Below are 107,562 nucleotides of genomic sequence, written 5' to 3' on the forward strand. Positions count from 1 at the left end.
GGTACACAGATTCAGACAAAAACATGACATTTCATTCGTTCATTTCTAATGTTCAGCCGACAAGCAATTCAGAAAAAGAAAATACCAATTATGCTTACAGAAAGGACTTTTGGCTTTTTGACAATCTTTGTGTGAAGAAGATGACATTAACATCAAATTCTACAAATCCACACATTTCAGATCTTAATGAACTAATAAGGAAAGCAAACAATATATAACGAAGGCCTGGCTGATGGTGTTTGGAAGAGCAAGAAGTATATAGTAAGAAATACATGACTCTGTCAAAACCTTCTAGAGTGCAACGGTGATATTCCAAGTATATGAGGATGACAACATTCATGTAAAGAATCAGAAATCAACACAGGCATGTTTTTAAACACTTAATCCCTAGTTTTATAAATAATTTCACCACCTAAAAGATTAAATATAGATTTTCTGAGTGAGCATCATCTGAGCCAGCCAGATGACATGTGCAAATAAAAACAAAAATGAACTTGCTGTTCCTAACATCCTGGAAAACTCTTTATGTCTCAAGCAAATTGGTACATTTCTCTAAGTGTGATGGAGAGATAACACTCTAACTGTTAATAATGCACAGTAGTTAAGACGGCCCTCATTAAAAGAGAGTGGTTGTTTTCTTTACTTATTGACAAAAGTTTTTCAGGATATGTGGTTGTTCTAGGGCCCTTGTTATGGAATCTACAACAGCAACTTAAACAAAGATGTAATTAAATATAAACCAAACATAAAAAGCAGGATAAGCTCAAAGTTTAAGCTACGTAATGATCTCAATAAGACCATAATTTGATTCAAAACAAGAAAATTAAGACTTAATGTACTGATGTGTAATAGCGGGTAGTTTTACTGACAAAATGTCAGCCATTTTTCCAGAATAGCATTTGCTGTTTAATAAGAAGTTGGGCCCCAAGTCTTCTTCTATCAAGCCAGAATCACATCTCACATCTCAACAGATGGACATATAGTTTTGACAAAAATGGCCATGGTTATTTTTCATGATTGTTAAGGAAGACCAAGTGATGGCAAAATCACTCTCAAAAATCTTATAGAAAAATATAAACAATTACAGAGAGAGAACGATGCTCAGAGTCCAGCAAACATACAGTTAGATAGTGTTTCAAAAAGATCATTAACATCAAGGCCTGTAATGATTACATACACCGAGTTATTGTTTTCATTACTTTTTCATAAAAATATTCCAAACCCAGACACTCTCCTTAAGAGTGTTTTCATTTCAGGTTGTCTGTATGAACAGTTGTTGGATATGGATATTGTATCTTTTGATGTCAAGCCTACATGTAAGACCAACAAACAATGCCAGTATAAATATTGCAGTATTTAAAAACAAAGTACCAATCTTATGTGCAACATGTTAAAACATTCCTTTGACATTATATACAGAGGTGCTCTGTGTCCTGTACATGTTGCATATGCTACACACAGCTAGCTCTAGATCAGAGAGACCCACTAACTGATGGACTGGACTCCAAGTCTGTAGCTGCAGCCATGTCCACTTCCTGTAAACATTTTATTGGTAGTTAACCAGAAGAGGGCAGCAACGGGACACTGAGGTCAAACGTGTGCAGGGGGAGAAAGCACATACTCTGTTGTTCAGCAGATTCTGAGCTCTGCAGCAATTGCTCATATGATCACATTAATTGTATGCAATTAAATGATGTTACTTTTCCCCACAAAACATATCTGATACAACAATTTCCCATCAGCAGCTCAATTATGAATATCAAAATAACCCTTTCATTATTTTTCCTGACAAAACACAGACCCCCCCCCACACACACACACAAATGACACAATGCTTTAAAGTCTAAAAATAAAATTCAAAACATTCATTCAAAAGTTTAAGATGTAATCAAGACATGATTTCATTCCAAGTAGCAGACCACAGTATGCTTTGTTCATTCTTTAAAATTTCTTTTGTTATTAAAAAATTAACAATAAAAGCAACACCGCTGTGTTGCAGCAGATGGTAAAATATCCATGTGGGGCTTTTTCCCATCTGTGCAGTGTGTGTGTGGAGCATCCATATCTTCCTTGTTTAATAAACTACACATTATATGTACATTTTTTTACCTTACCATCTGTTTTAACTCCTTTTTATTAACTAAGGGAGCAGATTATTGTCCAGTGTGAAGATTTTAAATGCAGTTTAGGTTTTTTCCAGTTATGGTTGACATATCTACTACTGACTTTTAACATATAATCAGTTCAATTTAGTGAAATTTTATACCTTTATGCAACCCTGTCCAGTTTTTTAATCTGGACAGGGTTGCGAGAGGTAAAACAGAGCATTCTGCAGTCTCTCACTCTAAAAATGCAAGTAGAGAAGGTTTCCAGCCAATAATAACTGCTTACTCCATATAGTATCAGGAACTGTCTTGACAGCCTGGCATAATTACATCAGAAAACACTGATCTAGGAACCTACAGTGATTAATGTTAAGGTCAGTGGCTCCATGTTGATAATAAACTGTCTGCTATGACCCAGGGTTAAACCAGAGCTGAATCTGAGCTATCCCGCGCTGTACCTGGCCAATGTAGAAGTCAGCATTTCTAGAAAAGTCTTGACAAACCGAGGATTGGGCATCACCCAGAGCACAGTAAAGGGCAGTCCCACCGACACTGATCACTACAGTAACCAGACAAAGCAGGAAGAGGAGCAGGCAGGAGTCGCCACCGCCGACATCTACAGAGAAACAAAACGAAGATGTTAGAAAGCGGGGCGTAAATATGTGCTTAAAATTATATAACCATACCATGCTCATAGCTGTCATCAGGAACTCTGAAGCGGACACGTCGTTTGGCAGTGGGTTTTTCAGGCTGAGGTCCTGAGCTAGCAGACACACTCACATTGTCCACACATATGCTTCGCTTCTTCAGTATGGAGACAAGGCCAGAGGCAGGGGACATCTGAGTAGCAGAAATATAACTTTATATAACACATCAGCCACATTTAACCTGTCTTTCCTCACACACTAGCTTTTACTACAACTTGTGGGAAGAATTGTCTTCATGCATCACCTCTCATGTCCACCAGGTGGCAGTACACCAAACATTAAATAGTACTCTACAGATTTGAGACTCTAAATCAATGCTGCTTCCAACATATTTACTGTCAAGAAGTACATGTTATCGCACAGGTTATGCACATTAGACCTTGCACAATCTCAGACTCAGTGTTTAGATGTTATGTGTTTTTATGTTAAAATACAGGTTACGACATCAAAAGAACTTTGGCCAAGTCATCACTACTATTGGTGGCTTATCATTACATCATGTAGGAATAATGAAGTCATCCAAAAGGGTGTGATTAATAAACTACGGACAATGCTCAGATGAATCACAATGAATATAAATAAACTGCTTATTATAGATAATCATTAACAGTCATGTTTAAATAAAAGCACCACATATACAATATGCAATTGCTTTGTATTTGACATGACAAACTAAAATTCTGGGTGAATTTCTACTCAGTTAATGGATATTCATCATAAAGTCTTCAAGTCTTTTGCCACATAGTTGTATAATTTCCAGCCAGAACAGATCCATTAACTAAGCAGAACTTCACTTTAACTCAAAAATTGTCCAGGGTATAAATCATTTTGGGCCTAACTGTATCTACACCTAAAACAAATGCAATAAAACAAAAAGCCTCTCCAAAAAAGAGGAAGCTGGGGAGATATTGTTAAAACAATATTTTCCTGGCTGCTCTCTATGCCCTAGAGCTAAAATCCAATTGGCATTCTGTTTTATCCACCAAACAAATCCATACTGGGTATCATGGTAATGGTTAGTTAATGGCATTAGGGATTCTGGAACACAGCAATGTGCTGTCCATTTTACTGGACCTAGATAGGTGGAGACAGGCAAAAAGTGGCTATCAACTGTGTACATTTCTGCCTCTATTATTAATAAGGCTATTGTTATATAACCCTAAATAGTAGACAAGACAAAATAACAAATTATATATACCGATATATAAATATAATCAATTTCATCAATGTGACATTACAAACAAGATATATGAAAACTCAGACACACTGCTCTTTCCTACTCCTCATGAATAAAGCATGACATGGTACACACCTCTACAGTGATGAGTTTTGCCATGTCGTCCAGTGTGTGAGCTTCTCGGATGATGTCAGCTTGGTCCACGTTGTACTCTTCCTCCTCCTCCCCCCTCTCTTTCATATCCTGCTCCTGCTGTTTTATATCAGGGCCTTGTGGAGCGTGTGCTTCCTGTGCAGGCAGTGTTAATGGAGTAGTTACTACCTGCATATCAATATAGAGTTGCAGACACAATAATCCATTTTGTTGCTCTATTTCCTGATGCACTGCTTTAACTGACTGTGGCTGAGGCTTGCAAAGCTTACACCAGAGAGGGAAAGCTTTTTGTTGTTGTTTTGTGGTTGTTGCCAGGAAAAATGAGCAGGTTTAGTGTAAGTGAAGCATTTTGTATCTCCAGGAACAACGCTGTATTAACAAAATGAGGAACTAAATTGTTAGCATGAGGTATGATAACCACCAGAAACAATGTGGACCTCATCAACAGAATAAACTGAATAAAACCAAATGAGTGTAACAGTAACTTGCAGATAATGCTAATTGCAGCTGTTGTTTTGATCTGTTTATCAAAAGCTATTTTGACATTTAAACCTTCTACTCATTCAAAATATGTTAGGTAGCCTAAAGTAAAATACACACCTGAGTTATTTGGCAATGCTGGGTCTCTTCATGTAGCTTGTCCTGAGCTGTAGCATCCTGGTGCAGCTGTTGTACCTCCAAATCTGCCCCACTGACCAGAGTCTCGACAGGAACAGCTTTTTGAGACAAAGGCGAATCTCGTTCCCTCTGCCTTTCTTCTTCCTCTTCTTCTCCCTCATCTTCCATCTCTAATGCTTCTGCTGCCTCCTCTACGTCTGTCTCCTCTTCTGCCTCCTCTTTCAGGGCAGAAACTAAACCTTCCTGCTGCTCTGCGGCCGTGGACTGATCCATTCCCCCAGTTGTAGAGGGGTGTAGTCCATTTCCTTTAACTGAAATGGTGTGTCCTACGTCTCCTTCTGCCTCTGCTCCCTCTCTGTCATCGCCTGGTTTGTCAGTGAGCTGAGATCCATGGAAACCGTCTGGGTCTTCCCTGCCCTCTTCTGAGATCTCAGGGAAAGTGAGCCTATCAGGCAAATTAATGGAGGGCATGACTGGACAGGAAGAGTCTTCAGGTCTCTGCTCCATCCCCTCTAAAACCCGATGGGCTAGATGGAAGAACAAAAAAAATTGTATACAAAAAAAAAATCTTTGCTATAGATTATTACACTTTGCATAATAAACTTTTCAGAGTCATAGTGGGGCCAAAAAATAAACTAAATATGGCAAGTCAGCAGTGGAAGGTAGTGAAGTAAGTGTCTCAGCATACATACTACCAGTGATTTTCATCCAATCAGATTTATGCAAAAGTTGTATTTTTTGCACAGAACATATTTGGTCTTCTACTGAAACTACTTATAGCATCAACATTTTCTACAAAATAGTACTGACAGGGGTTAGTTTGTCAGTTGCCGTCTCTTTTTACAACTGTGATACCCCAAAACTACTGGGCCCCTATACCTCTCTGTGGTTGAAACACACACATGCAGACAGTATGAATAGAATAGAATAGAATAGAATAGAATAGAATAGAATAGAATAGAATAGAATAGAAACTACCATGTACCTACCCCACTACCTTTGCATGTAAAATATGTGCCATGGCTCAATAAAGGTTGAGAAACACTGCTTCAGCCTACTAACTGCAAACAGCATACAAATTACACTCTAAACTACTCAGTTTACACTCACCTAAGGAACATGAAAGCAGTTCTTCAATGTGAGGTCTCAAAATGTCCAGAGATTTATCCTACATACACAAACACACAAACATCAACATAAATGATAACATTTTGAAACACACTACTACAAATATACTAAACAACAGCCATGTGTCAACACTGTTGTCATCTATCTCAAATGTCTTACCTCAGCATCTCTTCTCCGTGGCCTATAAACAGAAGAAGGAAAGAGAGAGGGAGTGAGTGAGATGGTGGAAAGTATTGAAGGTCTGCTCCTGGTTTTAGTAAATGAAGACGCAAAAGATGTGTGACCCTTTTCTACTCTCCCAATCTAATATTAGCCTGAATACATTTCCCTGGCTATTACAGTGTCTGCGTGAGTGACACTGTGTGTGTGCGTGCAAAGTGAAACCTTAGCAGTGTGATGTCTCAAATGTCTGAAAGTGTGCAACAGCAGCTAAGGGCCATATGTTTAAACCATCTCAGCAGTACACACACACAGCAAGATACATGCTCCCAGTTATACAAACAAACACACACACAACCTGACATGAGTGTAATTTTACAAAAAATGTGCAGGTGTGCATAGTGTGAAAGGGGCGCATGCCTGGACTTCCAAGTAAATGCTAAATGTGTGTAGACTGGCTCAAAATGTAAAATTCCCATGTCCACTACCTCTACCATGTGCTAATATACATCCTTTGTCGTTGTTCCATTGATCAGCGATGTATAACCCCCCAACACCCTTTGTAGTATTATCACAAATTGTCTGGAGACTATCCCCTTTCCCCTAGTGATTGAGATGTAGATCCCACTTCCTCTGTCTGTTGTTAACTCTCTCCCCCTCATCCTGCCCTTGTAAGATGTCTTCCTGACCCCTACCAGTGCTAACCACTGCACCACCACACCCCAGTCAGACTAACAACAACACAATAAATAAGCATTTTCCCAAAATACTCCCTGAAACTATTTTTAGGTCAATTTAGAGCTAAAAATCATGTAAAGCAGAAATTGCAGGCTACTGTATTCTCATGTATTACACACATACTGACCAACAGTGAGTCTGGCAAATGTGTTTAAGTGTGTCCAGATGTCGGGTTGCCAGGTCAGAACACGATCTTGTACAGTGACTCTCTAAAACACAAAAACACAAAGAAAATTGTAGTTCTGGTTCGAACAATGTGGCTTATAACATGAAAATAGACTGTAAGCTGAGCTGTCGATCCCCTTTGAGTGATCCGAATTTCTTCTATGAAGAAAACCTCTTTAATAGGCTTAAACATGAAGCAAGGTGCACACATATTTTACACCACAGCATATAAATAGTTGCTAAGTAGCATAGCCTGTCTTTAAATATGGCAAACTGTTGTAAACTCTGCTACAAGTTGAGACAACAGCCACTGCCTCTTTCTAGCAGGGATACCTGCAGGCTGTGAGTCTCAACCAACAGCAGAGGGAGGTGGATGAAATGACTGAGCTCTACCTCCTAAGAACATCTCAACATAATCCCTCAAGATACGCTGGGACCTCAAAATTACAAATATTCCTGCATATTTGTGAATGTGTATGTTTTGCCTTACCCCACTGCTCCTGAAGGGTATCCAGGTTGTCCAAAACTCTCTGGTGATAGAGCCTCTCTAGTTGGATGCACCATAATGCACGCTGGTCTAAACATCACAGGTTAAGAAATGCATGAATGAACAAACACATTCGGTACAGTTTGTTTTAAAGGAACTGTTTAACTCTTTTCTTGTCATGAAACAAAAAACTGGGAGACAAAGAGGGACAATGTGAAGAGGAGAGGACGGCCAAAGGAAACAGAGGAGGAACAGGGCACCAGGATGCAGACTCATGTTTATGGATATGAGCAGCCAAAACACAATCCTTCTTTGATATGGCTCAATGCTCTCTCTCACTCTAACCAATCCTCTACACATGCATGACATAGCTAAGCAAGCTTTCCCTTCTCTTTGGCTGGTGCATTTCTTCCCTCCCACTGTCACTTCCCTCTAATTAAACCTCTATTTCTATCTTCTTCTTTGCTTTTTATGCTTCTTCGTCCACTCTTCTCTCTCTCTGTTTTGTACCTTGTCTTCACTGAGTGTATGTGTGCCATTGGATTTGTAGGAGTCTTTACTTCAATATGCATTCATATTGTGTGTGTAGTCTGTACAAAATCCTCAATTCTGTTTAGAACCAGAGGTCTGAGGTCTTCACGAAAAGATAAAAAGTAACAATAAACATAAAAGCATTTATCAACAAAACAAAATGTTTATTTAATTAGCATTTACTATTACATAGGGAAAAACTATGAGTCAGAATAACATAATAAAACAACCGATTGAATTGAGTCTTTATCATCATTTCTATACCACTTACTTCATCGTTCCCTTTATCTGACTATGTACTGTTTTGGCAACACAATGCCGTTTTCTGTCCTGCCATGTCAAGCAATTGGTGTTTTAATCTGGGTATCCATCTTTCTGTCTGTCTCTGGGCTTTTTGTAACTCGGGTACGAACACACATCTCTTCCTCTTTCACAGTACTTTACATTCTATCTACTATTTGTTTTACTTTTGTCTTTCTTTTTTATGTCTTGTTTTGTACTTGTCTATTCTACCGCTCTTATTTAAAAATATACACTACAACTATGAAATAGGCAATAAGGCATCCACTGTGTAATAGTGGTGGTGAGCAAAGAAAATGCAACAGTTGCACAGAAAAGCAGTCTTTGCACAAATTTAAATAAGCTATCCACCACAGAGCAACAAGGATACAATCTTCATGAAGGACAAAGGCCTCAGCAATCTGCAAAGAGAAAGAGAGATTACACCTCTAAATACAGTGCATGTGTGCTTTATCTCATCAGCTGTCAAAGAAGTACTCCATAGGGGTTTAAAACCAGACTGAAACTAATCCTTATGTAAAAGTGGTTCCACAACATGGCACAAGATCAGTCCATTATAAAGTATAACAAGTAGAGAATACATCAATATAGTGGCTTAACACTGTAAAAGGCTGAAAAAGAGAGTTTTTAAATAGAGTAACTGTGGAGCTAGTGCTGCAATATGTTCTATAATCATTAACTATGGCTGAAGAAAACACAATGCAGCAGGTAAGCTTTTACTATACATACAATTTATGGAAAGACAGTGTGAAAATACAGTGAGGACCAGTGAGAGTGAAAAGACATCCAGCAAGAAAGAGAAATGAGAAAGTATGCCAGAAACACTACCTCTTTTCAGCAAGTGCCGCTTTCATGTTGTTCAGTTCATCACAGAACAAGACAAGTGTGTGTGTGTGAGAGAGAGAGAGGGAGGGAGGAGAGAGGAGGGAATGGAAAGACTCTCGCATTTTTAATGAAGTGAGGGGTGGTGACTGAATGGCCTTCCTAGGTAGCTGTAATGACGGTTAAGACTTGGAGGGTTTAAAGCTGATTTTAGCTGCTTGAGTTGATTACAGCTGCACATCTATTAAACCATAGAAAATGTATTATACACCAAAAATACATTCCTATTTAAGTCTATTTAGCTACTTTACACAGATATCAAAAATGTGTTATGAAGACGCATTCATTTAATACAATTCAGCAGTCACTGTGAATAATTAATAGTTTTTTTTCCAGATAACTGTACGCTAACCTTAAACATAGAAAGAACATTTTTCCACCCACACTGAAAGCACCACATTGTAGGAAGAAATATTATATTATATTATATTATATTATATTATATTATATTATATTATATTATATTATATTATATTATATTATATTATATTATATTATATTATATTATATTAAAAAAACTCAAATGTATATAGTTATTCGTTATATTATTTACTACAGCATTTAAACAAAATCTTTGTGGGAAATGTGTCAGAAATTGCCTCAGAAATTGCACAGTCTTCTTGTTCTTTTCCCCTCACATACACACCTTGCCTGGAAGTAAGCATAGGTCAGGTGTGCCCAGTGGAGGGATTTATAAATCAAACTGACAGGAATAATTACACACCCCATAACACACATGTTCAGTCATGCAGGTCTCTGTGTGTGTGTTAAACAAATACAGAAAACTGAGGGTGCATGGTTTTTTCATGCCGTCTCCAAGTGGCATTGGTGCGTACCTAATGCTTGATTCTCTCTATTTTGTACATGTGTTGAAGATAAAGACACCCATGCCTTAGGGTACAAAGTGCCAGTCTGATTATGAGGTTGAGTGGGTATCAGTGATTTGATAACTAATGTGAAAACAAGAGTCAATAAAATTTTGAATGACAGAAAGACAGCAAGACGTTGTGGTAATAACATATGTCAAATACAAGACACAGTTTACCTGATGAAGGTACTGTGGAAGGCGAATGTCATCTCCTTTCTGTGCTAACTGCCCAAGGGAATCCAGCAGGGCAGGCTTTGGAATAGGCCCCGTGGTGCAGGTGTTGACTGAGGAACAAGTGATCACTGGAGTGGAGGTAATGTGTTCCCAATTTGAAGATATAGAGCTTGCAATGGATTCTGTACTGGTAGTTGTGGGTCCTGCCGTGAACATAAAGGATTCCGTTATGGCACACTCAGGATTGTTGAGTGTGGTTAATGCAGTTAATGCAGCTGCTGTGGTAGGTACAGCATATGAACTAGCTGACTCTCCAGCACATGTAGGCCAACAGATGAAGGCAGGATCTGTGGATGAGGTAAGATGTTCTGTAGTGGAGTTTGTAGTTTTTGCAATCCTGTCAGTACTTTCTGCAATACATGTAGGCCCAGTTGGGCTGGTAGGCCATGTGCTTGAGGTTATAGTTTGTGAAGTAGAATCAATAGGCCCCACGGTGAAGTTTGGTCCATGTGTGCAGTTAATGGACCCTGTGGTGGAGGCACCTAATCCAGTGTTGGAGAAATCAGTGTCCACGTCAGCATCACTCTGGCTCAGTACAACTGCACCGATGGGATATACGGAGTCTGGACTGGGCACTGGAATGACAGGGGATGTAGGCTCTGGACTGGTCCCAGGGCTAGGTGGATATGGGGCCTCCAAAAGACTGCCTATAGAGGGGAAGAAAGACAGCAGCAAACAGAAAACATTAGCAATGAGTAGGGCTCCACAAATACTCCATTGCACTGTACACACAGATCAAATTCATTTGAACTAGGCGCTACTTTCCAGTACATTAACTATTATCACTACATGCCTAATGATTAAATATTATTCCATGATTTAGGATATCAGGATCAACATGGCTGTGTTATTTCATGTCATTATGCTATGGTTGGTGCTGCTTCCAACCGGTCCTGAGGCACAGAGTACGTGTACAACTATTAATATGGGAATTAGTGTTAATCATTCAGTGAACTTTTGAGCTTTAAGCTGATTTGGTTTTGTTTTGACAGTTTACCATGTCTGAGTAGTACCACAGAGTTTGAGTATATGTATGTTATGTAGCTCTACAGTTTTATTTCCCTCTTTTCTTAATTATTCTACAAACAGCTAACCTCGACTTGATTTTATTTTTGCAGACCTACTGCTGCCATTTAGTCATGTGATCATAATGACATCATCATCCCGTCAGTCTGACCTCAATCCAATACACTGACTACTCAAAGTACACAAGAGTGAGTAAGCAAGACCCTGAGCTGAGAATTTAGGACACTGATGCTAAAAGTGAAAAGAAGGGCAGAGTAATAAATATTCTACTATTTAAATCTTCATGGAGGCTACCATAAACAAAGATGCAATGGTAAACTTAATGTGAGTTTCTGATAACTAACAGACCTCAAACAGACAGCTTACAGGGTCAGAGATTTTTGATGTGAACATGTGGGCATGTACAGTACACAAGTAACCTACCAGTTTCTGAATATGAGGAATCAGTCATGGGAGTGCCTGGAGACTGGCAGCGAATTACACAACTTGACTCCTCTGATTCTTCCTCCATGACTTCATCAACATCTTCTTCCTCATCTTTTTCTGAACTTCTTTCCTCATAGCTCTCCTTCCCCTGTTCCACCTTATCTTCCTTGCCATTGTTGTTGAGAGAGGATTTTTGGACGAGGCCACACCTTCCTCCCTCCTCATTTTTTGAAGAAGGGAGTCTCTGAGTCTGAGCTAGCGTGTTTGTCTGGTTGAGGTTTCGAGTTTGAGCAGTGAGAGCTTCAGGGTTGGGTAGGTTGTCACAGAGTTCCACCCCACACACGTGCACCTGTGACATTACCCTGCCCTCCCTCTCAAACTGACCTGAAGACAAAAGACAAAATCATTAGATAAAAATAGAATAAAAGGACAAGGAACACAACTCAAAACAACCTCCTTTCACATTCATGTTTTTAAGACTGCTGTACTTGTTGAGTGTACATTATGTGTATTATGTGCTTCTGGAAAAATGGAAACATTTACTACCATGATCCATCAGGCTCCACCCAAGCAACGTTTGATCTATCAGCTTGATGGTCAGTGCCGCCTGTCAGACAAGTCCTTCTTCAAGCCTGCAGCGATAAGAGTAATGAGACAACAGAAGGTATGAGAGACACTGACACAGCTGAACACTGCTCTTGACAGTGACAGTGAGAAAGGGAAAAAAACAAGTTTAGCATCATTCCCAAGTTGTCAAATAAACCCTCAGGCTTAAAGGAATAATAATTGCCAAAAAAAAATATATCTAGAGCAGCCACATTGCAGGTCTTTGCAGAGCAGTTAGGTCCCAGTTTACGTCCATGTTTGTCCAAACTAGAAGTTGTCCATTGATATGTATGATTCCAGTGACAAGCTGTCTTTAGAGACTGCATTCACACCCATCTAAAGAGGTTTGATAGAGAACTTAAGAGTCACATGATGCAACTATAATCTCTTGAAATTCAATATCAGCAGTTATGGTGGAACAGGGGGGTTTGATTCCTACATACAAGTAGTTGTACTGTAGTTAAATACATGGTGACAGTTAGACAGAAAGTTAACTGCTGAAACGTAAACCTGACAATGCCTTGTAAAAACTCTTAAGGCACAGTGAATATAATAATCTTTCCAAACAAGATTTATTGCAATGCTGTAGCACTGGATTAGATTAAACAGGTGTACAGGTGTGCAGTGTGTATCGGCATTGTGCAATCATAGGACATTAATTTTATTGTCTTATTGGGGGCATTCATTGAAAACATCTAGTAGAGACAGACAGGAAATGTGAGGAAAGAGAGCAGGACACTGGCAGACTGGGAGCTGACCTGCTGAGGGCATTTTCATTTTTGGGCCCTGGGTCACTTATACTACTCACTTTTACAACTTTCACCGCAGACATTAAATCCTTAGGCTGTCACATGTATGACTATGTCCAACACCAACAGTGATTTAACATGAAAAATAAATGTTCTTCATTTTGGTGATATTTTGGCTCCCTACAATAGTAAAGTACAATACTTCTACTTCTTTTATAAAACTAACTCTTTATTCGAGATACAAACAGAAGACTGCATAGAATAAACAACAGTTTTTTACAGTCCAATAATAACTCAGGGCTCTGAACATCCCTCTGGAGGAAGACCAGTCCCACACCGTGACAAACAACTGTGGCACTGAGGCTTACGCAACAACAATCCCTATATTGCATAAACAGCAGTAACAGTACCTGTCATAGATGTCTCTTTTTCTTTCTATATATTTTTTTCCATCAACATCTTTTAATGCCCTTTTTCCACTGAGCCATCTGTCCACACAACCATCCACCCTCCCCTCTTTTTGTCTGCCCCCTACTCCACAGGGTACCATAAATATAATGAATGAATAATGAAACAAGAAGAAGGGACACATGGAGAACCGAATTCAGCCAAAGGACAATCAGAAAGGTGAGAAAGGAAACAGCCCCTGACCAGGAGGAGGCCACTGCGAGGACTTGAGAGCATGGAGTCTGTGCTTGAGACAGAGAGCAGAGCTACAGACTGGAACCTCGCCGAAAAGGCATCAAATAAACAGACATTTGTAGACAAACCACAGGGCAGACAGCCAGGTTCAGTTAACCTACAGGCGTTAACTACCCATATAATCAGTAACAAAAGAGACGTAAACATTTGCAGTATTTGCACGTAGTCATTCAAGTAATTGTTTGTTAGTCTTTCGGTTCAGGTTAGCCAGCCGTTACACAATGAGTTGTTTGAAACTAGAGAAACCTAAATTATCTCCAAGATAAAAGTCTGACTTCGCGTTACGTCTATAAATATTATTAGATAATGTTAGCTCGTGTTACTAACCCACCTACAGCAGCAGTGTCTGTGGAAGCATACAGACTGTCACTTCCCCATAGAGGCATTGTTTTCGTAAAAGTTATCTCGTCGGAATACCTTTTCTTTGACCCAGCGTTAGCTTGGTTTAGGTACATGCTAGCTCACGATAACTGTATATTAGCCTTTTAGCCTATATTATAATCGTTTTGATACGATGTTGACATAACGTTACGCTTCTCGCCCGTTGTATTGTTACACCTAAATATTCCGAGAAAACGTACGAGAAGAGATAATAACCAGCCAATTCATGCGACAGCTTTTACTGTCCATATGTAACGCGGAGGTGACAGATCAGTTTTCTTTAACGGTAATGTATGTTGCTTTAAAGCTAACGTAGGCTAACGAGTATAGTAGACACATCTGGCCACGCCGCAGATAACCTTTGAAATACACGCCAGCATTTGCATTACATAAATGCACTAGCTCAACAATGACTGCCCCTTTTTATAACCTCTACAAAACTAAAGCATAAAATGATACTTACGTCTGATAAGCCTGGCTGAATGGTACAGACTCGAACATCAGACACCTTGCTGGAGATGTTGTGGTAGAAAACTGTAAATGTCACCCGCAGACAGCCAGGGGTCGTTGTCACTGCTGCTGTCATCAGGCCTGTGCTGTGTGCTGCAGAAAAAAAGGTGCACTGGCGCCATCTTCTGTTTCTTTCTGGTACGTCTGCTTATTTCTTCTTTTGTGGTGTTTTATAAGCGTAAACCTTGGCGCCATCTTCTGGAGCACGACGGCTCTTACAGCGTCTGTTCTTGTTTCCATACCTGTTTATACTGATCAGTTTTACAGTGCAAGTACAATCTTACAACTGAAAAGTTCTGCTTTTATTTTGAGTGCAAGTGATCAATAACGATGTAGCTTTTATAAACTTCAGGCCACACTGCACTGCAGTCTGCAGACTCCTCCAAACATGGCCTGAGACACTAATCATCAGTGAGTCAACAAATCTAACAAGTTGCCTTTACTGTAACACACTGATTAATGAACTGCATTTAGGTAGAAATGCAATATTGTTTTACATGTAATACATTCAACCAGATTTCATGGAAAAACTCACTCAAAACGAGTATTTAAACTGTTATCGGGAAAGCAAAACAATATAGTCTGACACACCCTCACTCTTCAAAATAGTAGCTACTGTAGCAGCCCTAAAATAATTTCCTCCCTAAATTACAAGTGAAAATTCTGATTTAATAATCTGTAGAGAAATTGAATATACAATTTACACATTTCATAGCATGAAGTTAAACACAGAGAAGCTCATGCACTCAAAACAAACATATAAAAATATACAGAAAAGGCTTCGTTTCCTCACCTACATTATGCAGTACAAGACATGTCACAATGTACTGCAATAACAAAATAAAACGTGTACCAGCTGACACTGAAGACAATATATGTGCATTTTAGCATTGTAACATATGAATGAAGCATCTGCTCTTATAAATGTGATGGTGTTGAATGTAGTTATTTTCCTCTATTCAACTAATAACACCACATTAGAGTTTGTTACAAACTGTTAAATTTTTCATATGTTCATTTCATGGATGATTTACCTGATAGCATTTGTTTCTGTATGTATCTATTCTTGCTTTGTACATTATTCTTAAATTAAATCATCAGTATATTAACACATTTGTACATATCTTTTGTGTTTCAATTATGTCAGTCTATATATGTGACCTATTAGTCTCCATTTTAGCTCCACCCCTGTCTTTCTCTGTTCTCCATGATCTCTTCATAAAGCCAGCTGTGTGTGAACTCCTGGCTCTTGTCCATCAGCTGGAAGAGTTGAAGATACTCTTCTGGAAAAACATGTCCTGTCAGAATGTCTTCTGGCATGTCCATCTCTGCTAACAGCTTACTTCCACTATCTGGTGACCACAGACTGGAGAAGAAACAATAAGAACACACTGAGTCGTCCACCAGCAGCATTTTTTGATACAACATTTGATGAGTATTAGCTGCAGGCCTGTCATCATCTTTTTGTTTGCATTACTTACTTGAGTTTATCAAGAAGCTTGAACTTCCTCTTTGCCAAACACTGTTTGACCATCATCATCATAACTGAAGCGTTTGAGGGAGTGAGGCCCGCTGAGAAGAGATCTTCCCGTGGACGCAGGCGCACCAGGCACAGGTGATTATTAGGAAGCTGGCAGGAGAATGAAGGAAGATGTTAATAAAAACAGTCAATACATGGTCATTTTACAGTCTTGTTATTGGAACATGCTCTTTCTTACTATGCCCTTCTGGCTTGGTGCGCCACGCTTCGAAGACGCTACAAATGATTCCCACGGCTCCTGCACAGACAGATAAAGAAGTGGTTGACAACTACACAACTCTGAAGGCTGTTCCATACTTCGCGAGACAGAGAACAGAGAACAGAGAACTCGCTCCATGGGTGGTAAGAGATTAAAAAAAAAAAGTTCTTTTCGGCACGGAGGTACCATACTCCGTGAGACGTGTGTGTGCAGAACTCCTCATACGGCCCTCCTACACAGCGCACCTCACACACAAAAGCTTGACAATGCGATTGTATTGTAAATTGTGAGCACAGCCGTGGTTACCTGGCCTAACGAGCTGATAATGTTCAGGGAAGAGGGTGCACAGCATGACAATAGATAGAAGATCAGTGTAGCTGACTGTAGCAGACCTATGGTCTGTGAGTTTAATTCTGTGAACGTGTGGATGACTGTCTGCAATAATACATCCCGTCTCCCGGTGTTTAATGTGCGCAAGCCACTGTAACGCCGTGATCAATACTGGGATTAGTTTTTATCGCCACCTTTTGGACACACACTCCTCTGTGCGCCGTGTTTCTCCTTCTGACCAATCACAGCATGGTTGACGCACAGCCTTGAGAGAAAAAGTTCTGCCCGGACCCTGTGCACGAGATCGCTGCACAAAGGGCGGTGCGAGAAAAAAAATGACTTCATTTTGTGGGCGTAACGTCTGCAGGGGGGAGGGAGTTCTCTGTTCTCGCGGAGTATGGATCCAGCTTTAGCTTTCACTTGACATGAAACTGCTGTTATTAAAACCAACACTGCTTTTGTTGTTGTTTTTTTATGTAAAAAGCTGTTGAAAATGTCATACCGCCTTACATCTTCACACCCTTTTTTCATACTATACCTTGTGCAGTAGTTCAATATCGCAGGCCATCTGCCAAAGGACACTGCATGGTCTGTAATGCCTCATTTCTCCAGGGCGCGACACCAGTTTCTGACAGAAACAGAATTGTGGTAAATCAACACAACAATCAAAAGAGTATCTGATACACCAAAGATTCATCTCCCTTAGCATTACTAGTGGTTGTTTTGTGATCATGTATATAGCACTACAGCTCTGTGAACACATTAACCCAGAGAAGCATTTCTGGACAGGTTAGAAGACTTGTTCTTTTACCAGGTATTCACTCTCGCAAATGAAGAGGTTGAGCTCTATTCTTCCATATCTGTAGATGGACATCCGTTCAAACAAAGTATAAATCAGCTTCAGCAACGTGCCGCGGTTATTACGTTGGGGGAGGATTCCCACCACCTTTACTGGGATGTCTAGAAAAAGACACACATAAATACATTACTACAACATATTTAAAAAAAGTCAAGTACAGTGTTTATGCACAGGATTTGTTCAGTGACGTGTGTGCGCTTATTGATTACACTAATGTAATGTCACTTTCGAGGGTTTAATTGTTTGAAATCTAATTGCATTGTAAAATGTTCCAAGTTTATACTATATGTCAAGGTTTAATTTAGGGTTTTGATCAAACGTGCTGCATAAGAAAGACGAGCTTTGCTTTGCTGCCCTACTCAAGTGTGTTTCTCACCATCAGTCCAGGCAGCTTCTGATATTCCCAGGTCAGTGAAGAGTTTATCAGAAAACATCGCAGGGGGTTTCACAATGCCAGTGCCCATGGGGTCAAGTTTAAAAAAATCACAGTGAACCACCTCCAGTTGACCATCGAGACAGCTCTCTAGCTCCTACAACACCAAAATGTATTTGAACAGATGGGTTACATTCTGTATATTGACACAAAAAGTTGTTTGATGCACAGAGATGTTTACATTACCTGTAGATCCTGCAGAAATGTCCCATTACCCTCAAGAGCTACAACTCTGTGAGCGCCAGCATTCAGTAGTGACCTCGTCAACACCCCAGGACCTAACAAAGACAAACATGTTTTAATATAGATATATGTGTTCTGTATAATAAACACAATATACACTTTACAAATACATACCAGGGTTACAATCAAATATAACTGTTTTTGTATCCTGAAGATCGGGTCCTAGAAGCTGTGTGACAAGATTAGCCAAGTCTGGATCCACTATAAAGTGTCTCGCTGTTTTACAGGCCTGAGCACGGCGTGCATTCTCTTCTACCTTCCCAAGATCTAGGAAGTCACGTCGACACAATGATCGACTTTGGCCCTGTAGAAAAACATAAATACAAACATACATACATCACATACAAAGAATGTGATCACAATCAACAATACTGTGAACAAAACACTTAACATGAGTTTTGAAAACACTCCAGCTTTGGTATCTGTAAATTTTAGTTTGCAATTGTTAAAGTGAATAAGAAGGCCTACCTGTACAGCGACCGCAGACAGGTTTCTCTGTATAAGTGCAGATGAAGAGGATGTCTTCTCTGCACGGACCTGCTGAGAGGCTGGACCCAGTGCGGGCCGGCCAGGTCCTACAGAGAGAGTGTCCAAGCTATAGGCTCTTCTATGAGGCAAAGGAGCCCCAGGAACACAGAGGCCAGAGGGACCTGCAGGGGCCAACACTGCCCTGCGCAAACAGGATCTGCTTCTGATAGTCTGGCAGCAGGCAGAGCGCATCAGCTCCACCACTCTGCAAATCTGGGTGGACATGGTGGACTGGTGAATATACAGCAACAAAAGAGGAAGAGGGGTGGCGATTTTGGGACCTCTTTAAGAGGTCACTGCCTAGAGGAGAGAGGAAAGCAAAAGAATGAGAAAAATTATTATCACTGTACATCATTGAATTATTGTTAACACAGTAACAAATTAAATTAATTAAACTTAAATCTCATTACTTTCAGGTAATGATTGCATGGTTATTATACTTCTATACACTCCTATAAATCAGTACCACACTAATGTGTCAACAGCCCGTTCTATGGCTATGTGCACGTGTGTGGAGGGCATGAGTTTTTAACAGTCGCTGTCTATGTAAATGGACCTCCATGAAAACTAACAGAAAATAATTTCTACAAAACGAACAAAGTTGAATGGTTCACACAAAGCTGGCTTTGAATATCATAATATCAAAGTTGCTAGCGTACTGGCTAGCAGTGCGTTTGGTTAGCCAAAGACCTCACACAAAACAATAATTTCATCACAAAACAAAACATACCTCACTGCATAGTTTCTTAAAATTACAAATTTGACGAAGTTTGCGCTTTGAAGCTGGTAGTTGTCTGTTGTCTGCGCGCAGGTAAAACTGCGTGACATTGAGGCGACAGCATCCTGACCCTCCGAGCGTTTTGCAATTCTCGTGGTGTAGCAGACGCGTCCAAATGTCGTCATTCAGAGGCGACTACAGCGAAGACCAATCACAAACTTGAGGAAGTAGTGGGGATAATATAGTTAACACTACGAATACTAACAGAAATAGATGATTTTCGATATGCGTCAATGCGTCAACAGAAATGTATGATATGCCCCCAAATTATTATTAAAACAAAAAAACTTTCTCAACATGTAATTGTTCCTGTAGCTGCTAATCTCCTATATTCTCTGTTAGCGTATTAGCGTGATGTGGCTACGGAAGTAGACAAAGCAGCGTTGTCAAAACTGCACGCAGCCTGGCTCTCCCTGACCAGTCTGTTATCCTGGTGAAAGGGTGAAGGTGTCGCAGTCTCCAGCTTGTGCACTGTCAGTATGGCGCGTGTTGAAACATCCTATGGCAGGCCGTACCATCTGGTTATCTTCGGAGCCTCTGGGTTTACGGGACAGTTCGTGGTGGAGGAGGTGGCCAGGACTGTGTCCGAAGGTCCAAAAGGGAACCTGAAATGGGCCGTGGCAGGCAGGAGCAGGCAGAAGCTGGAAAAAGTTCTGGAGCAGGCCGCAGGAGTCCTCAGTGCGTATCTTAACAATTACATTTAACGTGCATTTTATTGCAGCTAAATCTATAGTTTGCTTTACAAACACTTTCCAAAAATACCTTGTTGCTCTTTGGCCAGGGGAAATTACTGAACAGCGACTCAGGGTGATTAAGTTCTCCACGTTAGGCTCACTGGTACTGATTAGTTTTACCTACTTTGACCCTCAACTCTGACTACACCACCACTACACCAAAGTCCAGACGATGGTGCAACAAATGGTTCCACACTGTACATTATCATTGTCATTATCAGGTGATCAACGGTAGTGACATCCTTACTTAAAATACTTACTTTAAATACAGATATCAACTAAATAATAGTATATATATTTATTTTATAGGCTGACAATTTGTATCTATGCAAGAATCTAAACATAGAAAAGTCCCCTAGATCAAGACCAGCGAGTAATTCTGTTGTCATGATAGTAATGCAACTTTCCAGAGGATTAGATAGTAATTCTGTTGTTGTTCCCCTCCTCTTCAGCTTTCTCTTCAGGGAGTGTACAACAGCTGATACAGCTCACAGTACAATCCCCATCCATGGCAACAGTTTGGCACATCAGTTAGTCCAGTCACTTAGAGGACTGCAGTTTGGAACAGAAAAGATTTGTCTTCCCTCCATTATGTGCATAGTTATGGCTTATTTACTGTGTACATTTAAAGGGTTGAAGCTGGTAGATCGTTGGTGGCTTCATCAGTTCTAATGAAGCTGCTTGGAGGAACAGCAGAACATCGCCAAGATAACTCTACAAGTCCAGTTGCCTCGCTTCAACCCTTTAAATGAAAATGACCTGGATGACTGAGAATCTTCAGCAACGTATTTACAATCTGCTTGTTTTCACAAGGATACAGAACACAGCACAACTATTCACACCTGTCCACCGTTTCTTTAGAAGGGAGAGTCAGGTTCATTTGCAAATGTCTATTTACCTTCTATTTACATTCCATCATATGACATTTCATCCTCAATCTTTATGACTAGAAAATTAAAGTGTCTGAATTGTCTAACTCATCAACCTAAATCTACCACAGCAATATCATATTAGGACAGCACTTCATATAGTGCCAAAGTCCATTTACTTCATGATTCACCCTTATTTCTAATGAGCAGATTCAGACTTATTCAATGATTGATTTATTTTATGTTGTTTGTCAATTCTTTATCCAGGAAAAAACATTTACAGACTTAACACAATAATCCACTGAATAACTGAAAATCAGGTTATATATAATTGAGAAATAATATGGAGCCTCATGTATATTATCAATTATGTAAAATCTGATCAATGTCTGACAAGCATTGAAAGCAAATTGTGTGTATGTGTGTTTAGGTAAGCCTGAGTTGAGGACAGAGGTGGACATCATTGTGGCAGACATAGAAGAACCAGACTCCTTGGCAGTAATGTGCAAACAGGCTGTGATTGTACTCAACTGTGTGGGGCCTGTAAGTAGGAATTTCCACAGAATTTGAGTGTGCTTGCATTTTATATTTCTTTGAAGTCACAGAACTTGCTCCGTCACAAACTAATGTTTCAGGTTGGCATCTCGTTTTAGGTTGTTGATTCACATACCCCCATCTTTCTCTTTCTTTTCTATCTCCCTCTCGGTTACTCTCTCTCACACGCACACACACAGCAGCCTTCATTTATACAATGACAGTTACTGACTTACAGCACACAATAAGACGTATTGTGGTAATGTCAGAATGGAGACCAGGCTTCCAGCATCAGTGCACTGCTTCATTCAGGTTTGTATTTCAAACCGAATTCCTCCACTACAGTACCCACCACTGTGGGCACAAACTGAAGCACAAGAGTTGAATACAGGCCTTTTGTATTGCTCCTTCAGCCATCTTTTCTTTCTTGAGAATAAATAAAGATAAACGGACAAATACTACAGAATGTTTTATGTGTACTAATAATCAGAGGTGTCACTCTGCCCATTTACAGTGTAGTCAAAACTGCAAAAAGGCTGGAAATTGATTTGTCTATTTCTGTGTCCACAGTACAGGTTCTTTGGTGAGCCAGTTGTCAAAGCTTGTGTGGAGAATGGAGCCCACCACATTGACATCTCTGGAGAGCCTCAGGTATGAACTGTACTGTATTTGTTTGGGCTTCCTTTGGTTTGACAGCCGGCTATAATCATTTAATCCTGGATTTTACTTGCTTAGAGCAGACCCTTCTCATCACTCATACAGCTGAGCCAACATGAATCAGTAAAACTCTGAACTCAAACATATAAAATCTCTGACTTATTCAAATTGATAAGTAAGCTCTGTTTGTTGTCATTGGACATCATGGATAGTTGTTTTTCATATGGTATCCAGCAGAGGTCCTAACATTCAGCTTTGAAATTGTTTATTTGGATTAAATGGGGGACGTGCTGAGTTTCATGCTGTAGCCTGTTAGTTAAAATTATCTCTTACTTGGCTGCACAGTACCAGCTGTTCCCTTGCTGTCATGTGCTGGTGTGTGTGATGCCACATGTCTCATGAAACATAGCCGTTATACTGATGACCTGGCTGGAGTTCATTGTGTGTTTTTCAGGCTGTGCCTTGGTTTGTAAAGGTTCTCTCCTAAAAATACACATACATAATATCAGTTTACAATCATCACATCAGGACAGGACTGTTTAAAGAGCAAGTATATTATGTGTATGTGTGTGTGCATGCTTGCATGTGTACGGTATATACATACATGTGTGCATGTGTGTGCACAGTTTCTGGAGGGCATGCAGTTGAACTACAGCAGCCAGGCAGCTGACAAAGGTGTGTACATCATTGGAAGCTGTGGATTTGACTCTATTCCTGCAGACATGGGAGTCCTCTACACCAGGGACCAGTTCAAGGGTATGCACAGAGTCACACACTTTAAGAAAACAATAGAATACAAAATGAAGCCCTATCTGACACTGATATGCAGCTGACGATTTATTCATTGTTACATCTTTGTCCACAGGTACACTGACTGCAGTGGAGAGCTTCCTAACTCTCAGCTCTGGACCTGATGTATGTACATACATACCTGTACACTGATCCATAGTTAACACACAGTTAAACCTTACCTTGTCTGTGTGTGTGTTTTTCTGTCAGGGTGGGTGTATCCATGATGGCACATGGATGTCCGCCATTTATGGATTAGCAGACAGCCAGAAGCTTCAGAGTCTTAGGAGGAAATTTAATCACAAACCTCTCCCTACGGTTGGCTCAAAGCTTAGACGCAGGTACATACATATGATACATCACATCCTTTAATTTTCCTTCAAAGTGTAAATTTATATGTGTCTATGTATTTGTAGGGGAGCATTGTTCTACAGTAATGAGATCCAGCAGTATACAGTGCCCTTCATGGGCTCTGATCCCTCCGTTGTGAGAAGAACACAGCGCTTCCTGGCAGAGGAACATCAAGCCACACCGGTCAGTCACTGGGACTAGTGACCAGCCTGGAAAACGCTTTGTTGTTTTTAACAAAGAAGATGCCACAAGCATGAAAACAGAGTTACTATTCCTGCCTGTTATTATTACCCACAGGTGCAGTATGGAGCATATGCAGGAATAGGAGGTGTCGGGAACATTATCAAGTTGATATTTGCTGGCATGATATTCTGGTTCTTAGTCAAGTTCAGTTTCGGACGCAACCTGCTTATAAAGGTACGCATGACATGCATAAAAACAATCCATGTTGTATAACCTATGCCTCACAGCTGACTGAAGCTGGAGAGGCACTCTGCGATGTTTGGTAACGTTTTGATGCTTATGTCTGTTTTTTGGCACCCACCTCCTTCAGCACCCAGAGCTCTTCTCTTTTGGGGTCTTTACTAAGGCAGGACCAACCAGAAAGCAGGTGAAGTGCACACTCTACAGTTAGACATTATGGTACATTAGTCCATATTCTAATGATGAAATGCTTTTTTATTTCTTGCTATGTTCTGTGTGTGTCTGCTTTACCAGATGGAGGGTTCATCCTTCCAGTTTGCTTTCTACGGAGAGGGCTACGTAGAGGATCAGGACCCCACACAGGGAAAGCCAAATGCCAAGATCCGCACACGGGTTCAGGGACCAGGTAACAAATAACTGAGAAAATATTCAGTTAAACACTCCCTGAATGCAGGAAATGTGAAAACATGGCTGTAAGTTGATAGCTGGCTTAGGTAAATATCATGTACTTTTAAGTGTAAACTTTATTTGTCTCTTATCCAGAGTGTGGATATGTGGCTACACCCATTGCCATGGTGCAGGCTGCTCTAACAGTCCTCACCGAACCCACAGCCTTGCCCAAGAAGTGAGTTGTTACTCCACATATCTACTGCCAGATCTGAATTTGAATTATTTATACTTTTCTAGCAGATTTAAAATGATGGGATTTTAATGAGATAGAGGTATTTACAGTATTACTATGAATCACAAAACTGGTCATTTGTATTTTGTATATTTATATATACTTTACATTGTTTGATATTGTGTAATATGAATGCACAAGTAGGAAACAAAATATGTATTTAATTTGATGCAGTATTTATTATTATTTAATCTGTTTAACTTCATTCTTGTTCATGTATTTTCCAGGGGAGGTGTATACACTCCAGGAGCGGCTTTTGCCAAAACTACACTGATTGACCGCCTCAACAAACATGGCATCCAGTTCTCTGTCATCTAAACTTTGTCCCAACTGCTGTACTCCAGGTCACTTATTAATGGCACTTACTTATAATAACTGAGAAGTTTCCAACTTTAGGCTAGAGCTGTTTAATCAAAGGTATAATAATTCCTTGGAAGAAATTCAGTCAGATGGAATCCGTGTTTATTCAGTTTTTTCCACACTTATGCATTTTGCTTTTTCCTGTTTCTTTTTGCCCTGAATGTACTGTTAACATTGTGTTTATAAAACAAGTAGCACAGCTGTGAAAGTGTTTTCCAGCCAAGAACAGAAACGGGAATAATTCGAAGTAGAATCATGTTCACACTTTAAACATAGACAATAAAGAAGAAAAAAAGGGAATTGGACCAAGAGTACCGTAGTTATTTGCCAGTCTTTTTTAAAACAAAGAGATTATTTTTGTCATTAGCAGAGGTGTAGACATCAGGACAGGAGTGTTAAAAAAATACCCCATGTTCCTTTCAGTGGTTTATGTTACCACACAATAACAATATTTTAACTTACCGGTATTACCTGCTGGGGGCAGAGGATTGTTGACATCTGAAAATTAAAGTACTACAGTTTTTAAGTTAAAAAAAAAATCATTTGAGGAAGAAAAAAATACACCTGGAAATGCCATCAGCTGTAAGAAAACTGAACTGTTCTTGTAGCATGCAGTAGCTTAATATGTACAAGCACAACACTAAGGAGCACTAACATAATAGTTCTATATGTTGTTTGGACACGCTTGCCTTTCCTGGACTGATAATGAAATCTTTGATTGTTTAGTTTCTGTTATCTGGACAGCGTCTAAATCCTGTTTCCTGAATGTTTTTGAGGTTTTTGCCTCGTCAGAAAGTGCTTCCAGTTGCTTGTGCATCAAGATGCATCTTCTCTGCTGTTTAGAAAATAAGTGGGTTAAAGCAGTTTTGCTTTCCCAAGGACTGGAACGGTTTTACCCAGACCTGTTTTTCCACATTTGTGTGTTGATGTGCATGTGACAAGCTGTGGGGTTGGGCGGGGTTTGTGTGGTGTGCTTTGCTTGCATCATAAAGCAAACTGCAAATAATCAGAAGCCGTCTGTCTTTCACTCACACAACTTTATGAACTTGTATCAGTAATGTACACAATACTTTCCCTGTCAAGTGGACAAGGTTCAGGATGGTACTTCATTTACAAAAATATTTTTTTCCATTTTAGAGTCAAAGAGCACTGTGGATACAACTATGCATCCACAATGTATTTAATGTGAAGTAGAGTTTTGTGAAATACCAGCAGACACTTCACTGTTTAGAACCATTTGAACAGGTCAGTGTGGTGTCAGGCAGGAGGAGGGGTTTCATTTAACAAGTTTAGAGAAATGGTGGCGCATTGCTCCTGGTTTTATATGCAACTTGAAACTGAGATTAGATATGATCATCTGACAACCAACGTGAAACAAAAGGGTCTAAAGATGACCCAAAGAAAACACTTGACATTATGAACAAATTTAAATATTTATTAATGAAAATACAACTATCTCCTGAACAAGACAACAAAATTACTTAAAAAAAGTGGAAGGTAAATTCACTGATGTCACTTTGATTCATCCTCCATCCAACATCATTATTCATACGGTCTCTTGGTTCAACAGCTGGTGAGAGTAGATGACATCTTCATAGTGGTATTTCTCTGCTATGGCCATAATGGAGTCATGGCACCTGATTCTACTCAGAACCTTCAGCACCTCAATCACAGCAGACCTACAGTAGGAAGTGACACAAGATTGAAGAAGAAGTTGTGATATGTATATAGAAATAATGTGCTGTTGTAAGAGTTATGAAACTGCAGAAAGTGACAACAGTTTGTTACCTAGTGTTTGGATCTTTAGGAGGCTGCTGTTTGCAGATGGTATGAACTGTCTCAACTAGGTGGTTTCTGAAATTCTGGAGCTGAGGCAAACACACAGTCTCTCCCTTGAACCATGACAGTGGCAGACTTTCTGCTATCTGAAGGAAGAGGATAGTATGTGGTAAAGACAAAGGGTTAGCAAAAACACATTAATTCTAAGAATAAACAGAAAACATTAAGCACCTTTTTGCATGCGCAGAGGGCACTGTCAGACGGAGTGAGGCTGCTGATAGTGATCATCAGGTATCGGTTCAGCAGTTTATCTAACGTCAGTTCTTTCAGTACAGACTCAGGAAGAAGCGAATCCCACCTCCCCAAGTTCCCTAGTAGCTAACAGAGACAAATAAAAATTCTGATTAACAGAAACATTAACTAACCTGCTCATGCAGAAAAGCTGAGACAACATATGACACACAATAATACAGTAAATGTATTAAACAGTACTTTTACAGCTGTCCAGAACTGCTGATCCCTGAAGTGACGCTGAGGAGATGACATGTCATCCAGAAACCTGAACAGAAAACATTCAGTGTTACAGGACAGTTTTTATCAACAACCGATAGCTGCACAATAATCTGAATGCCAAAATCCAGCAACACTGATCACAAACAATTTCATCTCATTACTAATGGGATATTTAGGTACATTTTTATTCTTGTTAAAGGGTAGAAGATATACAAAGGCAAGAAAGGCAGGAGGTTACGGTCCATTCGGACCAGAACCTCACGCCACAAGAACAGCTTCTTCCCCTCTGCTGTTGGACTGTTGAACTGTAATTAATGCACTGCTCTGCACTGTCACTTCACAAGGACACTTTAGTATAGTCACTGCACAATGATGACTATTTGCACTGTTTACACCATCTTGCACTACTTGCACACTAGTACCACCTCACCGACCCATGTGGTACCTGTTACATTACTACATCATTACACTGTTCCATTTGTTCATATAAGAGTCTATGTTTACCATTTCATCCGCCATTCATTTTGTGTTCTGTTCATTGTATGTCTGTTATGTCATGTAAATTTAGCCTTACTTTAATTTTATCTTAGTTTTATCTTATTTCATGTTAATTATTATATGTTCTTTGCTTGCTTTCTCACAGGTAGTTCCTTAATATTCAACTTTTAAGACACAAAAGCAAAACTGACTTTTTAGGGTAGAGAGGGATGAAGACGTCTTCATCTACACAGCTCCTCAGCCTGCGGACCACAGCCTCCATGAGTGCCTGTATGACAAGCAGAAGATAACATGTATCTGATATTATCACTGTGCTATGCTATATAATGTCTTTATTCTATATGCATCACAAATGTGTTAGCTTTACCTTGACAGGTTTACTCTGCTCCCCTTCAAAGATGGAATAGTCCTCCTTCAGTCTATGGCAAACATCAGACAGACAGACGGACTGTTGCCGGGATATGGGATCCCACACCAGATCGACATAGGCTATGCACAGAGACAGACAAAAAAGGCATGATGAGAAGCTTTACTATTTGACACAGCTGTGGTTCAAAAAACCTATTATTTGCAAATATTGTTTAAAGATGGGTGAAGACCAAGCATGATGATGCTTCCTAAATCGTCCCTAATTTCTTGAACGGAGGCAAGGAAATGTGACACTCATGCTTTTGAATACACTGCTTCAAATCTCAGATTTTATGGATGATAAAAAAGGGCAACTATAACGTTACTGTATTTAAGTCACATAAAATGGATTCATATGTCCTGGTCATTTATTTCATGTAGCCATTTTAAAATGGTGCTAGCTAACCCTTGCCAGACAACCATTTGTAGTAATGTTTCAATTTTACCACTGCATAATATATGCTGTTAACACCACTTGCACACTCTTCATTAAACAATTTAACATGCACACAGATGAGCGGGGGGAAAAGTCCCTGAGTCTAGAGTGTGTATCACCCAAGAGTATGTTACCAGTTATTTTAGGTAGGACAGTCTTTTCTATGGCATTAGACAGCATCTGTCGGTCTATGTGCTCGAGCTCCTCGTGGCCATGCCCATGACAAAAGGTCTCCACTGCTGAGAACCATGGGAGGTTTTCAAAGTCTCCGGGGACATCCTAAGACACACAGACACTCTTATTATACACTGGGTAACAGCAACTGCATGTACAACACAGCAGTGTGCTCACCAGTTCAATTACCTTTAAAGGGTTCCATGCCAGCAGCTGATGCCTAATGATGGGGTTCAGCAACTTGGGGAGGCAAAGAGAGATGTAGGCACTGTGGTAGGACTCAGAGTAGAGCCCTCTCCATTCTTCAAAGCGGGACAGAATCTTTTTTACATTGCAGAAGTCTTCCTGAACGTCAGAAAACACTGCCTGGGACCTCAGCATTATATCAGCTGAAGGTGGAGAAGACGGGAGAAGAAAGAGAGTCCGATAAAGCTGCACAAAGCTCACACAAAGCCTGAACAGAAAATGTGTTTAAAGATTTAAAGAGGTTTTAAATGTGAGTAGCTGTATCATTATTTTTAAAGGTTAAAATAAAAGTTGCACATTAAAATAGCTTATAATAATTGATAAAGAATATGTGAGCTTATGAAGAACCAAACAGATTGAATTCCACCTCACCCATTTTCTTCTGCAGCTGCTCCTCCTCTTCCAGTGAAGGCTGTGTGTCTTCAGGCTCCTCCTCAGTTTTGAAAGCAGCTCCTAAGTTGCTACAATATTTTATGACAAACTTGTAAGAGCAGATGTTTTTTACAACCCCAGAACATAGCTGTTTTAATATAGTACATTTTAATATAATATGTTAAAAAGAATTATTTGTTATTCTCACCATGGAGTCTCTGTTCTACTACTTGTGCTTCTGCTGTGCTCATCTGTGTTATCTATAAAAGACATCCAGTTAATATAAATATTCCATCCAGTCATTTTCTTGATGCAGCTTTATTACATGTAAACACACAGATTTCACTCACAGCTGAGCTGCTGCAGGTGGTCAGCCTGCTCCTTAATCTTCTCTCGTCTCTGACCCAACAGCCCCTCCATGTGGTCAGACAGCAGAGTGTGCATTTCCAATTCCAAAGAGTTTATCTCGACAACCTACAGTCACAACGAAAAGGACAGCAAAATCAGTGTTTGTGAGTAAAAGAAACCACTTTATAATTCACCACCACACCACCATATTTTCTTTCTAACTTTAACAAACATTCTGATTTATATCACTTTAATTTTGCAAGAATGTGACCACTCTGCATTTAAAAGCACAAACCTTTTCCTGCAGACACTCCACCAGGTTGTGGACATAGAGGGTCATGGTCCTGTAAAACTCTAACTGCCTCTCTGAGGAGCTTTCTTCCAGTTTCTCCAATGAGGTTTTAGCACTCTCAGTGTCGCCCTCCATCCTCCTCAGCTCTGCCTGCCGTGCTCTGTGCACCTCCTTCAGGGAGTCCAGTCTGGGGGGGTCAGAACAATGTTTTAAGAGTTTGGGCAAGTGTTTATCAGCTGACAATGTATCCTCCATATTTCTAATTCTTCATGTGTGGTATAAAAAACAAATACACTAACTTTCCAGTGATCCTCCTCTTGACCATTGCAACTGTGATGGGAGGAGAAGTTTTAGGGATTTTGACCCCTTTTGATCTTTTCTTTTGTATTGCTTTGTCATGTCTGCTGCTGCTGTAGCTGCTGGACTCACTCCCAGATGGGCTCTAAAAAAGAGGAAAATAACATGGAAAGATGTCAAAGCAGCAGACAGAGGACAGTAGCTACAATGATGGCTAAGCAGATATTTAATGGCTGATCTTACCTGTTCTCCTGGTTGTCTCTTGAAACCTTTCAGAATCTGTGTCTCCTCCCAGAGTTCCTGTTCTTCAGCATCACTCCCGGAAAGACTGTCATCACTTTCTCCTGAACACACACAAAAACAGAATTTATTGTAATGTATTGTTCTTTATTATTATATTTTTAAATATTATTATATTTATTTATTATATTATGTTACACTGAAGGAGCTACTCAAACCAAGCTTTCATGGAGTGTGAAGTCTTTTTCAGACTTTTAATTTTGTTTTTGCACCAACTTTATAAACTCTTGTTCTTTTATATTAACATGTAAACAGTGCAAATATTCTAGCTGCAGTGTCCGTCATGTAGTTAAATTTTTCTAACATTCAGTCGGACATTTTTGGAATCTTTTTCCAATGTGCACTATGATATAAACATCCTCCTTCTCCTTCCCCCTCAGTTAACCCTCTTTCTTCTCTCATACCAAGCTTCTCTGCAATCCTTTCCCTGACACTCTTCAATCGAGGAGCAAACTCGATTCTTCTCTCATGATCATCTGGCTCGTCATCATCATCATCAACCACTCTGTCATCTTCATCATCCCTGCTGTAGTGATCTGGTGTGCTGCCAGCTGAGCTCTGACCATCTCTACCCAGAGGAATGTACTCTTTCTGGGCTCGGGTGGCACGACGCTGCCTTCTGGCTGCCTTAATCTCTTCAGCATTTGGGATAACAACTGCAAAACAAATCCACAGAGATGTTTATGCACCCACACAAATGAGCAATAGGCACTTTGCTTTGCATCTCATGCAATGATATAAACACAAACCTGATATAGGTGCAGAACTGCTGGAGTTTGAACTAGCTGAAGGAGACCTGATGCTGTCACTGTCTTTGTCATCATAACCAATATTATCATCATCATCATCACCACTATCATCATCATCATCATCATCTTGGTGCAGGGAGGGTGGCGAATCAATGCTGCCATAATCTTGACTGGGAGAACAAGAAGATGACACAACTCCACCACCTGAGATTAGACAAAAGTAGAGGGAGACATATTAATGTCACATTGATCAATGTTTAATCACAATTCTCGGCTGCCACTTTTTATTTTCACATTCCATCTTTTGCCCTTGGTGGTTAAAGAAAATAATTACACTTATACTCCTATTTACATGCGGCTGTGCTGTGAATACTCTTCAACACTGGCCTAGACATCCAAACAATTCTCTCTCTTAATGCTTGTCTTTTGGGGACTGTTGTCACATTATACTGCAAGTTTGACTGAAGTGTTCCAATGCATGAGTTACTGTCACTGGTGCCTAACCAGTAAGGCGTTTCCTTCGACCGAATACACATACAACATGTACTTAGAGTACACTCAATAAATACAAAATCTGCATTTGAGTCAAGGACTTACCTTTGCTGCGTGTGGTCTTAGCAGGTGGAGGCTCCTTCCTCCTTACTTGGAACAGCACGGCCTTTTCAGTAGACTTCTTCAATTTAAATGTTGATTCCTCAGCTATGAGAATAACAGGAGATACATGCGGTTACACTGAGCACCATCACTAACAGACTGTCACCTTTAAGTTCATTTAAGTACGATTCACAATGGAGACTGGTTATCTTTGCTTCTAACGTTTGACTAACGTTTATGTGTGGCTTGGTTCCTCTTTAAAACTATATAGTTACTTACCTTCTTTATCATCAGAAAAACTAAGCATAGAGTTTGTTTTCTTCCTCTCTTCTCGTTTTTCTGTTCCTTCCAGCGTCTCCACGTCTTCTGCCTCACTGCTGTCCGTCTTCGGAGGCGTCGCTTCCCGCTTAGAGCTACAAGTAATGCCGCGGCCCTGTGCCCCTTTATAAGGCTTATTTACCACTGCTGAGACTTTCTCCGTTTCCTCCGCCTCCCCGCTGTTCTTCTGTTGGTCCTCATTGTCACTGGAGCTGTCTTTTCTCTGCCGAAAGTTTCTCCGGGGCTTCTTGTTAAACATTTCGCTCCACTCGCGTTAGATGTAGCAGTTTGTAAACTAGTCGTAAACCAGCGCGTCGAAAATTGCTTGAAGATGTCGCAAAGCAGCCGCAACGCATGATGGCATATTCTCATGCCCGGGATCATGATGTTCTTTCTATCCACACAGCCACACTGTAAAATAACATTGATGTTTGACATCAAACTACACAAAATACACAAAAGCAGTTATGCTCTAAGGAATTCATTAGTACTTTATAACTATAAAAGTGTGGAAGAAAACAACAATAACCCAAATTTACATCCCTAAACTTACACGTAGCATGATACATTTTACTGGGAATAAATTACATTCCATTCCATAAAAATTGCCCTCATGTTTAATTTTTGATGAATGATTTCTTTATATCTTAAATTTACGTGCGTGAGTGTGACGCCATGACGCAGCTTTCATTACGGATGTAAACAGTGCTGTGGACCCTCCGAACACTCGTCGTCAGCCATGTTGTTGGTGTGACACACTGAGCTGTCAGCAACAGGTTCTCTGAGTGGGAACACTCCCAAAGTCAACATTTTTACAACAACTTGAGTTCACTGCGGGTGCTAAACCTCACTGTGTGCCCGTAAAAGTGTCCAGAAGTGGTGGATGACTATTTCAGGCTCCTTCGAAAGCTCCGAAGTTGCTGTTTTTTTGAGCGCCGTGAGAGAGGTACGCCAGCGAAACTGCTTATCTAAGCATGAGTGAAAGTTTGATATTGTCATGGTGATGTTTCTGTAGACTGGCTTTAGTGTGTATTTTACCGTTTTACTACGTTATCTTCGGTTATTGTGTGGCTTCTTTGACCCTGGGATAGAAATGAATGCTCATCTTGGTGAATGGGTGATGCTTCTCTGGTGATCTCAATGTTAGGTCAACGAGCTGAGTTATGTTTTCTTTAGATATTCGGTTTTTCGACACCCAGATGTGTGTAAATGTGCACTTCTGTAAAGAAAAATGTATAGGTGAATACCTAGTAAAGGTAGATTTGCAGGAAAGACTCCTAAATTCCTCTCGGTAAGAACTAGTTGAGCAGGTTGCAGGCAGATCTCAGTAGCTGGTGACAAGCGATCAGGGAATGTAACTCTATCGGTTGATCTTGAAACGGATACATGAAGCTGGAAGATGGTCTGAGATTGTGGATGAAGAAAAAAAATTGAGGCAAACTTCGCACAATGAAGTTATTGAGCCGAAATATTGGAGTCACATAATCAGAACCAGAAGTAAATTTGCATCAATAACACAGACAATTAAAGATGTATATATATATATATATATATATATATATATATATATATATATATATATATATATATATAGCTGACAGGATCATTTTAATCACTAAAACGATTCAAAGTCTGAATTGTCCATTATCCATATTTATCAAGCAACTGAAAACCAAAATGTAACTGTAGGTTTAGTGCTGTTTTTTATTATCATCTGCCTTATTTATTCTGTCAAGTAATCTGATTTTAGGAATATAACATTTGTATTGTTCTCCTCTCCAGAGAAGTTTTCCAGTTGGCTCACAATAATCACTATTATCAGTTGTTGTCAATGTCTACTCCGAAGCAAATTTTAAGGTTAAGCAGTTATTGACTGACCCTGATAAGTTGGACATGTGGTGCATTTGTGTGCCATGGAGAAATTATATGAAAGAGAGCACAGTGGGCAGGATAATAATTCAGTTTGAAGGGCCTGCCTTTCTGTAAGGGCAATTACACCGGTAATAAAACCAACCAAATATTGGGAAAGAAGGCTCTGCAAGCCATTAATTGATGCAGTCCTTCTGTCACAGCCAGCAGTTTGCTGCAATAAAGTCTTTATGTGATCTGTTCTAGACACTACACAGCAGTTTTGTTTTCATCCAGCTTCCAGTATCAGTTTGTGACTCAGCAGATGTAAGGTGTATCCAGCCTCTTAAATCCTCCAGTAAAACTTCAGCCAAAATGATGCAGATAAAACATATTTCCGCCCTTAATGAGACAGTTTGATCATCAAAATAAAAATGAAAAAATGCCAACTTGACTACCTTCTCCAGTCCTGTCATATAATGATATATGGATAAATCAGGGTAGGTCAAACAAGACTAAAGAAGGGAGAGGCCTGGCCTTGCCTCTTAAGAAAACAAATCTCAGCACTACAAATCCACACAATCAAACCCAAGCTGGAACACCCCTGATACACGCAGTCAATGCAGAGTTTTTTTTTAATTCTAAAATATCATGTTAATGGAGCCACCTAACTGTTGTCAGGATGAAACAAAACCTATAACAAAATAATAACACAGAGGGCAGAATGAGTGATAAAAATGATTGGTAGCTAGGCAAAATTACTAAATACACAGGCAGGCGGAAAGAGAGTCACTGGGCAGAGACAGAATTGTGGTTGGAGTTGGAGTTTGATGTCATTGGTGTGAGGTCAGTGAGCAAGGCAGCTGAAAATCAATCATTTCTTAGAACAACAGTAGCCAACCAGGCAGTGCTTGTTTCTGAGCAGAGTAGGGATGAGGACAGGCCATGGTTACATAGCTGGGTATAGTTTTGGAATGAGGAAATGGTGACTTTTAGGGAGAAAAAGATGTTTCTTTTCACAGTCTCATCCATCTCTGGTTCATTATGTTTCCTCTTGTCAATGGGAAATTAGAATCTAACAGCTGTGTTGTGCTGTGCACAGTAGCACTGAGTAAAGGGTAAATGGACAGAGACAGATGCACACAAAGTGAGAAAAAACAAAGTCAGACCCACAGGATGCAAAACTGCTACTGAATCAGCTAAGGTCAGGGGCAGCCAAGCTATTTATTCAACAGTTTTCAGTGTTGTGTATACTAACTGAGAGATAGAATGACCCCAGTCACTCAACAAGGTCCAAAGCAGAACTGAAGCAGGTGAGGTCTAACCAACCACAAACTAAACCACAAACAAAAAAATGACCACACTCTGAGGAAGTGTGTTTTACTACCTTACTCCCGTTGAGAAGAAGTGTGGTTCACGTTGTCCTTGAAAAATAGTCCAGTGTAGTGAGTTTTAGTGAGGAAGTTTGCAACACAGGGCTGCTTGATCTGGTTGCAGCTTAAAATGAGTTTGTAGGAAACAAAGAGGAAAGTTTTTCATTTTGAAACGGCTGGTGTTAACATGTTGTCTACGTCCACACTGGAGAAATTCAGCAAAACATATCATTGTCATATTGTGAAGTGAAGTAGTCAAACAAAATGGCACAGGTGACCAATAACTCTCATTTACAGAGCTCTCTCGTCAATGCCTGCTGCCCTGATGACGACACCGACACCATGCTGTGTAGGCCAGAAGTTGCCTACACAGCATGGTTGAGACTGAGACCATAGAAAACAGATACCTCAATCCAAGGATTACTTTTAGTGCTGAGATCACAACAGTGCATCCAGCCTTGTTTTTAGTAGGCCCTGCACCACTGGTGAATTACAATAAAGGCTAGCTTTCAGTGTAGGCGGAGCCCTGGTAGGTGACACAGGTCTCACAGATTTTTACCTCTGTGGGTTTATCACACGGCAGATGGAGTCTGCTCTATTCACAGGGTACTCCGGCTGAGAGTATGAGTGTGTGTATGTAGTGGGTGATTTCAGACAGGATTTGCATGACATTTACAAACCTTCACCTGTGTCAATCGGTCAGTTGGTTAGGCAGCCATCTGGACAGGAAGAAGCCAGGCTCCTCTCACACTCTGGAAACAGTAAACCCTAAAGTGGACAGTCTACTGATATTTTTCATTTATTTACCTACCTACCCAAGACTATTAGTGCTGATTTCAGCTTATTACACTGATGGTACAACTAACAACACACTACTCTGTGTATGGCTTTTTTAAAGAGCTGTCTGACATTAGCCTGACTATATTTTTGGAGAACAATATAAAAGAGATGTTGACTAATGAATTTAGGGAATTGTGGTACTATACTTGTGCTTTAGTAAAAAAACAATTCACTTGTACATTGTTATTCTAGTTAATTAAATATGTAAAGGAGTGAAAAGAAACACCGAAAGAATGGACAGATGACAAAAGACACTGAATGAATGGAGGAGTGATGAAGGAGAATGAGAGAGCAACAGATGGCAGGCAGTAGATTAGGCCTTCCCATGCTGTTTACTGTCCTTGTGTGACTATTGAATGATGTATTCACAGCATTTGCACTCTATCACTCTCCTCCTGTTTGTCTTCCTATTATTCTGTCTAATAGTTAATGTTCCTCTAAGCAGCAGACAAGTCAAGAGATCAGTAGCATCACTCATCAACCTGTAATCCTTCTTCTGCCCCACTTGCAGCCATAGCTTTGATGCTAATATACTCTCTGGGACATCAAAGCTCCCCTTTGCCTGCTGAAATCCTTGATAACTTCCTTTCAACTGACGTTAGGACGAGGAAATGCTTGTGTCCGTAGGTTAGCGGGAAGGAAGCATTGAGCAGAAAGATTGGAATTTCTCTCCTCCTTTTCCTCCTCCGCCTTCATCATGTGAGTGGCTGATGAGAGAGAGATAATCAGAGAGGAAGCAGGTGTTCAGCATGCTAATGGAGTGAATATGAACACTACAGAAACAACAAGATAGGCTGAGTGTCTGTTTTCATAAAATGATTAATATTTCTGCAGGAGAATAGCAGATAAAATCTTTTATATTCACTACTTGGTGACTGCTATGTGTTTTTGGAATTTTAGCATATGCTTTAGTCCTGATAATAAATAGGACTGTTTTTTATTTGGCTTTACCTGATGAATAAAGTTTACACTGTTCCATGTACCTTAAAAAAAGAAAACAACAACAAAACAGTTTAAAGTCTAAACAAGGAGGTTTTATGGTGCAGGACAGTGCTACAGTGACAGATGAGTGGTGTAAATATAGCCACAAACCCACCATAAATCATGTTTTTGTCAACAAGGAGCCCATACTATATATCTGCAGATACACTGTGTAATATTTCATGGGTGTGACCAAGACTTAGGCAGTAATTCTATTGCATTTTGATTATGTAGAAAAAAAAAATAGAAATTTTCAGTTGAATAACTTGGAAAGACAAGAGATCTTTTGAGTTGTTCATGTTACATAAACAGAAACACTCTTGTTTGTAACTTCCATTTTGTTTCCAAATTCTGATAGAAAGTTGTTGTCTGACCTCCGTCAGGAGAGTTCCAGAGACTGTTAATAGACTGGAAATGAGACCACTCCCACAGAAACTGAGAATTTGAGAGAGAAAAATTATTAAGCTATGTTAAACAGCTGATCAATGCTTTATTGTAGTTAAGTGTTCAAATTCAGAATAGAAAATGGACAGATAACCCTGACAATCACACTCATGTCGCACCGAAGTGTGTTCTTCTAAACAAAGCAGATTGTCTCAACATTTTCACACTTTCCTTGCTCGTGCATGACTCAACAAGAATGGTTTTAAAGCAAATAAAACACACCTGAGCTATGGTGGACAAGAAGACAGGATGGAATGTGTGTATATCTTTAAAAGTATAGCTTTATTATACACACAGCTGGTTGGTTGACAGTGTAGGTCCACCACTCTGGATGGAACTATTCAAATGGGCAGTGGAGGTTACAGCAGTGGACTGGACAGACTTGAGCTGCCTAAAACCATGATACTGCACTTACTTTATGTGTCTGCTGTTAATAGAGCCTTGTCTGGTCCAACATAGTACTGAACAGTGTTTGTACTCTTTAAGACCTGTGTGCTATGTGTTTGAATTGACTTTAGCCACTACAGAGTCAGTGTGGATAGTAGTGTGGTCCAAAAGTTTTGGGACGTGTCCAGAGTGCTTCTGACTGAAGAAAACAGGAGAAGCCCTGTTTGAATCTCTTTCTTTCTGTTCCCCTTCTCTGCCTTTTTCTCTCCCTCCCCTCACTGACAGCACTGTCTTTTCATAGCTGCAGTATTGACTGATGACTGGACTGTGTCTCTGTGTTTTGCAGATGGCAGCAAGCAGCAGCTGAGGAAGCTAGTGGGAGGTTTCTACTTGCAAATATGAATGGTAAGACCACTGCTGTAAATCTATGTGCGTGTGCCTGTTGTGTGAAGAGTAAGAGAGATGTGTGTATTTCTTGGTTTGGCAGTTTACCTAATACCAACACAGTGGTAGTTCTAATAATTCTTCCACACAGTTTCATTAATTGATTTCTATAATTTCTTGCCTTTTGTGTGTAATAGAGAGGGTGTTCATATTACTGTTTCCATCCTCCTCCACACCAGCTTTTTTGTAATGACAAAAACTACCTTTAACTGTCTCTGTTGACATCCTTTGTGTACATACCAGTGAAAATGTGAGTTTGTGCTGTCTGCCGATGTCACAGCATCACTGGCAACACTGAGCTTCATTTATCACTCTCTCAATATCTGTGCATTCCCACCTCCTGCCTGCCACTGAGGCTGACCTCAGCGTACTCCCATTTTGTGTGTGTATGTGTGTGCACCTATCTAACATGTACAGTCAAAAAAAGTGTACCTACATTTGTTTACCATGCTCAGATTAGGTGTTGTGTATGTATAATAATCCATGTAATGTTGATGGCTTTGTCATCTTGTGTTCTTTTAGGTAATCTAAGTGTGTGGGCAATTTCTCCAGAGGAGAGGGACAAACATGATCAGAAGTTTGACACCCTCTCCCCATCCATGGGCTATGTCTCAGGTACACACAAAATCACGCATCATTGTACAGAGTGGGTTTGCAACCAAATACATTCCCTGATGAAACAATAATACACAGGGACATTTAAATACAGTCTAACTAGCAAATGGAATTTACATACATGTTCAAGTATACAGACAGATGTAGAAAAATACAGTTTTTATGGGTTTTTTATGGCCTTTCTGTTTTCCTCTATAGGAGAACAAGCAAGGAAATTTTTCCTCCAATCGGGCCTTCCTGCCCCTGTGTTGGCTGAAATATGGTGAGAACTGAACACATCCACACTCACAGATGTGCACATTTTTTTTAGTTTTTTTGAGAGGCGTCTTAAGTCTTTAATTGAAGCTCAGTATTTTAACAGTTCTCTCTTTTGTCTGTCTCCCAGGGCTCTTGCTGATATGAATAAAGATGGAAAGATGGACAGGTTGGAGTTTTCAATCGCTATGAAGCTCATAAAGCTAAAACTCCAGGGTACTCCGCTCCCCTCTGCCCTGCCAATCATCATGAAGCAGCCTCCAGTGCCTGTTCCCAACCTTAATGTTAACCCTACTACAACCATGTCCAACCCAGCCTATGGTATCATTTTCTGAATATTTTTTTTTTACAAAATATGCTCTGTGTGAATGGAACTAAAACAACAGAAAATGAATTATGTAGATTAAAAGCTGAAATGTAAATCACTCCCTTCTGTGATTACTTTTGACTGGCTAATTTACATCTGTGCATCTGAATGTCTGTCCCTTGTTGTTTACACATGAACCTGATTGTTGTGTGTATTAACTGGTATGTTTATGTTATAGGTATTGGTTCTGTTCCCATGATGCCCGGGGCAAACCTTACCATGCTAACTCCTATCCCTATGGCAACCCCTGGACTCTCAACTCTGACACCGATGACTGGCCTCACCCCTTTGGTTCCCACAGCAACAGGACTGAACCCATTAATGGGCTCCACAGTCACCATGCCTCTAATGCCCACCATGGGAAACCCAGCACTGTCCAATGGCACCATTGGAATGCTTCACCCAATCCCTACTGGAGCTATAACTACTGGTATGTGTGGATGTGGTAAACAAACAAAATTGCCAAAATTTTCAATTGTTACTTCCTTTGCTCATATTAGTGTAAGGATGGCTAAAATATTAACAGATTATATATGAATGAATGAATAAAGGTCACACAAGAAGTAATTAAAAGTGCCCCGTCTGACCAGTGCATATCTTAAAAACTATCAAAAACACATACAAACACACTCACTCACACTTATAAAAATATCCCAAAGACAAGTAACTTACTTATATTTATTACTACAACATGAGAAAATGTATTATGTTTTATTTTTCATGTGATTACTGCAGTAGAATATTGCACCTAACAAGGTATATGAGGTAGATGGTTTTGAAGCTGAGGTAAATGACTCTTGGTCATGTTTTGCAGGGTCAGGTTTCTCTGTCTCATCTCCATACTAATAGCCTTCCTGCCCTTGACAAGGTTACAGCAGTGACTGGATCCTGCTATAGTGTACCAGTGAGCCTCCACAGGCCTCCTTCCCCTGTCTGAAAACTACAGCAGACAGTACAGAAATGAGACAGCATCAAATGTTATAGATGTGGCTGGGTGTCTCAATAAAATGCTTTATTTTTTTATATTATTGTACAAATGTATGATATTTGTGTGCATGTTTCAGGCCTACCTGTATCTGCCTCTGCATATTCCTCTCCCCTTGGGCTCTCCCCCTCTTCTGGTGTGAACAAGGTGCCATCACTGTTGGACCTGGGATCTGGCAGGTAAAACACATATATGTACCATAGCAGCCTTTTTGGTGCCTTGATACTCTCTTGAGGCATACAAACACTTAAGTTTGGTCTTTTCTGTCTTTCAGCTCTGCTTCCTCCTCCACATCGTTCATGTCCCCAATGGCTGCTGCTCCCAGCGACTGGGCCGTGCCACATGCTTCCAGACTTAAATACAGACAGCAGTTCAACAGCTTGGACAAACAGATGACTGGCTTCCTCACTGGTATTGTGTTTTTGTGTGTGTGTCTTCACAGTGTGTGTACAGTGCATAGATCATACAAGACAAAACTATGTGTGGAATCCAGGCGTGGATGTTCATGAACCACAGTCACTGTTGATTTCACAACGGCCCTCTCTTTTTTTGTGTCAAGTATTAGTCAACTTTAAGGAAGTAGAGGCTTTTGTTGTGGGTGTGTTCGGACACAGCCAGTTTCTCAACACAGACACACACAAACACACTCTCAGGCATGGCCAAGTCAAAGCCTTTGACTTTTTTGTTCTTTAGGCTTTGCTGGACCTGTTCTCCTGAAAAACCAAAGATTTAGTGAAAGGACAATGGTGCACACTCACTCACTTCAGCCAGAATTATGAATGATTTCCTTACTATTGTTGCTTGGCACATTATATGTAACCTAGCTCATTAAATTATGATTTTACAAATATGGCATGCCCTTAATCATTTGAGTTCTTGGCCCAAAGCCTTTATAAAGTTTGTAAGTTGTTACAGCTGATGGTTGCTCATACTGCCACACCTGTATCTATGGATGATTTAGAAGTATGCCAGCCTGTTGTGCCTTTCAAAGGTCACATTATACACATTATACACACAGTGTAATTAATACATGAAAAAGTGCAACACACATCTGTGCTATACAGATATTCTGACATCTGCCACTCCTATTGTCAGGTCAGCAGGTGAGGGCCGCCATGGCAACAACAATGTTGACACAGACACAGCTGGCCTCCATCTGGTAAGAATATCTGCATGTATTTGTGTACTACTACATACTGTTGGAACAATGTAGTATCTGGTAGTTAAAGCTGCCTTCAAATGTAGTGTTAAAAGTACAGTAGTTACATCTGAGTTGTGTCTAATACTGAAGTGTAAAGCTGCAAATATTCCAGTAATCAATAACCTTCATCTTGCAGGACTTTATCTGATGTGGATAAAGATGGGAAGCTAAAAGGTGAGGAGTTTATTCTGGCAATGCATCTTGTGGACATTGCGAAAAGTGGACTACCACTGCCACTCACACTGCCCACCGAGCTGGTTCCACCCTCACAAAGGTATGTCGAAATAGCAAAAACTATATGAAACAATGCTTCCGATTTATGTTATACATTTAATTTGTGAATATAACACTTACATATTCATTTAAATCTCGTATTGCAGGAGCGCAATGAATGGATCCAGCTCTTCTGTCTATGCAGCTCTGACTGATGACTTGGACATAGAACCACCACAGAAAGCCAAAACCAACAGTTAGTACTCTCACTACCTGTTCATGGCTCTGCAACTGATGTGACTGTAAAATATGCTGTTAGGTTTTGTGCACACAAACTGTAAAGCTGTGGCATACATGGCCACCATAAGAAACAGCTTAAATTATTGTCACTTGTGTGCCCCACAAGTGATGCACAGGAATGTAGGGCACCACAATGTGTCAAGTTACCCAAAGTTACAAAGCAAGTTACTGCAGTTAGCTTTTGCCATTATGTTGATGCTGTTGGTACTATAAAAGTTAGTGTCATCTCAACCCATCTAACAATCCTAAACATTATGATTATTAATTGTTCATTTGAATTATTTAACATCATCACTGATATGAATTTTCTCCTTCTGTGTTCAGTATCATTTGAGGATAAATTCAAAGCCAACCTGGAGCGAGGGAATGCGGAACTGGAGAAAAGGCGACAAGCACTGCTGGAGGCAGAGAGGAGGGAGCAGGAGCGGCGTGCTCAGAAGGAAAGAGAGGAGCGAGAGAAGAGAGAGAGGGAGGCTTGGGAAGCTGAGGAGAGGAGGAGAAAAGAGGAGGAGAAGAGGCTGGAACGACAGAGGGAGCTGGAGAGACAGAAAGAAGAAGAGCGACAGAGAGAGATAGAGAGAAAAGAGGTGAGGAAGCATGCTTCAGCTCTCTGGATGAGCTCTGTATCTCGATGCAGTATGCAGTCTGACTATATCGGTGCTGAAGGATGTTAGTTCATACTGATGTGTGCATTTTATGCACTTATGTTGTGCCTTGTTTATACCAGGCTGCACAGCGAGAGCTGGAGCGTCAAAGAAAAGAGGAGTGGGAGAAGAGGAGGCGAGGGGAGCTCCAGATAAAGAGGGAACAGGAACAGGATGATATCATTAGACTGAAGGCTAAGAAGAGAAGCCTGGAGATGGAGCTGGAGGCAGTGGTAAGTAGTGGTCATTTCAGCATCTATTACTTATTTTGTCATCAACTCATCATTTATTTCTTATTTCTCTGTGCTTCAGGGTAACAAACACCGTCAGATCTCAGACCGACTGCGCGACATTCAGAACAGGAAGAAGCTTCAGAAGACAGAGATCGATCTGAACAATCAGAGGAAAGACACACGACAGCAGGACATCAACAGCCTGCAGAAACAGATAGATGTATGCATGTTTATCAGTTTCTGTTTTTTTTCAGCACTGTTAATTGTGTACAATGATTGTTATTAACTGTTTTCTGTGATTTGTGCACCTGCTAATGTGTATAGTTGTCACTAAATGCATTTCCTCTTGTTCAGGACTTTCAAAGAAAGTTGTCCCAGCTGACTCCTGAGCAGAGGAGACTGACGGAGAAACTCAGAAACATGGACCTGAATAACCTGCCTGGTTAGTACTGATGGACAATGGATTAAATTGTTATGGTTATAGTTCACATTAAACAGCAAGTGGAGTGCAGTAGTGCACATACATACTTACAAGTGAATACAGAATATTAACATTATTTGCCCATCTCTTGTTGTTGTAGCCCCACTGTGTGGATAAATATGACCTGTTTTTTTCAATCTGCTTTCTATAGTGTCGACCATATCCACCTTGAAGGTGGGAGTCACAGAGAAAAAAGGGACTTGTATGAAACTGCGAGACCAGATGGAAACTCTGGAGAAAGAGACGGCTGCCAAACTAGCAGAGCTGGACCAGTATAACAAAGACATGCAGGTAGTACTTATCACAGCAGCTTAACATGGCATCAGTTGATACATTAGTACAGTATATGAACAGCATTCCTTCTGATGTTACATAATGTGTTTAACCATTATTAACTGCATTTGTTGGTTTTCTTGTTTGACTAACATTAAAGTTACCTGTGCTTTTTGTAGTTGTACACAAATATTGCATACTCACTACTGCTTCTTGGCCCTTTGAGGCCTTTTTCTCCTTCTATCCCATCATTCTGTATTGCTGCTCTACTTTTACTTCCCTCGTCTGCACTTCTTTTATCTGCTCTTTCCTTCAGTGGAGCTCTCTTCCTACTCATTCATCCCACATCCCTTGTCCCTAAATTTACAGTATGTGGGTGCTGAGGACTCAATGCTTCAGGTTGTCTTCTGTCTGCTGGCCTGCCTCCGTAACCTCTTCTGCCTACTAAAGGTTTTCTTTTTAGGTCTCTTTGTTGATACACTTTCCTAAACCCATTTGCTCTCTTTCTATAAACTGCATATTTGTTTAAGCATGCTGTTTGTTTACTGCAATTGGTCTGATATGTGCATCCATCGGACTTCAGTTACACATTGGTTCTCTGTGATAGTAAATATCTATATTTGTGTGAATAATTAGGAACTTAGAGAGAGCCAGAAAAAGCAGCAGGCGGCTCTGGAGAAACTCCGGAGCATCAAAGAAGACAAGCGGCGTGAGCTGATTCGCAGAAAAGAACAAGAGGAGGAGCAAAGGAGGAGAGAAGAGGAGAAGAAACGACAGGAAGAGGAAAGGAGACGAAGAGAGGAGGAGGAAGCTCAGAGGTACAGTGCAGTCATATTTTGAGACTTTAGAAAAACATTCAGATTTTTTCACTTTCCTGCAAGGAACAAAAATAACTTTTCAATGATTGATTCTGATCCACAGGCGTATTAAGATGGAAAAGGACCGTCAGTGGCAGGAGAAACTAAGGAGAGAGGAAGAGGAGCGTCAGAGGAAGCTTCAGGAGGAAAGAGAGGCCAAGCAACGGGAGGAGGAGGAGAGAGAGAGACAGGCTATCATTCAGGCGGCTAAGGAACAGGCAGAACGAGAGCTCAGAGCAAAAGAGGAGGCAGAAAGAAAGAGAAGAGAGGAGGAGGAGAGGAAGAAAAGGGAAGAAGAGGAGCGTCGGAGACAGGCAGAGAGACAGAGACAGGAGGAGGAGAGGAGAAAGCTGGAGGAGGAGAGACGGAAGCTAGAGGAAGAGAGGAGGAAGCTGGACGAAGAGCGGAGGCAAGAGGAGAAGAGAAGGAAAGAAGAGGAGGAGCGGCGCAGGAGGGAGGAAGAGAGGAAGAGATTAGAGCAAGAGAGGAGAGAGGAGGAGCGCCGAATTGAGAAGGAGGAGGAAGAGAGGAGGAGACAGAGGGCAGCTGAAGCAGCGGTCCGAGATGCAGAGGAGAGGAGAAAGCAAGAGGAGGAGGAGAGAAGGAAGAAAGAGGAGGAAGACAGGAGAAAACGGGATGAAGAAAGGAAAAGGCTTCATCAGCAGCAGGAGGAGGAGAGGAAAAGGGCCGAAGAGGAGAGGAAGAGAAAGGAGGCAGAAGAGGAAAGAAGGAAAGCTGAAGATGAGAGACAGCGGAAGGAGGAGTCATCTCATCAGCAGCAACAGCAGCAAAATGGAGGAGGAAAGCTGGTTATTCAGGAGAAACTGACAGCTCTGCTTAGAGGACTAGAGGAGAGAAAGGGTAACACACACACACTGTACTGTATTCCTGTTTTAGTTGCTATAAAACGGATAAATTCAAATTATGAATTATTTTAATATTGTGAATGAATATTGTGCTGCTTCAGGTGGGCAGCCGAGGGCCACACAGCACAGAAAGTCAGCAGCTCTGACGTCCTTCAAGGCGCTTTACCCGTTCACTGCACGGAACAACGAGGAGCTCAGCTTTAACTCGGATGATATCATCGAGGTAAAAATGAAATGACGTCTTTTTCTCTGTCTAGACACTCCTGTAACTTCACACTCCTTTGTTCTCTTCTCAGGTTGATGAGACAACAGAGCGAGAGGAGGGTTGGCTGTATGGGAGCAAACAGGGAAAGATGGGCTGGTTCCCAGAGAGCTACGTTGAGAGAGTGACCCCGTCAGATGCAGCTAACAGTGCTGCTGCTGCTGCGGCTGCTGCTGCTGCTTCTCCTAAATTACCACTCCAGTCCCAGCTATCTAATGCCCTTGAGGCTGCTAAGATGTCAGGAACAAAGTCTGCCTTCACCCCAACACACTCGCCAAACCCTGCAAACTCTGAGACACAAGGACATGTAAGGGCTTTACAGAGCACTGTGCATTGCTGGACTCTGAGACTCTGAAACTCTTTGTCTATGTTTTAGCAGGTGGTGGGGAACCTGTTGGCCCAGGCCTTGTGTTCCTGGACAGCAAAGACAGACAACCATCTGAACTTCGATAAGGATGATGTGATTCAGGTGTTGGAGCAGCAGGAGAACTGGTGGCTGGGAGAGCTGAATGGTGAACAGGGTTGGTTCCCCAAGACATACGTCACCCTGCTAGGAGAAGAAGAGAGTTCAGAGTAAGCACTCATTGACATCCATTATGTCCTACAGGGAGTGACTTTGTTTCCTTTTTAAGATCTACAAAACTTTAAAATTTAGAATACTTTTGTAGCCATAGGTGGAGGCCTCACTACCTCACCAGTACTACAGATAATATATATATAGTTTCACAAATTTTCAGTCATGATTCCAGTAATTTGTGTCTAAATTCAGTAGCCTGAAGCACATTCCCATTATTACTTCCCTGCTTTTATCTCAGAAGGCATCAGTCACATAATGTGAATGTATCTGGAGGTGTGGTGCCAGTTTCAGTATGATAGGTATTCTGGCCGCAGAAAGGATTGATTTCCTTTTGTATCTTTATCTGTAGATATGCCAGCTGGCATTTTACCATATAAAAGAAACTCAGCCAGTCACTCGTATGTTTCACCCTGTACCTGTTTTCTAAAATTATAGTTCATAGACGTTGTATGAGCAGTCGAAGGGTATAGCTATTAGATAGATGAATAGAATAGATAAAAGCTTATAATAATCTTATCTGTTCATAGCATGAAGAGCTCCCCTCCTGATGCTGCAGAGTCTGGTGACAGTCCGCAGCTTGAAGGTACAGTCGTTTTCTTCCAACTGTCTATTTTTTGTTATAAACACTATGCATTCCTGTGTTGCTTTATAATTTTTGACTGGCTTAGCATACACGTTTTACTGTCTTGGACTTAAAATGTCAAATTTAAACACCATCTGTATGTGTAGAGGTCATATATTGTGATCATTCCCACCAGTCATTCTGGTCACGTTGGTCTGACTGAGTCACAGTACAACTGATATATGTTCATGTATTCTTTTCCAGAATTTGTGGCTTTGTACACATATGAGTCTCCGGAGTCTGGTGATCTGACGTTCAGAGAGGGAGACGTGATCCTGGTGAGCAGCAGAGATGGGGTGTGGTGGAACGGCTCAATAGGCGACCGCACAGGTGTCTTCCCCAGCAACTACGTCAAACCTAAGGAGACAGATGTAAGAACATGTGCACTGATGCTACAATAAATATGAAAACAGAGTTGGATTTAGCTTGTAGATTGCATGATACTGTATTATTTTGCATTACATATATTTTAACATATTTATATTAAACCTACCCTTTTCATTTTTTCAGACATCCAGCATAGCTGGAAAGAAAAAGCCAGGTGAGGTCACTGTTTTATCTGTCCTTCTGTGATTCACAACAGAATTCCATGTCATGGATTTTGCTGTAACTTCAGCTTGTTTTTGTGTCTTGTGTCCACAGAGATTGCCCAGGTAATAAGGCCCCACTCCTCCAGCAGCCCTGAGCAGCTCAATCTGGAAAATGGTCAGCTTATCCTCATCCTTGGCAAGAATGCCTCAGGCTGGTGGCTCGGAGAACTGCAGGTCAGCAAAAACAGTTTAATGAAAGCTGATCGTCTCCTTAGTCTGCCTTAGTCCTTCGTCAGTGTAGAAGCAATCTGATGTGATAAATAAATAAATCAATATATATAAAATTAGGTAAAATTAGGTCCTATTTAAACTTGTGACTGTTCGCTGCATGGGGGTTTCAGGGTGTATATCTGTCTGTTAGTCTGTGAGTTAGTGTCCCTGCTGTGTGATTAGAGCCTCTATGGTTTTTCTATGTTTCCTGACTCTAGGCACGTGGTAAGAAACGTCAGAAGGGCTGGTTTCCTGCCACTCATGTTAAAATATTGGGATCCAACAGTGGCAAGTCCACACCTGCACCACAACCAGGTAACAAGTCATACAAGTGGAGTCCAAACAAAGAACAAACTATACTTTGTGTAAATGTGCTTATTTACTGTTATAAAGTCAATGACACTATAGACAACATATAAAGCATAAATAAATACAGTTTTCTTTATAATAGACTCCTCTCTTCTCCTTCAGTCTGTCAGGTGATCGCCATATATGACTACACAGCAGCCAACCAGGACGAGATGAGCTTCTCTAAAGGACAACTGATTAACGTTCTGGACAAGAGCAACCCGGATTGGTGGAGAGGAGAGATCAGCGGAGTCACTGGCCTGTTCCCCACCAACTACGTTAAGATGACCACAGCGGACTGTGACCCCAGCCAGCAGTGTAAGACATTTAAATGATTATTACATTACAAGGAATGATGCATGTCTAAAACACAGACACTTTCCTCTTTCTTCAACCTGTGTGACTTATTCTTACCGTTTGTTCCTCTGTCCACCATCACAGCTCCATCCACACATCTTTTCTGTTGATCTCTAATCTCACCAGTCTCCCTCTTTTTCCTCATTTCCTCCCTTCCCCATCTGCACTTCTCCTTTATCCCTCTCTTTTCATTCCTCGCCTTCTGTCTCCTTTTAGGGTGGTAGAAAGAGTCTTCCTCCTCTACCTTTCCTCCTCCTTCTCCTGACTTCAGAGAGACCCACTATCACACTCTGCTTTGATGAGGTGGCGTCTCTGGACTTTCTCCTTCTCCCACTGAGAAAATATTACAGTGACTGTGTGAGAGAAGCAGAGACTGAAAGCAACTTTCTCATGACCGCTGATTCTGTGAATTGTTAAAGCCTTGGTGCCTTGTTGATTCATCAGGTCCTTGTTTTGATTATGAACTGAAGATGCTGAACCACAGGAATAAGTGTGTGAAGCAGAGCAATAGTGGGGTTCTCTGTGTCTCCTCCTTGTTCTTTCCTTTCATATCTTTCCCTCAAGTCATCCCACCTCCGTCACCTTCTTTCTTTACACACTTTACCATTTCCCATATTTTTTCCCATTCTTGTTCTTCAGCTCTCACAGAGCCCACTATTTATCTCTGTCTCTTCTGCCGCCAGAGACGTTTTCTGTTACTTTCTAAACTATGCCCTAAAGATGAATAGCTCACTAACCCTCAGGCTTATAGAAAAAAAGTTAAGGACAGTCCAGTTTCCAAGCCTGGCTCATACTCCACACATTAAAAAATACAAAGTGATCATGATTGACCTGCTGTATTATATAAAATAAATATTTTGAGGAAAGGTATAACATGAGATTTGCATTCAAAAACATTTTTACTCAGGATAGCTGAAAGTAGAGTGGAGACCAGGCTAAGAGGGATCAATCTCTACTAAGAGAGGACCTGTCAGGATAAGCCTTTGAATGTCTTTGAACACCTCCTGTTAACTGGGACAAAAAGCAGAAGAATATTTCTGCTAGCAGATGCTGAATGAGCATATGTTGGCTTGAAATGAGTGAACTCTTCCAAAGCCATTAAGACACATAAGCCCTGCCTCTGGGGGTGATTATAAAAAAGCAATTGCTGCACCTTATATGAACTGCTGCTGCTCTGATTTTGTTAACGCACAAAGTGAAAGCCTGTATGTTCATTGTGTTCACTGTGTGGCGATTCGGTGACATTATGGAGTTAAATGCAGAATGCAAAAAAAGCATATCACTGCTGAAGCTTGTGATTATATTTTTGAGATTACTTATTATCTTCAGGTCAAAAACTGGATAGACAGCATAAAGACAGACTGTTATAGCACTATTAACTTCTACATAGGAGACGGATATATATATAATAATTTGTCGCACAAGATGATGTAACTATTTTTTGAAGATGTATCCTCCTGTTACAAAATAACAATAAAGATTGGTTTGAGGTGACAATTTATCAAATTGGTACTGTTGTATAGTCGGTCAGCTTTATGCGTGTGTGTCTGTGTTCGGTTCTGTGCTTATATTGTCAACACATTACATGCGATTAAGATGAAGGGATAAATGTGAAACTCTGGTTTCTCAACCGGATCTTATTCCATCTTTTCTTTCATTAGTTCACCTACCATAACTTGTAACCTTGCTTTTTAAAGTATTAGTGGTTGTTTCTCTCAAAATGATCCTCAGAAGAATGGCTAAATCTTCACTTTTAACATTGCTTATTATCTCTCATATGAACATTCTTTTAAGCAAAACATTGCACTTTTCCAAGCACATTTCACACAAAGTAAACCTGAGGAAAATGCAGCTTTATCTGCTCTGAACATTTGTCCAGAGGTGAAAAACAGAAGAAAGAATCTTCTTTACTGTTTTGGTACAAACAGATTTACCAGTAACACGAAGATAACAGCACAGATAGAGAGAGAGAGAGAGAGAGACAGTCCAGACAGTAGAGACTGAGTAGTGTCAGACTTCGTGAAAATACCTGGAGAGACACAACAATCATAGCAATGGCTTCACAGAGAGTATTTCATTTTTTAAACCTCTGGGATGAAACAGACAATAAGGATGAAGCAAGACAAGAAAAACAGTCAGTGAGGGAGCAACAGTCAGTTAGTTTAGGACCCTCACATTGGTCAAACGGGCACCTCGTACCAGGTAAGTGAGTCCCTTTCCAGCCTTCTTCCTTTTAGTCGTAATGTTCACACAGACGAGTTGTTGTTTTCCCACAGCACACCTTCCAGCAGTAGGCACTAAATGCAGTGATGACATGTTGCTGGGGTTTTAGCTGGTATTTGTCCTTTTGTTGAAGCAGCCACACTGGCTACATTTTTTTAACAGCCCCTCTCTCTTGTGTGTTGCTCCTCTGCTGCAGGGTGTGCAGACCTGAACAGCCTGGACTCATTGAGCCCCCAGGAGAAGAAGAGGCAGGGTTACATCCATGAGCTACTGCAGACCGAGGAGAGATATGTGGAAGACTTACAAATAGTGCTGGAGGTAATCGCCAAATCCCACTGAATAACTGGATTATATAAAGAGTATGCCACATGATATACATCTTAAAATGTATATCATCCAGGAGTAGTTACTTGCTGTGACAGATTACTGTTACTGTCTATGAGTTGAGATGTGTCCATAGGCTCTGCATGTATTGTGTAATTGTATTTGTGTCTGATGTTGTGTTGTGTGTTTGCGTGTAGGTTTTTCACAAGCCCATGTCGGAGTCAGGCCGGTTGAGTGTTGAGGAGATGAACAAGATTTTTGTTAATTGGAAGGAGCTGCTGGCCTGCAACACAAAGCTTGTCAAGTAAATATTACACGGACGGACAGTGAGACTGATGAAGGGATATATTACACAAATACAGCTGTTTATGTGGACTGTGTGTGTGTGCAGGGCATTACGTGTTCGTAAGAAGATGGGTGGGGAAAACATGCCGGTGCAGATGATCGGAGATATCCTGTCCACTGAACTGTCCCACATGCAGCCCTACATCCGCTTCTGCTCCTGCCAGATAAATGGCGCCACGCTGCTTCAGACTCGCACAGACAGCGAGCCAGACTTCAAGGACTTCCTCAAGGTGGAAAGTTTTTCAGCTTTTTTGTTTAGGCCAGAAATTCTTATTATACTGTTTGAGTACCTGACCTACAGACATGCATGTGTTATTGATACTGGTGTTTTATCTCCATCAGAAAATTGCCACAGACTACAGGTGTAAAGGAATGCCACTGTCCAGCTTCCTGCTGAAACCCATGCAGAGGATCACACGCTACCCACTGCACATCAAAAATGTAGGCCAACATGTTCATTTACATGTCTGTGGTGGTTCAAATTCTGACCCAAAAACAGTTTAATTCAGTGTGTAATCAACAAAAAAAAACATTCTCTAACTGGTGTGTGTATTTATTTGTTTTTGTGTGTGTAGATCCTGGAGTGCACTGCAGAGGGCCATCCTGACCGAGGTCCTCTGAAAGAGGCTCTGGAGAGGGCAGAGGAACTCTGTCAACAGGTTCTTAATTTTATTAATTTGATTTGAAAGATGTTTTTTTTGTGTTGGGTGAAAATGTTATATGTTTATATTCTGAATGGTCCTTCTGTGCAGGTGAACGAGGGTGTGAGAGAGAAGGAGAACTCTGACAGACTGGAATGGATACAGAACCATGTACAGTGTGATGGTGCTGCAGAGGTATTGAACTCACCTTTAATTCACACATTTTTTATAAAAATAAATTCTAAAGAATTTTAGTTTTGATCTAAATTTTCTCTCTTTTTACAGCATCTTGTCTTTAACTCTCTAACCAACTGTTTGGGCCCAAGAAAACTGCTCCACAGCGGTAAGGTGAGTAACACTCTGAACCTGTGAGAGTCTTTAAACTACTTGGCTGGCTCCTCGCGTACTGAAGAAGTGAGAGTTTTTCCATCCGACTGCATAAATGTTTTAAAAGACACCAGGCAGAGTGCAGCGTGCAGGGAGATGAACTTGCAAACATTTTAGGTTGTTTTGGTTTCTTGTTACAAACCACAGAGTGAAACTGTCAGAGGTGGGTTAGCTGGCACATTAGGTTTACTGGTAAAGTAATATCATCTGCACAGAGCAGTTGAAAATAAAAACTCTTTTAATTGTATTAGTTAATGACTGCATGATTGTACCACTGTTTTCTTCTAGATGTACAAGGCAAAGAGCAACAAGGAACTCTGGGCTTTCCTCTTTAACGACTTCCTGCTTCTAACACACACGTCCAAACAGTTCACGTCGTCTGGGCCCGACAAACTGTTCAGCAACAGGAACAACATCCAGCTCAAGATGTATAAACCGGTAAGTGGAAATGCCTTCATTTGTTAATTTATCATTTGTTTTGTTGTGTTTGTGCGTCTTCATGCGGGACTGTGTTTCTCCTGCAGCCTGTGCTGCTAAATGAAGTTCTGGTGAAGCTCCCAGATCCGTCCAGTGACGAGCCCACCTTCCACATCTCACACATCGACAGGGTCTACATACTCAGGACCGACAACATCAATGAACGGTAGTGGCACACACATGCTCTCACACAGAGGAGCGTTGCACGTTTGTGGATGTTAAAATACAGTGTGTGTTTGTGGTTTCAGGACAGCGTGGGTTCAAAAAATCAAGGCTGCATCTGAAGAATTTATTGAGACTGAGAAGAAAAAAAGGGAGAAGGCTTATCAAGGTTTGCATCTACACTACTCCATCCTTATTCACGCCATCCAGTGTGATCTAAGTGTGTGTGTCTGTGTTTGCAGCACGATCTGTGAAGACAAGTGGAATTGGCAGACTGCTAGTCACCATCTTAGAAGCCACCGAACTCAAAGCAGCGAAACCCAACGGTGAGCATGAATGCACTCATGTTACAGGGTGTACTCACAGTTCAGTGGACCAAAAAACACACTATGAGCGTTTACTGTTGTGCTGAAATCCAACTTTTAATCCCTGCTGTACAGATGCCAAATAGACACAGGATGAAGAAGCACTTAATTATGTCATCTCACTTTTCCTCAGTTCACCTTGAGTTGCTCCTCATTTCTGATGCTCTGCTGTCATCTTTCCTTACCTCCTCCTCCTCTAACATCTGATTCTCTCGCCCCTCTCTTGTTATCCTTCCTTCATTTAGGTAAAAGTAACCCTTTCTGTGAGGTGACCATGGGAGCTCAGATCTTTACATCCAGAACGCTCAACGACACTCTGAACCCCAAGTGGAACTTCAACTGCCAGTTTCACATCAAAGACATTTACCAGGATGTCCTCTGCATAACCATCTTTGAGAGAGACCAGTTTTCACCTGATGGTCAGCTACATGCTACTTACTTCACTTTTCTTCCATCAGTTCATCAGGGGATTTATTCTCTGTTTCTTTCCTCTATCAGACTTCCTGGGTCGGACAGAGGTTCCAGTGGCAACCATAAAGAAAGAGTTTGAGAACAAGGGACCAATAACACGTCGTCTTCTGCTGCACGAGGTTCCAACAGGGGAAGTGTGGGTCCGCCTCGACTTGCAGCTGTTTGGCAACAAATAAATTAATCTAAAGTAACAAACAGAATGTTCTACAGAGCAAAAAAGAGCAAGTAACCAAATAAAAAAAGCTCCTTGTTTTCACATAAACTGGGACACTGGACTCAAAGACACTGTGTTTCACACATCATGCCTTAATACGTTAAATATTAACCAGCACTAATGTTACCTCTCCTGATGTCATCCAATGCTCCAGTAGGAGTGAGGACCTGTGTGACATCATCTAAAGCCACCAATAGGGGCTGGAGCTCTTAAGTAGGTAACACATGGTGGCACACAGCTAAACATGGGTCCTCTGCAATACCTTATAACCTCAGATCACACAGCTTTGGTGCAAGTAAATTATTGCAGCAATAAAAGTGCACATGCTGTAGCAGCTCTGCATCTCAGTTACAACAGTTGTTTTTTTTAGTACTCACTTTTTGCCAAGTTTGTTTCACCAAGGCCATTTAACAAGTTCATGATGAAGAACAAGTTGAAGTACCCTCTCATTTACAGAACTATCAACATATTTGAAGATTTTTTTTTTCTGAAAAGATCATGACTGATGGCTTTTGATAGACAGCGGTGACCTTTGTTTTAGCTGTCCCTCATCATCAGCTGTGGGGTTGCAGTGTCATCTTCTCACAGCGACATTAAGGTCATCAGAAACCGTAGATGACAGATGATGGACAGAAACATGAAACACATCAGACAGCCTGGAGGAGAAGTTTCAGTGCAGAGCTCTGGTGTGGAGTCAGTTTACTACTGTAGACAGAAGATCTCAGGATGTGTTGTTCTGGGTCGAATCTGTGTCACTGTAATCACACTGAACACCTGCTGCATTGCTTGATTTTTGGTGTGTGTGTGAATACATAGCTTTGGAGTGTAAAAGTGTAACGACACAGAAATGGACAGATATCTTTTGATGCTGCAGGTTTGGAGTTAACTTTCACCTTCTGCCTTTAATGCATGTCAGCTTTGAAGTCATTTAAGTCTTTTTGGGATGATGTTGGACCTAACAATGTGCTTTTTTTTCTTTTTTCATTCAAAATCAGCAAAGGCCAAGTACTTTATGTTGAGAGTGTGAAAAAATCTGTAATGGCATATGTTTCTTTCTTTACCTCTCCAGCGGTGTCAGCTGTTCTTGGCTCACACTTTGTTACTGAAGACTTTAAGGATGACGACTCTTTGAGGTATCACAGATTGACAGTTTATCAGCAATAATAACAGTATTTTTCCACGTGGGTTTTGTTTTTCACCTGCCACACAGTTAAGGTGTTCCTCAGTCTCTGCCTCACTGACAGCAGCGTTGTCCTTCTCTGTTGCCTCAGAAAGTTGCTCTTCTTAAACATGCAGGATTTAGAGCTGTATATTTGTCTTGTAGGTTGCTTTGTTTTTACTCTTTTGTCCTGTTTATTTTCTAACTCTCTGGATGTATAGTGTTGTATTTATTTCTTAATTTATGCGTGTGACTATCCAGATGTTTTGGAGCGCCTTTGCTGTGTCATCTTAGATAATCAGTTGGTATTAACTGGGCTTTGTTTTCAACATGTGTGACATCAACGGTTATCTTGAAGGTTTCTCCGATTGGGATTGAGTTTTACTGTATGTAGACTAGGTTGCTAGTCATTTTTCTTAGGCCTGCTGCTTTGTGCTCTCATATTAATTTGTCTTAACATTTAGTTTGTTTTTAGGTCTTGTATTAACTCTCTTCGAGGAAATGTGAACTGGACTACCTTCCATGTCAGTGTAGGGGTGTTACAGCTTGTCTTTTGTTTGACTTTTGTTTCCATTGCAGCCTTCTGCATTGACTGCTGCTGCTGTGCTAACTGAGTTCATGGCCTCTCTAAGCGCGACTGCCTGTTCACAGCTCATTAGCCTGGAATCTGTAACCTGCTGTCTGTACTCACTTTGGCCTCTATGTGGCGCCCTTTGAATCAGGGTTTCTTAATGCAAATTAAAGACATTAAAAGTGAACAAACTGTCAAATTATTGGCTGGCTAATAAAAATAAACATTTAACAGAGTATGGCATAAACAAAGGGCCCAGCTATCATTGCACAAGTAAGTGAGTGTAATAATTCAGGTGACTATTCAGGTGATGATGACTATTAGTTGGTAAATATTAAACATAATCTGAGGAAATTCACTGAAATGTCACTTTTTTCTGTTCAGTGGAGTTCACTGTAGAGTTGTCAGTGCGCACCAATAGACCTCATTAAGTCCTTCTTTTCCCTCCACTGGCTCTGAGACCACAACCACAGCAGTCATTATGTAACCACACTGAGTGGCTCTGCGAGGAGCTGACAGCAACACACACGGCTGCGTAACAGACTTGGCTAAGTCATCTGAACTCAACCATCTGTAGCAGTCCGCTGTGGTGATAGTAACACAGCGGGGATGTGGTGGAGATGGTAATTGATGGTAACTAATATCCTGATCGAAAAAACACTGTGTCACAGGTGTAGCTGAGCCCTTTTAGGATTTGTCTGCACCACATGTGCGGGCAGTGGCAGTGAAAAGAAAGACTTAAGTGCTCAAAGATCATCATGGACCAATAACAAATGTTTTGTATCACTGTTTTGCAGCTACAGAGGTTGGTGGAGACCAAAATCTGAGCTAAAAAAGGATGTTTTTCATGTGTCATGTGAACAGAGTCAGAGGGTCTTCTGCACTAGGATTTTTTCCTTGTAAAAACAAGCATATTACTTATAGCGACAGACAGTCGACAGAAATAGCCAGAGAGGTTCTGAGGGGAGATAGAAACAGGTAGAGTCAGAGAGAGGGAGCTTGTGCATGAGGTAAACTATAAACGAAAAGTGCAGCAAAGCAGAAGAAGAGAGTAGTTCAAAGGTAGGAGCAGAAAAAGAGGGCCAGAGTGGAATGAACACATATGGAGACACAGAGAGCATGGAGAGAGAGTGACATGTGCACAGAGGATGAGTCTGAGAGGCCCTCAGTTCCACTTGACTTAGTCATGGGAATGATTTGATTATCACCACATGAACAGCTAGCTGCCTTATGTAATACACACACATACACACACACAAAGAGAACTCAAAAATAATGAGGACCCTGGACAAAAACCTACAGAGGTAGAGGTGCCCTGTAGCAACAAAGAGACAAGAGAGAGAGAGAGAAGAGAAAGCCAGGTCTGTTCCTGTAATATAGACACATAAAAATGAAAAAATAAAACACCCCTGTGCCCCGCTGCATGTTGTTCATCGTCCATGTACTGAAAAAAACACTGGAAAAATATAGTTACTCCAGAAAGAGGCCATGATGGGTCTATTAAGTCCTGACTCTGCAGTTTGACTGTGAGCTTTATTGCACCATTGAGCTCATTGTTTGGATTTGACAGCTTTAGTTATGTCTCACTGTTTTCGGTGTATTTTTTTATATGCATCACTACCCGACCAGCACCAAACAGCAGGCGGCTTCAGTCAGAACCAGCAGCGAACAAGTGTCAAAAACTACAGTTCCTCAAGTGGCCAAAAGTGTCTCATCATATAGACGTCCATGTTAAAACACTCAACAGCAGACTGCATAATCAACATGGTCACAGCCTGGAAAAAGCATCTTCATTTCCCTATTTGAGGGCAGCAGTGGCTCAGTGGTGAGCAGGGTTGTCCAATAACCGGAAGGTCGGCGGTTCGACCCCAGCTCCTCCCTGGTCATTGTTGTGTGTCCTTGGGCAAGGCACTTTACCCGCATTGCCTCCAGTGCACTCACTGGTGTATGAATGCGTATGAATGAATCGGCGGTGGTCGGAGAGGCCGTAGGCGCACCTTGGCAGCCACGTCTCCGTCAGTCTCCCCCTGGGGAGCCTGTGGTTACCACTGGTAGCTTACCACTGCCACTGTGTGAATGTGGTGTGAAAGAATAATGCATCTCAATGTAAGCGCTTTGAGTGCCTGCCCAACAGAGCAGAAAAGCGCAATATAAGACCAATGCATTATTATTATTATTATTTATACCACACATGTATAGGGGCAGTTTTTGTACTAAGCCTTTAAAGTTTGTAATGGGAATGGCTGCCATCACTTTGTCCATTTTTGTATTATCCAGGAGTTGGAGGCTGCATTCTGAGTATGGAGTGGCCCAAAGAACGTACTTAAGAATGACTCCAGTTTGGTTATAAGTGGGATTTACTATATAGTACTTTGTGAACGTCCTGGTTTTGACAGGATTGGATCTGGCATACACAGCATGTAACATGCTGTATTATAGTTTCAATACTTTCATAGTAATATAAGTGTTAGTACTGAATCATCAAGCAGCATATTAATGGGAAACTTGCTGTCTTTGAGTTTACAGTGCATCATAGCAGACTAATTGATCCTGCTAATAAATATTGTGTTTGTTTTATTGCCGTGCCACAGAACGCCATAACTGTCTAGAACTGTTAAGAACACATGACTGAGACATGCTTGGTGACATTCACTGCAAAAAACATGAGCGAGGTTTATTTTAGTGTCCGTCCCACATACATCCAGTGTCCTGCTGCTGCTCTCAACCTGATCAAGTGTGTATTAATCCACTGCTAAAATCCGTTGTTGTCTGTTGAAAAGTACAGCGCAGAGCTGTTTTGCAGAATAACTCTTTTGGTTAAAACTCTATAATTTCACTTTGTGTGAGTGTTCAGGCATTTACATCAAAAAACAGTTTGAATACTTCTTTTAATTTATTTGAATATTTAAATCGTTTGGTTTGTCTGATGGACTTAAGCGGTGATTCACACTGACCTGCAGCTTCACCTCGTCATAAATAAGTGAAATAACGGTGGAGCAAAGACGGCAGTGCTGTGCAGGCTCTGCACTCCCATTTGCCATCTGAACCTCACAGGCCCTGTCCCTCGCTATTTCAGAGATGACTGAAAACAATTCCTCACAGAACACACTACACCGAGTTAAGAGAGTTAATATTTGATCACAAGGAGGCAGGAGGTGCAGAAATGCATGTATTATGGATAGCAAGTGTTTCAAGTAAAGGTATTGTGTAGAACAATGTTTAGGTATGTGCTTGGTAATGATAAGGGTTTGGTTATTAGGGGGTGATAATTAATTCTAATCACATCTACCTGTGCTCAGTGGTGGTTTGTATGGTACAGAAAGATCAGCCTTTGTCTCATTATACAGACCGTAACAACCACAAAGGGCTGACTGCCATGGTCTCTAAGTAACTGTGCATGTGCTGAAACTTTAGATTTAGATAGACCTTCCATCATCACAGTTCTTCAGAGTAATATTTGTGAAATGATGACTGAATGATTTAGTGACTTCTACAGGGATTTATATGAAAATAAAAAGGGGGACCTCCAATTCTTACTACACCTGGTGAAGTCAATCAAATGCATATGTAACATCTAGGGGCTGGCTTTGTCAGTGACACATGGGAACATCCAGTTCTACTCTGCAGGAATGGGGAGTGATGAGAGTAAGCCTTTCAAAGGAAAGCTACACTCAGAGTTTACAGGTGGATGCTGGAAGTTTTGAAATGGTCCTGTCAGCAGCAGCAAGCTGTGGCATAGCTTTCAGGTTGGTAGTATGTGCAGGCATGCAGCAAAAGATTGAGAAAAGTCCTGACAGCTTAAGTACACTTTTGTGATTAAATGGGTGTGCTGGGTAAGTGTTGCATGTGAGAGGAGTGGGTCATGTGAGTGCTGTAGCAGCAGGCTCAGATCGGACTCATAGCTTATGCTTCATTTAGTCTTCAGATGTTTACATTTGTTGCTTGTGTGAGCTGCGTTTGTTTAGAAAAATTGAAAATCTGGTTGCACATACCTAAAAGCAAAGTTTTCACACACACTTTTGAGCACACCTTTCCAGGTTTTTTTTTTTTTTTTTCGAGTACCTGTTGAGAGCTGCTGCCCTGGATAACTCCATCAACACCCGACCACAGGCAGGAGCGCCGCTCAGGCTGTTCTTGTTGCATAATATCAGCACAAAAATAACCTGCCAAGATGACAGGTTGGCTGATAAAATTTTCATAAACATTATCTGATATAAATAATTGTTGATTTAGCATCAGTTCAGTAATGCCAAAAACTTCAGTCAGCAATGATTTGTGAATTTGCTGATCATAGAAAAGGGGAATTTTTATTTAAATATTCTTGCAGCTTTGTATTTTTTATTGATTATTCAACAGTAATATTTACTTTTTGAACATGAACGTTATTGTGTGTCAGTATATGTGATTTTCTTATTAGGTTATTTTCACTTTGAAATGTTTACACATGAAATATTATTTTATTTATCTCCTGTCAGAGGGTGCATGCCTCCCTCTCTCTCTCTCTCTCTCTCTCTCTCTCTCCTTCTCTCCTTCCTTCAGTCTTTCTCTCCTCCGTCAGAGGCAAAGCCAGGAGAGGCAGCAGGGTTACCACTCTGCATGTGTGTGTTGTTAGAGAACAGGATGCAGACGTTCGGCTGAGCTGTCGAGGTCTCTCCCATCACACATCACTGCCCTCAGGAGCTGACCTCTGTCTCTCGGTGAGGAAAATAAACTGGAACATCTAAAATGGAAAATCGGAAAAATTCTCTCTGGAAGACAGTTTGAACAAACGCACCTCCTCCTGCTGCTTCTGCATGCATCAGAGACAGAAGAACTGAGGGGGTGAAGAAAGGAGAATGACTGACATTTTTAATTTGTATCTACATAAGAAAGTGAAGAGGAGGCAGAGGCTTGTGGGCCTTTCTGACAACTGTGGGGGGACAGAAGAGATTTATATACATATAATTGCACAGTTAGTGTTCTTTTGGGTTTCTTTGAGGGAAAGAGCAGAGAGGAGATAATAGGAGAGGAGAGGAAAGGGGAGGAGAGAGCTGAGCGCACAGAGTAGAGGAGTACACACAGGAGAAAAGCAGAGCAGAGAGCAGAGGAGGACGCAGAAGACAGGAGAGGAGTAAACACACTCCAGATGGCCACTAATGAAATGTAAGTATAAACAATTGTTTGCATGTGGTGAGAACTGCAATGTGATGCTGCTGATGTGGTTTCTCTGCTGATAATAATGATATGCAGTGCTTCTTTCTTCTTGCTGGATTATTTTTGTTTTCCTCTACATATTACTCCCTCTTCCACTCAGCCATCCTTCATTTTTCTGAGTGCTCTAATCATCTGTGTCTTTTTTCTTTTGTATAATTGTGTATGCACACTCTCCCTGTAGGGTCATGATAGATAGTAACAGTGCAGCAGGAGAGGGAAAGGCCATTGTCACATTAGATTAGCATTAGAAGGCACACACAGAGGGAGAAATACACTCAAAGTGTGATGAGCGTGAAGTGGAGGATATGTGTGAGGAGAGCCTTTGTGTGTGTGTGTGTGTGCAGTGTGAGTGAAGCTAAAACATAGGACCTATGTAGTTTTACCACATGTAGAAAAACAAAGAGCTATTGTGCCACATAAGAATTTGGCCTGATTGCACTGACACAGAAAGTTGAAGTGAGAGGAAGCTCGGTGTGAAAAACAAAAGACAGAAAAGCAGTTTGTTCTGACTGACAGGTCAGATTTCTGTTCACTCAACAGACTGATACTCTACAGAAGCTGCTCACACACAAAGTATCTGGGATTATGTGAAGTTGTATATTGTTTAAGATTAGATGGCAAAACCATTGTCATGTTTTTTCTATTAAATATGAATCTATAGTCAGGAGGTGGCTTGTTTAGGTTAAGCATAAAGGCTGGAAACAGAATGCCCCCCCCTTTAGTTATTAACAATAAAAACGTGGATAATGAAAGAGTAATGTCCACATTTGTTACCATTTCCCAGGGATTTTGCACTGGATTATGCTGTTTCTTGGCTCAGACTAGTTTCTTGGCAGTCGCCCTGTCAGTCCAAAAGCCAAGCCTGGCCCCATCTGACGGATCCCATGAGGCCTTATTTCACTACAATTCAGAGACTTTTATTGTCAATTCACTCTATGTGTAGAATCAGAATCAGAATCAAGTTTATTGCCATGTAAGTGAGAAATGACATTACTAGGAATAGGCCTTGGTGTTTAGTGCATGAGTACACCAAAAGCACCAGGGCGACCGTGCTAGGCACCCTTTACACATACAGATAAACCGAAATATTGTTTCTCTCTCACCTTAGTGTTGTGATAAAAATAAGAATTTGAAACAAATTAAAAATAAAATAGCAGCAGTTGCGATGTAAGATGTAAAATGTATGTAATAGAATAAATAAAATAACAGAAAATAAATAATGTGCAAAGAGCACAACGCTTCAGTCACAAGGTCACAGACACACAAGGTATTTAATGCAGCTTTTGACTTTTCATGATGTACTCCACATTTTGTTACTGAGCATGAACCATTGTTGTACGTGTATGCTTTTCAAAATAAGGGAAAAGTTTTCTGTTCCCATATTTTTTTAGGTTTTGTGCTAAGTTAAGCGAAGCAGCTGTAGGCTTTGTTTTGTAGTGCAGAAAGCGCCTCGCATGTGTAGCTGTGTCATCAGTGTAAACATCTCCTGTTGTCTAGACTGTTAATGTGACAGGCTGCAATGAGCTAGCTGCAAGCCGAGCGTCTCATACTAATGTCATTACATAACGTGATGTTCAGCTGCCTGATAGTAAATCATGGCAGTATTTTTACTACACTTTCACTGAAGGCCATTTGTTCTCTGTTCCTCTGTTTCACTTTTTTTGTCACAGTTGTTGAATCACATCAAGTTTTATATTTAATGACACATGGGGTGATTTCTGAAATGCTATATGAAAGAAAATAGCAATATCCTGAGCTATGAATCCTTCATGATGACATGCTTTTTGCTGTAACCTAAATTGTCACATCCAAAGACAGCGAGTAAGAGGGAGAGTGGGAGAGAGAAGGGCAGTCACGTCCTGCAGCATTTACACACAACATCACAAAATGACCCTGACAGTCAGTGAATATAGAAGTGCTTGGAGGCTGTTTTGTGTTTTGTTGTGTTATGTTGTGCTGTGGTGTCATGTGATTCGTTGTTGTGTTTCTCTTGCACTTGCCGTGATCATGTATTTTTGACAGTTTAGCCAGTGTTGTAATGTAATTAAAGGCCTGAGGTGTGTTTTAATGTTAATGAAGGAGTACAGATGGGATAAATGTGCATCTCATGTTTTCAGAATTGTAAGAGTAAGATGCAGATTTGTGTGTTCCTGGGTTTTCCTTACAGGTCAAGAGCACTGTGGGTCTTTGTTTATACAGCTGAAAACATCCTCAGGAATTAGGCCAGTTTGATCTTCTCTGAGAGCATCATCTATATTTTATATCACGTCTTTACAGCCTCACAGCGTGGATACCCTGAGTTTCAGCTTCTCTTTGTATTTCTGCAGTTTTCCACTTAAATGTTTAAACACTTCGAATTTCTTTTTTTTTAATGCAGCATTTATGGTGTGATACCTTTACTATTGACTGCTGTGTCTTCATGAAGCAATCAGGCCTGTTTGCAATCATTAATACCAGCTTTTATTGGTGGGAAAGCTGAGTGAGAACACATTAACATGTAATAAGATCTGTGTGGAGCTGTCAGCTGGGGAAATCAACATGTCAGAATATTAAAAAAAGGGGGGAAATTAATGTTTGTGTGTGTTTAACCCAGCAGTGTCTGTGTTTCATAACAGGATTGATACTCACATATACAGAGCTTAAATTGTGTTCACACTTTATGAAATGTTTAGAGCCACAGTCAGTCACACAGATCTCACTAAGGGGCTTTCTGGAGTTTTTTGTGCAATCAAAGACTCATGCTTCATGCACTCAGTAATAAAATGCCACTTATGTGCAGTTATGCACAGTTAGCACACTGATTTTCATTTATCTTGAACATGCCTAAAGGGTTTGTGACCCTTTAGTGATGATAATAATCCCATTTATTTCACATGAATGCAGTGTCAGAAACAATGGATGCTTCTTTAGGAAAGTTTCCAATCATGTATAATTATCTGCACTTATCATAATCATTGTGTTTCACAAGGTTTGAGTAAGCGCTTTTTTTACAGGGAGCAGGCCCTTTCCATGCCCACAATAGACCAGACCTTAGTGTCTTTTCCATTTTTACGCTGAAAAATAGTTTCTTCTACATGCCTGAAAATTGAGGTGTATTCAGCCACAATCTGCCACCGAGATGCTTTTAACACAACATACACTGGTCCTTTGTTAGGGAGCACTAAGACATTTTTTTTGTTTGTCTGCAAACCACCAACAACAGCTTACATGTATATGTAAAATCAGGGTCACGCCTCAGCTCAACATCGCTAAATGACAGAGCTGAGCAAAATACAATGTTGAAAGTTCTGACAGCAAACCTCCCTTTATGACTTCTCCCCTAAATCATGCTTGTGTGTTTGTGTATAATTGCAGAGCTTACACACTTGCATGGACATGTGTGTATGAACGCATGCTTTACGGTGGGCATGCGTGTGTGTCAGACACAAAATAATTTATTCGCTCAGTGTTTCTGTGGTATGAATGGCCTGTTGTTGTTGTAGTTGTGAAGCCTGCAGGAAAACAGCTCAGACATGTTTGTAATGACAGTAAAGCTTAGAGAGACATATAGATGAATGGGTGAGATGTCATAGTTTCCAAAGTACTCTGTCATTAGCTTTAATTTATCTATTGGCAGTTTGATCACATAAACCAGACTTGATAAAAGACATGTGGTAGTTATGAATTAATAGAAAAGTGAAACAACTTTTTTTGAAGCACATTTTACAATAAAGTGTGTCACTTTGTTGTGCACAGTGAACGAAAATCGAAAAGAGTGAAAAGGTGTACTCTAAGGTATTCCCTGCATGATTCTTTACATGTATTACAATTTCTCTTTGAGCTTTTATGTGTTGTGTTTTTTACAAAATTAAGAAACTTCTTGTGTGGACCAGGAAAAAAAACCATCTCGGCTCTCAATGGGACTTTAAATAAATGTTATGTCAGTAACCTGCTTCTCTCTTCTTTTTTGTCCTCTCACTTCCCTCCCAGGGGAGTCAGGAGGAAGTGACCTGACCCCTGCAAGAGAATCACACAGTCTAAACCCACTGTGAAATCATGAGCGCTCCAACAACAGCAAGCCCAAGTATGGAGGTGAAGGTGGTCTCCCAGGAGATGGCGTTGCTTAGCAACATACTGGCAGCTTACACCTTCATCGCAGGTACAGTAAGACCAGTCAAAGTCTTCTGTTAACCTAAAGGAAAGGTGATTGACCTTTAGGTGTTTGATGGTTGGGGCCACATTTTATCGAAGTTTGGATCAAAACACCAATCACTAATCTAGAAAGGAGGAGACGGGCAGGAGCAGCAGCTGACAAATGCTGTAACTTAGATTAGAGTACATAACAAATAATCTTTGAATTGTTGGTTAATTCTCTTCCCCTCTCTCGCAGACCAACCAGAGAGGACAGCTCTGGTGTTTCTCGGTGGCGTGTGTGTTGGTCTTCTTGTCACACTGTGCGCCATCGTCTTCCAGATACACTGTCGAGCAGACTGTCACTACGGAAACAGTAACAACCTCCATCATCGCCACAGGAGTAGGCCGCACCGCCGTCGCCAGCACAGCTGTCCCCACCATCAGCCCGGCAACGGTGACCCAGACCAAACAGCTGTGGTTACCACGGGAGGGACAGGGCCTGCTGGGGACAGCGAGTCAGAGGACTGGGATGAAACGTCTGACCTGTCGGCACGGAGACGCAGGCGCTTTGAGAGAGCGCTGCTCCATGCCACCATGTTCACATCAGCTGAGGGTATCTCTCACAAAGACAGACATGACACAGATCAAGGCCAAGATAAAATCCAGACCCTGAAATAGGCACCACAAGCAAAGGAAAGCAATCTGTTAGTGAAGGCTATCCACAAACATCAATGTAAACGCCACAAAAAATAAATGTTAAAAAAAATTTCAGTCTGATAGGATTTGGATAGGAATTCAGTCTAATAACTACACTGTAGTGGCTCTGGTTTTCTATAAGCATGGATGTCAGCTATATTCATACAAAGATGCTCTGAAAATAGCATAATAAATACAACAATAATGTGGGTCATGTGAATAGACAGGAGGCTGAGTGTGTTTCACTGTGTTCCTGTGTATGTGTGTGTTGTCAGAGCTGGATCGGGCCCAGAGGCTGGAAGAGCGGGAGAGGATTCTGCGAGAGATCTGGATGAACGGCCAACCAGATATCAGCACAGTCACCCAAAGCCTCAACAGATATTACTGACGCAGCAGCAAACAGGCTAGAAGACAGACTAACACACACACACACACATGTGAGCTAACACTGTATGAACTATAGAATGAACGTAAACATCAGCTCATTGACCTGATGTACTGACAGTTTGCACTGCACCAAAGAGATTCACATCAAGCTGTCACTGACAGCGCTGCCTGGAGCAGGCTGAGTGTCACTGTGTAAACAAGGAAATCACACGAGCTGCGATGTCTCAGGATTCCAAGACATCATAGCAAAGGGACTTCAAGAGCTCGGGCTGCCAACTCAGCTGTGGATGTTCTATGATATGTAGCCACTGCTTCCTGTTTGATCAGGAGGCTCTGTGGAGGCTGCAGCTCTGCAGCTGGTGATGAGTGTACAGTGTGGACTTTACTGTGTTGTTGCACTTTTCTCAGCTCACTCTTATTTGTTTGTGACGTATAAATACATAGGGTGAGTGTACTGAAAACACTTTATATGATTAAAGGGAATAGAAGGGAAAATGAGTGAAATGGGAAAAGATGATAAAATGTCCTCTTTAAAGAGGAACACATGCAATCATGGAGGTACACATACTGGTGCTTTTACTACTGTAATTCATTCTGTTATTGAAATGATTGCACACTAAAAAATTGTAAACTGTAATTCCAGACTTTTTGTGAAAACTGTTTTGACAAATTATTAAGTAAAATTCCCTGATCTAAAACTGTGATCTGTGGTTTCTCTGCCTCTGGGTATGCTGCACATTACTGTGATCATTGTGGTCTGCAGGCGCCCAGGCTGTATAGGTGGTCTGTGTCTGCATTTATGAAGAACTCACTACCAAGTGTACACCATTCAAGACACCAACATCTGAATAAAGGTAATAGTTCAATATTTTGTGATTAGTTCAAAAGTTGAATGGTGTCTGTCAGGTAAACTATCACACACTTTCCAAATTGAATTGGTTTAAAATATTATTTAAATAGTTAAAATATTTAAAAAAACACTTAAACACAAGCTTAAATGTAGTCAAAACGCTGAACAGAATTATAGTTTAATGATTTCTGTAAATAAAAAGGTGACGAAGTAGTTGAAAGTCAAAGTTGGGGGAGCAAGTCCTCCATTCATTTCTATGGGCTAAAAATGTTTAAAATTAAAAATAGTTAAAGAGAGAAAGTCTCTTCAAAAAGCTGAACAATGTGGTAGTTGAATGGTTTTAATAATCAGACCTGCTGTCTGGGTATCATTTTTTCAAGAGGTGCCATAACTAGGATGTTTTTGGTGTTATTATAGCTGATGAAATAAATTCACTGTGGTCTATATATCTTTGTACAATACGTGTGTATCAAACACATAAACTGCTGTGCACTCCATTTATAAGTGAGTTACTCCATCTGGTGTCCACAGTGTGTTCCTGCTGCCAGGGACACTGTGTGTGTACTGAACATACGTCCTGTGTGCACAGAGTAAATGATGTAACTTCACTTTAACATACTTAACTTCATTCTCAAAATGAATCATAAAGTCATTCTATCTCATGAGTGCCTGCTGGTCTGCTCGGTGTCTCACCTACATCACCAGCAGTGCAGCAGGCTATACCGCTTTAACGGGACGGGCGGTGACGTTGGGACAGGGAGCTGCTAGAGAGGTGGCTGCTGCAGCTGGACCGACTCCCGACCGGGACCAGAACAACACACAGGCCAGCAGATCGACACTGAGCTAAATCTGAGGGGCCGTGCGGGGTTTTGTTTCAGCTATGAGAGACTACACGGCCACTCCGAGCAATGCAGGCGCCTGCATGCCCTGCTGCCAAGTTTGCGTCTTCGCTTTTACCGCATTTCTCATCATTGCAGAGAGGACGGCGCGTGAGTCCTACCTGACACACACACGCACGCACACAGATGCACAGGCTCATGCACGCACACACACGCACACACACTAAACAGAGTGTTGTTATCAGTAATGATGAGTTGACTGATAGCAGTGATGTACCTGAGTAAATAATCTAAATTGTGCATTGACTTTGTCGTGCGTGTGCGCATGTGTGCGTGTCTTGTCCATAATGTTATGTGTGAGGGCTACAGGAGCAGGGACAGTGGAGGAGACAGGGCTTGTGGTGTCATATTGGTTTATATTATAGTCTTAACACAAAGTTGGACATTTGTTTTCTGTTTTCTCTTCAGTGCGTCCCTCGTTGTGTTATCATGAATAATAGAGTGCAGTCAGAGCGCCTCTTTCCTATTTTTATACCCTGCACCTCATGAAATCCAGTCTGCAGCAAGACTGCTGACTCATGTGTCAGAGTTTTTCATCTGCTAAACTGTAACATCTCAGAGTCTGTGTGGATGCTTGCTGAATAAAAACAAAGCGCAGCCATGTTGTCATGTTTTGAGCGCTCTGTTTTGGAGGTGCATGAATGGTTGAGGGGATGGGCGTACCCCCAGGATGGGGCCTACTCTGCCTGAACAGCCCGCCTGTTTAGCGGCTGGAATGGTTCAGATTACATGTATGGAGGGATGCAGGGAGGCAGGGCTGCAGAGAGAGCGTGATGTAGAAGGCAGAGGAGGGAAGGAGAGGCACAAACAGCACTGCTGCTGTTAGGAAGATGGGATGAAGTGTAACAGAGGTCATTGAAAAAAGCATGGAGACCTATAACCTGCAGACTGATGTGTGTTCTGGCTCCTACCCTGTTACTCCTTAATTTTTAACAATACAGTATAAGAGTCACTTGCATATATAAAGTTTCTAATTGCACATGATAATGCAGGGTAGTGTTACATAACCTGCACCTTCAGAAGAATTTACAAAGTTCTGCATTCAACATGCAGGACTTGCATAACGTACATTATGTAATGATGCATTAACTTGGGATGAATATTTGGATGTGACTGAATAAAATGTGTCTTTTGCTCATTGGTAGATTAATTAAGTAAACATGACTGTGAAATCAGGCATGAAAACATACATTATGCTATATAATGTGGATTATAAAGTTAACATATTCTACATATTTAGGGCACACTGTAGAGACTTTAAAGAAGATCCATTTCTCTAGGCTGGTTTTCTGTGTCTCCTCAGTGATCTACTGCTTCGTGTACTATCTTTGGATGGGTCACAACTACTGCTATGCCCATCTTGCTGGCTTCACTGCACTGTTACTGCTACCAGGTAAAAAACAACAGATTATGATGGATGCAAACAGTAAACACATACATGCTAACAGACAGGTTGTGCTGTCCTCGGGTGTTTTTCAGGTTGGGGTCCCCAGTGGCTCAGTTACATGTGGTACCTGTCAGACGGTCGCATCCGCATGAAGTCTCTCCGATGGACACACATATTGCACCTGGGTATCTTCAAGAGGTGGGCTGGCATAAGATGGATAGTCAATGTCAAATAATGCTCAAACAGTCTGTGATGTTTTATGATGTATGATGATAGTAATGGTTATATTGATGTCTCCCTCTCTGCCTCTGCAGGCTGTGGGAGTGTATGCGTCTGCCGGATATGGACCTGTACGGTGAGATCATGCAGCAAGCTGATGCTTCTGCCTTACGTCTGTTTGAGGCCTTGGTGGTCACCCTCCCTCAGACGCTGCTCCAGACCTACATACTCATCTGTACTGATATAGGAATCAAATCTCCAGGTGAGGAGACTGAACAGAATATACACACAGAATGTTGTCTGTGAGATATCCGAATGTATACAGCAGATAGTTACCAAACGTTTTCATATAGCCCACAATCTGACATTTTTATCGTTTGTAGTATTTAAATCACAAAAAATTTCAGCTTTTGGAGATACTCAGTGAGTTTCAGTTTGCGGTGTTAGATTAGAGGCTAAATGTGAAAAGTGTCTTTTTCTTTAGCTCTGGAGAACATTCCCTTCATGTTACTGCTTTTTTTTTATTTAGCCTTTATTTAACCAGGTCTGTCCCATTGAGATCAACTCTTTTACAAGGGAGACCTGGCCAAGAGGGCAGCCTTAGTTACATTAAAACAAACAATAACAGATAAAATTAACAACAAGACATGCTCACATAAAACAGTTGCACACAGACAAGGTACTCTGCAGAGATTTCACCAAAGCCTTAAACCCGTTCAATGTAACAAGTGTTTGCCGTCGAAGTTGGGATTGTAATTTATTCCAGGCATTGGGTGCTGAGAACCTAAATGCCTTCTTGCCCAGTTCAGTTCGAACTCTGGGGACTAATAATTGCAGAATATCCATTGAACAGAGATAATGACTTCCATGTTCCCGTGATAAAAGACAAGAAAGATAAGGAGGGGTGATACCCAGAATAGTTTTGTAAATGAATACATACCAATGAAATGGCAGAGGCGTCGGGCTGCTTTGGTTTGGCCTCTGTGTTTTCAGGTAGCTAATGATCCCTGTAACAGATATTTTCATCCGAAGTTACAAAACAGAGCTAAAAAAACAAGAATAAATCCTGGACTGGATATTTATTAGGTGGTCATAAACTTGGCTAGAAATAATTGTACATTTGTAGATAGTACACTCTTGGCTTTATATGTTGCTAAATCTCTGTAGATGTAAAAGTATATCTCTCTATTTATTACACTTGTCTACCTGCAGCAGCACTGTACCTGTTGTACAATATGTATGTATCACTTCAGTGTATCTCACATTTCTCTTCCTTTCTGGCCCCTCTCTCCTCCATTACTCCTCCAGTCTCGGTGTGTTTTGCAGTGTGTGTGTTATCTCTCGCCTGGGCCTTGGTTCTCTATGCCAGAGCCTGCTCCCTCATCAGACCAGGACACTTACAAATGACCCCTGCTGCCATTCTCTGTCGACTGCTGTGGAGGGTAGGCATGTTTTAACATCTTCCCATCAACAGCATGCATACTGTCATTTTTGTATTTATCGGCCATGCTGTTTGTGTAAGTTTAAGCTTTGTGTGAAAGGTGTATTATTCTCTGTCTGTCAGGTCAGCATGTTGGGATCGAGGTTTGCGGTGCTCATGCTCTTTACGCGGATCTTCAAACAGTGGATTCTGGGAGTGATCGGTGAGTCTGGAGCTCATCTTTGTTAACAGCCTGACATTTTTCCTGCTGACGTGAGGGAGTAAACACACCTGTTCATGGAGTCTTAGTTCTGTGTTTGTTTCACATGAATCAGTGTGAGTGTGTGTGTGACAGGTGTACATTGGCTGGGTGCAACTTTCTGGATGGTGTCTCAGCAAACTGACATCATACGTTCAACTGCTCGATGGAGAATCTTTAACCTGGTTCTGGGAGCCATCCACATCTTCCTCTTCCTCAACGTGAAATGGGGTCAATCCAGATACCGCATGGCTGGCTTCTACCTGGTACGTGTGTGTATGACGTCCTGCCTATATGCTGGTATTTGTGTAGCTTTTATTTGCAGCTGACTCTGACTCAAACAAAAGCTGAGTGATCCGTACAGAAACATTGATACTCAAAGGCTGAACTTTCTCTAAAGACGATGATGTATAACGGCCAAATGAGAAACAAATATACATATATGATGTAATTTTTGGAACCGATCTCTGTTCTGTTGTCCTCAGGCCATGTTCATAGAGAATGCATTTCTTGTTCTGGCCTCATCCTGGTTGTTTACCATGGTGTCCTGGGACACGGTGGGCATCCCTGCAGCAGTGTTCAGCACCTTCCTCATCGGTGAGACATGTCATAGTGTCATAAAACTCTGCCTGTAGAATGTTCATGTCATCATTCTTTCTCTGCCCTCTCTCCTCAGGTGTGATAGCATTGGTGCTGTACTATCGCTTCCTCCACCCTAAGTCTTTTGAGATCTTCCAGAGTATTCGTCACCGGGGCATAGGTGGAGCCTGCATGGAGCGTGGATCTACACTATCATTAGAAGAGAAAGTGACACCCACTTTCCATCGGCATGCAACACTATCTGGTCTGTGATCTGTCTGTCTGTCTGTCTGTCTGTCTGTCTGTCTGTCTGTCTGTCTGTCTCTTTCTAATGGAAGACTGCGGGTGGTCTTTCCAGGAGGGGGCACCCTCATGGACCTTCCTATCCAATGGGAGGGCTGGAAGCATCACCACTGGCTGCTGATTTGCTTAGCTCTGAAGACGGGGGATGTCACAAGGATCTGGTCTGCGTATGGAGAGGGGGGACTGGCCGGACTGATGGGTCTGTCTGAAGAAATTCATTCCCCTGATGAGCCACATGTACCAAGGGTTTGTTGCTTGTTGTCATTACAAGTTGTTTGGTGTCTTTTAAGATGATATAAAGTTGATTCTTATTCTTATGTGTTTTTGGTGTGACTTGCCACGCTCATCCTGTTCAGCCACAGCTTCAGATCTCACAACCAGCTCCTCAGCCGGCTCCTCAGCCAGCTCCAGCACAGGTGACCCAGCCTCCACAGGCAAGATTATTGCTGTTATATTGTTCCTTCACAGGATACTTTGAGTTGTCTGCCGTCACAGGGTCAGCTGTGTGCTTTGTCCCCAGGTGACTAAGGTGGTCCAGCCACCAAAGCCAGCTCCCAGCACTGTAGTGGCCCGGCCGGTGAGGAAAGCCCCTCCCACAACAATCCATGATATAAGAAGCTTTCCACAGATCATCCCAGTCCAGGAGGTCATTTTTGAAGAGACTGGAGAAGAAGAATCCAGTGCTGCTCCATCAGAGGAGAAAGGTGCCTGATAAATACAGAACACTGAGATGTTAAATACATCTTTGACCCCAATAGGATGTGTTGTTTCTAAATGTTTTGACAGTAATGTTTGAATAACAACAGTGTTTGGCCACTTGGTGGCAGCATGTTGACGTGATCAGTCATTAGGATTGTGGATTTGGTTTTAGCATGGTCAAAGAAAATCATTTATAAAATCCATCATTTATAAAATCCATCCATCCAAAATCCATTATAACCATTATAAAATCCTTTAAACTCTTGGACATAACATGACCTCGATAAATAAGACACTTTGCTTACTTATCTTGCTAATGTGCTTTCATTCTGAAAGGTGATGAGGAGTTTCAGAGTGCTGCGTGCGGCTCTCCCACACTTTCATCCCCTCAACAAGCAGGAAGCCTCCGCCACATTGACAGCAACGCAGCAACTCTGACTGAGGTCTCGTCCTCTGCTTGTTCTCTGGACATCAAGACGCCTGGCTGGTCACCTGAGCGCCGTTCCCCTCTCCTGCTTGGTTCACCAGACAGAAAAGCAGGAATGCCTGGAGAATCCAACACCACACTGTATTTCAGTGCAGATGCTCAGTCTCCATCCAGTGGGAGCTATCTTGGCTGGGGCTCAGAGTTGTCGCCCATCTCCAGCTACCGAAGTCCCTACAGGATCAGGGAAGCCCGTTTTGTCACATCCACCCCGCGACTGGAGCCTCGACCTGTGGTTGAAAGTCCAGGCATGGCACCTGTTGTTGTCATTCCTGCCACTCCAGGCACAACACCAGGCACTTCTCCAGGTGGGACCCCTGGTGCTTCAACACCTGCGGCCTCAACTCCTGTTGCATCAACTCCTGCAGCCTCAACTCCTGCTGCTTCAACTCCTGCTGCTTCAACTCCAGGTGCTTTAACCCCTGGTGCTTTAACCCCTGGTGCTACTACACCCGGTACTTCAGTCGTGCCCCTCACTCCTGTCATTTCCCATGCTCGCAAACAGATGGTCCAGTTTGTGGACATTAGAGAGAGGTTGGTGTAAGGAGGACGGGGTGGGTAGGGAATGGTGTCTTTTCAGGTTTAGTGGCTCCAGACATACACGTATTCATGGATCAACTGACTTTTAGTTTATTTGACACTGTAACATTATTTATATTTTCCCTCATGTGCAGGTGATGCCATTATGAAATGGTCACACATCTATCTCTGACTTTCTAAAGCAGAAACTCTGATTCTGCATTATTCGTAGGTAGTCCGGTTACAAGGCATTTGTTGGATTTGTGGAGGCACTAAAATGAGTTGCTTTTAATGTTTTTTAGTGTAGTTGACTGTTGAGAACCAACAATCCTATTCCATTCAGATTAGTATTAACAAACATTTTCCTGGTGCTGATAATCACCTCCATTCAGTGAGATAAAGATTTACTCCTTATTTTAACTGTTTAGCCAGCTGATAGAAATTTAAAGCCCAATAAATGATTAAAATAAGGCAGATGCAACTTGCACCTATTTGCCTGTAGCCAACAATTCTTTCTGCACCCGGTATCAAAGCTGCTGTGAAGGAGTGAAACCAAACTACTCTCTTTTCCTAGAGCTTAAAAGTTAGTTTGGTGAAATATAACTGAAGTCTTACTAAAATGAATTTAAAAATGACAGCCTGTCCAAAGCCTTTCTATCAGACAGCTGGATACTGCAGAGAACCTCTTTCTCTTTGTGCTCTGTTGCAAAAACACAGAGGACCGGTAATAAATGATGTTATCAAATGTTTAGATATTATTATCTCGTCCAGTTTTTATTCATCCAGTCAGTCAGCGTTCTTACTGTGCAGTACACAGCTGGTGTTTACACACATCACTCTCATACTCAGAGGTTTGTGCTTTACATAGTGAATTTGCTTTAACTGCAATGCAATAATTTGAATCATTCAGCACTTTACAACGCAGACGGTACAGCTAAAGTCATGCTAATGTAATGCCATGATATTAAGCTACTATTAGCTACACTTCTGTTAAAATGAGAGCACTCATCAAAGGGAAGTTAAGACTTATTATTATTATTATTATTATGGTTGTTTAATATCTTGTTTATGTTTTTCGTGATCAAATATTTGTTGATCTGCAGTAAAATTTAAATTTCTCAGCAAAGATCAACAAATATTTCTACAAGACATAAATGCTTGCTTCACCTTCTTTTTTCATTTGGCCTTCATTTATAGAGTTTGTTGTTGTTGGGGTATGTTAATTTAACACCAGTTAAAGATTACACAGTAATTCCTACAATTCCTACTAAAGAACTCCTGTAAATCCACCTACTCACAAACTGTGTTGTCTGTTAGCTGAACCTCCTACCTCAGTAAAACTGTAGAATACTATACTAAACTGTAGCTGATTTATTATCTTGTTTGAGAAATTTGCTTCCGGTTATTGAGGTAAGGGGCAGACACTTAAGGTTTCAGTATTATTTCACGATATTAACCCTATATTATTATGTAAAATGTACCTGTAATCAGAGGAATTTATATTTGGTTATTCCTGTCTTCCATGTAAATGTTTGTTTTTTTAGTTTTTCTTGAAATATCTTATTTCATGTCTTTGCTTCTAAAATAGTAACTGTGATGTCTGAGCATATTGATGCTTGTGCAATGTTAAGGAATGGAAGCAACCATGGGTAACACATTATGGAACAAAGTACAGAAAAAAACATGCTTACAGCTGCTTTATCAAACTGTGTCACACTGATATCCATTATCACTGCATGTTAATCATTGAAGCAGGCAGGCATGGAAAAAGAAAGCACTTACTTTAGCTACTCATGCACATTAACACACATGCTAGAATGTATGTGTATGCCTCAGCAATAAGTGAGCTAATGAAATGTATCTTAGTGCACTGATGCAAAATGTACCCACTCACATGCTTTAGACTGCAGCACAGCCTTGGCCTAGTCTCCATGAATCAGTGCTTTGCCCTGTAGACAGCTTGCCTCACGTATATGTATCGCTTTATATAACAACACAGTACGCTACGCTTTGTGTACCTAATGTGACAAAATTGACTTGTGTTAATAATTTCATTCATTTTGTATTTTTTACTGTTTTATATTTGATCACATTGACGGTTAAGAAACGTGTGGGCAAGTGTTGACTTTCAGTTTGACAAATGGACGGCCTTCATTCATAATGAACATGCGTCACCTCATCATCTCTGCAAGGATTTCCACGGAGCAACTGTGGCTGATTTTAGTGACTCAGTAAATGTGCTATTAACGTGGCAAAATAAAGTCATAAACCATGATCAAAGTGCTCTGTTTTGTTGTATTGATCAGCTCAGGTCTTCATATTAACACACAGGTCAGGTCTGGAGCAGCTGCAGGCGAAACTGTTTTACACAGATGTTATTTCTAATTTTTGAAAATTTGGTCCTTCATTAAACTATAATTCATGTGCCATGTGTTAACTCTGTAGCTTGCATGGTATGTGGGTTGTTGAAAGCTCTGGTTATAATTGTTCAGCACACACACAGGTTTCTACTTCCCTGTGTGTACTTTTGCTGGGATTAATCCATCCGTCTCACTCATGTGATGTTAAACCAGCCTTTCAAATCAACCTGTTGTAGAAACACAACAAGTCTACACAGGTGTGCAGATGTTTTTTTTTCTTTTTACAGGTGCCTAACAACGCTGTGAAGAAGCACAGCGTCTGCACTGGTATTGATTTTGCTGCACTTCCTGTTTATTCTGGTTGAATCAGAAAATTGTGGTCGGTTACATTTCACTTTGAAAAGAGGATCTGCTCCTTTGCAGCTTGTTTCCTAAAACAACGTTGGTGCATTGTGCCTACAGTATTGTCCCCATCTCATCATTTTGAAAGTCAGATGATAGATGTATAAAAAGGGAAGAGAAAACAGCCAATCAGCAAGTTCCCTGTGGTCAGAACAGGCTGCCTGAAACAATGCTGCGTCACTATCAGCTACAAATCACAAGATGCTTTTCCAAGACTCAGGGTCACTAACAGCACTGTACCCAAAAGGCTGTGACTATTTCAAATGTATGTGAAGCATAGACTTCATGTGAGAACATTCAAGATTTGCCAAACATTTTCCACACACTGGTCATCGACTTGTTTATGCTCAGTGACACATATGATCAATCCATGGGTATCATATTTAATTTTGTTGTTGTTGTTGTTAAGGACGGCGGTCAGCTCCCCCTAGCGGTCAGACTGAAGTACTGCAGATCCTGTGTGTCCTCTGCCCCAAACCTTCGTCTTTTTTAAAAAAATGCGTCTAGTCATGTAGATCCAGGTTCAGAGTGAGAGTTTTACAGTATCATTACTGACCACACAAGCCACTTCAGAGGTTAGGAGAGGCGGAGCGAGCCGCCGTCTCGGAGTCATCAGGTCACATGAGCTGCGTTCATGTGACTGCATTCACGTGCTTCCACGGATAAATAGGGGGCTGCTTTCCACTCCCTACAGCCACATTATTCACAGACTGACGGTAGCAGGGGGCATCTGGAGCTGACATACTGACCAAGTTAACACTAGCAGCGGACAAACTACAGGTAATTCACTGCTCAGTCCTATCTTTTACCGTTTGTTTACACGGTGAGCTACTGCTAGCTTAAACTTGTCCGGGCACCTCGTTTGAGTGTCAGTAAATATCTCAGACTGACTTTAACTTGTTAGACGCAAGATCGGGTCATAGAGTATTTTTATTTTTAGTCTCCGTGTGTTTTTGGCTTCTGGCCTCCTGACTCGGTTTTATCCTCATTGACGCAGGTGGAGCTAATTTGTCCAAGAACACGCGTGTCGTTACTCGAACAGATAACCAGATAAACCTGGTAGCATTTCAGCAACACGCCGTGAAACCTGATTATGAAATATAACCCTGGATCTGGTCAGAGAAATGGAAAGTGAAAGCGTGTTTGTGATCGCTCTGGACAAAAGAAAAGGAGTCCAGACTTTGATGTAAACATGTCTGTGAGTCATTAGCGGGTCAGAGCGGAGGAGGGAGCAAACAAATCGTTTCAGTTTGGTGTAATGTGTCGTTTAATTTCAAAGACATACTTATTTCCAGTAAACATTAAGTGTGTAAATATTGCGTGATCTCTTCCTGTCAGCAGAACACTAACAAAGAAAGAGGAAATGAGTCCATCAGCCAGTGTGAAAACATACAGATTCACAGTTTAACTTGTTGTCATACATGCAGGCATGAAGAAGAAGCAGCTGTATAAAACGGTCTGACTGGAGCTGAACCCTGTTAGAGGAGCTTTCTGTGGCTTTGAGCCCACTTGTTTCTTTTACTCTGTGGAAATTGTGGCCACTGCCCATTAACATGTCAGTTCAGATCTTTTATCTGCTCTCATTGGAAACGAACAGTCATCAACTGAACAGCCAGGGCTGCTTTTGTGTGAGAGTAGAAAACCTCAGAGTCCTCCACTATGACTCGGCATGTTAATGTAACCAGGGTCTACCTTTCTCTGTGATAAATGATGTGGTATGTCATCAGTAAATGTCAGTCGGTATGGCTCACTTCCTTAAATCACATTCATATCATTAGTTCTTTAAAACCTGAACAAACAAATCCTCCATGTCTTTTTTTTCTTACCTCCATTTTATTGTATTTGTCGTTTTAACTTTTAACCTCATTGTAGCTTGCATGGTATGTGGGTTGTTGAAAGCTCTGGCTATAATTGTTCAGCACACACACAGAGGTTCCTACTTCCCTGTGTGTACTTTTGCTGGGGTTATTCCACCCGTCTCACTCATGTGATATGAAACCTTTCAAACCAACCTGTTGTAGAAACACAACAAGTCTACACAGGTGTGCAGATGTTGTTTTTACAGGTCCCTAACAAGCCTGAGTGTTCTCAACAGAAAAGGGTCTACGTGACTATTTAGGTGTTAAATAAGCCTTTTAATGTGTTTATCAGCAAAATTATTGCCATTAAGTTGTGGGTGAAAGCAGGTTTGGTAGGTTTAGCTGCAGTTTGCTTCATTCCAGTCAGTGAAGAAGCACAGTGTCTGCACAGGCATTGATTTTGCTCCACTTCCTGTTTATCCTTAGCACACACTATTCCTCTAGTTGCATATTGCTTCCTTCATTTTGTCCCTATTAAAAGTCAGAGTAGTAGTCAGAAAATTTCCCACATTTGAAACCTGGCTGCACTTTCAGCTGCATGACCAACTGAATGTTGGTGTACAATTCACAATATCTTTAGTAGTTTAAAATTAATTTCTTTACCATGTATCTGAATCTCTGCTGATTCAACCATGCTGATGTGGTCTGGAATACTTTAGGCCACTCTTGAGTTGCATGACTGAGGATAAGTGTTTTTTCTCTGCCATGCGTGTATGCTTCATGTTCCACTTAAAGCTTCAACCAATGTGACTATGTCAAATCAGCTGTGACCATTTTGTATTGGTCTGGTAGCTTCAGGAATGTGTTCAGTGTTCAGGAGCAGCACTGCTTGTGTCATTTTATGCTGACCTACACCTTTTTTTTCAATGTGAGGTAATTGCAGTCAGCACTGCAGCTTTCTTTGCTAGAATCTGATTGAATTAAATTACTATATGTCTTATAGGTGTGTTGCTTACTGCGAGTATCACATTAACTTCCTCGTCTTTCAGGGAAAATGTGGAGTGCAGCCTTCCTGCTCTTGGCTGCCAGTTTGACAGCAAGCCTGGCCAGACCCCACCTGCCACCACTGTCGAGTGAGATGGTCAACTTCATCAATAAGATGAATACTACCTGGAAGGTAAGTTTATTTTTCCTCCTTACCTCAGATGTCCGTCAGTGAATAAAGGCAGTTTGAGTAAATATCTCCCTGTTCCACAGGCTGGTCACAACTTCCACAATGTTGACTACAGTTATGTAAGGAAACTGTGTGGTACAATGCTGAAAGGACCCAAACTGCCAGTCATGTGAGTTTCAATCATTGTTTGATTGTGTAACACCAGCTCAGTAGTATTTCAGTGTGTTTACATCAGTCAGTGAGTGCACTGATTCAATGTAAATGAGAAACAAGTCTACCAAGTTGTACAGCAGTGACGCACACTAAACGGTGACTCTGTTTTCCTCTGTAGGGTTCAATATGCTGGAGACCTGAAGCTTCCAAAAGAGTTTGACGCCAGGGAGCAGTGGCCCAACTGTCCCACCCTGAAGGAGATCAGAGACCAGGGATCCTGTGGGTCCTGCTGGGTGAGGTTTTAAAACTCACTGCTGAAGAAATGTGACCACATGTAGCTAGGATATGTGTTAGTGCAGTCTGTAGGTTATGTGCCCTCCTTCTTCAGCTGTCGGCTTATCAAGTATTTTAGTCCATCTTATTGTAAAGCTACTGTGGAGAATAATTTCACTTGTAAATGGTTTCCCAAGTTTAACACCATTGTTGTTGTTCCTCCAGGCCTTTGGTGCTGCAGAGGCCATCTCTGACCGTGTATGTATCCACAGCAATGCTAAAGTCAGCGTGGAGATCTCCTCTGAGGATCTGCTGACCTGCTGTGAAAGCTGTGGTATGGGGTAAGGAAACATTTCACTTCTCTCTTGTGTCCAGAATTGCCTGAGCGATATTAGCATTGTATGTAGATGATAATCTAGAGCTCAGTATGCAGAATTAAATCTGTATCATTAAGGGTAATTTCAGTCAATACCTGCCTTCAGTGTAAGATGGATAAAAGGTCAGGTGTACAGGTGTAGTTGTATGATGGGTGCACAGTGTTTGTTGCTGTCAAAACATTCTTGTTTTTTGTCTGGCATTTCAGATGTAACGGTGGCTATCCATCAGCTGCCTGGGACTTCTGGACTAAAGAGGGACTGGTTACTGGAGGTCTCTATAACTCCCACATTGGTGAGTTGTGTCTGTGCGACCCGAGCATGTGTGTATGTGAGTGTGTTTAAAATTATGACATTGTAATCTTTGTGTCTACAGGTTGCCGGCCATACACCATCCCCCCATGTGAGCACCATGTGAATGGCAGCAGACCTCCCTGCACAGGAGAGGGCGGCAATACACCCGACTGTGTCTACAGGTGTGACTCTGGATACACACCTTCCTACAAGGAGGACAAGCACTTTGGTAAGAGCATCAGAAACAAGGATTTAAAGCAAGTTACTTTAGAAGTCTTCACGGTACTAGAAATGAGTACAAAGTTTGAAAAGAGTTTTGAAAAAGAGATCTTCTGTTTTTTTGCACTTAAAGTTGCTGTTATATGAAAACAAAATGAGCATTTGTACCATAGTACATGGTGGGAATATTCTCTTTGTTGTAGAACATAGTGCACACATGCATGCTTGTGTGTTAAGACGGAATAAATATTAAGTCTCGTGTGTGTGTTCTGGTTTAAAGCTGAATGTTTGAATTTAAACATGCAGTGCAGCATGCTAACGTAAAGTGTTTTGCAGGAAAAACATCTTACAGCGTGCTGTCGGATGTGGAGCAGATTCAGTATGAGATATACAAGAATGGCCCTGTTGAGGGAGCATTCACTGTGTATGAGGACTTTGTAATGTACAAGTCTGGTAAGAACCAACAGGACATTTCACATCCGATCACAGTTGTACACTCTAACTGCATGTTTGGTTCAGAAATTGTGTAAAATGTTTCTTGCCTTTTTTTTTTTTTATCTGCTCATATTCAGGTGTGTATCAGCATGTGTCGGGGTCTGCTGTGGGTGGACATGCCATCAAGATCCTTGGCTGGGGAGAGGAGGATGGTGTTCAGTACTGGCTCTGTGCCAACTCCTGGAATACTGACTGGGGTGATAATGGTGAGCCGAGATCAATTTTATCATTCTTCAGTGTAGCCCTCCTGTTGGAATCGCTGGACTAATTGTATCCTCAAGTGACCACATTGTTGGACCTACATTTTTCTCAGATAGGATCATATTTGACAGGGTGGAAAAACGTATTATTTTTACATGCTGCACTGTATATAGTGATATTTATGGTTTCACACTGCAACTGCATATGTTTCTCTTGCTTGGTTTGTACTAATGGATTTCTGTGTCTAATCTTCAGGATACTTTAAATTCCTGCGTGGGTCCGATCACTGTGGTATTGAGTCTGAGATTGTGGCAGGAATTCCCAAATAAAACCGAAGGTAAGATGACAAACCAGCATGTATATGGAGATCGGCCAAAAGAAGCTTGCTGTGGCTTTTTGCCGTTTGTCTACAGTGCACATGTTGCAACCTTCCTAAACTCAAACCAGATTTTATGGCATATATATTACAAGCTGTACTAGCCTGAATTCCACCAGCTTCTCTTACAATTCTAAGAGGAAAAGTTAGTGAGCTTGTGGCTTAACCTCCTTTCTTTCTGTTGCAGCATCATTACACCATCACTAGAGGGCAGCAGACTCCACTTGCCTGCCACAGACCAGCTGCTTTTAGTCTTTTTTTTAATTTTTAGTACAAGTAGTTGAAGCCCACTGATGGTACTGCAAACTCACAACATTTAGGTGCTTTGGTTACTGTTGGTTATTGTTGAGTTGGCTGTTAAAGGGCCTTGATCTTTCACATGGGGTTACACATAAGGAGACATGTACATGAAGTTTATTTTATAGTTAGATTTTTTTTTGTTGCACTGGTGGAAACTGTGGGCTATTTTTAGAAAACACAGAATGTGAGCAAAATCAATTCTCAGACTGCCTATCTGTGTCTAAATTTTAATCATCGTGTTTCATAATGCTGCCAATTTTATGTCTATGAATGCTACTCTTTCATGCCAGGATGTTCTGTAACTGGTGCCTCTTAGTGTTTTAAAGTGTTTGTTTTTTTTTTTAAATGAAAAATTTTGTTTGTTTCCGTTTGTGCTGATCAGAGTTGACACATACAGGTTTTAAATAAAACTTTAGTTTCCAGAATGTTGTTATTGCTGAATTCATGACATCTTCCCTCATTATGGAGCAACATAAATGTAAATCAGGCATCATTCATGATGGCTCTTGTGCTCTTGTGGGTGTCTGCTTAAAATTATTACATTCAATACCACACAAGGGAGACAATCATCAGAACTGATGAAGCTGCTTGGAGGAGAGAAGCATCTTTAAGAAACTAATCATCAGACAATAAAAATGATAATTAGATGGTAAACTGCTATTCTACTATATCTACCATCATCATATAACTGAGCTAACACACTTTCTAACTTTTGCTGAAAACAAATTTATTAAAAAAAAGGCATCTTCTGGGCCGTGTTTATGACCCTCTGCAGCCACTGCAGCTGGTGACCAGTGATGCAGTAGGTCAGGATGCTCTCCATAGAGCACCGGTAGAAGGGTTGTGTGTGCTTCTTCCTCTCTTCTACCTAAAGGAAGATAAAGAAGGCGAGTTATTAACTATATCGAAATGTAGAAAAATAAGATTTATTGATCAGGGTAAATATTACAGAAATAAATTCTTTTGCAGCCCTGCTGGATGACAGAAAATGAGAGTTCTCAGTGAGGTGAACATAACACATCAGTGTATAACTGCTAATAAAATACAGAATGTACTGTAAATATGAACTTATCTTTTAGTAAAGTCTGTCTTCTCTCCGTTTATCTGAGGAAAAAAAAGCAGAAATACAAATACAAAAAAAACTTAGTGTGTGTGTGTTTATTTATAGGGACACATCGTTCTATCACCATGGTGTGCGACACATATTGGAACGTATATATTATATTTAAATGCGAATTAATTTACATGGAGATAAGTGAGAATTATACTTTTTATATTAAAAACGAAGTGGTATAGCTGTATATATTATTAGCCTTTATATTAATATCAGTAGATTCCAATAAGTTAATAAGTTTATTTACATAGCGGTTTTGCTCATTTTCATTTATAATTTGTAGTAGTTAAAAAATAAAACATATTTTTTATGATCAACGTTTAAGAAGAGCAGAACCACTATACAAACAGCAGAGCTTTGTCTCAATAACAGTATGCAGGGATCTTCCTGATGATTGTAGTGATGACAAAGAAGTGAATGCATATGTATAAAATCCTGTTATATTAAGAAATGCACGGTTGTTATTCTCCAGTGTAACATTAAAGCAGAAATGACAATGCCAACCACGCCCACTCATTTACCGATCTTTGAGGTTTCAAATCGTTTTATTCATTGAATTATTTTTAAATTGACCACCACGATGCGAAAATATTTGACAAATGACACCACATTGCGTTTTCAGCCACTTCCGCATTGGCTCCATTTTCCTGCCCCGGGAGTTGCAACTTGCCAAAAACAAACAAGACAAACCCCTCCTCTGATAGACGGGATGTTCGTTTTTTCACACCGGTTTCCGCCCGAGCATGATACCAATAATGTGTACAATTGCAAAAACACTTCAAAAGTACTGGATTACACATAAGTGGAGCTGGCGGTGGGTGTAAATCTATAGCTGCCATCCTGGAAGCTATTCTTTGACATGACACCCAGTGGAGGCTCCGCCGGGACACTCCTATTACCAAAACAAACGTCCACCCAGCACAGCGCCTCTCTCGTCACTGGTCTATAGCACCCGGAAGGTGCTGGTTCATTACAGTGTGAGCCACCGTAGCCAACGGGAGCGAGCGATGGAAGGGGGAGGCAGTGCTTCGTGGATGAAATGTGGGTCCGTGGTGTCCGTATTTGTGGTTCTGTTGGCATTCTGGTTCCGGGCTCCCCAGAATGCCGTGCTGGATGACCGGCTGGACGCCGTCCTGACCTCTCTGCTCCGGGCTGAACAGAAAGTCGGGATAAATGACGTCGCCAGACCCAAAGTGGCTGTGGGTACGTGCAAGTGGCGTGAGCCAGCTAATATTAGCTAGCTACGCTAAATAATTTTGGAAGTTTGTTGAGATTCTGGATAAATATTTGATTAGGTTTGCAACCAGTAACACCTGAAATAACTGGCAATGAACTAAGAAGCAACTGCGGATTTTCTATTAATCATATTAACTCAATTTATCACCCTATTTGCTATCAAAATAGAAAAAATAAAAGTTAATTGCTGTACTGTAAACTGTAACTTGGCTAATGTTGATACAACTAACACGACAGGGTTGAATGGGCTATTAAAGATGATCAGAGAACTCGGAGAAAGGCACATTTAATGAGCTAACAGTAATGTAACCCGTACAAACATTACGCTATTACTGGTTTGTCTGCAACTATCAAGAAAAGACCAGGAGGAAGGTAAAAGCCAGTGCAGTGTTTGATGTTTGAGCAGAGGAGGTTAAAAAAGGTGGCCATGATCTGCTCAGTCACCAAAATCCTAGTCCAGATCAGTATCTAGAACAGTTTGTCCTGAGCAGAGATCCCCATGAACCAGCTGGACAGAGACTCATCATGGCTGTCAGAGCCTGAGAGCTTCTCAGTCCAGGATAGTCTATGCATGGGGCCGCCAATGTTTTCACACTAAATACAACCATCTGGAAATTGTAGCTAATGTGTGGTGTGCTGAAACTAACTGCTGCACATAGATAGTGAAAGCACAAGAAGAGTTTAAGCTTTGCAGTAAAAATAGGCGACTTTTAGCTGAGGCACCTTTAAAGTAGTGTATTGATCGATTCGAATATCTTGTCCTTTGGACAATGATAAATACACACAATAAAAATCACCTTATCTGTTCAACCTTTATCTTCTTGACCCAGACCATAAGCAGCCTCACTGCAGCTTGTTATGCTGTAATTAACTGATATGTTCTGCTAATTAGAAGCATAATAAGTTACACTCGCCTGTTACACTTTGTTGTTGACATTCTACCACAACCATCAACATACAAAAGTAATGATGACAGCATGACAACAAATCTAAAGAGACATATTTCCTCTATAGCAAATTATAAGAAATCTACATCCTCTAAAAGCATGAAAAGCAACTGCAGATGAAAAAGACCAGGTCAGGCTAATGCCATAGCAGCTCTACATTTTGTGGATTACTCTTTGAAACCTGCTATCTTAATCTCTTTATGTTCTTTTTGTTTACCCCAAATATATTCTGTGTACATGCTGCTGAGTTAATGTTTGTTGTGTAACTAGCTCTCTTTGTATGTGTGTGTGTCTCTCTCTATCACTTCATTCACAGGTTTTGGTGGTTGTGTGGACCTGATAGTAGACGGTGTGTCTTTGCTAAATAAAATAGGCCTCCCTCCCACAGACCAGCCCCTGCATCATGACTACCTAGAGAATGCTGAGCAGCTGGCCCAGAGCTTTGCTTACTTCTTTGCACCGGGAGCTGCTGCAGAGTAAGTGAGATGATGTGAAGAAGAGCCAGTTTAAAAGTTGTTTGAGGCCCTAAATTTAGAGTGAAAACACATGTGCACATAGACCACTGCTGTGGTTGGACTGGTTAGCTGACTTTTCCTGTTAATATGAGGTGTATTGTAAGTGGATGGGAGAGACAGTACTATGTTTGTAAAAGGTTAAGTCAAGAATATGTATTTTTTTTTTACTTTTGTCACTCCCAGGGAAGCATGCTTTTGACTCACTCTCTCACATGCTCTTTCACAAACACACTAACTATTTGTAGGGCATACCCACACATACATACACAGTTACAGCCACACATATCCTATTTCTCCTGTTCATCTGTAATGGGTTAGTTTGAAACCCTGTTGGATTCACCTCCCCTCTCTTCTCTCATATTGCTGACTGCTAATGCTATGTGCAAAGCAAGGAAGAGCAGGAAAAAGAGAAGAAAAACATCCTTTTAAAATGAATTGTATAATTGTTGCTTCAGGCAGGGAAAACACTCTAAGATACTGATGAGATGTGCTAGAAATAACTGTAATTCACAGCATGCTACCTTTTGTCTCACCTTTCTGGTTGCATGTTTACTGGGAGTGTTCAAGTGAGCAACACTGGCTTTTAATACATCACAATTTTCTTTTCCAAAAGTGATTTGAACATCATGTTACACAGTAATTTCAGTTGTCACTAATATCTACAAACAGTGTAGGCCAACAAGGCTCACACTTTCAGTGCCTCTGTTTAAGGTGTGCAAATTACGTAAACTGTGGACATTTGAATTGATTTGCAAATTACATAAAGCTACTTTGCACTCTGTTTTGACAGTGTGTGTGTTTACCTTGTCTTTGCTGCAGGCGTTTTATGTTAAATGAAACCCTCTTCAGTGAGCTGGTTGAGGGGGCCCGTGACTTACCTGGAAATAGATGGTCAGTAGGCGGCAATGCTCCAGTGATGGCTGGTCGCATGGCAACTGAGGGATGTGATGTGTTGCTGGGGGGGAGTTTCAGCCCTGATTTTACTGATGTCCTGTCCCAGCACATTACAGGTAAACACACAGAAACACACTGTTACCTGTTATCACTACCTTCCTGCACTTGTGAGCTGATGTGTTTCTTTTTGCACTCCCTCCTCTTCTTTATTTTTTTATTCTCCTGTGTTACTTCTGACTCATTTACTACTATCTTTGCAGTGGCAGGTAATGTAGTAGAAGAGCCAGACATTCACCTGATCCTGGAGTATCCATCTGGTGCTAACTGGGGACACTACACCTCACGCAGAGCCAACAGGTATGTATTAAAATGGATTATACATATATACTATACATAGATGTGAGGTTCTGCAGGGTTTGAAGTTGACTTGACTTGGCTGTTCTGTAGATATATTATCCATAGTGATGACCACAACCCATATCTGTCCTCCATGGAAGAGTTTGCTGAGAAACTCAACGACTTCCAGCCAGATCTAATAGTGGTGGGAGGACTGCAAATGATGGACAACTTCCCATTCCAGACAGGTAAGAAGATTCCTATCATACCATAACTTTACTCATTTGTCTGAAACTCACCTCAAACATCTCATTTAAAATTTTGTTCCATCTATAATCAGAATCAGAATCAGAAATACTTTATTGATCCCAGGGGGAAATTGCTTAATCACATGTAAATAATGTAAAGTCAGTTTTTTACTTGAAGTTCTTAAATGTCTTATTACCCTGATATCTGCTAATATAAAACTTGATAAGCTAATTAATCAAAGTATCAGGACACAAAAGTTGTCTGAGATTTAGTGACACACAGTACAACAAGCAGGTCATAACCAGCGTCCCACCCTGATCCACACTGTTTGTACAGCATATCAGCTGTGTCTTGATGTGACAGTCCTTTTGTCTGTGCCCTTTTCATCTTTCTCATCTGTCTCTGTCTTTAATTTTATGCACTTTGCTTCGACATCTTTACTTCTCTTATGTTTTACATGCTGTGCCCTTTCACTTAATTCACACCCCTGTACATTTATTTTTACACCAGCCAATCAGACATGTTGTTGTATAAAGCTCTTCATGCTTTTCCTGTTATTCCAGGTGAGCGAGATGCTCTCCTGTCCCGCCTGGCAGACCTGCTGTCCTCTTCATCGCCACAGATCGGCATCCATTTTGAGATGGCCAGTTTTGTAGAAGAGAGTATAGTGGAAGACCTGCTTCACTATGTCATACCCCACGTATGTATGATTAAACAATGAATCAAGTTTTTAGATGAGAGAGGATGATTATACAAGAAGGAAATAGAAATAGGACAGACGACACCAGGAATGATTACCACTGTGCCTAGATAAATTTGTAAATTTTTACATTGTAAATAAGACTACCTTAGGAAATAGGGGTAGGAAATCATCACATTTTCTCTCTTTGGTTTTAATTTTTTAGGATTAGGATTTTTGCTTTTTTAACTTTTTAAGATTTTTATTTGTTTAGGTAAATGTTAATAACATCCTTTTCCTCCTTTCCCAGGCTGACTCTTTAGGGATGAATGAACAGGAACTTCCAAATCTGCTTAGTCTCCTCAAAGGTTCGAACATTACTGTATTGTCAGACCCAAACCCTCGTGTAGCTACTGTCCTCGACCAAATGAGGGAGGTTTATCGCATTCTGAACAAGCGCTATAAGGATGCCAGCTCAGAAGGTGACACTGACAGTGCTTATGCTAAGGTTAAGCCACTGACACGACTCCATGTCCACACATTGGCCTTTCAGGCCATGATTGTAACGCACGGCTCTCAGTGGAAGAACACCATGTCAGCCACTGCCAAGGCCTCGCTCACGGCTAATCGCCATGTCTGCGGCTCTAATGACATTGACCCTAGCAAGGCGAGGCTCATCATGGATGACTCTTTCTCTGTCAGCCGGCAAGAGGGAAGCCAGCGCATCCCTCTGCAGGAGACCAGGCCTGTCAGCTGCTGGGATGAAGAGGACTATGAGATTTGTGTGGCACCAGTGCTGGTGTGCACTGAGGTTTACCAAACAGCAGGTGGAGGAGACAACATTTCAGCTGCTGGCCTGGTGCTGCAGATCTAATGAACATTAGGTGTATGTGTAGTGCTAACTAGATGTTGGCAAATGGTGTGACTCTGGAAACTTGACCTAGGTGAGAGACACTCTTGTCATTGTGGAAAACACAGGTATCAGGTATCAGGCTAATGGTATCACCTTTGCAGCTTAAGGCCCAACTGGACTATAAACTATTATCACTCAGAAAAGTTAGATGATGGGGTACAGTGGTTGATTGACTCTTAATCAGGATATAATTAAAGCCTATAAACTTTAAATTACCTGCTTTAATCAATCAGTCTGCACTAAACAGACTTTATGCAGTTATAATTCGGATATGTGTTAGGAGGGTATTTGTATTAAATGGCAAATGTAATTGACACTGTGTTTTCCTGAGGCAGACCCAGAACTGCGCTGTCCCTTTTAGGTGAACAGGCCTAACATGTTTACAATTACACTGTAATCCATCATCTGACTGTAGTGGCTTCAGCGGCCCAAAGCCTTACAAAACTTGACCTTCAGTGAGATACAGAGGGATGAGGTTTGGATATAGTCGGACCCAGAGCTCAGACTGTTTTTATGGAAGCCTGTCATTATGTTTTTGGCCTCTGCTGTATGATTCATTTTGAGTAAGCATATGCAGTAAATGCATCCAAACAATTCAGAAATAACTGAATCTTTTGAGCAGCAGAACTATACATTTAAAAGCATTTGACAAGTAAATATATTACTCCAGCCTGTTGCAGGCTGCAAATGTGAGTAGTTGATTTTAATAAAAGACTGTCCCACCTCTTCCCTCTTTCACCTCATTTTCAAAGGCAAAGAAAGATTTTCAGCAGAAAGTTCTGTTCTTGTCAGTACACGTGAAAGGTGTGTATAGCATAGGTTTAGGCGTGTCACTCCTCTGTGGTTCAGTTGCTGTGTGCAATAATGCAAAAATCATTGTAAGGAGACCACTGATGGTAGCTGGATTTGATGTCAATTTTTTCCGCTCTACCTCCATGCATTTTTTTGTTCATCCTTTCCATCACTCTCTGTGTCATCACCACACTTTCTTGAATCATATTTCCTCTTGGTCCTCCTTCTTATTCTGTTTCAGTTTATGGCTCCTTATGGACCAAATAACTCGCATGTATCTCAGTCTCATATGGATACAGTGGAAGATAATCTCTCTCTTTTAGCACGGTGTTGTGTTCTTTACTTGAACCTTAGGCATTACTTACACATGAATCTGTGGAATAGTGGACCACTCAAAAAAATTGTATTTTCAATATTTCTGTCTTTCTGTCTTATTTGCAGCTGTAGAAGCCTGATATCCCTCAATGATCAGCTACAATATTAATTTAACCAAGTGCCCGGTCACTTTTTACACAAAGACTCATGCTGCTGTTTTAAACTGTGAAAATATTTAAATTAACATGATCAGTAGGCTAAAGTAAAGCTCAGTCTCCACATGGAGATCAACTTTTTAGTGCTGGATTCACTTGCATTAAAAGTTTAATTACGGATGCAACTGAACGTAACTCGGATACTAGTTCTTTTTTTCTCACTATGTGAAAACATTCCAGCCCAGGCCCAGCTTCAGTTCTCTATTCACACTGTTCCTCCTCAACTATAAGTGGTTTTACTTGCTAAAACAATTATCGAAGTGCAGAGCCCTCCGTTTAACACATATGTTTTGTTACATGTGTGAGGTCAAGAGAAAAAGAATATAAAGGTGAAAGAATCCCTTTAAGTCTTTTCTGTCTTAAGATTGTACGGATTTCATGATGTTTGGTTAAGCTGACCGTAAATGAGCCTTATTCTGTTTTTACTGTTGTTTAGTGATAAGGGATTGTTTATTACATACTTTTTCTATTACTGTATGAAAATGTTTTTAATCTCTTTGTCTTAAAGAGTGATTGGAAGCCACGAGTAACGGGTTATGTTTTTACTGTGAATTGATTCCATGCATTCATGCTCACATAGAGGACTGCTTGTGTTTGCTGCCACAACTCTTATCTAAGCTCTAGATAAGTCATATCATCCATGTTCCAAAGCTGTGTTTGACTGTATCATGCATGTTGATTATTCAGAGCATATTCACCTGTGATAAAAGGCTACACTGATTAAGCAATCATTGCATCTGTTTTTGATTATTTCTATTGAAAAATACTGTTTCTACTCAGAACACTCATAATCCTTATGGCTGCAAATATGGACATTTTTTGAACATGAGAAATCATGTGTACAATATGGCTTGTTGGTCGCTTGTTGACAACAATCAACACATTTCATTTGGTGTCACTTTGTACAGTAAATGTTTCTGTACATCACATCACATTCCTGTTTTCTTTATTTTTTGTTTATTTTTATTTTTTTACTCTCCTCCATTGGTGACACAACATAGACAGTCAACACCTCATTTTCATGATAGTATTTTATTTATTTATTTATTTTTTTGGTGCCTGTTTGCCACATGTACCGCATGGTTATTTTAAGTTTTCCAGTGGCGGCTTGGATCTGCAGTTTGAAATCCCCATTTTATCATTTACTAGAGCTTTGTATCATCTGCACAGTTTACATCTAGAGCATACTGTATAGTATGTTTCAACATGTGAAATAAGGCTGTATAATTCCTAGTCAGTCTGCTGCAGCAGAGCTTGTCAGACGCCTGTACTATTTTAAGAGACCATCATGTTGCCTTTCCCTCTATTTTGAGGCCAGGCTCAAGCAGCAAGCTCTCCTTAAATACATAGCTTCTCCCCTCTCAAATACAGAAGCAGATGTTCACTGCTTCCCAGATTACCTAAGTAATGCACCAAAGTCTGCATTGCTATAAATTCAATTGCAAGATTAGGACCATTATGTTGCCAGCCTCCAAGTCCTGAACACTGGTGCTGCCTACTTATCAGGTTCAAGGTTCAGCTTGTCGATAAAGTCTTTACAGAAGATGCAATTCTTCTCTGGGTCAGTGTGTGCTGTCAGCATCTCATCCATCTCCTCCTGAGAGAAAGGCTCGCCTGGTTTAGAGATGAAACCACACAATGCAGCTTTCATTTTTGGGAATTAAGATGCACAAATGTGGGAGAATGTGATTTTCTAATTTTCCACACAGACTGAGCTTAATCACAGAAAGTAAACACGGTTTTTTACCTTCCTGTGTCATATACTTGGTAAGCTCCTCGGGCTCCAGGTATCCTTTATTTTCTTTGTCCAGAACCTAGAAACACTGTGTTAGTGCCTTTATTCTGACACTCTGATAAAGACCTGAAGAAACCTGAGGAAACAGCTGCCATTCTCACCTCAAAGGCCTGAAGCAGGACGTCCTCAGAGATGGGAGGGAACCTAAGATACATTAGTACTGATATGACAACATTCCAAATGATAACATAAGTGTTTTATATGACTGCTTGAAACTATTACGTTTTGTCCCAATATCAAGACCCTGTGCACTGTGACATAGCCATTGTATATGTCTTACTTGTTCTCCAGCAGCACTTTGGACATGGCTGGGAGGAACCTGTCCAGGTGGATATATCCTGTGTGGTCCTCTTCCACCTGCTCAAACAGGACAGGTACAATAGCCATAGATTTCATAGTGACTGCTTTCATTGATTAATTAAAAGTGAAGCAGGTACTGTACCATGACTGTATATATGTTTATTTGAAAGTTTTGATATGAGGAGAAGATTTTCTGACCTGACCAATGAAGCAGTGGATGTCTGCCTGAGTGGGGAAGCATCCCAGTGAGTAGATAATGGTGTCAATCTCCCTAAAAAACATTCACAATGTAACATAGTTAGAAGACAGGTTGAAGTCATATTGTTGACTGAGGTCAAATGTGTTTGTCCTGATCGGTTACAGCAGCCGCTCATTCATCATTGATCTGTAACCGACCGGCGCGCTACCATCTATTAGCTACGCTGTCTGAACAGATTTTCGGCTAATTCAATAACAGATGAATTACAGATTATCCAGTGATACAGACCAGACTCTTAGAAACTGGCAGTAAAATGTGTGTTTTCTCACCGGACGTCCACTGTGTTGTTGGCCTGATAGTCAAACACTTCAAACGCTGCTTTGATCTTTTTGTGGATTTCTGACAGATCATCTGGCAAAAAAAAATCAGAGGCACAGTTAACCAGCGTGCTGCTGCAGAGATCAACGAACTTACTTTCAATAGAAGAATTCGTGTAAATAGCTAACTCCTACTAACTGTGGCTGCTCTCCGCCATGTTTTCCCGGTTGTTGCCCTGTTGCCTAGCAACCAGCCGGTCTCTTCTATGCAGCAGCAACTTCACAGAAATAATCAAGGTAATAATATATTTTGTTCAATTCCTTAAAATTTTATTCATCAAATCAAACAAATTGGAGCAGACTGGAAATGTAAGAAGTGTGATAAAGAAATGATATTCTCCACCTGTGAGGATTAAACATGTGAACAAAAATAAACAGAAGATACATTAAAATAATTAAGCCTTTCATCATGTATGAACTAATGAACATATTCAAGTTTGCCAACAGGAACAGAATGCAATATTGACTTGGCCCATGACTGTCACCTGCTTTATAATGATGTATTTTTTTACATCCATAGACAAAATATATAGACTACGGTAGAAGTACTGACTTTACTCAATATTAAGACATTAGTACAATGTTGTTAAGGGGAGCAAACGTAAGGAGCAGAGTGTTTCATTTTATGGCACACCAGATTTCCTCAGCAAACTGACTACTGTGTCAAATGTCAAAGTCATACCAGTTTAAATAAATAACAGTCCAGGAGAAACATGCATAAAACAGCTGGAAAACATCTGTATGAGAGTCGAACAGAGATGATGAGGCCTCTCAATGTGTACATGAAACAACAGTACCCACAGGTAAAGCTAGTAAAATAAAGCCTGCAGTGGTTTAAGCAATGCAGTATAATAAATAATGCAACAAAGTATTTTAATCTCTATTAATGATGGCTTCTCTTTTACTATTATGAATAATATTGCATTTTGAATTCAGGACATTTGTCCCATAACAGCTCCAGGAATCATTGCATAAAAAACATCTTTTTATCAGCAGTCTACATGTAACACTCCAGTGACATGAAACCACATCCAGAGAAAAACCCTTTCTGATGAAGATCAAGAGGTTCAGGTGGTGCTTTCATCTCAATCATCACTTTGCAGAGTCTTGGATGATGAAGTGATGTTCCTTGTGTGCGTGTGTGTGTTTATATCTCAGGCTGCCCCTGATGTACAGGGACTCTTTGATCCTGCTCGTGTTGTGCTGCTGGGGCTTCTGGGATTTGTTGCTCATCTGTTTGTTTAATGGCTTCATCTTCTTCCATCTTCACTTCATGTTGGGGTTGGTCTTCCTCTTCAGGGTGCCTCTCTTCCTGAGCCTCCTCCTCTCTCTGCTCCACTGCTCCTGCATTCTCCTGGTCAGTAACAGTGTTTGCTGGCTTCTCCTCCTGCTCCACCTTCTTCTCCGGGTCCTGCTGAGCTGCATTGCTGCTGTTTGAGTCCTTTGAGACAGAAGGTGTGATGTGATGTTACTTAGTAAACAACAATGAAGCATTGAATAGAATTAGATACAGCTCAAATGTAATAGTGTAATAGTAATGTGTGTACCTTCTTATGAATTAATGGAGGAGAGAGCAGCTCAGAAGGAGCCAGCAGGCCGTCCTGGTTCTGATCTTGAGTGTGGAGTAAGAAATCTACCATAGACACCACCTGAAATCGGAAAATACCTCATCAACACATATGCTGGTCTCCAGGTTGTGTGGACACACACAGTTACTCCAGCTCACCGGCTCACTGGCCTGTGTTCCAGGTGTGTGATGGGAGCTGTAATCCGAGAGAAGCTTCATCATCTCCAAGCCGTCCAAGAATCCACTGCGATCATAGTCATGAAGACCAAACAGGAAGAACACCTCTGAAATAAAGGAGAAGAGTGATGTGTGAAACACCAAACACATCTGTCAGTCACTACAACTGTAGGGGGTGCTATCTACCTTGTTCCCAGGTGGTGATCTCTGGTCCTCCTTGGCCATCCTTCAGACTGGACTGAATGTAACTCTGCAGCAGTCTGTGGTACAATGAAGGTTCAGATGTTCCCACCATACAGAAAAAGACTGATACTGCATGCAAACTATGGACATCCTCTTTATTTAAAACCGCAAGCTCTGTCACTTTACCATAACTATTCTACATCAAGAGCTAAAGATTATCTTCATCAGGTATGTTCAATGCTGTGTTATTTTTTCCGAATTTAACATAATTAACATAGTATGACACACAGTATCACACTGATGTAGGAGGCTGATGTAAGAGGCTGATGTATTTAAGTGTTGTTTGTTGTAATGATACTGTGTGATTTTCAGCCAGAAGAAGGTGAAAGGTTTTGGTACTTCAAACACTTTGAGACTCAATAAAGGAGGAGGAGGTACAAGCTCATCAAAAGGTTCCGTTCAAGGGAACGTTATTCATTGAATTTGTTTACTGAGTTGTTTTAGAAAGCTGGAGGCTATCATGTCTCACATTTACAGACAAGATCTAAATAATTCTGCTGCTCTGTGGATGAAAAACACCTAAAGTTTAATCAGGAGTCACAGACCTAACAAAGCATTGCTCAAACTGCACTGTGTTTGTTTTTGGTCTGTCAATAGACATGGTATGATATGAGGAGAGTACACAATCTTTATCGGTTGTTTGACAGAGGCTGTATATTCACTGTAAGAAGCGTACTATGTGGCATGACAGTGATTGTTCCTTACTTTGTTCCTTGTCTAACAGGACCTGTACTTTATGGCTGAATTCATACGATCACAGAAGATCAACAGCGAGGTGAACAGATACCATTTGCAACATGTCTGAGGATCTCCAACAAAACAGTCATTACATCATAAAGTGTTACTGCACACATAATCTTATCAGTATATAGTGCAGGCCACATCATTAGCACAACTGAGCAGCCAAAGTCCACAGACAGGAGCTGCTCAGGCCACTGACAGACTGCCGGTTAGGCAAACTAGGATGAGTTTTGCATGCCATGTCTCTGATTTCATAAAATAGTATATGTAAGAACTTTCTAATGGTCTGAGAGTAAAAACACAAAGATTTAAACTCCATTGTGAGTTTGATGTTGATGTGAGAAGCAATGCACAGGACAAGCTTCCTGTTTATGAACATATGCTAATGATTCTCTTTCAAAGAAAGCACAACTTACACATAAACAGAGCCACAGCAGCACTCACCTGCGCTCCTCCTCTCCAGAGCCAAAGGGATTGGGAAGTGCTGCAGAAGGAGGATGGACATCTGCTGATTCCTCTCTGTGCAATAAACAAATACAGTCTTTAAAACATAATCATTCATTAAGTCATTTTTCAAACAGCTTAAACAGAGATCAAGTTAAAGTTTGGTTCTTTCGGTGTTATTGCTGACAACTCATTTATACTCCCTATGTGAAGCATGTGTTCATTGAAACTTTGCAGCCCTTGCTGACTATTGAAGGCATCTTGTGACAACATTAAATAATCAGTTGTGACTTGGTGTGTGTAACAGAGAGGGAAACGTCTGGTTACCTCTGTGTCCCCGGTAGCCCTGGTGCCGCCGGGCACAGGTGTATGAGCAGGGACAGAGACAGGACACACGTCACCATGTGAGACTCCATGAAGACACCTGAAAGCACAGGTTATAGCCTCATATTATACAAACCAATGCAGAGAGTATCAACTCAAGTAGCAACACAAAGAATTTGTGCTACATAATATTAGAATAAAATAACTGCTGCAAAGTTGCAAATGCTGCCTCACACCTGTTATCCACTGTCACTGTACAGCAGTGGTTCTGTGCTGCAGCCACAGATAAAGCTCCACATCTCTTTAGAGCTTAAGCACAGATCATCCACACTGAGCTGTGGTCAGTAAATCTGTCCACATCTGATTAGATCTGTGACTTAAGTTGATTTTCTTAAGACTGAACTGCTCGCCTGAGATGTGCACCGTGTGCTGAATAATACAGCCGCTTTATTACTGCAGCTTCCCCACAGATGCTGCTCTCTGCACACACATGACCCTCGGCTGACTCCATCCACTCACTGCAGCACAGTCTACCACTGACCACAGAGCCTTTCAAACACACAACATACTGCCATCAATAACAACGGTCGCATAGTAATAATCATTTTTTTAGGAAGTGAATGTGTGTGTGTGATCTGAACCACACACACACACACACACACTGATCCTCAGCGCAGCAGCTGTGACTACAGGATAAAGCCCTCAGAGTGATAACGAGCCTACCTGTCAGCACGGTCGGCGTGTGGACAGTAAAAAGCTTTAATTCCGGCAGGTTACAGCTTCATATCCGAGGGACACTCCTGTCACGCACCGCCCAGCTTGCGCATCTGCTCAAGCTCTGCACTGCGCAACGGCGGCGGTACGCGCGCCCTCCCCGGCTGCCACGGAGACCGGAGTGTGTTTTGGTCAATGAGAGGGTCCACGTGGAAGAACGGAGCAGCATACTGCGTCAGTGAGTCTGCGCAGCCAGCCTCTCTTTGTGCTCCTCTGTCCGGGTTTTCCGCCACGCCACGTCTTCACCGGCAGATATTCCGGTAGTGCGGGTGGAGTAATCAGCTGAAAGCGTTTATAGGTCAGTGTTATATTGCACATCCGCCTCTGCGCTCTGCCACGTGCATGGTGCAGTGAGAGGCCCTGCATTATCTAGCCTATTATTATTATTATTAGGCTATATAACAAGCTGTTATTGTGCATTTTCAACAATCACCTTATATTACCATTACATGTGTTCCCCAGTGGTGGAAAGAGTACAGAAACTATGTCCTCAAGTACAATTACAGCTACACTGCTGAACTAATACTCGATTACAAATCCAAGTAGGCTACTGATGTTAAAAAGTACTTCAGTAAAAGTACAAAATACTCTTCCCAAAAAGTACTGAGTACTAGTTACTTTCAAGCGTTGACATTTAATGATTTATCAACAACCAATTGAATCAAATCAAAGATCCATGTAGAAAACATTTCCATTGTACAGAAGTATGGATCAAGCAATTTGATTTACAAAGAAATGCAAAACAAGAGGAGAAACTAGGCAGGGGCCCTGCACATCTGGACATAACATCAACATAAAGATTATTTTCTGAATCTTTTGTTCAGTTTCAGCAGAAGCTGATTTTCAAAGTTCACAGAGTCTATCCGGCTTCGTTTGGATGTGAACAGTAGAGCAGCACAGATAAAAAGTCATAGACTTTAGACACAAGTCCACCTTCAGTTCTGGGTTTCTGTAGATGTGCCTTACTTATGCGGGGTGGCTTATTGGCCCAAAAAAAGGGCATGATGATAGAGTCTACTGTCTTAAAAAAGAGGACATAAGAAAAAGGTATATACATTTCTAAATTTGGCAGCACAACCATTTTAATAATATTAACACGCCCTATTAATGATAAAGGAAGAAGTTTCCATTTTTCTATCATAGCTCTGAGTTTGACTAGGAATTCCATAAAGTTATGTTAAAAAAGAAGTTTGGGATTTCTGGTGATATTAATTCCCAGGTATTGGGAATTATATATATGGTCAATAGCAAGCTTAAATGGTAGAGCGTTAAGAAAATTAGAGTCTAGGCCTCCAGGCAGAGGCATGAAGAGACTTTTATCCTATTTAATAGTGAATCCAGAAAAAATCCCATCCTCCAAAGAGCAGTTTACTACAGTAAGGCGAGTATTTGTAATCAGTTACTTCCACCCCTGGTGTTCCTATATTCATTTTATCCTTGTTGAATTCTGATGATTGTGTAATTTTTTAAATTCATTAAATTTTCTTTTCTTTTGTGTAGGTCAGAAATACGGACTGCACTTCTGGACTTTGACCACAAGGTGTCCCTGTTACTTTTATTTGAAATACAATAAAAATCTTAGGACCAATAAAAAATGACAAGTATTTGAATTTTGCTTTGGTGGATCAAAACCAGAGCAAGAGGCAAACAAAATCTATCAGGCTATTTATTTTTATTGCATTGAAACTGAAAGAGCAGCAGCTGACCAAAATGTCAGGCTTTAAAAGTAGGAATCTGCACAGAAATCTGGCTTTCATGTCACTATCTGTCAGGCATCCACACTGTCAAGACCTCCTGATGGCTAACAAGCTTTCTGTGTTTGAATGTGGCAGGATTGTTAGGGTGCATAAGCAAGGCCTATCCCAAGCAGCCATCGCTGCTGAGGTTGGTTAAGACAGTGATTTTAAATATCTTACAAGCTCGTGAGGGCTATGGAACAAAGGGCTATGGTCCTAGCAGTTTGAACAGCCTCTTTACGTTTGTTTTTTTGTTTGTCTCTTGCTCTTGTGTCCATTTTTACATTTTGAAGCTAACAACCTGGCTTCGATCCACCAGAGCAAAAATCAGGCCTTAGTTTTTTCTTGGTCCTAAGATTTTGATTTGAGTGTACAAGCGAAGGTTGGTAGATGAAAAGCATAAAAATAAATCACGTCTGAGGCAGTAAGAAACATTAGTGTGCACAAGGAGGAATCTGAATCTGAGAATGAGGAAAGAAAATCTTAATTACTTAACAACACAAAGCTATGTGTGTGTCTGTTTGCACAGATGTATTTGACGTGCAGTTTTACTCAACCAGATGATTGGATGATTACCCCACAGACCTACACACAGACACACACACAAACAAACACACTTTCCCACCATACACCATGAGATCAGTTCAAACAGCAGGCCTCTCATAATGAGTGTTTTACTGGTGCTCTTAATTGAGGATCTTCATTAATCCCGGAGGAGAAGTCTAATTTTCTTTGAGGCCTGGACTGTCAGTTGAAGGACAGTGCCAACCTGCACATGTAACCTTCACTGACTGCTGCTTATTCAGAATCAGAATTAGAAATACTTTATTATTCCCAGGGGTAAGCCTTCACTTCACAGCAGACTTCACTAATACAATGACCTCTACCCCCATAATCAATCAATGCAATGTTTTTAATGTAATGATTTTACACACTAAACAAATTTTGCCCTAATTTTAAAATATGAAGCCACAACACCATCAAACATAAACACTCAACTTCTTTTACAATGGTTGAAGAGAAAAGCATCAGGCCCAAACCTGAAAGATCTCCATGTGTGACTGATTGGCTTAACATCGTAGCAGCTCATTATTTCACAGCTGGTTAGGACACAAACATCCTACTGACACACACTTACAGGAAGGGAAATTACTCTATAACTGACTGAATGGCTGTCATGTGTGTGTGTGTGTGTGTGTGCGATTGTATTGGTCCTACCTTTCATTTAGAAAACACTTTCTACTCTCAGGCACAGCAGGCAGCAGACACAGAGACCTGATAAAGACAACAATCAGGCTGTGCCGTTGATGTCTTACTGCTAACAGCAGTCTCCTGCTGCCCTGACTGTCAGGCTTTGGATGAACAGAAACATATCGGAGTAACCAGCATTTCCTGCTGTGACGGTCACAGAAGCTGTTACAGTCCACAGCAACACCTCAATGCAGTCATTTAGAAACATTCAGCATGTAATGATCCAAAACAGCTGCAAACGATGTTTTAAAGTGTCTTTTTCTTTGCAATCTCAGCAGACTTTTTACACATGGCAACCTGCAGGAGGCAATCATTCACCACAGGGAGAGAACATTATCACAGAGGGAAGGAAAGATCCAGCATGCATGCTCACAAGAAGACAGGATGTGTTCCACATATGCATACAGAAGACTCTTGGTATTTTAGAGCTATGCTGTGGTGTCTTAGTAAAAAAACAAACATTTTAAACATAATATGAAAGTACTTCTTTTGGCAGACATGTTTATGCTTCCTGATCTTTAATATGTGTTACAATAAGTTATCTGTGTTAATTAAGAATACAGTCTTTGTAATGGGAAAGTCTTTCAGTAGCTGTTAGCCATGTGAACAGGTAAACATAATAACTTAACTCAGGTTTTTTTCATCATTCTGTACAGTAACACCTGTGCTGTCCTCATAAGAAATTGGCACAAATGTCAGTCAGTGAGTTCACTCAGACCAACTCAGCAAACCAGGTGAAAACACCTGTGTGCCTCCAAGTATGTGAGTGTATGAGACCACATGAAGGTGAGTATTGTTGCTTTTTTTAACACATTGCTCTATTTTTAACAGACTTCTTTTCTCTTGTGGGATCTACTTTGATCACCGTGCCTGTCAGAGCAGATGGCAACACTGCCTGTTCTAACCTACCTCCCCCACTCCCGTCCCCATTTCCCCTCACATCTCCACTTGCTGAACCTTTTGCTTTTAACTACAACACTCAACTATCCACACAAAAAGGAACAGTTGACAGAGTGAAGTGAAGCATAGTGAGTGGAGGACAAGGGAAAGAGCTACAATAAGATCTACTAAACTGTGTTGTTTTATCCACAATTTCATAAGAGACATACCAACAAAAAACATACATAATCAAGCAGCAACGACCACCAAGGAGGAAATAAATAACCCAGACTGAGAGGGCTGTTTACTGTTCTTTCCTTTTTCAGCTGTGATCTAAAGTTAGAAATGTCCACTTAACCTGAAACAACTTGCTGTTGGTATTCACCAGTCTCTGACATGAACTCACTGAACACTCTGACCAAGCTTCTATTAAAAACTCCTTTAGTGTCGAGATGTTTGTGTTTTTATGCTCAACATTTAAAGGATTCCAATTGTTATGGAATGATGTAGTCTGCTGTGAATCATGATGATGGATCATGTTAAAAGGACCACATCCAGCTCACCCTCAGCTTTCAGTTGAAGGCTTCACATTACTTTCAAGCCCCCTTTGATATGATTAAAGGTCCTATAACATTTTCAGCACCATGTTTCACAGCTGGCTTGAAGTAAAAACCTTAAACACTCTCTGAACTGACTCTCACTGTGGCAGAATAACAATCTGTGTCTGGAAAAGTCAAGAATGCTGTTAATAAGCATAACAAGCCTATAAATTGTATTTTCAGAGATGCTTGGGTTTATGGTGGCATTGTCAAAGCACTAACAGTCCTATTCCCAAGATGCAAAACCAAAAGTGAGGCCTCTCTATTGACACATTGATTAAACTGTTACCTGAGAGTGGCTTTTGTGCAACCTAGACACAAACAGTGAAGAGATCACCACAGATTCTAGGATTAAATTATAAGGTTACTTTTTGATAACTAATAACACCATATTGTTGTCCAGTAGCAGTAATATGTGATGTATTTTCAAAAACAGTTTTCCTTCTTTAAAAGTTGGTACAAATGCAGCACTCTTGTCCAACTGCTGTTCCCACTTCCCAGTCACGCAACTGTGTGGCTCTGTTTGTTTTTAGCATAGCCCAAGTGCATTCACATGCATACTCACACAAGCACGTACACTGGCAGACACTCCCACACAAGTACACACTCGCAGGTCCCGTATGTAAGCTTGTTCCGTTATGTAACAAGGATTAGTCGCCACTATTTTGTGGCCCCCGACAGTCAAAACTGTGAGAGCTATTTTTAACCCTGGACCCCCAATGTAATATCAACAGATGCTTACCGTAATAATGGTGACAGTGACAGTCGCTGCTGCTCATGGGGACATGTCCTTGTAACAGTGAATATCAGTGTGGGCCTCCCACGCCGGAACCAAATACAACAGAAATCAGCAGAAGCACAGAGCTTACTGTGAAATGTGACATATTATACAGCATGAACAAATACTGTGGATCAACAATGCAAGAACCTCTAAACCTTCTCTGCAGAGTTTGTTAGAGATGTTAGATGATGGACATGAGGAGGCTGTCTGGTTTGTTTTTAGACTTTCACAAACTAGACACTGTAGTGAGGCCCAATTCCATCCAGAGGGAATAAGTGAGGGTACAGTCCATTGCTCAATAGTTAGCATGCTAACTTCAGCAAATATCTCTGCAGCACAATATATAGATGTTTTTTTCATCATCATTACATTATCTTCATGATTTTAGCTTTTTGATTGTTTATTGTTGTTTTTTTATTTTTTTTTATTTAACAATGTTACAAATTTTACTTACCCATGTACAACATTTTATGGAGAAAAGAAGAGAATTATTTTCATAGTGAAAATTCAGTTTAGGTTAACAGACCAAACACACACACACCAACACCAAACTATGAGTGTGTTTGAAATAGTTGCTGTCACATTCCACAAACTAAGTCCTCAGGGTTTCAGGTCAACCAGAGAACCAGAGGAAGCACTAATTCTGTACACACACACAAACACACACAGAGTCACATACTGACATTCACTGGTGCAGTTCCTAGCCGAGTCAGGCTCACACAGAGAGGATGTTTCTCTTGCACACTGGGAACACATACTGTACTTGTGTAGTCACACACACACACACAGAGGGCAGTTCCGCTTCATGGTTATCTAATTACACACTTGTGTCCCGTCACCACATGATGTCCTTTGGACCAGGGGTCATTTCTCCACAGGCATCTGAGGGGGCACCACACTGTCAGGACCAGTTACCTGTAAAATAATTCAGACACATATACAGTACGTTCAGTATCCACATGTGTATACATGTACTCACCTTTTGTGTGCTTTTTCTATTGATTCAACTTACTCCATATATCCTCCTGGTGATGCACCAGCCTCTCCTTCATGGTTCTTCTGTCTGTCAGAATGTTATGAGCTAGATTCACGTTCTGTTGAATGAGTGGAAGTTATGAGTTATTAGGAATGTTTAATTTCAGACTGGATGGAGGAAGGTGCTGCGTGCCTTTGAAGTTTGATAAATGAATATAAACACAGCTGTGCACAGTTAAAAAGTCATCACTGCTGCATGTAGACAATGGTTAAAGGTTAGTAATCAAAGGTCTACATGATGCATTGCAAAACTAACAATATATATATATATAATATAAAGATATGATGTTTATTGACCTCTCGTTTTAAAATAAGGTTGCTAAATGAGTTAGCTAATGACTTTTCTGTTATTATTTTCACCGATCAGACAGACTGCACAAGCTGATAACAAATGATTGGAAAATAAGCTGAAATGAAAGTTCTATATTTGGTCCCTGCTGTGTAAATGGACTGTAACTAAGTATCAGCATCACTGATTATCACACAGCAGACTGACTGCTATCATTAAGCATTCCATTTCTAAATTATCTGTTACAGCACAAGACATAACTCAGATATATTCAGGCACGTAAGGGACAACTGTAATAATATTTCTATTAAATGGAACCTCCCAGAGTGGAGCAGGCTCAGGTTAGATTAATTTCAGCTGTCACAGTGTGTTTTCAGATCTTTTTTTAACTAAGAGCAATAAAATGTGAGACTAATTCTGCCAGTGAGACTGACAGTATCAGCACATGTTGTTAAGATACACCTTTTACCAAGTTTAGAGAGTTCAAATTTAGCTGTACAGTTTTACTTGTATGATTTTCCATGCATGAGTTTTACTGGTAATGGAGTACTTTTACTTTGCTGCATTGATACTCTGTTCTTCCACCACTGTGAGGTTCAAATAAACGACAAAAATAAATTATACAGCGCAGTGCTCAGCAGGTACAGAACAGGGACAAATCCCATTCAGTCACCTGGTCTGCCTATCTGCCCACACCAAGCAGCAGATGTGTGGACAAATTTAGACAGGGGGGACCTGTGACACCTACACACACACAAACAAACACACACATACACACACAAACACACACATACACACACACAGCACAAAACCAAGCATGTCAAATTACAGCAGTGTGCGCCTTCTCTTCACACACACATATACACCTGCTCTGCAAGTACACACACTTGGACGTACAAAAACTTCAAGGGTAACTTGTGATGACACAAACATAAGAAGCAAAAAAAACCCACACAAACTTAGTCATAGAAAAACACACACACACAGTATCTATGTTTAGCTGTATAAATAGGCGTTTAATTAGGCTTAATGTTTAGTTGTTGAAATCATGAAGCAGGAACACAAGTATTTAATGTGCTATTAATTTCTCATCAGAAAGAAAGAAGACTGAGACCAACACAGAGAGTCTGAGGGACAGAAAAGTCAGAAATGGAGAAAAACCGTTCACCGGCGTGAAAAATGGTGAAGAAACGGTTAAACCTTAAAACTACTTAACCATCTACACCTTTATGTTCAGGCCTCTGCACCTTCCGGGCCTTAATTAGCAGCCTGATTTCATCCATACCAACACACAGCAATCTACAGTCTTTACCTCAGGATGCTGCCAAACTTGGTTCCAATCATTAGGTAGAGGCCAAACTGTGCACTGACTCCCTGCAGAGCATCCAACAGCTGACACTTGTTGGTGCTAAATCTTACTGGGCTTCTATTAATACACTTATTATGGCCCATTTCTGAGTATTACCTGATCCACTCATATATGTTTATATAAAGCAGAAACGAACATGCACATGCACAGACTGAACCAAACATCCACAGATTAATGAGTACAATGTCCTCTCTTCTCTGGCAGGTCTTTAACTAATTTAAATATCTCCAAAGGAAAACAAAACACATAAAACAAGACGTATGGATTACGATTATGACTGGTAAAATATGAGTCAATATCCTTGGGCAAATAAGATGCATCTGATTGCAGGTGAGTGTGAGTGGGTGTGATAATGGAGCAGCTTCATGTTCAGTTGAAACTGGTTTATAGCACCTGTACTGGTTAAACATTTAGAAATTTCCATTGCATGAGTAGATTGCTGCAGTTCAAACTAGAGGTTATATTGCTTTGCAGTGGAAAGCACAAAGAAACATCTGCATTCTCATCATACTTTAAATACCATAGAAATAAAGGCAAAACCAGAGAGTTTTCATTTTCTTACGTGTGCAATACAGACAGTTAAGATGAGTTTTTTATGATGTCAGGGTGTTCATGTTCATGAATGTTTTCTGGTCTGGTCTCTTTGGTCTTCAGTAACACAGATGAAACAAAAATTTCAAGAAAACCACTGTCCCACTGTCCTTACAGAGGTCATTTAGATGGACCTCTGTAACTCTGTAGAGCACCCCTTTCTGCGGTCAACGGTCTATAAGCACCTCCCTGGGCACCTCCACCACTCCTGTCTCCACCCTCTCCTTACTCCTCCCTCCTCTTCTTGTTATTCCATCGCTCCTCCGGTGCGCTCAAAAGCCAGAGCGGAGCGCAGTGGATGAAAGAGCTGAAGCAGGAGAGAGAAGCTGAAGGGCAGAGCGACCAGGGAAAACTCTTCGCAGCGGCAGGTGGATGCTTTAAAAGCAGCGTTCAGGCGCAGCATCATTGTCCCATCAGCAGCAGAAGTTGAGGAGAGGAGCAGAGGGAAAACGGAGCGCCTGTTCGTCTCCCCGCTTCAGCGCCGCAGGGAGGAGACACGCAGAGAAGGAAAGATTCCCCTAAACGCAGTGAAAGCCTCGGATGAGGAGAAGAGGAGAGCAGAGGGCATCGGATAGCGACAAGCAGTAAGTTACTGGTTTAAGAGGGAACGACAGAAAACTTAACCCCGAAACTTCTCCAAAGTCTGCTGCAGGTTGTGAGAATAGTGGTGCTCCACATCACTCCACTGACAGCTTCAACACGTAGTAAGAAAACAACAAATTCCACATGATGAAGGCCCTGCTTCCACTTAACCACCCACCTGCTGGCTGATGTCTTTGATATCTTTGTTTTCATCTGTGAAACATTTATTTAGATTACAATATGCACACTTAACAGACAGGGTACTCTTGAATTCCTTTATATTCCAACTGTGCAAGATGCTGAAACTCTTGGTCACATAAGTAGTTTGGTCAAACATTATCACTGAGCTTACTTCATTCCTGTCCTAATATGATTTTCTTTCAAAGAAAAACTGAAAAAAACAAGCATCAATCACTGCTTGTTGAAACTTCCCTCTGTTTGGGAAATTTACATTGTTTTAACGTTTCGTAGGCTTGTTTTTATTTTAGGTTAAAATACAGAAGTGGTATTCTTCAAACCATTTTTACTTGCATGATTCCTTTCATGTTTTAAATGTGGACACATGCTGTGGCTTACAATGTAAAAGGCTGATTATTTTCTTCATCAGATAGTTGTGATGTCTCACAGTGCTCTGTCTGTTGCTCATGTATGTTGTCCCACTGCATGAATGTACGACAGTT

General features: G+C 40.9%; 11 protein-coding genes across 14 annotated transcripts; 6 read left to right on the plus strand and 5 right to left on the minus strand.

The window, feature by feature from the left end:
* Positions 1–1,163: 1,163 nt before the first annotated feature.
* On the minus strand, positions 1,164–14,718 carry cnsta (consortin, connexin sorting protein a). Of its 2 annotated transcripts, none has more exons than XM_028402165.1 (13): positions 14,606–14,718; positions 12,251–12,336; positions 11,702–12,088; positions 10,196–10,899; positions 8,639–8,669; positions 7,441–7,527; positions 6,913–6,994; positions 6,048–6,069; positions 5,871–5,928; positions 4,743–5,287; positions 4,125–4,277; positions 2,792–2,945; positions 1,164–2,721 (listed from the first exon to the last, which is right to left on the minus strand). In XM_028402165.1, the coding sequence occupies exons 2-13, from the start codon at positions 12,258–12,260 to the stop codon at positions 2,513–2,515; spliced, it is 2,442 nt and encodes an 813-aa protein (XP_028257966.1). In that variant the 5' UTR covers positions 12,261–12,336; positions 14,606–14,718; the 3' UTR covers positions 1,164–2,512. The 2 variants fall into 2 exon arrangements, with proteins under 2 accessions (XP_028257966.1, XP_028257965.1); XM_028402164.1 differs by having other exon boundaries at positions 4,125–4,310.
* A 350-nt stretch (positions 14,719–15,068) lies between these two features.
* On the minus strand, positions 15,069–19,652 carry tfb2m (transcription factor B2, mitochondrial). Its single transcript, XM_028401838.1, has 10 exons — positions 19,515–19,652; positions 18,725–19,084; positions 18,371–18,560; positions 18,200–18,291; positions 17,957–18,110; positions 17,533–17,681; positions 17,260–17,349; positions 16,371–16,430; positions 16,134–16,282; positions 15,069–16,018 (listed from the first exon to the last, which is right to left on the minus strand). Exons 2-10 carry the CDS (start codon positions 19,007–19,009, stop codon positions 15,829–15,831), a joined length of 1,359 nt encoding a protein of 452 aa, XP_028257639.1. The 5' UTR covers positions 19,010–19,084; positions 19,515–19,652; the 3' UTR covers positions 15,069–15,828.
* A 59-nt stretch (positions 19,653–19,711) lies between these two features.
* LOC114433801 (saccharopine dehydrogenase-like oxidoreductase) lies at positions 19,712–25,357 on the plus strand. The gene is made up of 12 exons (XM_028402516.1): positions 19,712–20,240; positions 21,596–21,708; positions 22,270–22,350; positions 22,983–23,112; positions 23,222–23,271; positions 23,356–23,486; positions 23,562–23,679; positions 23,794–23,913; positions 24,050–24,106; positions 24,214–24,325; positions 24,463–24,544; positions 24,829–25,357. Exons 1-12 carry the CDS (start codon positions 20,042–20,044, stop codon positions 24,917–24,919), a joined length of 1,284 nt encoding a protein of 427 aa, XP_028258317.1. The 5' UTR covers positions 19,712–20,041; the 3' UTR covers positions 24,920–25,357.
* A 1,023-nt stretch (positions 25,358–26,380) lies between these two features.
* gcfc2 (GC-rich sequence DNA-binding factor 2) lies at positions 26,381–32,593 on the minus strand. Its single transcript, XM_028401764.1, has 18 exons — positions 32,247–32,593; positions 31,971–32,072; positions 31,374–31,577; positions 31,029–31,280; positions 30,568–30,668; positions 30,327–30,469; positions 30,031–30,214; positions 29,738–29,861; positions 29,596–29,647; positions 29,388–29,476; positions 28,959–29,158; positions 28,730–28,874; positions 28,119–28,240; positions 27,943–28,019; positions 27,233–27,299; positions 26,972–27,118; positions 26,750–26,886; positions 26,381–26,640 (listed from the first exon to the last, which is right to left on the minus strand). The coding sequence occupies exons 1-18, from the start codon at positions 32,542–32,544 to the stop codon at positions 26,508–26,510; spliced, it is 2,577 nt and encodes an 858-aa protein (XP_028257565.1). The 5' UTR covers positions 32,545–32,593; the 3' UTR covers positions 26,381–26,507.
* A 400-nt stretch (positions 32,594–32,993) lies between these two features.
* Positions 32,994–56,367, plus strand: itsn2b (intersectin 2b). Of its 2 annotated transcripts, none has more exons than XM_028401077.1 (40): positions 32,994–33,231; positions 38,505–38,563; positions 39,125–39,217; positions 39,416–39,479; positions 39,603–39,793; positions 40,018–40,269; positions 40,904–41,003; positions 41,099–41,235; positions 41,920–41,983; positions 42,162–42,299; positions 42,406–42,494; positions 42,863–43,125; positions 43,266–43,415; positions 43,495–43,635; positions 43,770–43,857; positions 44,048–44,187; positions 44,806–44,987; positions 45,091–45,887; positions 45,994–46,115; positions 46,189–46,461; positions 46,531–46,727; positions 47,259–47,314; positions 47,558–47,724; positions 47,864–47,894; positions 47,996–48,117; positions 48,372–48,468; positions 48,625–48,819; positions 51,278–51,399; positions 51,603–51,709; positions 51,797–51,980; positions 52,093–52,191; positions 52,326–52,409; positions 52,503–52,586; positions 52,677–52,739; positions 53,067–53,216; positions 53,303–53,421; positions 53,504–53,586; positions 53,660–53,743; positions 54,028–54,201; positions 54,281–56,367. In XM_028401077.1, the coding sequence occupies exons 2-40, from the start codon at positions 38,557–38,559 to the stop codon at positions 54,427–54,429; spliced, it is 5,658 nt and encodes a 1,885-aa protein (XP_028256878.1). In that variant the 5' UTR covers positions 32,994–33,231; positions 38,505–38,556; the 3' UTR covers positions 54,430–56,367. The 2 variants fall into 2 exon arrangements, with proteins under 2 accessions (XP_028256878.1, XP_028256879.1); XM_028401078.1 differs by having other exon boundaries at positions 46,534–46,727.
* Positions 56,368–60,824: 4,457 nt separating this feature from the next.
* eva1ab (eva-1 homolog A, regulator of programmed cell death b) lies at positions 60,825–66,604 on the plus strand. 2 transcript variants are annotated; one of them, XM_028402432.1, is made up of 4 exons: positions 60,825–60,894; positions 65,360–65,528; positions 65,760–66,116; positions 66,475–66,604. In XM_028402432.1, exons 2-4 carry the CDS (start codon positions 65,426–65,428, stop codon positions 66,585–66,587), a joined length of 573 nt encoding a protein of 190 aa, XP_028258233.1. In that variant the 5' UTR covers positions 60,825–60,894; positions 65,360–65,425; the 3' UTR covers positions 66,588–66,604. The 2 variants fall into 2 exon arrangements, with proteins under 2 accessions (XP_028258233.1, XP_028258231.1); XM_028402430.1 differs by lacking the exon at positions 60,825–60,894 and adding an exon at positions 61,302–61,339.
* Positions 66,605–68,316: 1,712 nt separating this feature from the next.
* On the plus strand, positions 68,317–74,229 carry xkr5b (XK related 5b). The gene is made up of 13 exons (XM_028402366.1): positions 68,317–68,425; positions 69,639–69,728; positions 69,815–69,920; positions 70,037–70,203; positions 71,250–71,383; positions 71,506–71,584; positions 71,717–71,886; positions 72,106–72,217; positions 72,297–72,464; positions 72,558–72,775; positions 72,859–72,936; positions 73,023–73,206; positions 73,538–74,229. Exons 1-13 carry the CDS (start codon positions 68,317–68,319, stop codon positions 74,227–74,229), a joined length of 2,307 nt encoding a protein of 768 aa, XP_028258167.1.
* A 3,365-nt stretch (positions 74,230–77,594) lies between these two features.
* ctsba (cathepsin Ba) lies at positions 77,595–83,053 on the plus strand. The gene is made up of 11 exons (XM_028401763.1): positions 77,595–77,746; positions 79,815–79,942; positions 80,023–80,108; positions 80,271–80,385; positions 80,591–80,706; positions 80,949–81,034; positions 81,116–81,262; positions 81,589–81,705; positions 81,825–81,953; positions 82,204–82,285; positions 82,512–83,053. Exons 2-10 carry the CDS (start codon positions 79,820–79,822, stop codon positions 82,275–82,277), a joined length of 993 nt encoding a protein of 330 aa, XP_028257564.1. The 5' UTR covers positions 77,595–77,746; positions 79,815–79,819; the 3' UTR covers positions 82,278–82,285; positions 82,512–83,053.
* A 1,651-nt stretch (positions 83,054–84,704) lies between these two features.
* Positions 84,705–91,557, plus strand: adpgk2 (ADP-dependent glucokinase 2). Its single transcript, XM_028402561.1, has 7 exons — positions 84,705–84,941; positions 86,238–86,397; positions 87,256–87,446; positions 87,591–87,687; positions 87,778–87,914; positions 88,479–88,615; positions 88,905–91,557. The coding sequence occupies exons 1-7, from the start codon at positions 84,746–84,748 to the stop codon at positions 89,466–89,468; spliced, it is 1,482 nt and encodes a 493-aa protein (XP_028258362.1). The 5' UTR covers positions 84,705–84,745; the 3' UTR covers positions 89,469–91,557.
* A 604-nt stretch (positions 91,558–92,161) lies between these two features.
* On the minus strand, positions 92,162–93,663 carry drc8 (dynein regulatory complex subunit 8). Its single transcript, XM_028402383.1, has 7 exons — positions 93,640–93,663; positions 93,453–93,534; positions 93,123–93,195; positions 92,905–92,981; positions 92,726–92,768; positions 92,577–92,643; positions 92,162–92,443 (listed from the first exon to the last, which is right to left on the minus strand). The coding sequence occupies exons 1-7, from the start codon at positions 93,656–93,658 to the stop codon at positions 92,325–92,327; spliced, it is 480 nt and encodes a 159-aa protein (XP_028258184.1). The 5' UTR covers positions 93,659–93,663; the 3' UTR covers positions 92,162–92,324.
* Positions 93,664–93,803: 140 nt separating this feature from the next.
* Positions 93,804–97,982, minus strand: cgref1 (cell growth regulator with EF-hand domain 1). The gene is made up of 7 exons (XM_028402183.1): positions 97,720–97,982; positions 97,000–97,096; positions 96,673–96,747; positions 95,431–95,504; positions 95,227–95,351; positions 95,048–95,149; positions 93,804–94,941 (listed from the first exon to the last, which is right to left on the minus strand). The coding sequence occupies exons 2-7, from the start codon at positions 97,086–97,088 to the stop codon at positions 94,648–94,650; spliced, it is 759 nt and encodes a 252-aa protein (XP_028257984.1). The 5' UTR covers positions 97,089–97,096; positions 97,720–97,982; the 3' UTR covers positions 93,804–94,647.
* Between the last annotated feature and the right edge of the window lie 9,580 nt (positions 97,983–107,562).

Source organism: Parambassis ranga, chromosome 3 (assembly GCF_900634625.1).
Source record: "Parambassis ranga chromosome 3, fParRan2.1, whole genome shotgun sequence".
In the NCBI taxonomy this organism is placed as follows: Eukaryota; Metazoa; Chordata; class Actinopteri; family Ambassidae; genus Parambassis; species Parambassis ranga.

Coding starts and splice junctions, on each gene's coding strand:
- cnsta (XM_028402164.1), bottom strand. Junction 7,528..8,638: donor CTTTGTCCTTCATGAAGATT/GTATCCTTGTTG, acceptor TGTGATGTTTAG/ACCAGCGTGCATTATGGTGC. Junction 5,929..6,047: donor CACGGAGAAGAGATGCTGAG/GTAAGACATTTG, acceptor TTGTGTATGTAG/GATAAATCTCTGGACATTTT.
- tfb2m (XM_028401838.1), bottom strand. CDS start 19,009: ATGTCCACCCAGATTTGCAGAGTGGTGGAGCTGATGCGCTCTGCCTGC. Junction 16,283..16,370: donor CACCAAGCCAGAAGGGCATA/GTAAGAAAGAGC, acceptor TTCTCCTGCCAG/CTTCCTAATAATCACCTGTG. Junction 16,019..16,133: donor AAGCTTCTTGATAAACTCAA/GTAAGTAATGCA, acceptor TTTCTTCTCCAG/TCTGTGGTCACCAGATAGTG.
- LOC114433801 (XM_028402516.1), top strand. CDS start 20,042: ATGGCGCGTGTTGAAACATCCTATGGCAGGCCGTACCATCTGGTTATC. Junction 23,272..23,355: donor CTCTCAGCTCTGGACCTGAT/GTATGTACATAC, acceptor TTTTTCTGTCAG/GGTGGGTGTATCCATGATGG. Junction 23,680..23,793: donor AGGAACATCAAGCCACACCG/GTCAGTCACTGG, acceptor TATTACCCACAG/GTGCAGTATGGAGCATATGC.
- gcfc2 (XM_028401764.1), bottom strand. CDS start 32,544: ATGTTTAACAAGAAGCCCCGGAGAAACTTTCGGCAGAGAAAAGACAGC. Junction 29,862..30,030: donor TGGAGTGTCTGCAGGAAAAG/GTTTGTGCTTTT, acceptor TTGTGACTGTAG/GTTGTCGAGATAAACTCTTT. Junction 27,300..27,942: donor ATCCCTCTCTACCCTAAAAA/GTCAGTTTTGCT, acceptor TTTTCTGTTCAG/GTTTCTGGATGACATGTCAT.
- itsn2b (XM_028401077.1), top strand. Junction 46,728..47,258: donor GGAGAAGAAGAGAGTTCAGA/GTAAGCACTCAT, acceptor ATCTGTTCATAG/CATGAAGAGCTCCCCTCCTG. Junction 52,740..53,066: donor AACTGCTCCACAGCGGTAAG/GTGAGTAACACT, acceptor GTTTTCTTCTAG/ATGTACAAGGCAAAGAGCAA.
- eva1ab (XM_028402432.1), top strand. CDS start 65,426: ATGAGCGCTCCAACAACAGCAAGCCCAAGTATGGAGGTGAAGGTGGTC. Junction 65,529..65,759: donor AGCTTACACCTTCATCGCAG/GTACAGTAAGAC, acceptor CCTCTCTCGCAG/ACCAACCAGAGAGGACAGCT. Junction 66,117..66,474: donor CATGTTCACATCAGCTGAGG/GTATCTCTCACA, acceptor GTGTGTTGTCAG/AGCTGGATCGGGCCCAGAGG.
- xkr5b (XM_028402366.1), top strand. CDS start 68,317: ATGAGAGACTACACGGCCACTCCGAGCAATGCAGGCGCCTGCATGCCC. Junction 72,218..72,296: donor GTTCAGCACCTTCCTCATCG/GTGAGACATGTC, acceptor CTCTCTCCTCAG/GTGTGATAGCATTGGTGCTG. Junction 73,207..73,537: donor TGCTCCATCAGAGGAGAAAG/GTGCCTGATAAA, acceptor TCATTCTGAAAG/GTGATGAGGAGTTTCAGAGT.
- ctsba (XM_028401763.1), top strand. CDS start 79,820: ATGTGGAGTGCAGCCTTCCTGCTCTTGGCTGCCAGTTTGACAGCAAGC. Junction 79,943..80,022: donor AGATGAATACTACCTGGAAG/GTAAGTTTATTT, acceptor CCTGTTCCACAG/GCTGGTCACAACTTCCACAA. Junction 81,706..81,824: donor CTTTGTAATGTACAAGTCTG/GTAAGAACCAAC, acceptor GCTCATATTCAG/GTGTGTATCAGCATGTGTCG.
- adpgk2 (XM_028402561.1), top strand. CDS start 84,746: ATGGAAGGGGGAGGCAGTGCTTCGTGGATGAAATGTGGGTCCGTGGTG. Junction 87,915..88,478: donor CAACTTCCCATTCCAGACAG/GTAAGAAGATTC, acceptor CTGTTATTCCAG/GTGAGCGAGATGCTCTCCTG. Junction 88,616..88,904: donor TTCACTATGTCATACCCCAC/GTATGTATGATT, acceptor CTCCTTTCCCAG/GCTGACTCTTTAGGGATGAA.
- drc8 (XM_028402383.1), bottom strand. Junction 93,196..93,452: donor AACAACACAGTGGACGTCCG/GTGAGAAAACAC, acceptor AATGTTTTTTAG/GGAGATTGACACCATTATCT. Junction 92,644..92,725: donor TCCTGCTTCAGGCCTTTGAG/GTGAGAATGGCA, acceptor CAGTGTTTCTAG/GTTCTGGACAAAGAAAATAA.
- cgref1 (XM_028402183.1), bottom strand. CDS start 97,088: ATGGAGTCTCACATGGTGACGTGTGTCCTGTCTCTGTCCCTGCTCATA. Junction 95,505..96,672: donor TCTGGAGAGGAGGAGCGCAG/GTGAGTGCTGCT, acceptor ATTGTACCACAG/ACTGCTGCAGAGTTACATTC. Junction 95,150..95,226: donor GAACACAGGCCAGTGAGCCG/GTGAGCTGGAGT, acceptor TTCCGATTTCAG/GTGGTGTCTATGGTAGATTT.